This window comes from Aulonocara sp. 'chitande type north' Nkhata Bay, linkage group LG20, assembly GCF_057382095.1.
Source record: "Aulonocara sp. 'chitande type north' Nkhata Bay isolate Kocher_YH1m ecotype deep benthic linkage group LG20, A_spYH_male_GT1.1, whole genome shotgun sequence".
Lineage (NCBI taxonomy): Eukaryota > Metazoa > Chordata > Actinopteri > Cichliformes > Cichlidae > Aulonocara > Aulonocara sp. 'chitande type north' Nkhata Bay.
The window spans coordinates 29,070,058-29,212,688 of record NC_141363.1 but is presented as its reverse complement, the minus strand read 5'-3'; the positions used below and the strand labels follow the sequence as shown (position 1 = coordinate 29,212,688).

The 142,631-nt window shown below is 44.5% G+C and overlaps 7 protein-coding genes across 10 annotated transcripts; 3 read left to right on the top strand and 4 right to left on the bottom strand.

The window, feature by feature from the left end:
• The first annotated feature begins 18,268 nt into the window (after positions 1–18,268).
• Positions 18,269–23,565, top strand: LOC147305875 (PR domain zinc finger protein 15-like). Its single transcript, XM_086278942.1, has 4 exons — positions 18,269–19,082; positions 19,179–19,259; positions 20,067–20,257; positions 23,041–23,565. Exons 3-4 carry the CDS (start codon positions 20,177–20,179, stop codon positions 23,563–23,565), a joined length of 606 nt encoding a protein of 201 aa, XP_086135068.1. The 5' UTR covers positions 18,269–19,082; positions 19,179–19,259; positions 20,067–20,176.
• A 16,188-nt stretch (positions 23,566–39,753) lies between these two features.
• haus7 (HAUS augmin-like complex, subunit 7) lies at positions 39,754–46,274 on the top strand. The gene is made up of 9 exons (XM_086277129.1): positions 39,754–39,908; positions 40,597–40,712; positions 40,788–40,858; positions 40,933–40,994; positions 41,109–41,299; positions 42,912–43,023; positions 43,145–43,357; positions 45,747–45,858; positions 45,936–46,274. The coding sequence occupies exons 1-9, from the start codon at positions 39,852–39,854 to the stop codon at positions 45,995–45,997; spliced, it is 996 nt and encodes a 331-aa protein (XP_086133255.1). The 5' UTR covers positions 39,754–39,851; the 3' UTR covers positions 45,998–46,274.
• Positions 46,275–46,914: 640 nt separating this feature from the next.
• On the top strand, positions 46,915–51,323 carry LOC147305873 (ninjurin-1-like). Its single transcript, XM_086277572.1, has 2 exons — positions 46,915–48,695; positions 50,102–51,323. The coding sequence occupies exons 1-2, from the start codon at positions 48,489–48,491 to the stop codon at positions 50,333–50,335; spliced, it is 441 nt and encodes a 146-aa protein (XP_086133698.1). The 5' UTR covers positions 46,915–48,488; the 3' UTR covers positions 50,336–51,323.
• A 2,621-nt stretch (positions 51,324–53,944) lies between these two features.
• LOC147305872 (ribosomal biogenesis protein LAS1L-like) lies at positions 53,945–56,127 on the bottom strand. Its single transcript, XM_086278621.1, has one exon. The coding sequence runs from the start codon at positions 55,936–55,938 to the stop codon at positions 54,211–54,213; it is 1,728 nt and encodes a 575-aa protein (XP_086134747.1). The 5' UTR covers positions 55,939–56,127; the 3' UTR covers positions 53,945–54,210.
• A 2,080-nt stretch (positions 56,128–58,207) lies between these two features.
• On the bottom strand, positions 58,208–62,816 carry emd (emerin). Of its 2 annotated transcripts, none has more exons than XM_086277440.1 (7): positions 62,426–62,816; positions 62,057–62,167; positions 61,603–61,698; positions 61,209–61,243; positions 61,082–61,107; positions 59,277–59,330; positions 58,208–59,189 (listed from the first exon to the last, which is right to left on the bottom strand). In XM_086277440.1, the coding sequence occupies exons 2-7, from the start codon at positions 62,157–62,159 to the stop codon at positions 59,024–59,026; spliced, it is 480 nt and encodes a 159-aa protein (XP_086133566.1). In that variant the 5' UTR covers positions 62,160–62,167; positions 62,426–62,816; the 3' UTR covers positions 58,208–59,023. The 2 variants fall into 2 exon arrangements, with proteins under 2 accessions (XP_086133566.1, XP_086133567.1); XM_086277441.1 differs by having other exon boundaries at positions 62,057–62,135; positions 62,426–62,812.
• Positions 62,817–63,111: 295 nt separating this feature from the next.
• On the bottom strand, positions 63,112–73,851 carry nlrc3l (NLR family, CARD domain containing 3-like). The gene is made up of 12 exons (XM_086277439.1): positions 73,549–73,851; positions 72,311–72,487; positions 71,692–71,787; positions 71,228–71,393; positions 70,400–70,547; positions 69,912–70,004; positions 68,704–69,053; positions 67,828–68,040; positions 66,801–66,976; positions 66,436–66,712; positions 65,716–65,931; positions 63,112–63,709 (listed from the first exon to the last, which is right to left on the bottom strand). Exons 1-12 carry the CDS (start codon positions 73,572–73,574, stop codon positions 63,323–63,325), a joined length of 2,325 nt encoding a protein of 774 aa, XP_086133565.1. The 5' UTR covers positions 73,575–73,851; the 3' UTR covers positions 63,112–63,322.
• A 16,422-nt stretch (positions 73,852–90,273) lies between these two features.
• Positions 90,274–134,121, bottom strand: flna (filamin A, alpha (actin binding protein 280)). 3 transcript variants are annotated; one of them, XM_086278521.1, is made up of 49 exons: positions 133,837–134,120; positions 124,555–125,021; positions 114,135–114,386; positions 112,215–112,312; positions 110,656–110,803; positions 110,416–110,534; positions 110,264–110,341; positions 109,968–110,130; positions 109,687–109,887; positions 108,172–108,309; positions 107,429–107,555; positions 107,219–107,355; positions 106,936–107,132; positions 106,379–106,492; positions 106,153–106,296; positions 105,953–106,076; positions 105,609–105,769; positions 105,421–105,511; positions 104,355–104,524; positions 104,099–104,216; positions 103,776–103,888; positions 103,334–103,483; positions 102,895–103,213; positions 102,465–102,638; positions 102,210–102,372; positions 101,974–102,134; positions 101,678–101,845; positions 101,451–101,574; positions 100,892–101,048; positions 100,630–100,819; positions 99,474–99,497; positions 98,751–98,998; positions 97,622–97,696; positions 96,875–96,974; positions 96,640–96,780; positions 96,420–96,548; positions 96,146–96,319; positions 95,548–95,709; positions 95,214–95,417; positions 94,980–95,132; positions 94,775–94,897; positions 94,362–94,628; positions 94,137–94,274; positions 93,846–93,961; positions 92,858–92,990; positions 92,591–92,767; positions 92,280–92,498; positions 91,987–92,184; positions 90,274–91,600 (listed from the first exon to the last, which is right to left on the bottom strand). In XM_086278521.1, exons 2-49 carry the CDS (start codon positions 124,922–124,924, stop codon positions 91,416–91,418), a joined length of 7,635 nt encoding a protein of 2,544 aa, XP_086134647.1. In that variant the 5' UTR covers positions 124,925–125,021; positions 133,837–134,120; the 3' UTR covers positions 90,274–91,415. The 3 variants fall into 3 exon arrangements, with proteins under 3 accessions (XP_086134647.1, XP_086134648.1, XP_086134649.1); XM_086278522.1 differs by lacking the exon at positions 99,474–99,497; XM_086278523.1 differs by lacking the exons at positions 97,622–97,696; positions 99,474–99,497 and having other exon boundaries at positions 133,837–134,121.
• Between the last annotated feature and the right edge of the window lie 8,510 nt (positions 134,122–142,631).

The window sequence follows — 142,631 nt, the reverse complement described above, 5'->3', positions numbered from 1 at the left end:
CGAGCCATTGGCGGTGTACTGGACTTAGGCAAAGGCTTCCTCGTAATCCCTGATGGGAAGAAGGTGCCGCTTATTCCTCCCCCGGTCTGCACAGCATCTGCCGCGGCGTCCACCTCCACCGCAGAGACCCCTGCAGACCCGCCAGCAGAACAGCAAGCGGAGGAGGAGGAGAGGCTCTTAGCAGTGAGGAGTATCTGGTCAAAGAACTGTGAGGGGCTGACTCCACAGCAGCAAGAGAGTCTATGGCAGGTACTAAAAGAGTTTAGTGACATTTTTGCCCTGAAAGAAAGTGATGTTGGCTTGACACACTTGGTAGAGCACGTAATTGAGACCGGGGATGCCCAGCCTATTAAAGTGCGCCCCCGCCGCCTGCCCCTGGCTCATCAGGAGGCTGCGGACAGAGAGTTGTGTGAAATGATGAAGGCGGGCATCATAGAGCCATCTGATAGCCCGTGGGCATCATAGAGCCATCTGATAGCCCGTGGGCCTCCGCGGTGGTGATGGTGCCTAAGAAAAAAAAGTCCTAGGATGCGTTTCTGTGTGGACTACAGACCACTCAACAAAGTGACGAAGAAGGACTCTTACCCCCTTCCCAGGATTGATGAGTCTCTCGACTTAGTAGCCGGGTCCTCCTGGTTCTCCACCCTGAACCTGCGGAGTGGCTACTGGCAGGTGCCACTGTCCCCGGAATCCAGACCGAAGACAGCCTTCTGCACTAACAGGGGACTATGGCAGTTCAAAGTCCTGAGCTTTGGTCTTTGCAACGCTCCTGCGACCTTCGAGAGGCTTATGGACAGTGTGCTGGCTGGCGTCCCACGGCAACGGTGTCTGGTTTACCTGGATGACCTTCTAGTGCACGGGAGCTCCTTTGATGCTGCCCTGGATGCCCTGAGACAAGTGTTGGAGAGGGTGGCGGCTGCAGGCCTGAAGCTGCACCCCGACAAGTGCCACTTCATGAGGAGGGAGGTGGAGTTTCTGGGCCACAAGCTGGGTCGTGAGGGCATCAGCACTTTGGAGGAAAAAATTCACACCATTACCGAGTGGCCCACACCAGCAGACCAGAAACAGCTCAAAAGCTTCCTAGGACTGGCGTCTTATTACAGGAGGTTTGTGAAGGGCTTTTCCTCCATAGCCGCACCACTCTTCCACCTGCTGCAGAAGGACCGTGACTTCACCTGGACCCGGGACTGTCAGCAGGCGTTCGACACCCTCCGCAGATCGTTGACAGAGTCCCCAGTCCTTGCCCCCCCTGACCCCGCCCTGCCTTTTGTCCTGGACACTGACGCAAGTAATGTGGGGCTGGGAGCGGTGTTGTCGCAGGTTGGGCCGGAAGGGGAGAAGGTGGTGGCGTACTTCAGCCGGGTCCTGAACAGGAGTGAGCGGCGCTACTGTGTCACACGACGAGAGCTGTTGGCTGTGGTGGCGGGGGTGAGACACTTTAAGTACTACCTGTGCGGCACAGCATTTGTTATCAGAACTGATCATGCTGCCCTTCAGTGGCTGATGTCTTTCAGGGAGCCAGAGGGACAGGTGGCTCGCTGGCTGGAGGAGCTCCAAGCCTTCAATTTCACTGTGGAGCACAGAGCAGGGACGCACCATTCTAACGCAGACGCCCTCTCTCGCCGCCCATGTGCTGCAGCTGGCTGCCGTTACTGTGAGAAGCGAGAGGAAATAGAGCGGGAACTCACGACAATAGACGGAGCAGCCCAGCTCGCCTGCAGGGCTCTTCTGGTGGTGGATGCAGCGGAGTGGAGGGCACGGCAGGAACAAGACACGGACCTGCTGCCGGTCCTGCAGTGGCTGGAGAAGGGGGAGCAACCCCTTTGGGATGAGGTCACTGGGTTTTCCATCTGTACCAGGGGGCTATGGGCCAAGTTTGCAGCTCTCAGGCTGAAGGAGGGGGTGTTGGAGCGTGCCTGGAAGGATCCTGCCACGGGGGAGGAGAGGTGGCAGGTTGTGGTGCCAAGGTCGCTGAGGTCAGCTGTGCTGGAAGCCTGCCATGGGAGCACTGGCTCCGGCCACTTTGGGGTCTCCAAGACTCTCCGCCGCCTCCGCCAGGGCTATTACTGGGGTCAACAGCGGAGGGACGTGGAGGACTTTTGCCGCAGCTGTGATGCATGTTCCTCACACAAAGGGCCACAGGACCAGTCCCGGGCTCAGCTTCAGCAGCAACCAGCAGGAGCCCCAATGGAGCGAGTAGCTGTGGACGTCATGGGCCCATTTCCTCGCACAGACAGAGGAAACGGCTATGTTCTTGTGGCAATGGACTATTTTACCAAGTGGCTGGAAGCATACGCCATCCCAGATCAGGAGGCTGAGACTGTCGCTGATGTATTAGTGGAGGGGATGTTCAGCCGCTTTGGAACAGCAGAGACCCTCCACAGTGACCAGGGGCGTAACTTTGAGTCGAAGGTATTTGCTGCCATGTGTGTGTGGACGCCTTGGGATTAAGAAGACCCGCACCACCCCACTTCACCCCCAAAGCGATGGGCTGGTGGAAAGGTTTAACAGGACGCTGGCCCAGCAGCTAGCCATCCTTACCTCAGAACACCAACGGGACTGGGATTACCATCTTCCCCTTACCCTCATGGCCTACAGGTCGGCAGTACAGGACTCCACCCAGTGTACGCCTGCCCTGCTCATGTTAGGGAGAGAGCTGAGAACTCCTGCAGAGTTGGCTTTTGGGAAGCCCCCGGACGCGCCAGAGGCACCACCGGGCCGGGACTACGCAAGGAAGCTGCAGGACCGGCTGGATTCTGCACATTCCTACGCCCGAGAGCAGCTGGCGAAGGCAGGCCTGCGCCAAAAGAGGAATTACGACATCACCACTAAGGGGAGGCACTTCCATGCTGGGGAGCTGGTGTGGGTCTACAGCCCAAAGAGGAAGAAGGGACGGTGTCCTAAACTGGATAGCAGCTGGGTGGGGCCTTGCAGCGTCCTAGAGCGAGTAGGGGAGGTTGTTTACAGGGTGCAGTTGCCTCCTAGGGGGAGGATAGTAGCGCTGCACAGAGACCGGATGGCCCCCTACAGAGGGCAGTCCCTCCCCTCCTTTCCAGAGGGACGTGTACAGAGTGTCCGTGACCCTGCTCAGAGGGACCCCCGACCCGGGCTGCGTTCCCCTCCCTCGGACTCTCCACCCCAAAGCCCCGAAGCTCCGCGTCCACCTCAGGGGCTCAGGAGGTCAAGGAGGGAACGTAGGCTACCACCCCGCCTCAGAGACTGTGTCGTTCCCTCGGGGACGAGGAACTTATTGCTGGGGGGGCAGTGTAACGATGGTTAAGTGTTATTGTACAGTGACATGTTGGTGATCTCTGCATACTGTTGTTGTTCCTTTAAGATTCATGTTTGGTTGTGGTACAGGAAGGGGAGGGGGGACCTGGTTGTTTTGGGTGTGTGTGTGCCAGGCTGGAGAGAAGAGTTGTATGAGGGCGCTCTCCCCGGAGTTAGCAACCCGCTTGCTTATGTGCCGAATAAACGGACAAACTGAGACCCAACCGTCTGGTTCTTGTGAATGTTACAGTATGTTGGATGTGCCACGCGAATGAATTACATGGGTTTTGAATTACATGGGTGGGAGCTAGTGTGTTAGCGCAGTTAGCTCGTTAACGTGTTGGCCGTCTAGCCCCATGCACGGGGCTATCAGGGGTAGCTCGTTAACGGAGATTTGCCGTGTTGTGGCGTTAAGGTCATTTTAACGAGGTTAACCTGAAAGCACTGGTGGGAACACAACGAATATGACTGCACATTTATTCCGACATCCTAGTGCAAAGACAAAAACAACAAGCATGCATGCTACAAACTTTACCCGAGTCATTTAGACAGCCGTTAGCACATGAGTCTCCTTATGGGGACCTGATATGTTTAATATGCTGCTGAGAATATACAGTGGGGCAAAAAAGTATTTAGTCAGCCACCGATTGTGCAAGTTCCCCCACTTAAAATGATGACAGAGGTCAGTAATTTGCACCAGAGGTACACTTCAACTGTGAGAGACAGAATGTGAAAAAAATATCCATGAATCCACATGGTAGGATTTGTAAAGAATTTATTCGTAAATCAGGGTGGAAAATAAGTATTTGGTCAATAACAAAAATACAACTCAATACTTTGTAACATAACCTTTGTTGGCAATAACAGAGGTCAAATGTTTACTATAGGTCTTTACCAGGTTTGCACACACAGTAGCTGGTATTTTGGCCCATTCGTGAGATTTTGAGCCAAAACCTCCTTCCATCCGTGAGAACTTTGAAGATGAAACGAGGCTGGGTCTTCCAACATGACAATGATCCAAAACACACCGCCCGGGCAACAAAGGAGTGGCTCCGTAAGAAGCATTTGAAAGTCCTGGAGTGGCCTAGCCAGTCTCCAGACCTCAACCCCATAGAAAATCTGTGGCGGGAGTTGAAAGTCCGTGTTGCTCGGCAACAGCCCCAAAACATCACTGCTCTCGAGAAGATCTGCATGGAGGAATGGGCCAAAATACCAGCTACTGTGTGTGCAAACCTGGTAAAGACCTATAGTAAACGTTTGACCTCTGTTATTGCCAACAAAGGTTATGTTACAAATTATTGAGTTGTATTTTTGTTATTGACCAAATACTTATTTTCCACCCTGATTTACGAATAAATTCTTTACAAATCCTACCATGTGGATTCATGGATTTTTTTTTTCCACATTCTGTCTCTCACAGTTGAAGTGTACCTCTGGTGCAAATTACTGACCTCTGTCATCATTTTAAGTGGGGGAACTTGCACAATCGGTGGCTGACTAAATACTTTGTTGCCCCACTGTAGCCCAGAAGAAGCGTATAGTATAGCTTTTATTTTGGAAAGAGACATTTCTCTGTAATAAATTCTCTTTTCCAAAGATGAGTGATTCCTCAATCAGATACAGGGCTCACAAAATCGCTAGCCCGATTTTTTCCAGTCAGGCTACCAAAATCTATCTCTGCCCTGCCCGTCCGGCTATTGTAGGAAGGAAAAATATATGTCAATGCTTTTGCATTCTTTCGGAAATGTAGCTGGGTAATTATGTCATTGGCATCGGTGAGCCACTGTCAATATGTGACATTGAAATCCCGTTTGAATTTGCGCTTGTTTTTTTGCTTTCACTTTGCAATCGCGCGAACTGTGTATAGAGAGCGACAGTACTGATTGGTGAGTGATGATAATTTGTGCACCAATTCCTCTGACATTGTCTTATTAATCGTTAGCTTACTACGCAAACATGACAAGTGAAATCTCCTGCAGCAAGCTCAAACATGTGAGAGGTTGATCGCGCAGAGAATCGCTGAGCTTATGTGAGTGCGTGTGTAAAAGTAGCAGGATTTATATTTTAGTTCTGCTGAGCCAAATAAGACAGGTCAGGGTGAAGAAGTGACAGCCAAAGAAAAGCTTACCACAAAACGGAAAAGTTATGACAAATCAGACTATAAGGCAAAAAGAAAGTGCAGCTTTATGGTTTCATGGACAAAATAATTTCTGTGGCTGCGATATGATGAGCTAAACAACCAGGGCTGCACATAAGTGGTCCGCAGGTGCGCATTCGCTGTCAAAATAAAAAACACGCACAAGGGTTAGGGTTAAATTTAAAAACTGTACTTTTGAGTTAAAATATATATTTCTAATTTTAATAAATGACAAATTAAAAACGCATGAACATTTTTTTTGTATCGAAAAAATATCGAACCGTGACACCAAAGTATCGAACCGAACCGTGAATTTTGTGTATCGTTGCACCCCTAATATCTATATTGGGTGTTATAAAATGTTCTTCAATGATTTTGAGGTTTTTTTGTTTTTTTTTTTTATTGCTATTGGTTTGCGGCTGCTTTACGACAGTCGACTGTGGTAGTACATCCTAGCGGGAGGGGCTATGAGCTCACGTGGCTTGTAGCTGTGCCAGAGAGCAAGCTTGGGTGAGCTAGCGGGGAATATCTTCTTCTGCAGTAGCCTTAAAAAAGACTATTGTTCGTTCTCCTGCCAGATGCCTTACTGCTGTGCTGCCTCGCTGGTGCCATTAAAGGACAAGCGGCTGCCATCCATTCATCCATCCGGACTTCAATTATTTGGACTGAAGTACTCACACACACGCCCGCACTCAGTGCCATACAGTCTCTTTATTTTGCTGGCCAGCTAACATCATTGTTTTTTTTTCTTTTTGCATTCACAAAGACTATCCAAAGACATTTTGGTTATTGTCAAATAGACACTCTCTGATTACGGACTGAGGAGGTTGTGGTGTTACAACCCCAGGACTGAGAAAAAAGACTCTCTACATAATATATTCACTTGTCTCCTGGTTAGGAGAAGTGATTATTGATGGAAATATTTTTTCTTCTTCTTGTCTTTGTTTACATTGTATCCCAGAGAAGTTTTAAGTTGTTCAGGTTGAAACATTTGCACTTAGTCTGTTAAGTTTCCTTTGATGTATCAGTGTCAAGCTGATGTTTAAGAGGGTATGTTAAGGACAGATGTGCTCCAGTCCATCAATCCCTTAAAGTGCTGGACACCGATGGTAAATTGCCATCAGACCCTAAATAAATTGTCCTCTGCTGTTATCCATATTGCTTCACTCATTCTTTGGTGAGTAGACGTATTGGTTACAATGTCACAAAACACAACCCCACAATAACAAATATCTCATGTTCACCATACAGATGGACATCCGTTGACAGCCTTTGTCGCGTTGCTTTGACATCATTGCCCACAAATGCGGCCATCGAAGTATGCAATTTGGACACAGCCGTAGTGTACAGCAGGTGGGAGGAGTGGTGTTTGGGGAGTAACGGAATACATGTACCACTGTTACTCATTTGTATTTTAAATACGTAACTGTATTCCGTTACAGTTACCATTTAAAAAGGTGGTATTTAGAATACTTACTTTGCTGAAATAAAGGTCGTGTCCAAATTCATGGGCTGCATCCTCCTGAGACGCATTTGTAGACCAATTGCGTCACAGCGACGCGCTGAAGGCTGTCCAAATTCGTAGAATCCTCCGAATGCAGCCGACAAATGCGTCCTCCTTTTCCCCGAATTTGAAGGATGGGTCGGGTGTGTCCTTCGTGGCCTACCATATCCCAGAATTCATAGCGTGGCCCAGCCAAACTCCAATTTCCAATAATGGTGGCAGCTACTAAGTTTTAAAATTACTCTTACTAATCTTTCTGGGTCACAAAATAAACTTTTATGATATTTTCAGGTGAGAATGTAGCTGTGTTAACATCAAATATCTGCTCGGTTTATCAAGATATCGCATATTTGCAAAAGTGCTTCGACGTTTTCGGAGACATCTGCTACCCACCGGCTCGGGAGCTGGAGGGTCACTGAAGCCGCCGAGAACGGCACAACTCCCGGCACATCATTTTCAGATCACCGCGGTCTTTTGCTACTCAGGTTAAATGTAATATATAAGTCACTTAGACCAGCGGTCCCCAACCTTACCTGTGTGCCAAGTTTCATCCAGATTTACTGTAAAATTCCTCAAAAATTAAAGGACATTTATATGCAATTCAATACAGCCAATACACTACAATTATGGAAATTTCAGAAATTCATTAAAAATCATCCATAGTAGTTGAGGTCCAACTTTCAACACTTTCTTACTCTGGGCGCCCTACTGTATCTCTGGGCCAAGTTTCATCTCAATTCACTGTAATCTTTATCAAAAATTGAAAGAACAATTATATGCCAATGCTGGATGTGTGTCCTTTCAAAGTGACACTAAATAACAGAACTCAGGCACATCAGGGAATAATCCAAAAGGCGGATTTATTAAACAAAAACAACATACAAAATATCTCTAACCCATACTACATAACCTAAAAAGAAACAAAGGGACACTTAGAAGCACAAGAAAACAATACTGAAAGGGCAAGAGACACAGCCCAAACATAATCCACAACTAAAATGCCAAAAGAACAAGTCATCCCACATAGCAGACGGGTCTTGCCTGGATCTGGTGTCAAGCCGGCACTGCTGGCTGACTTCTGGCATGGTAAGATGGCACTGTTTATGTGATGGCATGCCACATTTGGCCCGATTGGGTGAATGTGACATGTTGTATAGCGTAGGGGTGGGTTTTTATAATCGAGTTATCGATTAAAATAGATTCTGGCTTGGATAACGTAAAATCGATTCATTAAAATCCTGAATCGATTTTTTTAATATAAATTTATTTTGCCCGAAATCTCTGGTGAAATCTCACAAAATTTCAACCACCACCAAACAGCTAAGACAGTAAATGAGAGCAGGAACACGGATTCTGCACAAAGACTTAAACACACAGCGCGACCCGCGGATCAGAATCAGTTAGATGTTGCCTTTCTCACGGTCGGGGCTGAAAGCCGACAGCTTGCTGATTCTGATCTGTCGGCGGGTCCGCACTTTGTGTTTACGCCCTTTATGTGCTGATTCTAAAGCTACTAGTTTGATGTCTCTCCAAACAATATTGACCGAACCAGCAGCAAAAGAAGATCCAAACTATGCTTCACATGAACATTGTCATGTATTCACTCTTACTTTTACTGTTTTGCTTCGACCACGATGCACAGCTCTCTCTCTCTCCCTCTCTCTCTCCCTCTCCTTCAAGAACAGTTTCCCGTCTAAAAATCTGTTTTCGTCATTATTCGCTTACTTGTTATGCACAAGACTACAGTTTACAGCGCTGTCGGCCGACGTTTTTTTTTCTTCGTTTTATATACTTCCGAAAAGAAAACCTAATTTCTGCGGTTCAATACTGAACAAATTTAAACTTTTTAAAATTATGCAAAATGCTTAGCCGTGTCTCTAATAAAACTGCTGTAACTTCAGATTACAATCATGTGTTGATTAATGGTTTTCTTTCGTTTTTGATGTACTGCAGAATATTTTTATAAAATCCCAGGCCAGGAAAATCACCTTCATGTTTTTCTGTGTTTTATCCTCAGCTACTTTGACACAAAGGCATCTGCTGTGATACTCACACCTTTGATAAAGTCTTGCGTGTGTCAGCTTCCTTTTTATAGATACAAAAATATGTAAATGTACTGATCTGAATTATAATATTTCTGTCAAAATTTCCCAGATTCAAATTGAATCGAATCGTGGATCAAATCGATTCGGGACTTTGTGAATCGGAATTGAATCGATTCTAGAAATCAGTGACGATACCCAGCCCTAGTATAGAGCACTTTGAGTAATATGGGTGAGTAAAAAAAGCACTGTATAAGAATCAGTCCATTCACTGTCTGAACAGAGTTTCGTCATGTTACTTTTGCACTATTATGTTCCAGCACATGTTGTTATTACATGGCTTACATGGCTAAGGTACACATTAGGCTGACATCTGGGGCCAGAGCTGAAACTGTTCTGGGCCAGCACAGGGCCAGCAGTGTGTCTGCAACTGGCCTTGTGCTGGCTCATGTGTGGGCCACCTCTGGTAAACCAGATCTGGGCCACCAGAGGGCCGTCATTCTTTGCGGTACACAGGCCATGTGTAAGCAAATTGTGTGTGACAGATCCAGGCCATACCAATTTTGCTATGTGGGAGGAATTATGTAAAAATAGAAACATCATAAAAATGAACATGAAGTAAAATGTGCTGAAAAGAACATCAGTATGGCCATCATTATTTGCTTGGAAAGTCTAAAGTTCCATGGCTTTGAACAGCCAGACAACGCAATGCCCAGCTTAGAGTGACTAAAAGTAACTTCTTTTAACATTCTGTCATTCTGCCTCTATATCAAAAATCCACTAAAAATAGTCATTTGAAAAAATATTCGCCACTTTTCATCAGTGTGGGTTCCTCTGTTTATAGCAATTTTTAGAAAAGAATCGAATACCTTTGTCACTATACAGTTGTACAGTGAGATACAGAGCATTTCCTACTCATTGCAAACATGCTGGGGGGGTGGCTCTATCCGCCTTAGTGCAGCTGCCGTACCATACTGTGATGCAGTAAGTTAGTAGGCTCTCAATGGGCGAGTGGTGGAAGGTCAGCAGAGGATGTCTGGGATGATTGCATTAAAGGCTGAGCTGTAGTCCACAAAGAGCATTCTGGCGTAGCTCTGCCGCTGTTCTAGGTGACTCAGCACCGAGTGAATCTTCTGTGAATCTGTTTGCGCGGTATGCAGAGAGCAGAGACGGGTGTTTGTCTTCTGAATTAATATAGAATAGAATAGAATAGAATAGAATTTATTGTCATTGCACATGTCACAGGTACAAGGCAACGAAATGCAGTTTGCATCCATCAAGAAGTATATATTGTAATAGATGTATTACAATATATATTAGCAATAATATAGGTATGCAAGTATATTACAGAAATGGGTCTATTATGGTATGTATAATGTACACAGTATGAAGTTATGAATATGCTATAACTATAAGTATGTACAGGCTGTAGTGAGTACAAGCTATGAACAGGATATAAATATGAAAAACTATACAGAATATGAAATAAAAAAAACTATACAGAAGTATGAGATGTACAGCTATACAGAAATGTGAACTATGCAGGTTATAAACAGTTGTAGAATTAAAAATTATCATATTGTACAGAATGATGTGAGCTGCATCCACAGAAGAGAGGCCTGAGAGATGAAGACTCTGATTCCTTTTCAACATTAAAATTCTATAGGAACCACAAGTACACCTAATATTCCAAAATTAAAATCTGGATTTCAAAGCGAGTCAGTGAAGACAAGCAAATATGCTGTCTCTTTATAGTCCCTGTCATGACTCTCTCAGCAGCACTTTTGATCCATCAATATTAAACAATTATTGATGCAGCAGATTGAGATGAAACCTGGCCCAGAGGTACAGTAGGTGTCCCAGAGAAGGAATGTGTTGAAAGTTGGACCTCAACTATTAAGGATGATTTTTAATGAATTTTTGAAATAGACAAAATTGTAGTGTATTGACTGTATTGAACTGAACATAAGTTCCCTGCAATTTCTGAAGAATATTGTGGTGATGTGTGGGTGTTCATGTGCCAATGGGGTTTTGCCAGTAGGGGGCGCTGTATTTGAGAGGGCTCATGAATGCCTCTATAAAAGAAGACTGACTTGTGAATGAGATATAAAATGTTTGGAGCAGACGCTCGCGAAACACAAGTGGATGCTGTGTAATTATTCAAAGCTATACGAAGACAACACATGGTACCAGGAGTAAAAGTGGGAGAGCGGAAGCGATAGTAGCTCAAAGTTCTGTTTGAGATGGAAAGTTTGAAGCCTCCGGAAGGACTGAAACTGGTGGGGAATGTGGACAGCAACTGGCGGTGTTTTAAGCAGCAGTTTGAGCTGTACATGGCTGCCATGGGACTGGACTCTAAACCCGATGCCAGGAAAATTGCATTGCTGCTCACCGTAGCTGGTCCTCAAGCCATTGAAGTCTTCAACACGTTTGAGTTTGAGGAAGTTGGTGACAGGAATAAGTATGACAGAGTGGTTGAAAAGTTTGATGCACACTGTTCACCACAGAAGAACACAGTATATGAAAGGTATGTTTTCCGATCTCGGATGCAGCAACCAGAAAAGACTTTTGATTGCTTTGTGACTGATTTGAAGCTAAAGGCACAGTCATGTGATTTTGGAGAGCTGAAAGATTCTATGGTTCGTGATCAAATTGTGTATGGGATCCATGATAAACGGACTAGAGAACGGCTGCTCAGAGATTCCAAGTTAACTCTGGATGAAGCAGAAAGACTGTGTCATGCAAGTGAGTTAGCCCTGCAGCATGCAAAGACATTTAATGAGACGAGCGTCGCTGCAGTACATGATAGTGCAAGAATAGCTGTGGTTAAAAAGAAAATGAGGATGTCAGTGCATGTCAGTGCGAACATCAGCACTAAGGGAGTTACTTCGTGATTCCATGGAATTTAAATGGTCAGCGAGGCATGAACAAGAATGGAATGATTTGAAAACCACACTGACACCGCGCCCGGTGCTTGCCTATTATGATCCAACTAAGAGTCTGAAAATCTCGACAGATGCCTCAAAGGATGGGCTTGGAGCTGTTTTACTTCAGGCTGAAGAAGGGAGTTGGAAACCAGTTGCTTATGCTTCTAGATCCATGACTAAGTCTGAAGCTAGATATGCTCAGATTGAGAAAGAATGTCTCGGACTGGCATATGGACTTGATATTTTTCACTGTTATGTTTATGGTCTTCCTACCTTTACAGTTGAGACAGATCATCGTCCTTTGGTGTCAATCATTAAGAAACATCTGAACGAGATGTCGCCGAGGATTCAACGTCTCATGATGAAACTGCAAAGGTACAGCTTTGACTTGATATACACACCAGGAAAGCATTTAGCTTTAGCGGATGCACTGTCGCGAGCATCAGAGGTGTGTCACGCAAGCTCCACTGAGAAAGAAGTAGACGATCATGTTAATATGATAGTGGAGTCTCTGCCAGTGTCTGACGCAAAGATAAAACAAGTATGTGAGGAGACAGCTGCAGACAGGGAGCTGCAAACGGTGATGGAAAATATCCAAGGAGACTGGCCCAAAGGGTCTTGTTCAAAGTATTATCATGTTAGATCGGAGCTCAATGTGGTAAATGGACTGCTGTTGAGAGGCAATAGGATTGTGATACCACATAGTCTGAGACAGCTGATACTTCAAAGAATACATGAGGGACATCTGGGAATAGAAAAGTGTAAAAGGAGAGCTAGAGACACTGTGTACTGGCCTGGCATTAATAAAGATATTGAGACCATGGTCGGAAAGTGTGAAACATGTAACAAGTTTCAGAGCAGACAGGCAAGAGAACCCATGATGATTCCTGAACTTCCTACAGCGCCTTGGAGGAAAGTCGGAACAGATTTATTTCATTTTAATGGGAAAGACTATCTGTTGGTGATAGATTATTACTCTAACTTTCCTGAGATTGCTCTGCTTACAAGTACAACTGCTAATAATGTGATCACACATGTGAAGTCTATCTTTTCCAGGCATGGAATACCTGAAACTGTCATTAGTGACAATGGTCCTTGCTATAAATGCAAAGAATGGCAGAATTTCGCAAGAGAATACGGCTTTAAACATGTCACATCAAGTCCTCAACATCCACAGGCAAATGGCAAGGCTGAAAAAGGAGTGCATATCATCAAGCAGCTTCTGAAGAAGGCTACAGACAGTCGATCAGATCCTTATTTAGCTCTGCTGAGCTACAGGACTGCTCCTCTTGACTGTGGTTTATCCCCTGCAGAATTGCTGATGAATCGTAAGCTACACACAACTTTGCCCTGCTATGCAGAAAGCAAGCAGAGTGAAGGAATTATAAAAAAACAAGAGCATCTGAAATGGAAACAAAAACTACAATACGACAAGGGAACAAGAGCACTTGGATTGCTTGCAAAGGATGATGTAGTGAGAATCCAAGATCAGAATGCATGGAGCAGGAAAGCCATTGTTCTTCAGGAAGCAGGTCCGAGATCATATGACGTAAGAACTGAAGAAGGTCATGTGTTCAGAAGGAACCGTCGTAACTTGCTGAAGACTAAAGAGACATTTCAGGAGGAACAATATGGTGAGGAAGATGAAAATGTTGATGTGTCACATGCAGAGACAGTGTCTGGTTTAAAACCACTGGATGGACATGAGCATGTGGAGAAAAGTGCAGTTGTTTCAGAACCTGTATTGAGGAAGTCAGAGCGTAAGGTCAAGAGACCAGTTAGGCTTAATCTGTAAAGCTATGACTGGATTTGTTTTTATCTTATATTCTGATGGTGTTGAGAGAAAAAAAAATTATTGTTGTAATACAAATATGTGTATATGTTGATTCGTGGGACCTATGTTGTCAGAGAAAAGGGGATGTGGTGATGTGTGGGTGTTCATGTGCCAATGGGGTTTTGCCAGTAGGGGGCGCTGTATTTGAGAGGGCTCATGAATGCCTCTATAAAAGAAGACTGACTTGTGAATGAGATATAAAATGTTTGGAGCAGACGCTCGCGAAACACAAGTGGATGCTGTGTAATTATTCAAAGCTATACGAAGACAACACAAATATTACAGTAAATCTGGCTGAAACTTGGCCCAGATGTACAGCAGGTTTCCCAGAGGAAGAATGTGTTGAAAGTTGGACCTCAACTACTATGGGTGATTTTTAATGAATTTCTGAAATTTCCATAATAGTAGTGCATTGGCTGTATTGAATTGCATATAAATGTCCTTTAATTTTTGAGTAATTTTACAGTAAATCTGGCTGAAACTTGGCACACAGGTACAGTAGGTGTCCCAGAGGAGGAATGTGTTGAAAGTTGGACCTCAACTATTAAGTTTATTTTGAGCTGCATACTGCCGCCAGCTGCATAGGAGACGCATTGCACCATTAAACCTAAATCGACAATTCATGTGCTATTACTTATGTCTGAGTAAAGGAGCAACCAATCACACAACTGGCTCCGCCCTGTCTCTCTTGATTGACAGACAAAGTCATTCTGCTGAAAAGTCGCATTGTGAAATAAATAGACCATCGGGAAAAACGGGATTTTGAAATAAAGACTGACTTTAAAAAAAGGACATTTTGGAATATAAACGGCTGGAAATAAATAAAATGCCTCAGGAATAATCTGTTATTGTGAAAAATAATGACCATGAAATAATATTTCACAATAATAAGTACATTTATATAGCAGAATGTAATATATTTCACAATAATGAGCATTTTTTTCAAAATGTGTTCCATTATTTCACAATATCATTCTCACATTACATATCTGTGTCTTATTTATTCACATAGTTATTTATGTCATCTTGACCTATTTATTTAATTTTGAACACTTTGGTGCCGGTCCGCTATGGAACTCCAAACGACTCGCGGACCGGTACCGGTCCGAGGCCCGGGGGTTGGGGACCGCTGACTTAGACAACCTAAAAATGTTATTGTTGGGCTTTTTTCTGTGTTGTATTTGTTCGTGAGTAAATTGGTTTGGCTGAGATTAAAGTTATGAAATTAGATTAGAGAAAATAAAACTTTATTAATCCCCCGGGTGGTTTTTACAAAGCTGAATAAACATCAAACAGAAGTGTGAGATGGTCGAGAATTTACGTGTCCTGTTATATTTTAGAAGCAGACAGCTAAGTTTATTAAACTCCACCGAGACAGTAGAAGGCTAGACCGTCCAGTTTCCCCAGCCGTTTACTTCTGGCCTATCCGATCTTCTGAGCACCCAGCCCACATATTGCAAAGACCGGGTCCTCAGAAGGATGCAGCCCATGAATTTGGACACGACCAAAGTGATTACACAGCAGTCTTCCTGTTTCATATGTCAGCTGTGCCCTCTCTATTTTTGGTTTCCACGCCCCAAACAAAACGCGCATTAAGAGGCCTGTGTCTCAATCTCGCGGCCCATGTCACCTCTACTACACCCCGCATAATAACGTGAAGAAATATTTTTAAAAATTATTCACAAAAATGATTTAACATGAAGGCAATAGGCAGAGTGTTACAGGCATCGCACTAAAGAATGTAGCCTCATGGGCAGTGTAGTTCGTGCTGCAGGGAGAATGGACTGCCATACCCGTTATGTGTCTGTGAGTGAGCGAGGGAGGGAGAAAAAAGGAAAAGTACGAGCTGTACCCGAGCAGAAACGGGAGCTGGAAGCATGCAAATATAATAATAACCGCTGCAGCCAAAAAGAGTGCCTGACGAGCCCAGTTGTAAGTAAGCTATTAAGACTCGACTGTACACTGTGTTCGTGTTTTGCTCCCAGTTCCGTTGGAGCAGCCTTTCAACGCCTCTCTCTCTCTCTTGCTAGCAAAGTTGACCCAGACAACAAAGTAAAGCTAGTTTTCAGCTACAAGCCCGACATGAACCCGCCGTATTAGCCAGAGGTCCCTTTACTACGGTTCGGAGCCGTGGACCTGTTTTATATACATGTGGAATAGTTTTCTATACGAGATCACTGCAAAAAGTGCAGCCTTACCTAATGTCCACCCTACTGTTACTCATTTATATTAAGATTTTAAAATGTAGTCAGTATTGGTATGGCGAGTAACCTTCAGTAAAAGTCATAATTCACACAGCAATAGTACATTCATGTAGTTGTAAAAGGCATGCTAGTATTATAGGTAATCCAAAGTATTCAGAATTCATTACTGTCATTGAGTAACGTAACGGAATACATTACAAAATACATTCTGGGGCATGTAATCTGTAGTGGAATACATTTTAAAAGTAACCTTCCCAACAATGTGTGTGGGTAACGTTCACACAGTAATGACGGCCTCAGGTGATCAGGAGAAACTCACCTGGATTTCCTTTTTCCACAGCAGACTGAGAGCTGCAGGTGGAACTGAAGGAGGTCTCAGACAGAGGTTGTAACTTCAGTACACATACTACTGTTAAAGGACTGAATACACTCCCCATACCAGCATAGGCAAAAATACACATGTTCTGTACTAAAGTGCTGTAGTAGAATTTGAAGTACTGATTCAACTTCTTTACTCAAGTAAAAGTACTGAAATGTACTCGGAGAAAGAAAGTAAAAGAAGCTGTTTGCAGGATGTTTCTACTTTAGTTCAGAGCTCACTGAACCTTGTGCTATATTAATAGCTCCAGTAGATTTTCGTAGTGTGATCAGTTGACCTGCTGCTCTCTGTGGATGGACACACCTGAATCTAACCAGATGTGAGCAGATGTTTCATGAGTTGTCCTGATTTCATCCTCCACACTGACAGTACACAGTTTATGCTGTCTTTATATTAGACACTATACAACCATCATCAGCTAAGTCATCTGAATCTCTGCTACACATGATGTGTAGCAGCAGTCACACACTGTTCTTTACTTTAAACCATCACAGCAAACTAACCTGTTTATCCTGCACTAACGTGCTGACTAGTCCGCTTTTTTTCCACCACACAACACCGGCGCTCCATCTGTTGTAAGTCCACAGGTTTGTCCCAGGGCAGTTTCATGTCGGTTACACTTTGACATACGTTTTAAAAAATGTCTTTCCCTGTCGTTGTCCCTTGCATCGACTTAATGTTCAATATTTCCTCTCCACGGATGAAGATGGTCAGCTGTGCAATGTCCATCATGTCTATACTTTCATCCACAGCAAGAGAGTATGCAATAAAGTTTTTGCTTCTTTCACACAACTGTGTTCTTAAATCAGTGGCCATCTCACAAACCCGATCAATCGTATTTCTGCTCAGGCTCACATTTGCCAAAATCTGCGTTTTGTCTGGACACAAGACGTTGCACAGCTTCATCATGCAGCTCTTCAGAGTGGTACCAGGCTGATTTTGCTCCTCTGCTACAATAAAACTTGTTTTCACAACAGCTTCACTTTGTGATTTTGCTGTGGTGAAAAAAGTCTGCTGAAATGTCAGATTCTTCTTTAGCTCTTCTACTTTCTGTAGTTTCTGCTCTGCATATAGGTTTTCAGCTTATCCTGACGTTTTGTCTCGTAGTGCCGTCTTAAATTAAATTCCTTAATTACAGCCACATTAGCTCCACTACTAAGACACACGGGTTTACCAGCAATGTCTGTAAACATATATTCAGTCACCCACTGGCGCTGAAAGGCTCTGCTTTCAGAATCAACTTTTCTCTCCACCATTGAGAGCGGCTAGCTGCGCAATAACAGAAGTTTGACTTGATTGACGCGGGAATGTTCTCAGTTAGCCTGGACACATGTGCAGTGTTTATACCGTTATGGAAAAAAACAACAACAAAAAAAAAAACATCAGCCCATAAAAACGAAAAATCACCATCTGTATGCCCGGTATGCCCGATGGCCATGCAGTTTGGTCCAAAAGTAAACTTGTCAAAAAGCCCGTGACATGCAGCTGCTGCCAGGACCTGATGATTTAAGAAGCATGTTGTATCCTTTCATGTAAACGCCTGCTATTTTTGGACTGAGACAAATACTAGCGTAATGTTAGCTACAACTAAGCAGTAGTTTCGCGTTCTATTGAGTTCATGTCCAGAGAAAGAGTGTAGCCACATTTACCCATAATGAAATTCTTTGGCTCGTGCTCCTCACCTTTACATGAACATGTAGAGAGTGTGCTGTTATATTAAGAAGGGAATAGCAGAAAATAGCAGTAATAATAATAATGATAAAAGAGAAAAAGAAAGAAAAAATTCTCTAAATATTTAAAAGTTAGGGCAAGTTGGTATTTACATGTTGTGCAAAACTTGTGCAATAAGCATTTAAGTGACAGTGTCTAGAGTCCTGTAGTTGTAGTGAGTGTGTAATGGTGCGTGCAGAACGTCAGCAGCTCAAAAGCCTGGTGGCTTGTGGGTAGAAACTGTCTCTGTGTCTGCTAGCGCGGGTCTGAATGCTCCTGAACCGCCTGCCGGACGGCAGGAGTGAGAAAAGTCTGTGGCTGGGATCGGAGAGGATGCGCATAGTCTTCCTCATGCAGCGCTGTCTGTAGAGATCCTGCATGGCTGTGCTGTCCTCACCACCCTCTGCAGAGCTTTGTGGTCCAGAGCATTACAGCTGCCATACCAGGTGGTGATGCAGCCAGTCAGAATAGTATGAAGCATGAACTATGAAGCAAAGTTACAAACAATTTTTAGGAAAATGTGTCTTCTTTCTTAAACAAAAGTTTAATAAGACAGGGAAGGACTTGGAGATTTAGCCACTGAGATTAATACGTTATTGAGCAAAATTGTGATGGAGTAAATCATTTGTTACACTACTCGGTACATTACTTTTGCTCCATAAATTGACCTGAAACACATTCACATAATTACCAGTTCTGCTGTTCTACACACCAACATATATCCCTATCAAAGTCAGAACACACATGTGATCTTTCATATGTATGAACACAAATCCAACAACACAAAGCAAAGATGCTTTGGAGTGCATTACACACAACATTGAATATGATAGAGTTTAATTTGGGGCTTCATACTAAGTGATGCTGTTGAGCTGACCTCCTCTCCTTCTCTGCTGCTGCAGTGGGTATGTGGACATGTCCCACATGCGATAAGAAATATCTGACAGAGTACATGCTGCAGAAGCACGTCCACCTGACCCACGAAAAGGTAGAGGCCCAGTCGTGTCACCTCTGCGGGACAAAGGTGTCCACTCGCGCTTCTATGAACCGACACCTGCGACGCAAACATCCCGAGGTGAGTGGGGTCAGACCTGAGAGGAAACAACCCATATTACAGCACCCTAAAGGCAGACTCGACCTGAAATGCTGTCCTTCTCTTATATGCCTACAGGTGGTGTCTGTGAGAATCGACGAGTTTGATGATCTTCAGGAAAATTTGTCAATGAATGATTCATCTATCAGCATTGTGCAGGTTAGAATAAAATTCTGGATTTCTGACACCACAGACCAAAAACGATTCATTGTATTTGGTCTAGACCAGGCCTCCATCCATTGTCTTCAGATGGTCCAAAATGCAGCTGCTCTGCTCGCCTGCTAACTGGTATCAAACGGAGAGCGTATAACCCTAGTTTTAGCTTCTTTACACTGGCTTCCTGTCTCCTACAGGATCCAATTTAAACTTTTACTTTTTGTTTTTAAGTCGCTTAATGCCCGAGCGCCTTCTTACCTGCCTGAGCTCCTCTCTGTTTATGCTCCAGGAAAAACCATGAGGACTAGCTCAAAATGAATGCTGTCCATCCCACAGACTTGTCTCCAATCTCGTGGTGATAGATCCTTCTCTGTGACAGGTCCCAGACTCTGGAATAGTCTCCCCCTAAATATTAGATCTGCACAAACACTTGAGCATTTTAAATCACTACTTTTATGCCCTGGCTTTTAACACATATGACCCAAGCATTCTGGTCTTATTTTAAATAGTTTTAGTTATTGTCCTATTATTGTTTTATATTGTTATTATTGTATTACATTCATGCTTTTTAATGCCATTTTTATATTGTTAAGCACTTTGTGCAGCATCGGCTGTTTGAAATGTGCTGTATAAATAGATTTGACCTTGACCTTTGACCTTATTGACAAGCAAGGTGGTTTTAGGGAGGTGTAGCTATGGAAACACTGACAAACAACAAGAAACCATACTGGATTAAGTATGTCTGTGGTGTCAGCTGCCTTAAAATCTGCATTTTTCTGTACACTAAAGATGTTTCACTTCCTTCTGCAGCCCTCTCTGACCATGGAAAAAGACGGGATGTGTCAGGAGCAGCCCAGTCGACCTTCCCGACACCCCAAGAAGAAGCAGAGAAGCTCAGCTGAGCCGGAGCTCTGAGTCCGATGAATACGTTGATTTTGCTGAACCAAGGCATTGTCGGTGATGAGACTGAGATGAGCTCTGCTGTACAGAGCATCCAGCAGGTACAGTGGGGCAAAAAAGTATTTAGTCAGCCACCGATTGTGCAAGTTCCCCCACTTAAAATGATGACAGAGGTCAGTAATTTGCACCAGAGGTACACTTCAACTGTGAGAGACAGAATGTGAAAAAAAAAAATCCATGAATCCACATGGTAGGATTTGTAAAGAATTTATTTGTAAATCAGGGTGGAAAATAAGTATTTGGTCAATAACAAAAATACAACTCAATACTTTGCAACATAACCTTTGTTGGCAATAACAGAGGTCAAACGTTTACTATAGGTCTTTACCAGGTTTGCACACACAGTAGCTGGTATTTTGGCCCATTCCTCCATGCAGATCTTCTCGAGAGCAGTGATGTTTTGGGGCTGTCGCCGAGCAACACGGACTTTCAACTCCCGCCACAGATTTTCTATGGGGTTGAGGTCTGGAGACTGGCTAGGCCACTCCAGGACTTTCAAATGCTTCTTACGGAGCCGCTCCTTTGTTGCCCGGGCGGTGTGTTTTGGATCATTGTCATGTTGGAAGACCCAGCCTCGTTTCATCTTCAAAGTTCTCACTGATGGAAGGAGGTTTTGGCTCAAAATCTCACGATACATGGCCCCATTCATTCTGTCCTTAACACGGATCAGTCGTCCTGTCCCCTTGGCAGAAAAACAGCCCCATAACATGATGTTTCCACCCCCATGCTTCACAGTAGGTATGGTGTTCTTGGGATGCAACTCAGTATTCTTCTTCCTCCAAACACGACGAGTTGAGTTTATACCAAAAAGTTCTACTTTGGTTTCATCTGACCACATGACATTCTCCCAATCCTCTGCTGTATCATCCATGTGCTCTCTGACAAACTTCAGACGGGCCTGGACATGCACTGGCTTCAGCAGCGGAACACGTCTGGCACTGCGGGATTTGATTCCCTGCCGTTGTAGTGTGTTACTGATGGTGACCTTTGTTACTTTGGTCCCAGCTCTCTGCAGGTCATTCACCAGGTCCCCCCGTGTGGTTCTGGGATCTTTGCTCACCGTTCTCATGATCATTTTGACCCCACGGGATGAGATCTTGCGTGGAGCCCCAGATCGAGGGAGATTATCAGTGGTCTTGTATGTCTTCCATTTTCTGATGATTGCTCCCACAGTTGATCTTTTCACACCAAGCTGCTTGCCTATTGTAGATTCACTCTTCCCAGTCTGGTGCAGGTCTACAATACTTTTCCTGGTGTCCTTCGAAAGCTCTTTGGTCTTGGCCATGGCGGAGTTTGGAGTCTGACTGTTTGAGGCTGTGGACAGGTGTCTTTTATACAGATGATGAGTTCAAACAGGTGCCATTCATACAGGTAACAAGTGGGGGACAGAAAAGCTTCTTACAGAAGACGTTACAGGTCTGTGAGAGCCAGAGATTTTCCTTGTTTGAGGTGACCAAATACTTATTTTCCACCCTGATTTACGAATAAATTCTTTACAAATCCTACCATGTGGATTCATGGATATTTTTTTTCACATTCTGTCTCTCACAGTTGAAGTGTACCTCTGGTGCAAATTACTGACCTCTGTCATCATTTTAAGTGGGGGAACTTGCACAATCGGTGGCTGACTAAATACTCTTTTGCCCCACTGTACATGTGCACATTTCCCCCAGAAGATTCTGCTTTGTTGCTACAATAACGTGTCCAACTTCTTTCCCCCCGAACACCACGATAAGTGGATAAAGGCAGGCGGCCTGATTAAAAAGGAAAACACAGACTGAAGTTTTTCTCCCTGAAGAGCCCTTAAGTCACCCACAGCGGCTGGCTCGACATTGCCGATGAAAGGCTGAATAAATCTGGATTTGCACTTGTTTTGTTGATTATTTGATATGAAGTCATCATTTAATAACTGTGGCAGTTGTCTAATAAAGTTTTTTTGAATGGGCTATAATGTTACATAACCTAATAAATTGCTGACTTTGGTAATTGTTGACCTAGTAGTTATGACTTCATTGGGAATTGTAGGATAAAATGTGGATCTGTTGAGTAAAGCAGGTGTAAAATACACACAGTCAAACCACAAAATGATTACATTTATAATATCAAATTGTTTTCCTACTGTTAAGACAGTGTTATGAAATTACACAAATGCAGTGCAACGCTTGAAGCCACAATTGACAGCTAAGGCTTTGTGATTACAGATGTGCTCAAACACATTAGACCTTTAACAATTTTAATAATATAACTATACAAAGTGGCATGATGCTTAAATAGTTTGATTTAAAAATGTGAAATAAGACATATTTTCTAATTGTATTTATTTTTCAGATGTGTTTACTACATTATTTCTGTCTGGGCCACTTGAGTTTTAAGACTGTTTTTCCAGCTGCAGTAATTTATATTTGGCCTCTGTTCTGGAACTTTTCTAACATGTGCAGTATGGAAAGCCAAGAGGGCGGGAGAGCGGCAGCATCATTAACAACACTTTCCTTCCTGTTAAAAGGGAGTTTTTCCTTCCTGCTGTCACAGAGTGCTTGATCACTGGCTGGTGTCTAATTGTTGGGGTTTTCTCTGCATTATTGTAAAGTCTTTACAATATAAATCACCTTGAAGTGACCGTTGTCATTTGGTGCTATGTGAATGCAATAAAATTCAGTTCAGTTCAGTCAGCTGGTCTGCCAGGATCGCTGGCTGAGCTTGACTCACGGCCTCAGCCAGCTACTGTTCCTTACAAACTTAGATTATAACAACAGTGTTGTGCTTTGGCACCAGATGAGCTGCTTTCATCATCGAGTTGCAATTGATTTCATTGTTGCCGTTTCAGGTGGTGGTTCTGACCGACCCCAGTGCTCCATCAGCCTCCTCCCCCAATAGCTCAGTGGGACTGGCCAACATCACAGTCACGCCCATCACCAGCCACGCCCCTGCCCAGTTTACCAGCCTGCAGCCTGTCGCCGTGGGCCACCTGACAGCCAGCGACCGGCCCCTCACACTGGACAACTCCATCCTCACGGTCACCTTTGACACAGTCAGTGGCTCCGCTATGCTGCACAACCGGTCTGCAGAACTCATCCCAGAGACTGTAGGTTCTGCTGGAAGCAGGACACCCCAGTCCGTCGCCCATTTCATCAACTTCGCCACTCTGGTCAACCCCATGGGCCACCAGCTAGAGGCCCCGACTCTGGCATGGAGGCCTGTACCTGCAGCTGAGGGCAGCCAGGTCACTCCAGTGGTGGAGGGTGCACATGGGGAGAGTCAGGAGGCCCAGATCCAGGCCGGCCCAGCCAGCCACCCCTCAGCAGCAAAGCAGTTCTGCGCAACAGATACTCAGCTACTGAGCAGACACTAGGGGTGCAGGTCACCTCACACAGATACTGTTACATAGTAGAGTAGATTTTTAACAAACTGTACAAAGTTGTGATCACTGTCACCCAGATGCCTCTCCAGCCCAATGGAAGCAAATGGTATTGTAATATTTTTTAATAGTAAAACGGAAAACAAATTGACAGTTAGTGAATCTGTTTTTGAGAAAATAAAGAAAAAAAATGTGCATTTAGCCACAATCACTGACGTCTGAAACCAAAGCAACGGTTGAATATTCTAACGCCTTACCAGCCTTGGGGGGGAAAAATGCATGTTTTCAAGATAAGCCTGCTGCTTGAACAATGAGATGTGGAAATGCACCAACATGAAAAGCAGATGAACTTTGTGACAAATAAAGTGAAAATACGTTGACCACATTATAATAACACGTGGTATTTGGTGTATTCCCTAAAACAGCTGAGTGGTGAACATGATTTTTGAATGCTGTAAACTGTAATTATTGTCAAACTGTCTGAAATAAATATTGGCAGCCATTTTTAAAAATGATATTTTTAAAGAAAATTCATCAGGTCGTCGTCCTTTTTGTATGTTGTCAGTTGTGACTGCAGCTGCAGACAGCCTGATGGCTGGGCCTTTGCCCATGTGGCCTGGCCAAGTGCAGCCTAAAAAAAGCTATATGGGCACACCCTCCTGCAGGCCCATTTATTGTGGGCAGTCTAAGGCACACCTGTGCAAAAGTCATGCTGTCTAATCAGCACCTTAATATGCCACACTTGTGAGGTGGGATGCAAAGGAGAAGTGCTCACTGACAGAGATTTAGACTGATTTGAGAGTAATGGGTGTTTTGTGCATGTAGAAAATGTTTCATATCTTTGAGTTCAGCTCATGAAAAATGGGAGCAAAAACCAAAGTGTTGCATTTATATTTTTGTTCAGTGTTTCTACACTTACACAACACATTTTGACACTCTGTTGAATGCTTTTATTTTCAAACTTGGCAATCCAGGAAGCCAAATGAAAAAGTTTAGATTTTATTTGAAGAACAGAGTCAGCGTCTAACGAATCAGAAGGTTTTTAGCCCATGAAGCAGTTCAGCAAACATGTAAAGCACCAAAAATGCACTTTAGGTAAATAACTAATTAATGATGAAAGACTCGCTCTAGTTTCCTTAATTTAATTTAATTTAATGTAATATAATTCAGCCAGAGAGGAAGCAGAAATCATGAGCCTGAATACTTTATGCAAAACACTCGTGGAGGGGTGTGAACAGAAACCAAACAGCCAACGGTATCAACTACGTGAAAATGGCGCCATCTTGTGGCCCCTTTTGTCACTATAATACCTTCAAAACTGTAAAAAAAAAAAAATGCTTCACCTGTAAAAGTTTCAAAGTGACGTTTTTTCACCAGCAGAACTTGAGCAGCTTCAATCGATGACGTCACCGAAGAGTCAGAACGCAAAACTACAAAGTTAACGTGTGACGTCATTATATTTGAATAGTTGGTAGAGAAATATCAGTTAACAGTTGGCAGCGTTCCTCGCAGCATTCAGTGGCGATTAGTCTACATTTACTCCGCGTTTTTAAAGAGCTAAAAGATTTCACAGCATTTTAAGGACTGTGTCATAACTCTGGATAAGTTTGAATCCGTAAAGTTTGAGAGCTGTACTGCTTTAGTTTCCTCCAGATTGTGTATCATCCCAGAAGAATGGACAGAGGAGACGGACTAAACATCCCGATTCAAAGTAAGTGCGTGATAGGTTGGAAGACTTCTGTTATTCCCCATAGGCAGTATCAAAAAGCTATATAGCTGTTATTCATAGGGTTCACAACAAAGCAAAGGTGTACAGTTAATAATTAATTCATATTAGGTGCCATAAGCATAAAAACGATGTAAATACGATAAGAAAATTGTTATTATTTTTTTCATGTTGCATTAATGGTTGTCATTTTATTAGTCCATTACTAATCGCCTTTCTGGGATCAAGACCATCACAGACTACAGGACCACCAAACCCTCCCCCGCATCCTCTGATGTCTCCTTCCTCAACGAGCTCAACAACTTTTATGCTCGTTTTGAGCGAGGGAACCCCACAACCACAACCAAAGCAGACATGACGCCAGACCACCAACCTATGACTCTCTCCCCCACCGATGTAGGAGCGGTGCTGAGCAGGATCAATGTCCACAAGGCTGCAGGCCCTGATGGCATCCCCGGGCGTGTTCTCAGAGCGTGTTCTGGGGAGCTTGCAGGAGTGCTCACAGACATATTCAATCTGTCCTTGGCCCACGCTGTGGTACCGGCCTGCTTCAAATCCACCTCCATCGTCCCGATACCCAAAAACTCCAACCCATCTTGCCTCAATGATTACCGCCCAGTAGCACTCACCCCCATCATCACTAAGTGCTTAGAGCGACTGGTCCTAGCACACTTCAAATCCTGTCTCCCCCCCACCCTGGACCCCCACCAATTCGCATACCGCCGGAACAGGAGCACAGAGGATGCAGTCTCCATCGCAATGCACTCTGTCCTCTCACACCTGGACAACAACAACACCTACGCCAGAATGCTGTTTATAGACTTCAGTTCAGCATTCAATACAATCCACCCCTCACAACTCATCAGGAAACTGACAGACCTGGGCATCAGTTCCCTCATCTGCAAATGGTTACTGGACTTCCTGACCAACCGCCCCCAACATGTCCGGCTGGATAACCGCTGCTCATCTACCATCACAATGAACACCGGTGTACCACAAGGCTGTGTGATGAGCCCTTTCCTCTACTCCCTCTTCACCCACGACTGCAGACCTGCTGATGGTTCCAACACCATCATTAAGTTTGCAGATGACACCACGGTGATTGGCCTCATCAGTGACAACAATGAGGCCGCCTACAGGGAGGAGGTGGATCGTCTGGCTGAGTGGTGCGACAGAAACAACCTGCTGCTTAACACCGAGAAGACCAAGGAGCTCATCGTGGACTACAGGAGGAATGCTGACCCACATCCACCCATCCACATTAAGGGGACGGCTGTGGAGCGTGTGAGCAGCTTCAAGTTCCTGGGAGTCCACATCTCCGAGGATCTCACCTGGACGACCAACTGCTCCAAGCTGGTCAAGAAGGCTCACCAGCGCCTCTTCTTCTTGAGGACTCTGAGGAAGAACCACCTGTCCTCAGACATCCTGGTGAACTTCTATCGCTGCACCATCGAGAGCATCCTGACCAACTGTATAACAGTCTGGTATGGGAACTGCTCTGCCTCGGACCGGAAGGCGTTGCAGAGGGTCGTGAAAACTGCCCAGCGCATCGCCGGAGCACCACTTCCTGCCATAAAAGACATCTACAGGAAGCGGTGTCTGAAAAGGGCTGGGAAAATCATCAAAGACCCCAGTCACCCATCACATGGACTCTTCACCCTCCTGCCCTCTGGGAGGCGCCACAGGAGCCTCCGGACTAAGACCACCAGGTACCGGAACAGCTTCTTCCCCACAGCTGTCAGACTCCTGAACTCTGCCTCCTGACATCTGACCCACGTTAAACTCATGGACTGAACATACACACACCCACAATGGACAACTGTACCCTCAAACACAATAATAACATGGACTGAACCACCACTCACAACCACTAGCACTTTATATAGCCTCTGTAGGAATTATATCTCACTTATCTTAACTGCACTACTGTATAGCTCTGTGTAAATAATCATTCTGTACATTCGATAATCTTTAATCCTACAACTGTTTACAACTTGCATAGTTCCCATTTCTGTATAGCTGTATATCCCAGATTCTGTAAAGTTATTTATTTCATATTCTGTATAGTTTTTCATATTTATATCCTGTTCATATCCTGTACATAGCTTGTACTCACTACAGCCTGTACATACTTATAGTTATAGAAATTTCACAACATACTTCATACCGTGTACATTATAACATACCATAATAGACCCATTTCTGTAATATACTCACATATCTATATTATTGCTAATATATATTGTAATATATCTATATCACTAAAGCACTTCTGGATGGATGCAAACTGCATTTCGTTGCCCTGTACCTGTGCATGTGCAATGACAATAAAGTTGAATTCTATTCTATTCTATTCTAATTGTTAGTGACTCCATCCTCCACCGCGCGCTCTCATCCGGTCCTTGAGTCGTTTGGTACCGGGCCGCGAGAGTTGAGGCTGTGAAATTTATGGTTTTCAGGGTTTTTATCGGTTTTCCTGGGTCTTTTCCCCTGGTGTAGTTGTTTTATTTTGAAATAACTATTTACGCGTTACCATAGCGACCAGAGAGCATTAAGGCGCAGAGAGGATCGGACGTTACTCTCAATGTTGTTGGTGCATTTCAGGAGGACGCTGCTAATAAAGTTATATATTATTATATATTATATTTACAAAATACCACAGTTTTTGTCTTGGTCGTATCATTTTTATTTTGTTGTATTTATCCGCCACACCTTAAAGGTGACAAACTGGTTTTAGGATGGGGACCGCTGCTGTACAGTACAGAATGCGTTTAGTTTGTCGAATTTACACACATCTTCAATCGCTAGCAGTGTGACTCTGTGCTGTACTGTATGTTGTAAGTTTTCTCCCCATCAAACACAACAATGCCGACGAAACATTTTGCACCGTCAGAGGCTCCTGCGGCTGCCTTTGGTTTCATTCTATAATAGGGGAGACCGGGGATAGTTGTAACATTTTTCACATTTCTGTCTGTAAATTGGAGCTCTTTTAAGGTAGTGGATTCAAAATGTAATGCAAAGTATTTACATGTCTCGGCTATTAAATAGTGCAGCTATTTTCTCTGCAGCACAATTACCCATTGCATGGTATGGTCTCAAACACAAAGAGTGAAATGTTACAATTAACCCCATAGTCTGGGTTAGTTGTAACATATCCCGGGGTGAAATGTAACACAATGAAATAAGGGTACTAACAAAACATTAACATGTAATCTCTGTTTATTCAACACATGAATGCACTTAGAGCCATTTATGTAGCTGTGTGTGTGTGTGTGTGTGTGTGTGTGTGTGTGTGTGTGTGTGTGTGTGTGTGTGTGTGTGTGTGTGACAGAATGCAGAAATCTAGCTTTTGAACATCTTCCAACCCCCCAAAAAAGACAAATTATAGAATTTTCTGCAACTGTATATTTCATTAATTTTGGTTGGTCTTCCTTGAGTTTGGCCTCATTGGCTCAGTGGGCATTATAACCTACAACTCTTGCACCAATTTTGAACATAACAATGAAGCTGAAAAAATGTAGTTGTTCACCAGCATCGAAATTCCATTACTTTTTTTCATGGCTTACCTTGGTGTGGTTTGCAAAGTGCTTCAGAAAGATGAGGAAATCTGTTTCTTGCACCCATCCTGATTTATTTCCACTACCAGTACTTCCTACTGGTCCATCTCTGACACAGTGGTCTGCATAATGTGTGTGTGGGAACACAAACAGTGGAGGAATTGTGTTGCCAATGGCATTAACCGCATATACAAATGTGACCAGTGAACCTCTCTCTGCTGATGTCGTTGCCCCAACTTGTTTAATATAAGTTAAAGTAATAGTGTGGTAAGTTGTAACATCTGCGTTATTGTTACAAATAACCCAGACTCCTATAGCCATGAACTAGCTAACATTACAGCCAACGGCTAAAACATTAGCACTAAAGACCTACACAGAATATATCCCCATAGACATACAAATAACACAATTTAAGTTTGATGAGTTTAACTTAAAAGCAGATAATGCTATTAGAAATTGAAATAAAGTAGAAAAACTTACTTTTTGGCATACAAATTACTTTTTTTCGTGTTAAATTGTCTGTGTTTGACAAAATGTGCTGATTTTTCACATGTGATAGCAGAACTGAATTGGGCATGCACAGGATGAATCACATCATTTGAAACTTAGCCCTGATTGGAGAAATTGGAAGTGTTACAACTGACCCACGTTACAACTATCCCCGGTCTCCCCTACTGGACTTATGTTTCTACAAAGGTTTGAAAATGTTCGTGCCTGTCTGAGAAAAGTGTATAAAGTGTGTAGTGAGAGGTTTTCCAGCCTTAAAACATCTATAATAATTGTAAAAAATAAAGCTGGCTACTTCTGATTTCACCTGTCGCGGGTTATTTTTAGAACATAACTCCCGCGATAAACGAGGGACCGCTGTAAACTACTGCATGAGAGACAACGAAATATCACTTTCGTGATTCTTTCCCCCGTGTTTTCAGGGGTGTGACAAGAGTGTGGTCTCTCTTTGCAGTTTTTCTCGTGGATTATCTGACAGTTTGTTACTACACATGAAAGTTTCTGAAGTTTTAAGGCCTCAGTCACACAAAGCCCAGAGGCTGCTCTGAGCCCTGAAAACATCTGTGTGGTACTGTGTATTTCCTGGTGCACTGGGAATACACATGTCTCTTTATAAAAATGATTTAGACTTTGCACTTAATTATAACAAAATCCTAATAATTGAATTTAATAGTGCATTACAACTGTGAGTGAGGGCTGAGGAAAACTGACATGAGGACATTTACACGTTGCTGCTCATCGACTGAAGCCTTTTTTACTTGAAGGAACAATCACACTGTAATAAGTTTAGTGGGCGTATATTTGTATGTTCCCTAAGTAGTTATTTTGCATAAATTGGAATTTGTGGACAGTTTTCTCATCATATGAATGATAACAATAATATATTTCCCTGTTTGTTGTTGTAGGGGTACCCGTCGATGAACTGATTTTGGAACTGCAACAGCGTCCGGATTTTGAAGCGATTCGGCCGATGGTCCGCTGGCTTGAGTACGGTGTGTTGAGCGGCCTCTTAACTGAGCAAAACCTCCGTGTTCTGGGCCAAGTTATTCATCAAGTGCAACGAAATGATGAGGAGGAGGACAGAGTTCAGGACAATGATCAAGAGGCTGATAACGAAGAGGAGGAACAGGCTGATGTTCCAGTAGCGGGGATAGAAATAAATCCACCTCAAGTAGAAGGACCCTGGGTCCATAACAGAGAAGAAATCCCAGCAGGAGAAATTGAAATACACCCGGCCCAGCAAGCAGAAGATCCCATTGCTGAAGAAATGGAGAACTGGTTCTGGGATGATGAGGAGGATGAGAGCGACAACGAAAGTGACCCTGAGAGTGGTCCTGACAGTGACAGCGACCACAGTGACACTGATAGCAACAACAATGATGGGAATGACGATGATGATGGCGGAGACAATGTTCAGGATGCCCCTGTGCCACTGCCCCCCAGCCCAGTACCGGGAGGTTCAAGGAGGAGACCAAGGGAGGAGGATGATGAAGAAGAAGAAGATGGGGCACCTAGAAAACAACTAAAACTCTGAATTTTGCTCCTGGACATCTAGCAAACCCTTCAGAGGATTCAAAGATGTACATTTCAGTGGCAGCTAAATCTGTGAGTCGTCTGCATAACAATGAAATGAGATGCCATATTTTTTTTTTAAAAAACTGAACCCATAGGGAGCATATAAATTGAAAAGAGAACTGGGCCAAGAATGGACCCCTAGGGGACCCCACAAGCGAGTGAGGTTTTTGAGGATTATACAGGGAGTGCAGAATTATTAGGCAAGTTGTATTTTTGAGGAATAATGTTATTATTGAACAACAACCATGTTCTCAATGAACCCAAAAAACTCATTAATATCAAAGCTGAATGTTTTTGGAAGTAGTTTTTAGTTTTAGCTATTTTAGGGGGATATCTGTGTGTGCAGGTGACTATTACTGTGCATAATTATTAGGCAACTTAACAAAAAACAAATATATACCCATTTCAATTATTTATTTTTACCAGTGAAACCAATATAACATCTCCACATTCACAAATATACATTTCTGACATTCAAAAACAAAACAAAAACAAATCAGCGACCAATATAGCCACCTTTCTTTGCAAGGACACTCAAAAGCCTGCCATCCATGGATTCTGTCAGTGTTTTGATCTGTTCACCATCAACATTGCGTGCAGCAGCAACCACAGCCTCCCAGACACTGTTCAGAGAGGTGTACTGTTTTCCCTCCTTGTAAATCTCACATTTGATGATGGACCACAGGTTCTCAATGGGGTTCAGATCAGGTGAACAAGGTGGCCATGTCATTAGTTTTTCTTCTTTTATACCCTTTCTTGCCAGCCACGCTGTGGAGTACTTGGACGCATGTGATGGAGCATTGTCCTGCATGAAAATCATGTTTTTCTTGAAGGATGCAGACTTCTTCCTGTACCACTGCTTGAAGAAGGTGTCTTCCAGAAACTGGCAGTAGGACTGGGAGTTGAGCTTGACTCCATCCTCAACCCGAAAAGGCCCCACAAGCTCATCTTTGATGATACCAGCCCAAACCAGTACTCCACCTCCACCTTGCTGGCGTCTGAGTCGGACTGGAGCTCTCTGCCCTTTACCAATCCAGCCACGGGCCCATCCATCTGGCCCATCAAGACTCACTCTCATTTCATCAGTCCATAAAACCTTAGAAAAATCAGTCTTGAGATATTTCTTGGCCCAGTCTTGACGTTTCAGCTTGTGTGTCTTGTTCAGTGGTGGTCGTCTTTCAGCCTTTCTTACCTTGGCCATGTCTCTGAGTATTGCACACCTTGTGCTTTTGGGCACTCCAGTGATGTTGCAGCTCTGAAATATGGCCAAACTGGTGGCAAGTGGCATCTTGGCAGCTGCACGCTTGACTTTTCTCAGTTCATGGGCAGTTATTTTGCGCCTTGGTTTTTCCACACGCTTCTTGCGACCCTGTTGACTATTTTGAATGAAACGCTTGATTGTTCGATGATCACGTTTCAGAAGCTTTGCAGTTTTGAGACTGCTGCATCCCTCTGCAAGATATCTCACTATTTTTGACTTTTCTGAGCCTGTCAAGTCCTTCTTTTGACCCATTTTGCCAAAGGAAAGGACGTTGCCTAATAATTATGCACACCTGATGTAGGGTGTTGATGTCATTAGACCACACCCCTTCTCATTACAGAGATGCACATCACCTAAAATGCTAAATTGGTAGTAGGCTTTCGAGCCTAATAATTCTGCACTCCCTGTATATCGCCCAGTCTAACAGAAAAGCTTTGGTTGGACAGATAAGATTTAAACCACTCCAATGCAGTCGCTTTGACTCCGACAGTGTTCAAGCCGAGAGATAAGAATCCTATGATCTACGGTATCAAAGGCAGCACTGAGGTCTAATAGTATTAAAATGGCAGAATCTCCCAAGTCAGCAAAAGTGAAAAGGTCACTAAAACCTTTTAAAAAAGCAGTTTCAGTGCTGTGGTGGGCTTTAAAACATGACTGAAATACTTCACTAATGCCATTTTTATCTAGAAAGGTCTGGAGCTGTAGAATAGGTTCCACCACAGCATGTTTAAAGTCAGCAGGGACACACCCAGACTGAAGACTGCTATGGACAATAGACAGCAAACTCATACCCACAGTGTCATAACATCTTTTAGTAAATGACATGGAGCAATATCCAGAGTACAAGTACAGTGAAAATTTTGAAGCAATTCACCCGATGGTCCACTGGCTTCAAATTGGTCTGCTGCGCGGCCTCTTGACTTAAGAAATTCTCCGTGTTCTCCACCTCAAGTAGAACGACCCTGGGTCAATAACAGAGCAGAGATCCCAGCAGGAGAAATGGAAATAAACCCGGCCCAGCAAGCAGAAGATCCCATAGCTGAAGAAATGAGGTGGTTCTGGGATGATGAGGAGGCTGCGGGGAAGAGCGCTCTATGACCGTCCTCGCGAGTAAAAGACAACTGCAGTGTTGCGCCAGAGGGAGTGTTAATAGGCCTCTCTGCATTGAATCGTACTTGTTATGAATCTCTGTCTCTCTTCCACAGCATGTCTTTATCCTGTCTTCCTTCTCTCACCCCAACCAGTCGCAGCAGATGGCCGCCCCTCCCTGAGCCTGGTTCTGCTGGAGGTTTCTTCCTGTTAAAAGGGAGTTTTTCCTTCCCACTGTCGCCAAAGTGCTTGCTCATAGGGGGTCATATGACTGTTGGGTTTTTCTCTGTATCTATTATTGTACGATCTACTGTACAATATAAAGCACCTTGAGGTGACTGTTTTTGTGATTTGGAGCTATATAAATAAAGATTTTTTTTAGTTGCCACTTTCTGTGTGTGCTTACCAACGGTGTATTATTCCTGACCTTGTATTGCTTACAATACAAAGGTCACTGTGAGAGCAAAAAGGTAATGTTTCCATTTGTCCCAAATCACAACAAATGTGTCATATTGAAATCTGTTAGAGAATGTAATTTTTTCCATTTTAAACAACCATAGACAACCTCATACCAGTCATTTAGTGACAGAATTTTTACACTTAGCCATTTCTTAGTGATAGTCTTTCGGGCAGCCACACTCAAAATGCCATATAATAGCTTGATCACTTTATCCACAATACTGAGTATAAACATCCAAACAAGAGTTCATCCCAGTTAAAGGGAAGCTGCATACTAAGAATAGTCTAACTCAGAATGAATCGAAACCCAAAAAGTGTTTATCAATGGACAGGACCAAAACAAGTGGAGGTGCTTTACTCCTTGGGCCCCACAGTTTCTCCAGCTGCTGGAGGAGTTGGAATAATGTTTACTTTGTGCAGGTTTAATAAAAAATTGGCAAAGACTCTTCCAGCCAAAACATCTCCATATATTAGAGCTAGAGATTCTTTCCCATTTTTGTTTGATGTAAATTGTATTCAAATTCCTAACCTCCTGTAAACCCTTGTACAGTCTAGAAATTACTTTGAGACCAGGATCCACATGGTATGCCTCAACAAATCTATTCAGAACAGGAAGAAAGAAAAGATTTGTTCTCTTGGGTATAAAGTTATGTAAATGATGCGGGATTTGGAGAAACCTGAAAAAAAAAATCAGTCTTGCTTAACTGACTGGAAGTCCCTAAGATTTCCCTTATCATAAAACATACAGTATGCCGTTAAGCCTTGTCCTGCCCAGTTTTTCTATCTCACATCTAACTTATTGGGTAAAAAATCAAGATCATAAGCGCATCATCTTAAGATCCTGGCCTCTTCATTCCAATCATTCTTGTTAAGAAACTGTAACCAGAGTTTTAAAACCAGCTTAATCCATTGGTTTCCTTGCAGAAGTCCACTCTGCAGGTGGGGGAGAGACATATGAGAGGTGGAGAATAAAATCAACCTGGGTGTCTATAGTCTTGTGTAGTCTGGGAGATGATTGAATGTTGGAGTGGGTACAGTTTCCTCTGCGGTGGGGTCAGGTGGGCTGCCCTGGGTCCTGTGGGGCTTGGCGGTGCTGCTGCCGTAGGCCCCAGTCTGGATGGGCCTGGGCCCCGTTGCCTTGGTGGGTGTTGGGGGTGCCTACTAAGGTCAGTGGTCTATTCCCCCCCCCCCCCCCCCCCATCCCCCAGCCCACACAAGTAGGGCCTTGGAGTGCAGGGGTGTCACCAGTGTGCAGGGGAGGCTTATCTCCCCTCACCATACTCCCTGCCAGTGGCTGATGCCCTCAGGGGTCGGTGCGTTGGTTCTTGGTGTCCGGGGCCTTTAAGGCTGCAGACCCTGAATTGGGATACAGCCTGTATGTCTTTGGACTGTGGGTGAGAACCCATGCAAACTCCACACAGAAAGACCCTGGTGGTGGTATTGAACTCAGGACCTTCTTGCTGTGAGGCAACAGTGCTAACCACCATTTATTACTGCCAGTAATGTACAAATACTTATTTATACTTTATTTTGTATTTTCTAATGTAATTTTAGATTAGATTAGATTAGATTAGATTAGATAGAACTTTATTAATCCCTCGGGTGGGTTCCTCTGGGAAATTCGATTTCCAAAAAAGCACAGCACCGACAGAAGTTACAGAGTTACAGAATATTATATATATATATATATATATATATATATATAATACACACACACACACACACACACACACACACACACATATATATATATATATAAATACAGAGACAATATAAATAAAATATACGAAGGGGATAAATAGAATAAATAGGAATAAAAATAAAAATACAAGTGAATTGCACATTTCAAGTATTGAGTCTATTGCACCGTTGACTATTTACAAAAGTATTGCACAAAAGGTATTGCACAGTGAGGTGAAGAGGCACTACAGCTTAGTTGTTCCCCCCTCCTTTGTCCTCCTGTTTCCCCTCCCTCTCCCCTCCAGGGAGGAGTTAAACAGTCTGATGGCGTGTGGGACAAAGGAGTTTTTAAGTCTGTTAGTTCTTGTCTTTGGGAGAAGCAACCTGTCACTGAACAGACTCTTCTGGTTGTTTATGGCCGTGTGCAGAGGATGTCTGGCATTGTCCATAATGTCCATCAGTTTCTTTAATGTCCTTTTCTCTGCCACTGTCACCAGAGTGTCCAGCTTCATGCCGACCACAGAGCTAGCCCTCCTGATCAGTTTCTCCAGCCTGGATGAGTCCTTCTTTGCTGTGCTGCTCCCCCAGCACACCACAGCATAGAAAAGTACTCCAGCAACCACTGACTGGTAAAACATCCTCAGGAGCTTCCTGCAGATGTTAAAAGACCTCAGCCTCCTGAGGAAGTACAGTCGGCTTTGGGCTTTTTTATACAGGTGCTCTGTGTTGCATGACCAGTCCAGTTTATTGTCCACCCACAGCCCGAGGTACTTGTACTTGTTGACCACCTCCACCTCCTCCCCCTCTATCTGAACCGGCAGTGGACCTGCTCTAGACCTCCCGAAGTCCACAACCAGTTCCTTAGTCTTTGAGGTGTTGAGTTGCAGGTGGTTTGTGTGACTCCATGCGACAAAGTTCCTCACCAGACTTCTGTACTCCTCTTCCTGATCATCCCAGATACACCCCATGATGGCTGTGTCGTCTGCAAACTTCTGAATGTGGCATAATTCAGAGTTGTAGCAGAAGTCAGAGGTGTACAGGGTGAAGAGAAGAGGGGACAGCACAGTTCCCTGTGGTGCTCCTGTGCTGCTGACCACTGTGTCAGACGTGATGTCCTTCAGCCTGACGTACTGTGGTCTGTCGGTGAGGTAGTCGGAGATCCAAGCCACCAGGCAGGGGTCCACCTCCATCCTGTTCAGTTTTTCTTGAAGCATACAGGGCCGGATGGTATTAAAGGCACTGGAAAAGTCAAGAAACAGGATCCTGACCGTGCCTTTTCCCCCATCCAGGTGTGAGTGGGCTCTGTGTAGGAGGTACAGGATGGCATCCTCCACTCCGACACCCGCCTTGTATGCAAACTGTAGTGGGTCCTGGGCATGTTGTACCTGTGGTCGGAGGAGGTTGAGGAAGAGCCGCTCTAGAGTCTTCATAAGATGTGACGTCAGTGCCACCGGTCGGAAGTCATTCAGCTCATTGGGCCGGTTCTTTTTGGGGACCGGGACGATGCAGGATGTCTTCCATAGGGCGGGCACTCTCCCCAGTCGCAGACTGAGGTTGAAGACTCGTTGTAGCGGCTCCCCAAGTTCAGCAGCACACGCCTTTAGCATCCTAGGACACACCTTGTCTGGGCCTGCTGCCTTTCTGGGGCGAAGCTTCCTCAGTTGTCTCCTGACCTGATCCACTGTGACACTGGGAGATGTTTGGGAGGAGGGGAGGGGGGGAGATGTCTTGCTGCTGAGAGAGGGATTGGAGGAGGGGGGTGTCATGGTGTCAGGAAGGGGGGGAAGCGAGGGAGGTAGGAGAGTGGGGATTGGACTCTGTAGTGAAGGTGAGGGTGGGGGGGTTGTGGGCTGGTCAAACCTGTTGAAGAAGTTGTTAAGTTCGTTTGCCTTCTCCACAGTCCCCCCCACTGTGCTTTTCTTGGTGTTGTGGCCTGTGATGGTTTTCACACCATTCCAGACCTCCCTCATGTTGTTCCTCTCCAACTTCTGCTCCACCTTCCTCCTGTAGGTGTCCTTTGCTTCCCTCAGGCAGCGTTTCACCTCCCGCTGTGCTGCCTTCATCTCCTCCTTCACTTTGCTCCTGAAAGCCTTCTTCTTCATGTTGAGGACAGCTTTGACTTCCTGTGTTACCCACGGTTTGTTATTAGGATAACACCGTACCGTCTTAGCAGGGGCGACCGTGTCCACACAAAAGTTGAGGTAGTCTGTAAGACAGTGTGTTGACAAATTTATCAAAAGATTTCCATTATGCTTAGTTTTCTACACTGAAGTATTAAATTGGTGAATTTAATTTAATTTAATTTAATTTAATTTAATTTAATTTAATTTAATTTAATTTAATTTAATTTAATTTAATAGATTCAGAGTTTGCTGACATTCCTCATCATACAGAGGTCCGTTGGCTGAGTTGGGGAAAAGTTCTCAATAGAGTTTTTGAGCTCATCGAGGAAATCTGTCAGTTCATGGACATGTATGATGCGGTGAAGGCATTTCAAGTGAAGCTGTCACAAATGTACCAGTGCAACCTGCCTCACTTTCCCTGTTGCCAAGTAATGTTGAACCAAGTCAGCGGACTTTGCTGAACTGCACCTGTGCAGATTCAGATGGAGCTGCAGTGTAATGATACACTCAAGGCAAAGTACGACACTGAATGGCCCGCACAGTTTATTAGTTCCTGAAGCAATGCCTCAGCTCCATCTACATGCGGCTCCAACCTTGTATATGCTTTCATTTATTTTTTCTGGGGGGTTTTGGCAGCATGTTCATATTTCTAACTTGCATAATTTTGACAGGATATATTTTTATGAAGAGCAAAATATTTAAAGTTAAAGTTTGTTTTTTTTTAAAGTTTATTTAATCTGGAATAATATTCCTGTCTGTTTTTATTCATATTTTGTGGAGTTTATATACTGCTGGGCGGGTGCTCTGATGTTATTGATGTTGAACTTGTTTTATCTTATTTTATTTATAAGGTTAGTTATTAGAGTTTCCAACCGTCCCGTAAAAAACGGAATGGTCTCGTATTCAGAGAAAATATTGCGCGTTTTTCGTATTAAGGTGAAAAGGAACACAGTTTGTCCCGGACTTCAGCTACAATGAAAAAGACACAAAGCTGGAGTTATTCTGTCTTTGCTGCACAACTGCCTCTTCTTCTCTCATTCTCTCCCCTCCCTCTCCTGTTTCTACTTCAATCATGAAACTGATCAGTGATCAGCTGATTTTGCCAGTATTTTCCCACATTTTCTAGATTCTGTACCAGTACTGTGTGTAAAATGCCAACAAAAAGTCAATTAAGTTTTATTCTTTCTCACCTGTCTTTCTGTCTCCTTTCACTTTTTAAAGGTTGCCATCTTAGAAAAAATATTTTGCCCTGCCATGCTGTTTATTGATGTGGCAAATGAATGGTTTATGAAAATATATCTAAATCTGTCATCAGTAATCAGTAATGATCATGTCTCTCCTCTAGTCTTCTCTGTCTTAATTTCAGGTTTTCACCATGTGTTCTAGATAGTTTAGGAGGTTAACTCGACCAAGCAGTCTACTTTCGGGTACTGTTTAGAATACCAGAATAGTTTAGTTTATTAGACTGATACATATATACCAACAAGACAGTGTACATCACTGTGACAACAGCGTTTGTTTTCATTCAAAGGATTTATGGTTTTTCCTATAATACCATGGTGGGCCATTCATTTGGACATTTCAGGCTATTGTTGCTTTCATGATATGACTTGACTAAAAGAAATGTTATTAAGGAACCGGACCACGGCAGGTTTTAGAAAACCCATCCAGAATAATTTTGTAGGCCCATACAGGGACCCCAAAGGTCAAAGCTTCTGTTGCCCTGCTCACGCAGTCCTACCAACAACTACCCACTGTGAAAACAGGCAGGTAATAACGTTTTGGCACATTATTTATGATAAGAACCCACCGTGAGGGGAAATGCAGTTGTGGAGAAGATGAAACCACAGAACATGTTTGATGACGCTGTCAGAAATATGAAGTTGGGAAAAAGTGACTGATGCAAAGCCCCAGTAAAGTGAAAGTTAAAGTGGATCTTATTGATATACTGTAAAAGAACTGAAGAAATGAACGATATCAGGCTATATTGCATTTTCTCAGACAGACTAATTTATCTGATAGCCTTTGATTTTTGTTTTCTTTCTCCGAGGGCAGCTGGATTAACAGCGTATTGATTTATAGGATAAAATATCAAAGAAAAAATGTCTAGTTTGACTTTGGTAAGAGACATAAATCCCTTGAGGACTGTCAGGAACAGCACCCCGTGTAAACATCAGCCGACATTCCTGAGTGGCTTTCCTCTGGTCCTCACGTCACGCCGAAGGATGGCGGTAATGCACACGGTCGCTGTTTGACAACCGCCAATAAAACCCACGAAGAAGAACCCGAGGTCGGTTTGGATAATGGCGGGTGTTCTGATAGAGAAACAACTTGCTCGTCATGTATATTCTTCATTGGAGGTAAACATTAAATACAATATTAACTAAATAAAGTCATAGTTGTGCTCACATAGCATTAAACGCTGCTCTGTGATTTGTTTGAACGTGAGCGGCTCATTAATGCACTGAAATGATTAGTGATGTTTTCTAAGGCGGCGGTCCCCAACCCCCGGGTCTCGGACCGGTATCGGTCCGTGAGTCGTTTGGTACCGGGCCGCGAGAGTTGAGGCTCAGGTGTGAAATGTATAGTTTTTATCGGTTTTCAGCATTATTTTGTCATCGTTTTTATCGTTTACTCGGTTTTCCTTGGTCTTTTCATGTGTGTTATGAATACATTTTCATTTTTTCGGTACCGGTACTAGTTTTATTTTGTTGTATTTATCCGCGACACTTTAAAGGCCGGTCCATGAAAATATTGTCGGGCATAAATAAACCGGTCTGTGGCGCGAAAAAGGTTGGGAACCGCTGTTCTAAGGGACTGTGTAGCTGATTTGGCTTCGGTACAATGTTGGACTTGTTCTACATGAATATTTTTACAGTGGTTTTCCTGCTGCGTCCTTTCTTCTTGGTCTTTTGACTGCTGCCTCATGCGGTCGAATAGAAACAGTACTGCTGGAGCCACAGATCCGCTGTGCCTTTGGTCATGACTCTTTTCCTTTGCCTTGATGTGACTCTGTTGTCGTGTGTGTGCGTGTGTGTGCGTGTTGAGGCTGCGTCCTGCCCCTTGGTTGAAGGTCTGTACCTGCAGGAAGCAGACAGTATGCTGCAGCTGCTGTGCGCCCCCTCACAGCACCGCACGGACATACTAGCGTGGATCTGCAGCAGGTAGGAGAAGCTCTGCTCCTGTACCACAAATAATCTGTTCAACATTATGAACTCGGCCGTGTGTTCACTTCACAGTATCAGCCCAAGCTTCACCAGTTCAAAGCCGATGTCAGTGAGATCCAAGGAGCCTGATGTTCTGACTAAAGGTAACGTAGCTGTGCACAGTCCACCAGATGTTTTTGCTGCTTGACACTAACTGTGGTGGTTTATGTCCAAGCAGATATGGCTGTTCTTGGGCAGGAACTTTTGCTATGCCGAGCATCTGATGTGGACCTGATTAGGGTGAGAGTTTGTATTCAATTAGTGATGTTATTGATTCACACATACAGACATGCAGTATCACAATAAACACAAACAGTAATCACACATCCATGGTTCTGTGTTTAATCTCTGAAGGGTGATGCAAGTCCGCGGCGGCAACTTCAGTTTCTGGAGCAGCTTTTAGCTTTCGTCCCAGGCTGCGTGAAGTCTGCTGGGCACACAGCTGATGGAGAGCTGCTGCTGAAGGAGTTCTTTGGTGCTGAGAATCTGCCGCACCTCACACAGACGCTAAGTCCTGCATTTGACCCTTGGCCTACACACATCAAGTATGTTTGCTGTCTGATGATCTCTTCTTACACACATTGCTGAAAGACTCATTCATGGATGCTTGGTGAATCCTAATCGAATTCATTGTGTGCTGTTGTACAACCACAAATCAGAAGAAGTTGGGATGTGTGTTAAAGTAAAATCAAACTGAAACAGTGCTTCGTTAAATGATCTTTGACCTGTATTATATTGAAAACAGTACAACAGCACATTATTTAATGTGTTCTTCATGAATTTTATTGTTGTTTTCAAAATAAACACATATTCCAGTTTTGGTTCTTCCGACACATTTTAAAAGCAGTTGGAACAGTAAAGCATGTACTGCTTTGTAATGTTGTCACTTAAAAGACGTTTAGAGACTGAGGACACCGAGCGATGAAGTGATTCAGGTGTCATTTTGTCCCATTTCTTCCTGCAAACAAGTCTTAAGCTGGGCAACAGTACGGGGTCTTTGTTGTCACCACACATTCTGGACTGGAGACCTGTCAGCACTTTGTAACTTTGTTCTTTGGTCCGGAGCACACAGCATCCATTTCTCCCAAAAAACAGTGATTGATGGTGAACGGACTGGTTCTTTTCTACTCTTCTGAGCAATCAAAGTGCTGCAAACAACTTGTGTATTCACACAAGCACATTTTCTGAGTGCTTTCTAACTAACATTCACACGCTGATGGATGCATCGGAGAGCAATTTGGGGTTAGTATCTTGCCCAAGGATATTTGGCACGCAGACTAGGGGAAGCCAGGAATTGAACCATCAACCTTCCGATCAGTAGATGACCTGCTCTACCGCCTGAGCTACTGCCACCCAATTGATATGAAATTATTGATGTGATCACAGTGTACGTTTCCACTGTGACGTGGTTCATCCCAGATGCCTGTGAGCCCAGAGAAGTCCACGGCACTTCTGTTAACACACGGCTTCCCTTTGGCTCAGTACAGTTTTAACTGCCATTTGTGGATGTAACTACATACTGTGGTACTTGACAAAGGTTTTCCAAAGCGGTCCTGAGCCCATGCGGTGATATCGCTTATGGATGAATGACGGTTCTTGATGCAGTGCCGCCTGAGGGATCGGAGCGGTTGTTCAGCTTGCGCTTGCGCCCTTGTCCTTTATGCACTGAAATTCCTCCAGATTCCTTGAATCCTTTAATTCTATTATGCACTGTTGAAGGTGAAATATCCAAATCTCTTCCTATCTTTCTTTGAGGAACATTGTCTTTAAACATTTTGTCTCGTATTTGTTGCAAACTGCTTCTCCTCGGCCCATCTTTGCCCCTAGAGACTCCAAGAAAGGACTAGACCTTTCTCAGATGCTGCTTAGACATCACCTGTTTCCAATCAGATCAATATTTAACCAATTTACGTGATTACGAGTCCTAAATTGCTCCTGTCCCAACCTTTTTTGGAATGTGTTGCAGGTCTGAATGACAGAAAAGGACAAAACATGAAATATTTTGTGTTCATATTCTCTGCAATGAAACACGAGTCAAAGGAAATTTAGAAATCACTACTTTCCTTTTTTTTAAATTTGTTTTCCAAACTGTCCCAACTCTTTCTGATTTGGTTTGTAGGTGAGAAGCCTCTCTGACTTCTTTTCTGTACCTCATAGGGCTCTGTGGAAGAACACAAAGTCATCTTATAAGCCAAACAGAGAAGAAAATGGAGATATTGTTGCCCTTCTACAGGCGACGCAATCAGCACTGGAGCAGCTGCAGTCAAAGGTCTGACAAGGGAAAAAAAGGGAAACTGTTTTATTAAAGCACCAACAGAAAGCTCAAACATCTTGTTTGACATGTGCGACTGTCATGGTGGTAAAGCATGCCGTTTGCTTCGTCCCCTCAGTGTGTATTCCTGAACAGCGAGGCCCAGAGTCCTCCCGCCTTCTCTCCAAGCTCACTGCGTGTAGCAGCGTCTGACCTCCAGCAACTGATGGCCACCTTCAGCCATGTTTATGAGACAGACCTGAGAGTTTACTGCAGCAGAGACCCCCCCAGCTTCAGCTCAGAGACAGAAGTCTTCCAGAGGGTCCAACAGCTGCTGCTGGCCTGCAACACGGTACTCACAAATAAGCCCACTCTGTTAAAGTCACACCTGTGTCATTTGGACACCCACAGTTCCAGAGACTTCCACATTAAATCATTCTAGGGCTGCCCTTAAATCATTGACTAAATATTAGCAAATGAGGAAAGTCTCAGTTGACCAAGTTTGGAGTTTGGTGGAGGGGAAGCAAAGCAAATCATTTACCTTCTTATTTACAGACGTGGCCAAATGTTTTGAGAAACCCACAAATATTAGTTTTCACAAAGTTTGCTGCTTCAGTTTTTACGATAGCAATTTGCACACACTCAAACTTCTTTACCATGAACTTGACCGAGCAACCCAAACAATCATATGACCCCCTATGACAGGAGTAGGGAACGTTAGTCCTCGAGGGCCGGCGTCCTGCAGGCTTTAGATCTCACCCTGGGTCACCACACCTGAATCACATGATTAGTTCATCAGGCCTCTGGAGGACTTTAGGACATGTTGAGGAGGTCATTTAGCCATTTCAATCAGCTGTGTTGGATCAAGGACACATCTAGAACATGCAGGACACCGGCCCTCGAGGCCTGGAGTTGCCCACCCCGGCCCTATGAGCAAGGACTTTGGCAACAGTGGGAAGGGAAATGGAGTTGTGTCTTAATTCTGGGAGTGTGACTGCACCTCATACACTCCCCTTTTAGTTTTGTTACTGTTTGAATTCCTGCATTTCACAGCGTCTGTTCTCGTTTTTCATGCCCACACTCTGCTCTTTTGTTTCGTCTCAGTAGTACCTGGGATCTACCTGCTGTCAGTCAGAGGGCTGCCGTGAAGCTTTTCCCAAACTCCGGTCACAGACTCAGATATTAGCTTCCAGCTGTTCTCTTTCTATAGACACTGATGATCTAAGTGAAGACACGGTTAAAAATAATACATTTACAGCCAGAAACAAAAACCTGTTTCTGTAGCTAAATTATTTTCCTCCTCCTTAAACTGAATGATGTTTTGATCGTTCTGTTTTTATAACCCAGCAGTTGGTGCCACGTTGATGGGAAGGTGTGCAGACACAGGCGGCTGTACAGCCTGGTCTGACCTGAAACCTCTTCAGGTCCTACACAGCAAAATCTCCAGTGTTAAATTAACACTGGAGAGTGTCTATATGGGTCCACACTTCTGAGTGTTAAATACAACACTGTTGAGTGTTAAATTAACACTTTTGACAGTGTTATATGTTTAAAAGTGTAACCGGAAGGTCGCCGGTTCGATCCCTGGGCTCTCTGTCCTGGTCGTTGTGTCCTTGGGCAAGACACTTTACCCTACCGCCTACTGGTGTTGGCCAGAGGGGCGATATGGCAGCCTCGCTTCTGTCAGTCTGCCCCAGGGCAGCTGTGGCTACAACCGTAGCTTGCGTCCACCAGTGTGTGAATGAATAGGGGCATTGTAAAGCGCTTTGGGTGCCTTGTAAAGCGCTATATAAATCCAATCCATTATTATTATTAAAAGTAACCTAGTCAGTTTTGAAGATTAACAATGGCTAACACTTTTGACAGTGTTATATGCTGATTTTCTAACACTGGAAAATAACTCGGTGTTAGAAATATTCCAGTGTTAGCCATTGTTAATCTTCAAAACTGACTAGGTTACTTTTAAACATATAACACTGTCCATCCATCCATCCATCCATCCATCCATCCATCCGCTTATCCTTTTCAGGGTCGCGGGGGGCGCTGGAGCCTATCCCAGCTGTCATAGGGCGAGAGGCGGGGTACACCCTGGACAGGTCGCCAGTCTGTCGCAGGGCTAACACATAGGGACAGACAACCATTCACACTCACATTCACTCGCACATTCACACCTAGTGGCAATTTGGATTAATCAATTAACCTATCCCCACAAGCTGCATGTCTTTGGACGGTGGGAGGAAGCCGGAGTACCCGGAGAGAACCCACGCAAACACGGGGAGAACATGCAAAATCCACACAGAAAGACCCCGGCCTGATGGTGGAATTGAACTCAGGACCTTCTTGCTGTGCGGCAACAGTGCTAACCACCGTGCCACCGTGCTGCCCTATAACACTGTCAAAAGTGTTAATTTAACACTCAACAGTGTTGTATTTAACACTCAGAGGTGTGGACCCATATAGACACTCTCCAGTGTTAATTTAACACTGGAGATTTTGCTGTGTAGCTTTGCATACTAATGGCTTATTCAGGGTTGTTGTAGTGGCAGCAGATACCTTGGACGTGTTTCACAGAGGTGTTGAATCTATCCCACCAAACGTCTCTGAAACAGTTAGTCTGAACCTTCATTTAGTCCGGACTGTTTGCAGGCCTGATAGCAGGTCAGTGTAACTAATAAACTGACACTGCTCGTAGGACAGGAACATAGTGACGTGTTCTGTCCTCTGGTGTGTGCGTCTGTCAGGAGCTGGAAATGCTGAAGGAAGTGTCAGAAGCTTCTGAGTCGGTGAGCGAGGAGGTGAAGCAGCTTCAAACGCAGCCTCACTACTGGAGCCGAGGAGAGAAGCACACGTTACGTAAGTCAGTTTAACACTCATATTTAGAGTTTCTTACATATTGTTTATTATTTGTTTCCTCTTTTTTTCTCCACTAGCTGATCAACTGGAGAAGGTTATCGGGCGAATTGGAGGCTTTCTGTCTCAGCTTAGTTCATAACGTCATTCAGAGGGATGCACTCATCAGATTCACTGAGGAGGCTCTGGTGGTGTTAAGACGGAGACAACACAGCTTGGACGTGTTTCACAGAGGTGTAAGGGACAGACGTGTAAGGGACAGACGTGTGTGTGGTCACTGCAGTCAGACACCCTGTTTAATCTGAGCATGACTGACATGTTGTTGTGTGAAACAGAAAGTGTCACTGTTGGTGAGTCGAGAGTTTTTACATCGTTTTTTTGGAGAAATCAGTGATGACATTAAACATGTTGCTATGCTTCTTTGTTTCATGATGATTACTGAAACTGACCATTTTACACTCAGTGGTCACATCACATCTCACTGCAGCCGTGCTGGGAAGTACTCCAGACCAGAGTGGGAAGAGAGTATGTTCCCTACAGTTGGCGTGAAGGAAGCGCCATGCGTCGCAAAGACCAAAATCACTCATGTACTGTCTGATTATTAGGATTCAACTTCGTCATTACACATGTATAAATACAGGGTAACAAAGTACAGTATAAATACAGTATAACTTGTGGACAGTCGAGTTCCTGCTGTGTTGAGCTTGTTCACGTCTTCATTAGTCCAAAGCTGAAGTCGCCCCAGAGAACAAGGGCACAGTCTAGGTGCTCAGAGAGTAACAAACATGGAAGAATGAGGGGTCATCAGTATCTGGGTCATATATACTGCTATTCAATTAGAAATCTACTCTCCTAATCTGTAACTGAGTACTGTGAAATTCACATTTATTGTTCTATATTTTGTTAAACACTCGACTACATGTTAAAAAAACAGAAATGAAAACATTGTTTATCACGCCACAATTATTAACAGTAGTTCAAAGTAGAGCTGGGCGATATAAGATTTTTTCATATCACGATATTTTTTTTCATTTCAGGCGATAACGATATCTATCACGATATAAGCCAAATAACTATATTTGTAAGATTTAAATGTGCTGTTGCTCACAAGTAAAATGGGAAATAATCAGCAGCTTGTTTTTATTTAAATGTTTATTTCCCATAATAAGTTCAACAGGGTAGATGTACTTAAGGAACATGAGACTTTTTCAGATAAATAAAGGCAAATATTGCAAACTACACAAAGGGCAGCCGCTAAAGCGTTTAAGTTTCAAAATAGAACAAACGAAACAGACTAAATTGTCAATTCCACTTAGAAACAAAATATTAATTCTAAAAATAAATCTTAGTTTGTTTTACAGAAGAACAGACAAAATTGACTAACTTTTGTCAATATCAAATAAACTGAGAACTAAAAGGAAATTCTCAATCTCTCCTTGTTGTATAGCTTAGCTTTTCAAACAGTTTTAACAGTTACTTTAGTCTGACAAAAGCCGAATGACGAATTAGCGCTTCCAGTCAGAGACTGAGGCTACGTCCACACGTACACGGGTATTTTTGAAAACGGAGATTTTCCGTTTTCGTTTTAAAAAATAATCCCGTCCACACATAAAGGCAGAAATGAAGGAAAACGCTGCTATGAACATGCCAAAGCAGCAGGTGGCGCTAGATTCCTAACCGTGCAGAAATGTTGGCCAATCAGAAGTCTAGAAGCCTCGGTGGGAAAAAGTAAACAAAGCTGGGGCACAGAAGCAGAACCGAGTCGTATGTGTGGAGGGACACGTGACGTGACGCTGCGGCTGTGATTGGTTCGGCTCTGGGCTACTTAATTTGGATTGGCTGTTCTTTTTTTTCTTTTTTTTTTCTTTTTCTTTTTTAAGAGGACAAGAGCAGCGAGGTCTATCGCGATAGTTTAACTTTTCTATCGAGAAAAAGTTATATCACGATACATATCGTTATCGTTCTATCGCCCAGCTCTAGTTCAAAGGTTTATTACATAAACGTAAGCTCAACTTATCCTTGTTTTATATCTCATGTATATATATGGCTTCAAGCTCATGTACAGTGGTGTGATTCAAATATTCAGCCTTCAGACCAACAGCCACTCTATTTCACACAGTTCTACTCAGCCTGCTTCATGTGACAGGGAGCAGCTATCTCATCCACCCTGTTTACAAGGGGAGCCTTTCCAAAGACACTGGCTGAAACAAAAGCAGAGGGGAGCTAAACCAGTCTGTCCAGCTCGTACACCCAGTATGAGATTGGAACACAGTCTAATAAATAAAAATCTAAAATCAGGAGCAGAGAAATGTTATTATGGTTAAAGAGACCTAAAAACAGCTGAACTCTTCACTTTTGGTGAAATGTTGAAACTTTTCTAATCACAGAAATAGACAGTTTTTAGGTTTTAAACTTTAAACTGGTCTGAATCCATCATAATGGGAACAAAAGGATAAAAAAATCCCTTGTGAACCCAACAGAGCACCTCAGTAAAGGACGTATAATTCTTCTCATTGCTGCAGGCAGGCCGGCACACTGATTCGTGTTGATTTGTGTACAGTGATATTAAAAGACAAGACATTTGAGAAAGATGAGATACTTCAGTTAAAGGGCTCAAAGTTCTTGTATTATGAATGACACGAGTGTTGGAAAGTGACAGAGAGGCATGCAGTGGGAGTTGCTTAACAATCCTACAGGAGGAGCAGCCAGACTTGATCCTGTCTCCAGCCTCGAGTCTTTCTGCAGCCAGTACAGCACAGACTCCAGCAGCAGGAAGAAGAATGGCAGAGCACACGCTTAATGCAGAGGACATGGCTCTAAATAAACTGGGCGACATAGAGGTAAGCATCAAGCCTGTCTTGTCCTCTCTGCCCTCGGGGGCCACGGTGCTCGTAGCTGAAATGCCTAAAGTTTGTCCAGTTTGAGTCGGCACATCATGAAGCTGTTACTGAAGGTAACGGCAGAATTGTGTGGGGAAAAACAAATTTTTTATCCTGTCTTGGGGCAAACTGACCAAACTTCTGAAGCAAAAGTAAAGCTGTGGCTCTCTCCCCACCGGTCATTTAGACATGGGGCTTTTTCATAGAACCAGGTGTAGCTTCTTTCTAGCAGGACTTTAGTCTCACCCACATGATGTTCTACATTTCTGTTTCTGAGGAGCCAAAAGAAAGGTGGATCAAAAAGGCTAAAACAGCTCATTTTTGACCTTCGATGAACACAAAGGCCCAGCATGAGATAAATAAGGATCATGTTGAACTGTGATTCAATAATAAAATTAAGGTATTTGATGTGATCTTAAGAAGTCTCTTTTAATCCTACCAATAAATTTAACAAAGGCTGGGGCTGTGTGTCGTCTTAATGTCTTTGGCTTTTGTTATTCCTGATTTATTTATGTGGTGAAGCTAGCGATGGGCATTCTGAACCTGCTTTAAAGTAGCTGAAAGTAACTATGTGTTCTCTTAATGCTCAGATCCACGTCAGGCATGTGCAGGCTATGCTATAACAAAGATAACCTGTACAGTGATGAAAACTGAGAACGTCCAGGTGAACACAACCAACCTTTTGGGATTTACTTGGATGTTTGAGCATGCAGCACTAATCCCTGACATCACATCAACCTCGAAGAACAATCAGAATGACAAAGTCACAAAAAACAAAAAGATTAATGATTCAGTTCAGTGTCACTTCATCATTATGCTATTAAAGTCCATGATAACAGGGAGAGAAAATAGGAACGACCCCTCTCCAGTGTCTGTTCCACTGATCAGCTGTACAGAGAGCTGAACGATAGCTTTGGGGCTGAGACAGGGCTGCACCCCGGTGTGACGTCTCACACCCTTGTGCTACACAGCTGGACTTAAGTAAATGTCTCAGCTGGCTGAAACTTTCTCACAGTATTTCTGAGATACATGGCGGCGGTCACCTGGATTTATCAGCTCAGACACAGGACCAGTTCAATTGTTCTCCGCACATACATGTTTTCATGTGATAAGTTGGCAGGTATGTAGAAAACCACACCTCTTTGCATGTTAGCCCATGTTAGCTCAGGTGAGTCAACATATGTTATTCTGCCACTCCTACCTTTGTCCTTAATGCCACACCCCAGGGACAGGTAACTAAACGTGTGTGGAAAAAAGCGTGGACACGTGTGCAGAGACGTCACACTGTTAAAGAGAGAAACATTGTGAAAAGTTATTTGACTTTGCATTTGTGTTCCTGCTCTCGTACCTAACCTGTCCTCTCACAGGCCCAGCCTAGAAAAGCACTCCGACCGATTGACATGAATCACTACGCCACTAAGAAGCGTGCGGCTCAGAGCATGTTGGACGTGGCCTTGCTCATGGCCAACTCGTCTCAGCTGAAGACCATCCTTTATGTGGGTCCGCAGTATCGTTTCTATGTCCCCCTCATCATGCTGCTGACCCTGTCCTCCGCGTTACAGGTCATAGTGGGGCTGCTGCTCGTCTTCATTGGCAAGTGACATCATTGACTTTGTCTGAATGAAAATGGCTTAAAGAACAGCTGTGCTTCTCTCTGTGTTATTCCAGTTTGAGTGAAAAATACTTTCAAAGTATTTTTAGAATAGAAAAGAATAGAATAAACCTTTATTATCCCACGGATGAGAAATGTGGGTGTTACAGTTCTTATAGCAGGGGCAATATAAAATATAAAAGGAAGACACAAACTGTTCCTATATACATAAGCAACTGAAGTTCGTATATACAGGTAACAATGCACAGAGCTATATATTAAATGTGCAGTAAACAAACAAGCTGGTGAGTAAGATGATCAAAGAATGTTGAGCTGCATTATAGAGTCTGACAGCCCCTCTCCAGGCTCAGACTGAGGTTAAAGATGGATGTGGTAACCTCACAGAGTTGATCTGCACAGTCCCTCAATAGTCTGGAGCTGATTCCATCCGGACCCGTGGCCTTCCTGGTTTTCCTCTTCCTCAGCTGACTTTGCACCTGGTCAGCTGTGACGGAGAGGCTGCAGTGTGGGACAAAGTAAATGATGATTGCTGCTAAAGAACTGATTGAAGTTTCTTCGTGACTTTTTAAAGAGCAGGATAAGTTTGGGGGGTCTCTCTTCTGCGTAGTGAAAAAATGACAAGAGGATGTGAATCTCAGATTGATTGTGATTTTAATGAAAGGAAGAAGTGACGCTGAAAACTAGTTCATGCATTTATTAGTTCCAGGCTGAACTACTGTAATTCATTATTATCAGGATGTCCTAAAAACTCGCTGAAAAGCCTTCAGTTAATCCAAAATGCTGCAGCAAGAGTCCTGACAGGGACTAGAAAGAGAGAACAGATTTCTCCTGTTTTGGCTTCCCTTCATTGGCTCCCTGTTAAATCCAGAATTCAAACTCCTGCTCCTCACATACAAGGTCTTAAATAATCAGGCCCCATCTTATCTTAATGATCTTGTAGTACCATATCACCCTATTAGAGCACTTCACTCTCGCACTGCAGGCCTACTTGTTGTTCCTAGAGTAGTTAAAAGTAGAATGGGAGGCAGAGCCTTCAGTTTTCAGGCCCCTCTTCTGTGGAACCAGCTTCCAGTTTGGATTCAGGAGACAGACACTATCTCTACTTTTAAGATTAGGCTTCAAACTTTCCTTTTTGCTAAAGCATATAGTTAGGGCTGGACCAGGTGACCCTGAATCCTCCCTTAGTTATGCTGCAATAGACGTAGGCTGCCGGGGATTCCCATGATGCATTGAGTTTTTTCTTTCCAGTCACCTTTCTCACTCACTATGTGTTAATAGACCTCTCTGCACTGAATCATGCTTGTTATTAACCTCTGTCTCTCTTCCACAGCATGTCTTTATCCTGTCTTCCTTCTCTCACCCCAACCAGTCGCAGCAGATGGCCCCGCCCTTCCCTGAGCCTGGTTCTGACAGAGGTTTCTTCCTGTTAAAAGGGAGTTTTTCCTTCCCACTGTCGCCAAAGTGCTTGCTCATAGGGGGTCATGTGATTGTTGGTTTTTTTCTGTATCTATTATTGTAGGGTCTACTGTACAATATAAAGCACCTTGAGGCGACTGCTTTTGTGATTTGGCGCTGTATAAATAAAATTGAATTGAATTGAAGGTAAATTACAGCGCAGGAACACGAGAAAACACGGTGATGCAGGACGCTCGCAATACTTTGGTCACTTCAGTGCACGCAGTCCCACAAAACTGGATGTCACGACGCATAAATGTGACATATTTTACTCCATATTCATTCCTGCTGTCTTACTGTTTATATTTTACTGCTGCACATTCAGCGTGCAGCACCTATCATGGAATTTTGCATGTACAAGGACAGTAAAAGGCTATTCTACTCTATTCTATTCTATTGTCATTTGCAAACACTGATGCAGCCGTGTATTTATGTGGAACATTTGTAATATTACTAGACATTTGAACCTAGGCCAATATCAACGAGTTACAGCAGCTTTGAATTCATTTCAGACTGGATGTAGCCAGTTACAATTCAAGTCTCACATAAGAAGTATTTTGTTAACTTTCAAATCAGATAAAAGCTTCGTTGAAGAGTGCACGGCATCACTAACACCTGAGGGTGTTCTATAGCAAAATCAACTATGATGTGCAAACGTTTGGAGGCCTCGAGGGCCAAAAGGTCAGATTGCTGACTCACTGACTCAGAACAGGACGTTTACATGGAACTTGCTTTTGACAAATATTGCAGTACCTCCACCTTTTTTGGGTTGAGCTGTCCTATATACATTATAGCCATCAATACTTATAAGCCTACTTGTAATACATTTGTTTAACCAGTCCAATGTGCCCATTCACGGAGCATATCCATCATGGAACATAAGCGACCAAGATGGATATGATGTGGTTTAACATTCCCAGAGATAAGAAGTAGCAGAAGAACGACACGCTTCAGCTTAAAGATTTCCTAGAATTATTTTTTAGAATCTAATTCTATTCTAAAATCATGTTTAAAGGAAAGTACAATTGTTGTGAAGAGCCATAACACAAATCATTTGGGGCAGTTCCACAAAAGAGAAGAACAAGGGCACAGGTAAAGACTTCATTCACCTCAGTGCACCGTCACTTTTATACACCACAACATATATTTGCACACATGCTTGTCCTTATTTATATTCATACCTACATCTCTGTATTCATCAAGTCAGCTTAATATTTATCTAACAATGTCTCTGCTTCTACACTAATTGTTTATGAGTTTGTTGTATATTTGCTGCTCTACGACGAATAAGGTTTCTCTGATTCCAGTTAATGTCCATTAAATCTGCGTGATCAATGGCATGCAATAGAATTTAATGGCAAAAAAGCATTATTTTTTTTAACACGTTGGGGGTTGACATGTTGTTTTAGTGAACGACCTTGGGTTAAACTAACTCTGATCAGCTGTATGGAAACAAAATCAACAGACTCTTCATATCAGAAGCTCAACCTGCACTGTGCTCACAGCACAGTCAGCGCTAAATCTGATTTGAACTGACCAAACTATACAGTACCTGTATGAATACTATGAAGGCCGGAAGTGAGAGGCTGTGGAGTGGGACGGTCTGTGAGACTGAGATTACCCAGAATGCACCAGTGAATGACACAGGAAATCATTCCTGGCTGTGGATACCTCCCTGCACAGCTCCTCCATCTAATGCACGACACACACTTTTGTTCTACAGTGAAAATAACAATTTGTTACAGTTTAGCCTAAAATGCCAATGATATATATTTCTCCTCTGCAATATTTTGGACATTTATAATGGAGCTATTTATATATATTACAGCTACACCTTATATTTTGTAACTGTGTAATGTATTGTGTTATTTAATTTTGTTCAGTGTTACTGCTCTTATTGACTCGGAGCGACTGTAACCACAGAATTTCCGCAGGGATTAATAAACTCTTTATTTCACTTTCCAGCATGCAGAGAATGTGTTAAACGTTTTTCTCTGCCACCTACTAATAATATACACAAAGAACATAAAGGCTTCCACCTGGCCCAAATGACCACAACTACGACATATTTTCAGTGTCAGTTCATCAGATGATCAGTTTTCAGGATTCGGATGTATTGTTTGGTCTATTAAATGTCACACACTTGCAAAGAGCATGGTTTATTTGAAGACAGAGTAATCAAACACCTCGTTTTGTTAAATCAGAACATTTTGTCTTCTGAAAGTTTTATTTCTGCTTCTGCCAACATGTTTAGTTAACGAGCTCGACTGGACAGAAACAATCACAACTGCTGAACCTGCACTGTGCTCATGGTTAAAGCTCCCACAACATTTTGTCTTCTGAACATTGTATTTTTTGCTTCAAAACTGCTTCTAGCACAACAAGAGTCAGCGGAGGCTGGAATGAGACTTAAAAAAGCTTCAGTCCACATTTCAGTTTGTTGAGCTCGCTGTTGCTCCAGAGGAGGCCCTCAGCTGGCCGGGCTGGAGCCGAGGCCCCGGGGATGCTGCTACGTGTCGCGCTGCTCTCCAGCTCCACTGGCTGGTCAAACACAGTCATTATCGAATAATTGTCCACCATGAGGCACGACGGGTCGTCCGACTGTCCAGGAACTTTACCAAGGGCGTAGTTCTTCCATGTGACATTATCAGTGCACACCTGCCACGGAGAACCTCTGAGGGCAAGTGCTCTTTCAGCCTGCACGTCTGCCCATTTGCGCTCCTCACTTCTCTCCGAGTCCATTGGTGAGGAATGCAAGGGACGGGCGTCCTGCCGGGAGTGTTGCATCTGGTCCAGCAGCATCCTCACAGTATATATGGGCTGCTGCTGCTTCTGCTGCAGAGGTGTGCTGGCCTCTGAGCGCTCTGTCTGTGTGTAGATGGAGCAGAGCTGGAACAGCTTCTCTCTGGTTTCCTGAGGGGGGGGATGCTCCATGTCATCCAGGACTAGCTGGATCAGGTGAGGTGTGCTGATGCAGGGGGCACCCAGACATGCAGAGAGAAGCTGCTGCCACCTCAGCTGGATGCGGTTGATGAAAATCCTGTCCTTCGTTCTGGCTTTCTTCTGCAACTTTGTCTCAAAATGATATTCAAATTTGTTGTTGTTGCAGAGGAGGACTTCTGAAATCCATGCAGAAATATAGAAACACCTGTGACTGTTGGGCTCTTTGCTGAGCAGCTTCAGTTCCACAAAGAGCTTCTCCAGGAAGAGGTGAATGAAAGACGGAGAGTTAAGCATCTTTAGCAGGGGCAGCCAAAAGCGCAGGAAGGTTTGTGGGACTCTGGGCTCAGTGGGACTGGCACTGTCAGAGGTTGCACAGCCTAATGTTTCCAGCTGCTCCATGGTAGGAACAAGAAAACCGTCTTCCAGCAGCACATCAATCAACAGCTCACTGGACTCCAGTGCAAACTGCTTGATCTCACCCAGCAACCAACTCATGTCTGCTAAGGGGGCCTGCCACAAGCTCTTCTTGTCTTCAGGAGACCCAGCATCAAAAGCTTGGTACTGGTCCTTCTCATAAGAGATCAGCAGCTCCCGAGCGTTTCTGTAGGCATCCACTTCTTTCTGCCTGGCAACGAGCTCATCTTCCTGGCGCTTGACGTCCGCTTCCTCATCCTCGCCATCCGACTGCAAGTCCCAGCGCTCATCGGGGGCTCCTCCCAGCTGTCTGGACCAAAACTCCTGCTGGAGCCACTCCAGGACCACCTTACACCCCTTTCGGCACCATTTCAAAGAAGGAAGCGTCCGATGCGTGATTTCGTGCCTCAGATTCACCACCCACTCGGGGATGTTCAAGTTTCCAGCCAGTCGCCTCAGCGGCCGGGCTGTTCTTCCCTGCTGGCGCTCCGTGATAAGATTAACAAATCTTACCAGGGCCGTCCCGTACATCAGGGTCAACTCATCTCCGGTAAGCTGTCCGGACCGGTCCCGCACCTGGCAGCGCACGAGGTCCGCTGTGCAGTCCACGGCCACAGGAAAACTATTAGCGCACCTGGCCTTCCAAGCCGATATCCTCTCTAACGCAAACCTCTGCAGAGAGGAGTCCATCGAGTAAAGGTAGTCCCGAACCTGATCCCACTCCGCTTTGTTAAGCCAGGCTACCACATGGCGTTTTTTCTCAGAGCCCTTTTTCTTCATTGTGCGCGATCCGGACCTCACGCTCAATCTCTCACTCACCGGGAAAAAGCCGCTCGCCTCACGCAGAGACCACTCGCAGATTTATATGACACAGGACCGCGTTCAGAGCTTCGAATTTTACCGTCGCTTCTCGCACAGTATCCAGGAAATGACGCTAACGTTTTCTTCGGCTTCGTTTGCGGCTGACGTTCACCCTGCGGGCACGCTGACGCCTCCTGCTGGATTGGAGGATGGAGCGATGGTTCTACAGAGCGCTTATTTACATGATGCTGGTCATAAACGAGCTTTCTTTGGCTATGGTGATGATCACAGTTTATTTACATACTCTATAAATTCACGCTGTTTAGTTTTAGACACTGCACTTTTTTCTTGCATCGCATTCATTTGGACATTTCAGGCTATTGTTGCTTTCATGATATGACTTGACTAAAAGAAATGTTATTAAGGAACCGGACCACGGCAGGTTTTAGAAAACCCATCCAGAATAATTTTGTAGGCCCATACAGGGACCCCAAAGGTCAAAGCTTCTGTTGCCCTGTTCACGCAGTCCTACCAACAACTACCCACTGTGAAAACAGGCAGGTAATAACGTTTTGGCACATTATTTATGATAAGAACCCACCGTGAGGGGAAATGCAGTTGTGGAGAAGATGAAACCACAGAACATGTTTGATGACGCTGTCAGAAATATGAAGTTGGGAAAAAGTGACTGATGCAAAGTCCCAGTAAAGTGAAAGTTAAAGTGGATCTTATTGATATACTGTAAAAGAACTGAAGAAATGAACGATATCAGGCTATATTGCATTTTCTCAGACAGACTAATTTATCTGATAGCCTTTGATTTTTGTTTTCTTTCTCCGAGGGCAGCTGGATTAACAGCGTATTGATTTATAGGATAAAATATCAAAGAAAAGATGTCTAGTTTGACTTTGGTAAGAGACATAAATCCCTTGAGGACTGTCAGGAACAGCACCCCGTGTAAACATCAGCCGACATTCCTGAGTGGCTTTCCCCTGGTCCTCACGTCACGCCGAAGGATGGCGGTAATGCACACGGTCGCTGTTTGACAACCGCCAATAAAACCCACGAAGAAGAACCCGAGGTCGGTTTGGATAATGGCGGGTGTTCTGATATAGAAAACAACTTGCTCGTTATGTGTATTCTTCATTGGAGGTAAACATTAAATACAATATTAACTAAATAAAGTCATAGTTGTGCTCACATAGCATTAAACGCTGCTCTGTGATTTGTTTGAACGTGAGCGGCTCATTAATGCACTGAAATGATGCAATGTATTTATTATTCATGTATCTGTAGAAGTTTACTGGCTCAATGGCGCCATCTTTCAGAGGCAGTAGACAAAAGGCTGAGGTGGCTTGTAGAGCAGAACGCTGTGGTGGGGAACTCCAGGCCTCGAGGACCGGTGTCCTGCAGGTTTTAGATGTGTCCTTGATCCAACACAGCTGATTTAAAGGCTAAATGACCTCCTCAACTTGTCCTGAAGTTCTCCGGAGGCCTGGGAATGAAACAATCATTGGATTCAGGTGTGGTGACCAAGGGTGAGATCTAAAACCTGCAGGACACCGGCCCTCGAGGACTGGAGTAGGAGACCCCTGGACTAATACCATGAGTGTTGGTGAGCTTTTTACTCCCCAGTGGTCTGTACCATACAGCAGACCATAGTTTTATGGGTACAATTCAGTAAAAATAGTCCACCAGGCCCCAGCAGTGTGCACACAGTGAGAAGGCTGGGACACCTATCACAGCAGCCGTACCCTAATTCAATTAATCAGGTGGAGGAAAGATTAAAAGAAATGACCCTACTCTCTCTTTTTAAATAAAGATCAAAACTATTAACACAGGCCAAAATGGTTTGCAAACATGCTTTTTATGCTATACAGCTGGACGTTAAAACGTGTTTGCATGTTTGCAGACCTCTAAGCAGCACTTAGAGGTCCTGCAGTTTTTTGGCATTTCTTAATTTGGCTTCATTTTTCAGATCCAGAAGGGCCCAAGCAGGGTGTGCTGGTACACAGTACTTTAAACCACATCGTGGTCAGTGTGTTAGCGCAGCATCCCATCTGCTGAGACATTCCAGTAACAGTCCAGCTCATTGACCATAACACAGAATCCACGTTACTGTCATTCTTAGCCTGCTGCTGTTTCTAGCCAGAAGAACATGGAAACATTAGATCACTAAGGTCTTTCAACATGGCAACAAAAATGATGTCAGATATGCGGACATACGGTTTCTCGTAAAATGTCTTCATTACATTTTTTTTTTTATTTTTACAAAAAATACCTTTAATAATTTGCCTCGTTACATTTCTTGTCAGTGACATTTTATTAAGAGTGTAATTCTTTCTGCTTTACAGTGACTTAAGAAACTGTATTATTGTTATTACACACTGTTACACTGACGCACACTGTTTAGGAGTGATACTTTACAGAACAGCAGGAAGACAGCATTTCATTCTTGAGTCATTATAGGACAAAGTAACATTTTAAATCCTATGGAGCAGGTTTGGATAAGCTGGACAGAGGCAGGTGTAAACTTGTTACACAGCGCTGTAATCAACTCGTGTACTTTCACTGTGGACACAACGAGTCAGTGTGAGTCCGGTGTTTTGAATCTTCTTCGGTTTTCTTTCTCTGATGCTACATGATTAAGTACATCTCAAAACTCGGGTAAATAGAAAATAATAAAAAAGGACACTGCTTAAAACTGTAATAAAACAATTACATTTGACCCTGAATTAGATAAGAAAAAGGACAAATGGATGGCTTTAATGTTAGAGGAGCTAAAACAGATGTTTCAGACAGAAGATGAACTGGGGAGCTGCACCAAAGGCCAGTAACAGATAAATAAGTATTATTTTCAACAGTATTACAGGTGTACAAAATCAATACTGGCTGGTCACTAGAAGCTTTGGCTTTAAAGTTGGACAGCAGAATCTGAAGCTACTGTAGCAGAGTCCAAGTAAAAAGTGGTGAAGCTCAAAAATAGAGTCTCGATGTGACATCGATGGAACAATCCTTCCATCCAAAGGAAGATGATTCCCGAATGAACAACTTCCACTGTTCATCACACGATGTAGGCGTAGGCGTAGTAGCACACAGCTGATAACACAGCTAAAGGCAGCAGCACCAGAATCATCTTCCACAGGCTTCCTGTGGACTTGTCTCCAGTGGGCTCCCCTGATCGTACAGAGGTGTGATTGGTGGAGCTGTAGGTGACCTGCACGGCAGCCCTGAGACACAAAGGAGAAGAGGTGGGTTAGATCCGGCTATAAACTCACGAGCTCAAACATGTGACTGCTTCATACTGCAGGATTCACTCTGTGTCAGCGTCTGGTCCCTCCACTCCATGTTGCTCAGTGCTTCGCTTCACCCTGTGTGCAGGAAACACACAGTTCAATACTTAATGTTCAAGCCAGCACTGGGTTTGTTTCACTGCACTACATTTATGATACATTTTAGGTAAAGTTACCCCAGGGTTTACCATCAACGTGTCATCACCATTATGACTGAGCTGACAAGAACAGTGGATTTTATTAACACACATAACAGATTTGCACTGGTAGTTAGCTGCATGCACTTTTTGGTTTAAGGATGGCTGGGTATTAAAATGTTATCAAGTCCAATTAAATAAAATATCCTCAAACAAAGGTCAAGAACGTGATAAAGTCCCTCACGTGGAACAAATGGCAGTAAGTACCGTGGCAGCTGCATCAGCATCAGCAAGTTAAAATAATGAAATGCTGCAGTTTGAGTTTCACATGTAAACCATCTCTCTGCTTCCCTCGTCACCTCCTGGAGTTCTCCCATTTTCACATGTAAATGATTTGATTGGCTGAATAGCATGTGTGTAGTGAGTTACAAAGCACACGATTGGTTGGTGTACACACAACAAGAGATAAAGGAAAACGTTGCACAGATTAATATAACGTTAGTGTAAATACTAGAAAATCCAACCTATCATCTTACAGTGTAAATCACAACACTGTACTAAGAAATGTGACTCTGCAGAGTTCTGACTGACATCTGGGTAAACAACAACAATCTGCCCTTTCAGTTTTACTTCCATGGTAGTGTGGACCATAACACAGATGAGGTGTGATAACACCAGTGCAGTTTGGGAGAATTTCATAGAGGAAATAAAAGCACAGTGTTGTATGTGGGCGGTGCAATATAATCAGCTTTAAGACTATCCAACCGGAGCGGTGTGCTGTCAGTTAAGTAAACAACATTTAACTTCTTTTTGCAGTTAACACTGAATGGAACGATGTTTGCTAACTGGGTATTAGTTGTTTGTAAACCAGTCTGGTGGTTGTTGGCAGGTTTCAACTGGTGTTTCTAAATGGTTAGTAGAGAGAGTGGTGCATCGAGAACCACCAGTATCTCGCCAGTCAAGGTGAATGTTGTTTACCCATGAATGCCACAAACCCACACTATCATTTTTATGAGATTCATGTTCTGTTTAATCTGCTTCACTATAGTTTCATGTCCACATTTGTGCATGCACACACATGCACCATGTTTGAAATGCACGTGTCAGCGGAGCGGCTTCATCGATCCATCATTGTCTCAGAGGACGAGAGGATCTTAAATTAGAGCCTCATCCAGATGCTCTAACCCAGGGATGTCCAACTCCAGGCCTGGAGGGCCGGTGTCCTGCAGGTTTTAGATCTCACCCTGGGTCAGCACACCTGATTAGTTTATTACCAGGCCTCTGGAGAACCTCGAGACATGTTGAGGAGGTCATTTAGCCATTTCAATCAGCAGTGATGGATCAAGGACACATCTGAAACCTGCAGGACCCTGACCCTCGAGGCCTGGTGCTGGACACCGTGGCTCTAACCTCTCCTCAGCCGTGCGTTTGCTGCTGAAATAGTGTCACTAGTGTTGTTTGTGGGGACAATGAAGACAGGCCTCCATGAGATCATTAAAGAGTCACATTATAATCAAGGTAAACGTACTTTGCAGGTGATGATCTAAATAAACCCTCAACACCTCAGCCTCGCAGGTCTCGACAGAACAGGTTGCTGCTCTTTTTCTGCTAACAGGTTAATCAGGATGTCGTGTTGCATGAGTGTCTTTAATGTGCCTTGTGATGTTCTGTGTGGGTTATAGCAGTACTCACATGTTGGCAGAGCGCTTACGTGTAGCCTGTCGAAATGAAAGCAGGAGTAATTGTAAGATTATTGTCTTTTTCCAGAGTAGAGGAGTTGGCACAAAAACAAAGGGGTAGGCAGACAATCAGGACTCACTGCACTCTGGTATGTGATGTAGGTAACTTCCTCCTCTGTAAAAAAACAACACGAAACACAAATCATCAACTATTACCTCAAAGTTACACCTCCAAATCTGATCAGAGGACAGAAACAGGAGGAGCAGAGTGAGCCTGAGAGCGAGCTGCTGGGGCTGACCTCTTCATACAGACCAGTTATCATCACTGCTGCTGTTTCCATAACACTAACGGATTTAAACTTCAAATTCACAACTATGAAGGGAAGAGTTACAGTTCACCACCAAACACCACAGTCTCCTGACTTTACCCAATCACCGTTTGTGTGTTTAAGATTGGAGCTAAATGAGCCCGATCCTTAGTATTCTTCACTCTGACTGAAACACTGACGGCTTCTACCTCAGGCTGCTTCCTACCTTCCTCTCTGTAGTAGGTCTTATCAGAGGACGTCTTCACTGAAGCCTGCTTCATCGCCTTTTCAAGCTTCCTCTCATACAGATGCCGAGTGGAGTCTGTGTTCACACAAAAACACTTCTTCAGTATGTGAACAAAGGACAGACACTTATTTAAATAAATGCTGGAATGAATTAAAAGCAGTTTTTGGGTTCACATGACCTTTTGTAATGAATGATTTTAATGTCACGTGGATCCATTTTTATGATGCAGTGTAAGCAGTTTCCACATACTGTCCACATATACCAAGCCAGACCTGACGTAGCGGTAGCCTCGCGTTATAAACTTCCAGTGTGAAGGAAGTTTCCCGCAACATTTTCCTCATGTTTCAGATGCAGAACAGCGCTCACGTGGATAATCTGCGTGTGTGGAAAACACTTCACGGCGCAAAACTGCGATCCCTGTGTGTGTACTTACCCACGATGGGTCCGTGTTTGATGCCATACTGAGAGAGCAAGCTGCCGAGCTCCTCGTCGCTTTTCTCACTCAGAGACATCTGCAGACAGACAGATTCAGACATGCGCCACCCTGCGCTCCAGCAGGGAAACCAACAGGCTACATTTCAAAACCAAACTTTATTAGTCAACGTTTAAGACAGTCGTACATGTTGTAAAGCGTTTACTTCTTTGGGCCCCGTTAAAATGAGTTTCCCCGCAGAAACATAGTTCCGAGAACTGACCTGGCGGCTTTTTGCGTCCCTCTCGAGAGAGTAAATCACGCTGCCACAAACAAATGAAAGCGGCGCATGAACAAAGCTGACGGTAAAGTGGGCTGAATGTCACTCACCTTTGGAATAAGACGACGGCTGTGCTGCGTGAACTGAGACGAAGGAAAGTCGGGCACAGCAGTAAAGCTCACATGTGGGCGTAACTTCTCCAGAATTTGGAGACGTTAGGTTGGCACACCCGCAGAGCACCGCTGATCCTGCTAACCTGACCTAGCCTTGTTCTGTAGCACGGTTACCAGTGCTTTGCTTTTAAACGAGTAATCAGCGCTCAGAGCGGGTCCAACAGGACCTTTGTTATCGGCAATCTGTGTAACATAATAGATATCCCCCTCCCGCCGATCCATCCTTCCAGCCCGGGTCCTCTACCAGAGGCCTTGAGGGTCCTGCGCAACACCTTGGCTGTTCCTAGGACTGCGCTCTTCAGAGACTGGGAGGACTCCGATTATCACTGGGACCACCGGGAGCTTCATCCTCCACATCTTCTTGAGCCATTCTAAGCAATTTCATGTCATAAACTTTTGTCTTCTCTCTCATAGCTTGTGTGTTTTTTGTTGTTGTGAACTGGTGCTCTATTAATAAAACTGAAACAATCTTTCATTCTTTTCGTGGAAGTTTGTTCAGTGCATGACACGCATTTAGTTTCTATTTCACTCGTCTGTAAATTAATATCGGCTCCCTTACATTAAGCTGGAGGGAAATAAAGACAACAGATGCTGAAAAATGGCGACTAAATGAAGTAAAGACATTGTGTGAATACATTTTTATTAGTGCTCTGTGTAAGACTTTATAAATATAAAGCAGTACTGCAAGTCTCCTCTGCTGGAATGCATAAAAACGTGATTTTGTCTGGTACAACGGTAAAAGGATCATCATCTTTGATGTTGTACTCCAAACAACAAAAACTTTAATGTTCATTACATTTATGTCAAGTTTTCATGAAACCACGCAGAGTTGAATCACTCATCGCTCTGTGTCATCTCTCTAAGGCACTCCCTCACGTTATCCACCCTTTCAGGTGGAGCCTTCTGTATGGTCTGCTCCAGCAGCCGCCGTGCTTGATCCAGCCCTCCTACCTTAGGGGCGTTCTGGCGGAAGAGGTAGCCGCAGAGCTGATTGTCATGGCAGTCTGGAGAAAGCAGGCCACACAGAAAGCGCAGGAACATGTCAAAGTGACCCAGTGGGTGGTTAAAGGTTCGCACCAACGCACACTGGATCAGGCCTGCGATGGACTTGGTTTGTTCTTTGGATGCAAAGATCTTGGGCATGTGCAAGATCCCAGAGTCCAGGACGTTCTTCTCCTCTGTGCGAAACATTGTGAAGACATACAAAGCAGCCATGAACTCCTGCAAGAAGGAAGATAGAGCTTCTTAAAGCGTGATCTCTACAACATACAAGTTTTTCACATTTTTGTGTATGTCACAAGAAACAGTTGATTACAGTGGCTCCTCGTTTATCGCGGGAGTTACGTTCTAAGAGTAACCCGCGATAGGAGAAATCCACGAAGTAGCCAGTTTTATTTTTTTACAATTATTATAGATGTTTGAAGGCTGTAAAACCCCTCACTACACACTTTACACACTCAGACAGACACGAACATTTTCACACTTTTCTCTCTTGTTTAAACGCTTACAGTTCAAACCTTGGTAGGAAAATAAGTCCAGTATTATAGAATGAAACCAAACACACCCGCGGCTGCCTTTCAGGGCGCAAAACGTTTCGTCGACAGTGTTTGTTGGAGCAAACCTACAAACATACAGTGCAGCACTTCAGAGTCACACTGCTAGCGATCAAAGATTTATATAAATTTGACAAGCTGACCACATTCTGTACTGTACAGGAGACACGGCACGAGATTGATTAACAGTGGCCTGCAGCCAATCAGGACGCAGAACACAATGCGCTGTAAAAAATAAAAAATGCAAAATTGCACAAAAAAAATCAGTGAAACAGCGGGGCTGTGAAAGCTGAACCAAACACTGTTTCTGTGGTGGGTGGGTTGATCCCTGGCTGCTCCAGGCTGCATCCCAAATGCCTCGGGAAAGATGCTAACCCCCAAGTTCAGATCTAATGCTCTGCTAACCACTCCCTGCAAATATGATATAAATTAAACAGAAACAAACAGAAAATAAAAAATCTACACAAGGATGCTAGGGTAGCTGAAACAGAGGGAGAGATGGGAAAGTCTGCAGCTTCAACAGATCCCTACATGTGAAGTGTATGTTTGATATACTAGAAGGCGTGTTAGTGTGTAAGATGCAATGCAGCTTGAGTTGTGCTAGCTTCACTACCTTTATGGAGTCAAAGGCTACGTTCACACTGCAGGTCTTAATGCTCAATTTTTTTTGATCAAATCTGATTTTTTTTTCTGTCTGGTTGTTCACATTACAAATAAAATGTGACAGCAAACATGCTCTACTGTGAACAGTTCACGGCCCTCAAAGCAGCCCGCATGTGCAAAAGAAGACGTCACACACAATATGTCTGTGAAGGTTCTCAGTCATCCAGGTCATCGTAGTCTAAGGAGCTTGGAAAGAAAAGCGTCTGGACTTCTTTGAGTTGCTTGAAGACGTTTCACCTCTCATCCGACAAGCTTCTTCAGTTCTAAGGGTCAATGGTGGGGAGTCCCAGAGAGTCCCACACCAGCGAGGGAGGATAAGAAAGACAGACGCAACAGGCCTGTCTTTAAATCTGGGACTCCCCACCATTGACCCTTAGAACTGAAGAAGCTTCTCGGATGAGAGGTGAAACGTCTTCAAGCAACTCAAAGAAGTCCAGACGCTTTTCTTTCCAAGTTCCTTAGACGTCACACACAACGTGCTCCGTTTATGGAAGTAAAAATGGCGGCTACAGAGCAAGTAGGTGTTGTTGCAGCAGTCTATCAATTTCTGCACAGTCGTAACTGACATAATTTTGACGAATTAATTAGAGAAAGAAGGACACTGAGAAAACAGAGAGGGCCTGTGCTTTAACAATGGCCGCCATGCTTTCTCGTTTGTCTTCTCCGGCGCTGATAATTGGCGTCTGTCTTGTGTCAGTGACGTAAAAGACGGATTTAATGCAACATGACCATTCAAACAACAGTCGCTTTCTAAAACATCAGATATGTATTGGATTCAGTACCACATACAAAAGTGACCCAGATCGGATTTGTGCCGTTCACACTGTCATACCATGATGGGATATGGGTCGCATAGGGTCAGAAAAGTCAGATTTGATGCGCTTTCGCCTGCAGTGTGAACGTAACCTTAGACAGTAAAGTTTATGGGAAGGTTGATGTCCGAGCAACAGGAACCTGTGAAGAGAGCTTATGTCAGGTCTGTTTGAAAAGAATAAGCACGAACATGTTTACCTGGAAGGTGAAGTGGATAAAGGAGTACACTGTCCTCCCATTGGCAGCTGGGGCGGGGAGCGCAGTGCACATGCCGCAAAACACGGCCACCTCGTTCAAATTCAGGCTGTACTCCTTCAGATCGTCTTCATAGAACACGCTGGTATCCTTCTCCAGCATTTTCAAGGCCATCCTTCCCAACTGTACCACCAGGTTTTTATCATCAGTGGACCATTTCTGAGTGCAAAGAACACAAGAAGATAAAAACAAAGCTCTGACACCGAACATAAGCTTTGCAGTTCCAGGGCAAATGCCTGTTCATCGGTCTTAATGGAAATAAACTGGGATTTGACTGTGTTTGATTTATTGCTCCTTTAAAGCTGGGCCACATCTGGACTTTTCTGTTTCAACAGCTCTTCTTTTCACAGCAGCTGCGATGTCATCCACTCTGCTGCTTTGGGACTGCAGCGTACACCCGACAGTCATACATTAACACTCAGTTACCGACAGTATAGACAGTATATGACCCATCAAAGTCATACTAAGGCTGTAACTTGGCCAGTTTAAAAACAAAGACAGTATATAAAAGATGGATGCATCCTCTGTGACATCACTTCAGAAACTCGTGTAATACACACTGTGGACAAAGCCGCTCTTTCTCTCCTAAAGCTAGCAAACTAGAGCAGCAGTAGTTTGCAGCAGGACTGGAAGCTGTTTGGAAATGAAACACAGACACGTTACCAGCTCATTTTCCCTCCTGTCATAGTAAAACTGCAGCCTGCGATTCATCTGGACCATCAAAATGTTGACGTAGAACGGCGTCAGTCTGGGAGGATCCTTCCCGTAGCCCCGGTAACGGTAGCAACGCTCGAACACCGTGGCCACCATCCAGCACACAAACGGGTGGCGAGCGGCCATGACAAGTGTGGGGAGGCGCTTAAAATGAGACAAGATCTTTGCTCCCAGATCCGTATCGCTCTGCCAGCGATTCTTCAGGTAGGACTCTTTCATGTCATCGCTGCGGACAAAGGGGGCAAACGGATTAACTCACAGCACTGAAACTAAATCACGTGCACACAGACGTCAGAAAGAATCAGCCGCCATACTTGAAGCCCTGGATTTCTGTGACCGCATCGATGAACTTGGAAGGTATCTGTGAGACAGCCCCCCGTCTGCCCAGGATCCAGAGGCGGGCGCCGCGGAGCACAGTGCCTCTGATGATGTTTACTACCAGGACGTCAGGATGTGCCGGAGTGTCGTTGTCATGTATGACTGGAGCATTCTGGAGACAGAAAAAGGAAACAGACAGAAATGCGTCTGATTGAGTCAGCCACTTATCTTAGCAGCCAGGTTTATTCCTGCTGGCTAAACCTGCTCAGTTACAAACAAGATCGTCACAAGTACTTTACTCTATCTTCATTTAACCTCCTAGGACCTGACCTCCACATGTGTGGACATCACATTTCCTTTAGAAATGTGTGGTTTCTTGCACATTGAATTTTGGTTTGTCCAGACCACAACACTGAATGTTGGGCCTGATATCCACTTACAGGGACGTTATGCTGCCACTGTTCTATCCAAATGTAAAACGAATGTCCTCGTGTGTGGATCTGATTTTTCTCAGAAACAAAAATCAGGTAAGAAAGAAAAAAAAAAAAATCACAAAATTCTTAGTTTTTACATTCATCAGGTCCCAGTGACAGAGCTCAGGTCAGTAGGTTAATATAGCTGTGTCATGTCAGGATATCATTGCAAAAACAACGCCATGTGCTCCTAGCACACACAATGCCACTGCTCAAGCATCGTCCTCTGTGGGGAACATGATGCTGTTTTAGAAGCAGAACAGCTCTGCTGTGAATGATGCCGGTGACGTTGTGGGAACGAGATGAAGATGTGTTACACTGACACTACATATCAAAGATGGTTTGATGAGTGTGCAGCTTGTTGTGTGGTTGGAAGGAGGTGCTGCTGCTGTTCTGTTTAGTTAGTCTGAGAACAGGAAGTTAGTCTCACAGAATAAAAAGGGTTTTCACTCAAATCTTTAAATATCCAAGTGTGTTTGTTTCCTTTATGTGACTTGAGCCAATGATGTTAATAAGTCAGACATCAAAGTATGTGAATGGATGGGTTTACCTCCCAGTCCAAAGAACTCTGGTAACGATCAAATGAGTCCATTATGATGAGAAATTTACATTCGTCCTCCTCCAGGAAAGGCTTTACGTCTTTGCAGTCAGAATAAAAATATTCAATGATTTCCATGATGGACATCGTCTGAGAAGGAGGGAGGTGTTTGTTTCGCAGGACCCACAAAGATCTGAATGAAAGTTTGATGACAAACTGGATATCCTGGATAGAAAGAACAACAGAAAAGCTTTTGGTAATGAGCGAAACACAGGAACAGTAGCACAGCTCGTCTCTGCTGCAGCTGGAAAACCAAATACTGGCGAATCAAACCAACTACGCTGTGTGCTACTGCAGTGCTCAGGCTTCACACAGTATATAAGATGATAAAAAGGGAAATGTAGACAAAATATTGTGTAATTCCAAATATCAAACACATCTAGAACTCACACTGGCTTTCATTTATGGAACGAGCTAATTACAGCCCCTAACCCAGCATTCAGGAGGATGAATGGATGGATGACATATACAAAAAGTTCATTCCCCTTACAGCTGTTATCAGAGTGAAACAGACCGAGTGAAGCTGCTGGGATTTCTGTGTTCTTTCAAAGTAACTGCTAACGCTCTTCATGTATCAAGTGCACGAGACTGGAAAATAGTTCAAACAGTGAGCTCCTGCTGGAGTGACGGTATAACCACGTGTTTATCCACAGCAGGGTCCAACCCGAACGCTTTTTCTTGTCAGGACTGGCCTGAGGCGCTCATTGGGTCAGGATACGCAGAATGTAAAGCATAAAGGCTCAGAGAACTCAGACCTCCCCACTCAGGACCAGCCCAGAACACACCCTGCTGTGGCTTTACTGAAGCTGTGATTTGTAAACATCTCACCTTATTGGCCCGTTGTTCGGCCCAATCCAGGCAGAATTTTCCCACACACACACTCATGCCAACTCCTGGAAGCCCTGTGGTCACCAGCGTCCTCACCGGAGTGCCGTCATCTTTCTTTAGTCGGATCAAATTGTTCAGTCCAACAAAGGTGTCAGGGCTGGGGACCGGGACAGGGGACGCAGGTGGTCGTAAATCATGGGTGGGATAAATTCCTCCACAACCAGAGGTGGAAATCTCCGGCTCCACAAAGACCTTGTCTAGAAAGTTCTGCTTCCCAGCTTGAATGACTCCCTCCCGGATGACTTGATGGTCTCTGACTAAAGCCTGCTGCAAGCGGAAACGCATCAACGCTGTGTCGGAAAAGATATGGAGCAAAGTGAGAAAATGACATGTAGGAAAGAAAGAAACATTCAGTCCTTCAGGTACGTGTTGTCTAAATTCTGAGAGCTAAAATGAGATCATTCATCATCATTCAACAACACATCGCCTACAGGGGAAGTAAGAGGTTAAATCCAGGACGTCACACAATCTATTTACAAGTCAAGAAGCTTGCAGACAGAGCAGGGGTGTCCCACCCCAGGCCTCGAGGGCCGGCGTCCTGCAGGTTTTAGATCTGACCCTGGGTCAGCACACCTGAATCACATGATTAGTTCATTCCCAGGCCTCTGGAGAACTTCAAGACATGTTGAGGAGGTCATTTAGCCTTTAAATCAGCTGTGTTGGATCAAGGACACATCTAAAACCTGCAGGACACCGGCCCTCGAGGCCTGGGGTTGGACACCCCTGAGACAGAGGTCAGAGAATAGATGTTCGAGTGTCGGCAGACAGCAGGAGCATCAGAGTTGCACATCGAGCTACAGCAACTTTCTTATTTGTGATGATTGGAGCAGCAGATGCTTTGTAATGGCATGAAAATATAAAATGTCGTTTCATTTTACACATGAGTAACCCTGCTAGTATATGAATTGTTGAGCCATGGCCAAAAACAATTATATTGTCACTCTGACTTAAACAGTCTCATCTCTGACACAGCGACCACAGCGATTCTGAAGTAATCCCATTGAGGCTTCCCAGAGCTGTTCCCGCAGATATTGGATGTCATTTGCCGTGAGGCATAAAAGCACTTTGACCCTTCTTGAAACAGAGACATGAACATACTCTGCTGATGGTGCTGAAACCTCCTGAAAGCCCACGCACTGTCCGCTCACCTCTCTTACACATGTTTGACAGCTCCTCTGCTTCTGGCTTCTTGTTGATATGTTCCAGATTTGTTATTGTGCGAGTCAGAGCTCGATCTTGTCCTGCAGAGCACAGTTTGCATCCAAAATAAAAGCAATAAGAATGTGTGACACAAGTGTCCATCACAGCAACGACTGTTTCAGCTGTGAAATAAACTTTTACACCAAAATCCCCCCACAGCTGTAAAAGACTGGTTGGCAGCTGTTGCTCCTAAGCGTGGCCCAGCCAGTGATTAGGCTCCGGGAAACACCTTTCCACACGCAGGTTTGGATTTTTCCCCATAAACTCCTTCATTTAGAAACTGCTGCTTTAGTTTACTTGTGTTGTCTGTTTGACATTTCAACTTGTTTGATGAGTTGAAACATTTAAGTGTGACAAACACACCAAATAATAGGAACTCAGGAAGAAGGCAAAGACTTTTCACATCACTGTAGGTGGCACAGCTGTGCTTCCTTACCGAGGACCTCCAACAGCCGGTCTACAAAGTCCAGTATGTCTCCATCGTACATCTGGTTCAGCTTCAGGTCAGCCTCCCACTGATAAAACCACGACTTGAATTTCATCATTTCTTCCCAGGACAGCTTGGTCAGGGTGCTCTGAATATTCTACAAATAAAGAGCACCTTATGAAAACACAACTTAAGACGATGTCTTGTCTTGCTGAATGCTCACGTACTCAAACCCATGGACATGATTTATCAATAAAACTTGTAACAAAACGGCAAAGTTGCTCTGAAATTTGTCCCTCGACTGCCAAATGGACTATCGGGATTTGTTCCACCCTGAATGTTTCATGTGTGCGCCCACTGCAGGAGCCTGCTCTGCAGGACTTCACTCTCAGGCGTGTTTTGGGCAGAAAGATGAAGTAACAGCAGAACAAGTGGAAAAGTCTCAAATGGACTGATTGGGTGTTTCAGGGTTTTCTGGCCCCGCAGACCTCTGACTAATCCAGAGAAGCTTCATCTGTAGCTTTCTCTGACTCTGTGTCAGCCCCAGTGTGTATGGGACAGCTGTCACACACACCTGCAGCTGTGACCAATCACAGCCAAGATGTAAAACGTCTTTATAACCTGAGGAAACATGACGGCTGCTGTTTGTCATTGTGGCACTGATCTTCATCACACTGAAAATGCAGACAGACGTCTGAAGGAAAAGCCTCCTGACAGCAACAAGTTCCAAACACTTTGGACAGAAAATGGTGATTACACTGTGTTATTCAATGAAAACGTCTTTAGCGTGGACACCAAGCGATAGCTTCAGTAAAGACAGACAGGCTTTGTACCAACCCTAAAGACATGAGGCAGATCCTGTTCTGGGTGCAGCCTGCCGGGCTGGCTGTTCTCGTCAGGCATTGGATCATCTGGTTCAATGGGCTCAGGCGGTTCTGGAGAATTAGTTATTAAATACTCATCTTCTTCCTCATCATCTTCATAAAAGTCCAGATCAACAGAGCTGGGAGACAACCAGAAGCACAGGGTAGAGTCAGAGACTGCTGCAAACACGGTTACACAGCACGCATCCTGCCTGACCCAACACTGGTGAACAAAGTGTGGTGGATTTCTATAAATATCACTCTTTGGCTCTTCTAATAATAACGTTTGTCAACAACATTTGTTTTTTTTAAGTTTAATGTGTTTGAAAAACAGAAGACAAACCAGCCCGGGTCCATCGTCATGTTAAACTGAAACAGTGTGTGTGTGTGTGTGCGTGCATACGTGCGTGTGTGTGTGCGTGTGTGTGCGCGCGCCACCTGGTATCAATGACCACAGCTCCGGGCGCTCTGGTCTGCTGCGTGGTCATGGTGTACAGGGTTTCTGGAGAGTCGGAGCGATCCTTGATCTGTATCCTGGTCAGTATGAAGAACAACAAGCTGTAACAGGCTGCAGCAGCTCATATCATCCACACCTGCCATCCTCTGTAACTCTAACAGGATATTCAAATGTACCAGATGAGCTGCTGTAAAATGACTGCCCTGCTTTCAAAAGCAGAAAAAGAATTATTGTCACTTCTGTGTTGCTGAGCATTGAAGAACAAATCCAGAATGGCTTGTGGCAGCGCCCCCTGCATAGAAACAGCGCAGGTCCAATCCACGACATTTTTTAAAAACTCTGTACTTCGTTAGCCTGTATTTAAACATGACAGTGAAGTTGAAGCCTAATCCTAACAGCAGGATCAGCTGTGTTTAGCTGCACTGTCTTGTGCATCGTGCTGACTGTGCAAACTTTCAGACAGTGGACAGGCTTCATTTTTAATACGGGCAATTAACTGGAACTAAGGGTGGCAGGCTAACTGTCCCAAAAACACACAGCAAAGAGCAGAAGTCTACAGACTGAAACTTCAAATCAGATAAAACACTCAGGACCAAGTACCCTGTCCCTGTGGGAGCTCTCGGTTCAGGTAGTTTTGCTACCACGTCTGCAGCTTCCTGCTTCTCCTCCACGTTGTCCTCCATGTCGTCACTCTCGCTCTTCATTGAACCGTAGCTGGACGGTGGCCTTTTCCACTTCTCCTTCTCCTCGTCCTCCTCATCCTCTCTCTGGAAAATGCTGGGTGAAGGAAAAGAAAGTTTTAGTGTGCACCTGACTGTTTCTTAAACATCATTCTTCTCACATATATTCACTCATATTAAGTTTTGGTTGTCTGGCTGTGACAGAGAGGTGTAAAGGTAAACATTTTTTTCTGAATTGCCACGTTGCTTTCTGAAAGACGCGCCTGCACTTACTCGTTATTGTTTCGTTACTACATTATTGGCTCCCTCGTCAGCCACTTTATGTTTTCCTCCTCTGTGTTTCAGATTTCTGTGACCGAAGCTAAACTCGCTCCATCACATCCCAACTGGCTCCAACTTAAACAAATTAATTCCTGATGGTGCTAAAGGCTGTAATACTAAAGCCAACAGGATGGTAAAGAACAGCAGACAGTATGAGAGCAGAGGGATGTTCAGAGTAGCTTTAACAGCTTTTTCAAATTCTAAATGTATGTGTAGCTTATGGCATTGAAACATGAAACATGATGTGCACTACTTTGTTAGTTCGGTGCTGCACAGCATACAGTTGTGTTCCTTTGCAAAGGACGGCCCAGTGCATCCAGGTACAACAAAGGGAGCAGTGAACATGTTTCTGGAGCACTCACAGCTCTCCTGGATCCATGACTGGATCCATGACACAGTGACACATGCAGGAAAAAGAAGTCTGACTGGAAATTCATAGACTAGTTTTCAGCAAAGATGGCGGTTGGCCCACAACTGCCTCCCTGAAGTTAACAGCAGAAACGTGAAACATCAGCCAGTCACAGTGACGTGACGTTTACTTTCCTCGCTCGCTGTAAACGCGGATTTCACTCGCTTTCTTGAACTCTTGCCCCCTGTGTCCACACAGCTGGGCTCTTTCTTTTCACTTGTCTCTGCTGTGACAGGGAAAAGGTCACGCAGGAAGAGGCGTGACGGGGGGGCTCGCTGCATACCTGATAGTAATAAATGCGTGTTAACACTTGAGTCAGAGCTGAGTGGTCTGTAGCGCACAAGGAGAGTAAACTACGAGGTCCCGTCGGAAACACTGCTTCTCTCCTGAAGTCGCACACAAGCTGGGAAGATAATGACAACACCCACCTTTCGACCTCCGTGTCCGGGTCCATGTTTGTGGTTGGAGCAGACTGGCACGGCACGGAGCTTAGGCGGCTAAATGTTGCAGCACACAGTTACTTTAACACGAAAACAAGCCGACCGGCCTGCCGCGCTGATTAAGCTAAACTATACCACTTCCAACTTTCGTTTTCGACTCGTTTCCTTCCGCGAGCAAAGTGCAACGCAAACCCTAAGACTTCCGGGACAGCTTTTCGAAATAAAACCATGATCGTCGTTAGATACGAGTATATTTTAGAAAGCTACGTGTGTATGAAAACAGACACCACGGGCAGTGCTCGGGGCTGCAACACCACTGCTGTAGACCGCAGAGCTGCGCATGATCTTAATCACGGTCATAGAGCAGCTCAGATGTTAGTTTGAGACATATTCGGGCTTCATAAGTTAGTCCATCCATTTTTATTGTATTAATTATTAGTAGGATTTTTGAATAAGGTTAAAATAATCCCAAATAGTAGAAAAATCAGATTAAAACAAAAAAAATATTTCAATAACATAAGCATAACATTTATTTGTAACATTTAAAGCTATTGTTAGTGTTCGACATGACAAACGTGGACCTGAATGAGCTCCTCATCTAAGAGAGATGCAGTGTTATGTTGTGAGAAAAGCACAGGGCAGCTTAAATCACCATCTTTTCAGTGTTCCAGGGTCTCCTCTAAAGAATTGTCTTTACAAGTTCAAGTGTACCACTTCCTACTTTATTAGGCAGATCTGTAAAATCCAGTGTTGTCTGTACATTAGTAATTCATATCAGTTCTTAGCAGGTCAATTCAAACATTATTTTCTGTTTATTTTCTATTGTTCTAATGTCCTCATAAACACAGGACGGGCAAACTGTTAATGCATGAAAACACTGCAACACAAAAGTCCAAAGATGACTTTTTGCGGGGACTTTTCCAAGCCCTAGCAGGAAAACAAACTAAACAAAGGTGCAGCACAATGTCAAGGAATTGGCACATCTGAAGCCGTTAGACTTGTTTGGGAGAAATGTTTGTGCAACCACATTTTTAGCTGGTTTGTGGTACCACAGAGGATCCAGTTTTACCACCACAGTGTAAGACTGTGAAGTGAGCTTACAGCAGTCAACTACAGTGCAGGCCCTCTTTTCTTTAGGTCTGGTTTTCAGTGAGCCAGACTTACTTGTTATCTTTGAAAGTTTTCCAGGCTTTCTTTCACAGCTTTGCCTTTGGAAATTGACTTTTTTTTTCTAACTGATTGCAGTCTAGTCTTTATAACATTTCGTTTGTGCAGAGGCGGAGGCAGACATTTGAAACACCAAAAGGTAGTATGCATGTGGGATTGGGGGGGGTAGAAATGACTGAAAGATTCATTGGCTCTGTTTTGAGTTTTGTTCAAAAAAGAATGACTTCATATAGGGAAAAATATATAACACATATGCAGGACACCTTAAACTAGTTTTTTAATAAGCAGCAAGGCAGAACAAAATCAGGGCTGCATCAAGACACAGGGACTAAACCCCAATTCAACCAGACCCAGAACTGATCCGGAATTAAAACAGGACTACAACAGTTCAAAATCAGGACTACTGAGGATTTAACCAAGACAGAACCAGAATCAGAACTAGATGATAGTAGCACTAAAAATCATCATAGACCTGCACTACACTTATTTTTTAATTCTACCAAAGTCCACTATTTAGATTGAGAAAAATGTATATAATTATTTAGCCTTGTTGTGCAAACAAGCTTGCAGAACTTAATAAATATAGAATTTGAAAAAGAACAAACCCAAAAAGAAACACTAGGTACAAGATACATGAGGACCTATGATACGGTGATACTTTTGGTAAACAACCATGTGACTAACATGTGGGTCTCACCTGCTCTTGTTCCATCTCTGTTCTGTCCTCATTCTCCTCTCTCTCCCTCTTTGTGCTGACAATCATCAAATATACAGTTGAAGCCAGATATTTACAAACTCTTCAGATAAAAACACAAACACTTTTTTAATTGTAACATCAAATCAGACTAAATGTTTTTTTTTTATATTGATAAATATAAAAACATATTTGTTAACTTTCAGAGTAAAGAGAGAAACTATCTGTATTTCTTAATTGCAAATGGCACCAAATTGTATTCAAACTTGAGCCACACTTATGGAGCTCCACAGTTCTTTTCCTGGTGTTTTGTTTGACATCTCTTGATGTTCCCATGTCACAGAAACAGGCTCTGTGTTTTGCCTTATATGCATCCACAGGTGTGCCACCAATTTACTCACATGGACTCTACTAACCTATCAGAAGCTTCTTCAGCTCAGAATGGAATCATCTGGAGTTTTCTTATTAATTAACAATAAACTTAGTGTATATGTACTCCTAAATTTGATGAAAGTAATAAAAAATAGACAGCTCTGTCTCTCTTTATTCTGACATTTAACTAATTCAAAAGATATTTCAATATTTATCCAAAACAAAACAAGTTTACTCTAAATTGATGGATAGTCCGGAATAACATCTGTGGGCGCAAATTGGATGACATCTCGGGGAGGCACACTGCCGTGAGTTCTCAGAAATCGGCTCCTTGAGCACAAGAAATGACAAATCACAGAACGCAAGTAGGGCGAAGCTCGCAGCTCTCCAACGGGAGATTGAGAGACCAGTGTTGGACTGTAGAACTGCTTTGAAATTCATATGAGTTGTTCGCACTAAAGTAAAAACCACCATCACTTATGCGGATACCCCTTTGGCGCCAGCTGCAAGGCTGGAGCTGAACAACACCCTGATAACGACTGTGTTTAGTCTGTTCCTTCCCATTCCATGCAAGGCCACCTGGGTTGGCTGGAAGACTGTTTACTTAGCCTAGCAGGGCGAAGGACACTGTCTCAGCTGAACTCTGGACACGCACACGTATACACTGATATGCACACTCTCATCCCCCCTCCCTTTCCAAACGCCTTCGATGCTTATTCCCTTCCGATGCTGACGGGGATCAAGGAGACCAGCGCACGCAGGCCCGGATGTACTGTCAAATTCAGCTGTCTCTCATCCTTTACCCACCCCTGTTGCTTGTCATGTGTTTCTTTGGTGTATTAAGAGTTTTTTTTCATGTGCTATGTGCAGAGGTGTTTTTTTCTGTTCTCATACTGATCTCCCTGTCGGAGCTCAGTCTGGGGGGAGTTATTTTTTTCTCTTTATCTTTCCTCATGTGGTGCATTTTCCATTGTTATACTTCTCTGACCTGTCTTCCCCATGTGATGTTTTGTGTAATGTATGTATGGTCGGAGGGTAAGATGGCGCCGCCATTGAGTGCAATAGGTCGGCAGCCTTATGAAATTTCCCCTTGTGGGACTAATAAAGGTATAAAGGTATATCATATCATATCATGTTGTACAGTAAAAAAATGTTCTTGTGTTTTCCATAAAGTGTATGTAAATATCTGGTTTCAGCTGTGAATATACTGCTGTGTATTGAAATTCCTCTTGTTTTGCATAGAAATATACTGAACAACATATAAAGCATAATATATAAAATAACATCTACCTGAGTTTTTTCTTTGAAAGAAGCCCCTTATGTCCATTCTTGTATATCAGTACGTTACTGAAACCTATTTATTTAGCTGTGGAGGGTAACAACTGAGAATATGAAATAAACACACATGTAAACTAAGACTCACTAAAGCAGACCTTCCCAAAGTGTGGGGCCCGCTCCCTAGGGGGGGTGCAGAGCCATTGCGGAGGGGGGATGAAAAGGGGGGGGGGGACAATGCTTGGACACTGCTAGCACGGCGCCCACACAAACGCAAAGCAGGAGATGAAGCATCGCTGAATATGTTTCCAAACCAACTTCATTCTAAGCCAAAGACTAGAAAATATGGTGAAGCATATCTGCCCTTTGGTTTCACCTGCACAATTGCCAAGGTAGGTCTCCCTGCAGAATTGGTTTTCCCTGCATTGGGAGCACTCACCTGGCTCTACAAATCACAGACAAACAGTGTTAGTTCACAAACACTTGTTGTAATGACTAACTACTCCTGACATTTTGGAGATGTTAGCTCTTTATACAGTAAAGTTACAGTAGAATACAAATACCATCGGGCTGATCCTGCCACAATTTGTTGCCCCTGTCTATCACGGACAAACAGGATCCCACAGCTGTTTATGTTTTTAAACCCATTTTGCACAGAGAGACATTTTTTGAAAAATGTATTGATAGCAATGTTGAATATTATTACACAGGAAAAAACCCAACTACACGTAAAATAATTACACCGTGATGCTTCTGCCTTTGTAAATAGAGAGACAGTAACTGCGTGTGTATATGTAAGCGTGTAAAACCTGCAGATAGAGACAAAAATGTTAATCTGACTATCTGCCTTTCTGCAATTCATCTCATGTAAACAATAAAGTGGCGCACAGCGTGACATGAAAAAAGGCGCATACCTTTGACGTTGCGTGACGAACTCTGTATTCCTCTCCACACTTAAACGGCAGAAAAGGAGTTTTGAAAATCTCAGTTTTCGGTGATTTGAAACGCTGTTTACGTGTGGACACAACAGCTGCGTTTTCAAAAATACCCGTGTAGGTGTGGATGTAGAGTAAAAGAGTTAGTAGTTTATTTTATTACTGCCTGTAATATATTGCAGATTACTTGTATTTGCTTAATTGTTTGCTAAATGTTTGAGGTGTGAAATAAACCGCGATGGAGCAAAATATGGGTGTGTGTGGCTGGAAAATGTGTTTGTGCGTGCGTGTGTGTGTGTGTGGGGGGGGGGGGGGGGGGACATTTTTCTTGTAAAACAAAGGGGGGCCCAGCAAAAAAAGTTTGGGAACCACTGCTCTAAAGAAACAGCATTGTTGTTCGGCTTTTCATTTCGCCATTTGTTTATTCACTTGAAGAGCAAGTAACGTAATATGGGTCAAGTGACCCACTTGATATCAATCTTTCGTGATACATCGTCATATTTACATTATTTGTACAGTACAAATGATTTGCTTTGATACCTGGTCAAACTTCAGTTCTCCTCTGTCTGCCTAGCTCCGTTTCTCCAACAGCGCACTCGCAGGCAGCAGCTCCCCCCGCCCCCTCGCTCAATCGCTTAGTGCCTGAGCTCGGATCATACCAATATTAGGGGGGATTTATGCACAGTCGTAAACTTCCACAGGGTGCACTATGTGCTTCGAATACTGTGTGTAGTCTTTTGTTTTATACAGTTGTAAGCCAGGCATCTAACTATGAAAAAATTACACTCCAAGAGACCCCGGGTTTCTGAAAAAACAACCCGGGCTTAAGCCCAATAACCCCCCCCCCCCCCGCCACTGCTCAAGTGTCTGTCTAATGTAAAACTTAGCAAAAAAAACAATTGTAGATTTTCAGGCATGTTTGTTACAGGCGCCTGCTCAAGAATAAAAGATGGTCATACCATAATATTGCCTTTCAAGCTAACTGTCGGAAGTGTACAGCTGTATTTGCCTTACATGCTTTCCCCCCATTTGTTTGTACGTTTCAGTAAATTTCGGCACTTCCCAGTTTCAACAGCACAAAGCTGTCACGTGGTGCTGGTATGCTGGTAGAGCCACCTGCGATGTTTACAATCCGGTTGTTCAGTCTGACGTCACTAGCCGTGTCTGGACCTAAACTCCGCTGCAGGTCCATATATCAAATGATCACTGTGGCATTACTGAGAGTTATTTCTAACACTGGAAAATAACTCAAAATGTTAGAAATATTCCAGTGTTAGAAAATCAGCACTGCTCAGTGTTAGCCATTGTTAATCTTCAAAACTGACTAGGTTACTTTTAAACATATAACACTGTCAAAAGTGTTAATTTAACACTCAACAGTGTTGTATTTTACACTCAGAGGTGTGGACCCATATAGACACTCTCTAGTGTTAATTTAACACTGGAGATTTTGCTGTGCACTCTCCCCCGCACTCGTTTTTTGTTTTTTTGTTTTTTTGCCTGTCCTGTTTGGTTCTTTTGCCATCAGAATTATTGTCTAAAGGTGAGGAAAGATGCCCAACGGATTTACTTTACCAAATTGACCATCCCAGCCTTGCCGTAATGGTCTATTTGATTCACCATTTATTGTTTATTTTATGAATTTTTTTTATTTTCACTTGCTAGATACGGGACAGACTTGAATGAGGAAAAGAAAAGGGAGAAAGGAAGAGGGGGGGAAAACAGCAGAGAAGAGGGACGGGGATAAAGAGCAAAAAAACAAAAACCAACTAAATAAGCAGACAAAAAAAATACATATATCAATCACCTGGATCACCTGTTGAGAAAGAAAAAAGAAAACAAGCAGAAGAAAACGAGAGCAATACAATAAACAACATCACGATGATATATGGGAATATGACAGTAAATGCTAAATATTAAACATTATTGTGCAGCACGTAATATCGACAGCGCACAGTGTGCTTTGAGGTAGGAGCCAAAAAGGGTGTAATTTGTGTGTGTGAGCACCCATGTGTACACCTGTGAGCATGGATGCGTTCGTTTTTAAAAGGTTCCTTCATGTAATGATCTGCTAGAGGTGGGGAGCCACAGCCCCGTCCACCAGGGCATGAAGCAGGTATGGAGGAGATCAAAACTCCAGACATCCAGAGGCCCCCAGAACACAAGAGACCAAGGAAGACCAACAGAGGGGCAGCCGCGCCACTGTCCCAGAAAGAGCTGAGGAGAGTCCCAGATGAGGGGTCACTCAGCAGCCGCGGAGCAGAAGCCAGGGGGGGTTGCAGTGACGTGCCTGTGAGCTCCGCCGGCAGCCAGCTGTGCCAGAGTGACCGAGCCCCAGACCGAGAGGCCGAGGGCACCCCACCTCCGAAGTGGCCCGAGCAAGCCCCAGGCTCCAGGCCCCGATAAGCAGCCACCAAGGAGTGAGCCGGTGTGTACCTGGGCGCCCATCCCCGGACACAAAGAACCACCAATGCACCGATGTCTGAGGGCGTCTGCCACTGGCAGGGGAAGTGGTGGGGGGAGATAGGCCTCCATACCTTAGAGCAGGGGTGCTCAATACGTCGATCGCGATCGACCAGTCGATCGCAAAGGTAGTATTGGTAGATCGCATGGCATTAAAAAAAAATAGATGCCAGCCTATCATCCATCCCGTCACTTGATTGATACAGGGAAGCCAGTCAGATGACAGCAGATTTTTTCTGACGCTTAGGTCGCTGCGCATGCGCAAACAGCGGCGCGAAGTGTAGTAAAACTGACAAGCTAGTCAGCGAGTTAACTCCAATTTTTAGCTCTCGGTTTTTTCTCTTAAACCTGGCCGTCAGCAGCTACTGTCCGGACTATGCATCCCTGGCTGATTCAATTCAGTGCAAGTCATCAGAGTAAACTCAGGTAATGACAAAAAATTTACATAGTTAATTGTGTTGTGAAATATTGGATATTGCGGTTATGCATGTATATACATTGTAGATATAAAGAATCCTCAATATATTTATAAATAAGTATATGTTTTGGATTTTTGTAGTGGGTAGATCATTTTGACTTGGTCATTTTATAAGTAGCTCACATGCGGAAAAAGTGTGAGCACCCCTGCCTTAGAGGGCCTGAGATGTCCCAGGAGAGGTGGCGTCTGATACCCAACCTGACATATAGACACAGACATACAGGCACACACAGATACAAACATCCATTCCCACCCTCATGCTCTCATATGCAATTACTCAACACTCAACCGACAGACATAGAGAGACTATAGCTGTGTCCCGAAACGTCGGCTGCATCCTCCGGAGGCCGCATTTGAAGGCCGATTACGTCACAGCCAGGCGACGAAGGCTGTCCCAATTCGTCAACTCCTTCAAATGCGGCCAACAAATGCGTCCTTCATTTCCCCGAATTTGAAGGATGGGTCGGGTGTGTCCTTCGTGGCCCACCATATCCCAGAATTCATAGCCCAGCCAAATTTCAGCTGACAACAATGGCAGCCGCTACTAAGTTTTAAAATTACTCTTATTAATCTTTCTGGGCCACAAAATAAACTTTTAACATATTTTAAGGCAAGAAAGTAGCTGTGTAAATTACAAATATCTGCTTGGTTTATCAAGACATCGCATATTTGCAGAAGTGTGCCAACGTTTTCGGAGACGTCTGTTACCCACCAGCTCGATAGCAAGCCAGGGGGTTCAATGGTCACTCCAGCCGGCGAGAGCAGTGGACTCCCGGCTTCATCGTTTTCAGACCCCCGCTCTTTCGCTACTCAGGTTAAACATGATATACCGTAAGTCACTCAGATAAGTTAAAAATGTAATTGTTTGCCTTTTTTGGGTGTTTTATTTGTTCTGGAATAAATCGGTTTGGCTGAGATCAAAGTTATTAGATTATTAGAGTAAATAAAACTTTATTAATCCATCGAGTGGGTTCCTCCGGCATCTTCACACAGCTGAATAAACGTTAAACAGAAGTGTGAGACGATCGAGAATTTACGCCAGTGTCCTGTTATATTTTAGATAGCAAGGAGCAGACGGCAAGTTTATTAGACTCCACCGAGACAGCGGTGACGCAAATCTGAAGGCTAGATCATCCCATTTCACAGCCTCACACTTCCAGCCTTCTCGGTCTTTGAAGGACCCGGCCCACGTAGACCGCGAAGGCCGGGTCCTCCGAAGGATGCAGCCGACGTTTTGGGACACAGCTACTGTACACACAATCACACTCCCCAAGCGTACTCTAAGAACCAGGTCTAGGTACCCTTGCCCCTGGAGGGGGAAACTGCACCCAGACCCAGGTGGTGTTACCCTTTTTCCCTGCGGTGGTGGGGGAGAAGCAGACCACCCCGACTCCGCAGCAGCATGCAGGCCCCACACTCCAGACCCTAGTCGGACGGCCAACTCCTCCTCCTAGCCCCCCGCTCCAGCAGGTCGCAGAGAACGGGGGTGAGAGAAGACTCCAAAACCTCCCTCCACCCGCTCATATGTAGTGTTGATGCATGTGTGTTCTAAGGTGCATTTAAAACCCAGGAGGGCATGGAGCTACCTGCCAGAGAGCAGCAGGTAAGCGCATACCCCCTCCTGATAGCCCTCAGTGTCTACGTGTATTTAAAATTGAGAGGTGGGCAACAACACCAGGGGTGAGGTGTACACCCTGATGGTCTTTTGGAGTTCGTGTAGCGTGCCCACCCCCAAGATCCTATATGTATGTGTTATGAGAGTGTGAGTAATGTGAATGTCTAAGTTGTGACATTGACAGCACCCTGGTGACACACCTTTACCCCAAGGCCCTGCATGTGTGGGTGATTGTGGTGGAGTGGGAAGAGGGAGGCAGCTGGAGATGGGGAGGGAAGGAAGGGAGGGGCAAGTGACCCCTCCCTGGGGCCAGCTCCCCCGCTGACCCCAGTAGGCACCCCCATACTCCGCAACCCGCCAGGGAAAGGGGGCCCCGGTCCGGATGGACAGAGCCTGTGACAGCCCACCTGACACCACCACAGAGAAAACTGTACCCACCCCGTCATCCACTCATCTTCCAGACTACACAAGGCAATAGACGCCCAGGCTGAGATCTTCCTCCACCTCTCCTGTATCTCCCCCTCCTGCAGAGAGAGTTCCTGAAGAGAGGAGAGCTCCTGCAAGGTGTAACAACCTCCCCCACCAGTTGAAAAGCCCCCCAGGTGGATCGATACACTGGCGGCACCCTGCGCCAGGGCCGGGCCCCCATACAGATACCCGCATACAACCCCGGCAACACACCAACCAGGACCCAAGCCCCCGAGGCCCGGCCAGGGCCCCAGCCCAGAGACGGAGCGCCTCCAGAACCTCACGCCCGTCCCGGACCCACCCAGGGGCAGCCAGGCTACCAGGTCAGTAACCCATGTCCGTCAGCACAGACCCTCCCCTAGCCCCGCTGCACGCAGCCACGAGGAAACCGTCACCTAAGAGCCAACAGAGCCCCTAATAGGCCATGACCGCTACCCCGGGTTGAGGCCCCCAAGGAAAATGCTCCTGGGGAACCCCCCGACGCCCTAAGCCTGTCCCTACCCCCACACCAATCACAACAGCGAAGGTGGGACCAAACTATGACCCCCCACCTCCACTAGGTGATGGAGCTAATCAAAGGAGCCCAGAGCAATTGATCTGATGTGGTGGCAGAGGCTGTATCAAGACTAATGTAATCTAATAGATAATTTCTATATTGGTTAGAATTAAGATTGTTTTTATTTTTCCAGTTCATGAGGACTGTTTTCTTGGCTATGCATAGGGCAGTGAAAACCATATGGGCTATATTCTTATCTGTAGTGACATTATCACTTACATTTCAGACACTTCGATAAGTCCTCACATATCTCGCGCCAAAACCTCTGAACTGGTGGACAGAACCAAAGAGCGTGGATATAATTGTCCGGTGAATTGGTTTGACAGTGTGAGCAGTTGTTGGTAGACGTAAAGCCCATCTTGAACATCCGATGACCTGTATAGTGCACTCTATGTAATATTTTGTATTGAATTAATTGAAGACTGGGATTTCTAATTAGATGAAAGGTTTTTAAGCAAATCTGAGACCAGAAGTTTAGGTCTAAGTTAACTGATAAATCCGCTTCCCATTTTGCAATAGGAAGTGATATTGATTCATCTGTTTTAGAAAGCATTCTGTATATTTTGGATAGTAATTTGGGGGTTTTAAGAGTAAGAAATTGAACCACACTTGGTGGTGTTTGTAGTTCAACTTGACCCGGTTTAAATTTCTTTTTTACTATGGATTTAATTTTTGTTGATATTCTAAAAATCTTTTCTTGTTGATCCCATATTGTGTAACTAATCTGTCAAATGAAATAAATTCTGTTCCTTCTAGTATATGTTCTAAATATTTGATTCCTTTACCACTCCAATCTGAAAAGTTTATCATATTATTGTTTTGTAATATGTCAGGGTTGTTCCAGATAGGTGTACGTTTGCATGGGATTAATGAAGACTCCGTCAATTTTAGAAACTCCCACCATGCTGTCAGAGAAGAGCTGATGCTGATGCTTTTAAAGCATTCATGTCGTTGGATGTTTGAGCTGATAAATGGTAGATCTGAAATCTCTAGATTGCAAAGTGCTTGTTCTACATCTAGCCAAGGTTCATCTAAGAGGGTATGTTTTAGCCATCCTGAGATAAACTGAAGCCTGTTGGCTAAGAAGTAGTGCTGAAAGTTAGGTAGTTCTAATCCTCCTTTATCCTTGGTCTTTTGTAGTGTTTTTAAGCTTATATGTGGGGGTTTATTTTTCCAAAGGAATTTGGACATACATGAATCTAGAGATCTGAACCAATCTTGTGGCGGTTGATTGGGATCATTGAGAATAAATAATTTAATTTTGGTAAGACTATCATTTTTATAGCGGCAACCCTTCCCATGAGTGATATGGGTAGACATTTCCATCTAGCCAGATCGCCTTCTACCTTCTTTAAAAGTGGGATATGGTTTAATTTAGTTAGATCTGCAAGCTTGGGAGAAACATTAATACCTAAATATTTCCCGATTGCAGTGGTGTTCTTCTGATAGTTTAACTTTATAAAGTTAAACTATCAGAAGAATGCAAATAAACAGCTACAATGTCAGTCCTCAAAGTATTTTGTTAGAGGTAAAAACAGGGCGTGGCTTTATTTTGGCATAAGACCACTTTGAACTACAAAATGGGAACCATAGTAAGTATCCAGTCTGTCCAATATTATTCAAGCTGGTATTTGGCTTTTTCAAAATTATGTTACTATTATACATAACCGACTTATTCTGAGAGCCAGAAGAGACTACCGTTTTAGAATAGTTAGCAATAAGCAGTGTTGGTCACTTGAAAAAAGTCATCAGTAACTAATTACTGATTACTTCCCCCAAAAAGTAATCCCATTACTTTACTGATTACTTATATCCAAAAGTAATTAATTACTTAGTTACTTAGTTACTTTTTAAAAACACGATTTACAACCTGAATAGGTGATAAAGTGATAGATCTTTCAGCCCAATTCTACTTTTTCTACATAATCCATCATACAAAATGTAATCAAATGGAAACATCTCTTTTTAAAACTTGTTTTATTAGTTTTAATCTTTTAACTTCATGCATCAAGCAAAAATTTAACTATATGCAACATTCTCTTACTGGAAGAAATTTGTTTAATATTTAAACCTATTTTCTGCACATTCCAGCACATAAAATAAAATATTTTTTGTGTTTACACTCACTCTTTCAAATAGATGCAAGTAAAACACAGCAGAAAATAAATTAAGTCAAAGACTAGCGGTCCTGTCGCTCTATTTTCACCTGTAAAGCAGGAGCAGGTTTACCCTGGTGCAGGTGTGCCGCAGCGGTCAGTGGAAGAATCCGCGAGTTTCTCTGTGAATTTCCCATTACGTTGTAGCGCACTTGGTGCTTGCTTGGACAGTAACGCGTTAACGCGGACACCTTCAGTAAAATCCTGCTGAAACACTGCCACCTTGTGGTGAAGGTTTTGCATGGGATTTTGGGGGGTTAAGGGATAGGGATGCAGTGGCGATCCACATTATTTCCTTAGGGAAAAGTATTCTGATTCTGACTCTGATTGTTTCAGGATGACCTGCCATTATCCAATGACACATCTGCTCACCTGTATCTTTTGCTCGCTTCTCCTCCTCTTCTTTTCTCTTTTTTCTAAACTGAGCACCTGATGGCTTTGAACTTTTCTTGTCCATCTTACATTGGTTTTAATTTTGCACTACAGTATGAACACAAATCCCCCAACTCGAGGATCGCAACAACATAACCTAATAGACCTACACCTTAGTTCACAGATTCACTTTGTCTAAGGTTTGTTTCTGGGATTTCACACAACCCAGGATTCAAATCATGAATACATAATGGGCTTGGATTTACAACATTATAAATAATATGTGCTCTATTTGGAAGCAGCCCCCCCCCCTCCCCTTTCGACGGGTTGTGTGAGACTTTAAATCATCAAACTGTAAATTATAAATTTTAAATTGTTATTGATCCCTTTACCCCAGTCCTAAAGTGTATATTTATTTTCTTACTCTTCTTATATTTACTGTTTGTTTACTTGCACTGCTGTAACTGGAACCTTGTCGTCTCTGTATATACTGGACTGTATGTAGTGGAGATGACAATAAAGTTTACTTTGACTTCAGCAGCGAGCATGCACACTGAGGGCTCTCGCGCTCACTTTTCGGGTATAGAATTTCAAAAAATTATAAGTCTGTATCATAATGTCTGGTGTTTTCGTGTTTGTTGTTTTGTTTTTATTTTGTTTTATTTTGCGAGTTGGTTATTAGTAGGGGTGGGTTTTTATGATCAATTTATCGATTAAAATCGATTCTGGCTGGGATAACGTGAAATTGATTCATTAAAATCCTGAATCGATTTTTTTAATATAAATTTATTTTGCCCGAAATGACAGAATCTCAGGTGAAATCTCACAAAATTTTAACAACCACCAAACAGCTATGACAGTAAATGTGAGCAGGAACATGGATTCTGCACAAAGACACAAACACAAAGCGCGGACCCGCGGATCAGAATCAGTGAGATGTGACTTTCTCACCTGAGGGCACCGACGCGGTCGGGGCTGAAAGCCGACAGCTCGCTGATTCTGATGTTTCGGCCGGTCCGCGCTTTGTGTTCACGCCCTTTTTGCGCTGATTCTGAAGCTGTTAGTTTTATCTCTCTCCAAACAATAAAAATAAAACTGACTGAACCAGCAGCAAAAGAAGATCCAAACTACGCTTCACATAAACATCGTCATGAATTCCCTCTGACTTTTACTGTTTTGCTTCCACCACACTTCATGCACAGCTCTCTCTCTCTTTCTCTGTACTGTTTTCTGCATTATTCACTTGCTTGTTACGCACACCTCTACCGTTGTTTACAGCGCTGTCTGCCGCTGTTTTTTTCCCCGTTTACATACTTCTGAAAAGAAAACCTAATTTCTGAGGTTCATTACTGAACAAATTTAAACTTTTTAAAATTATGCAAAATGCAAAACGCTTAGCCATGTCTCTAATAAAACCGCTGTAATGTCAGAGGTAATGTTCATATGTTCATTAATGGTTTTCTTTCGTTTTTGATGCACTGCAGAATAATTTTGGCCAGGAAAACCTTCATGTTTTTCTGTTTTATCTTCAGCTACTTTGACAAAAAGGCCTCTGCTGTGACGCTCACACCTTTGATAAAGTCTTGCGTGTGCCAGCTTCCTTTTTAAATGTAACCGAGGACAAGGGATGAGTAAACGGGGCAAAGAAATAATTGATCATTTATTTATTACATAAGTTAAACATACAAATTCCCAGTCGTTTCCAGACAGGACTTACAACACATCCTGCCGATATCCCAGCTGCACATGAGACTTACCACACAAACTGTGCGAAATAACACTACAACCCGTCACACCCCGCTTAGTGACACTGCAATCGTGGCACACACTGCAAACAATTCGGGTCTCAGCGCAGCTGGGAATCAGTGCTATGTATGGCCTGTGATCTGAGAGATAAAGGGAAGTGGCACAAACAATTAAAATAAAAAAAACAAAAGAGAGGTTAGTCCGCCCTTACAAAACTTACTCTCAATCAATAACCGCCTCTACGGCTGGACGGACTAACCAAAACAAAATTACAAATCAATCAAAAGAACAAAAAAAAAGGACAGCAGAGACAGCACAGCTGAAAAACAAACAACATTATCAATTAAAATATTACCCAATAAAATAGCAATTTTATAAAACCATTCAAAATCATGAAACTAAAACAAACACTCAATATACCTACAATATTGATCAGTTTCCCTGCGCGCAGTCGATCTAGGGCTTGATCAATTCTTCTATTAAAATTCGTGGTCACACTAAAAAAGTCCAATGACACATTAAAAAATAGGCACATGCAATAGCAAAAGATCCAAACAAAAAAATGGCAAAAGTCTCTTACCGACAGTATACCCACTCGCACCTGAGTGAATTAATTGCCTCTGGTTTTTTCCACAGAAGAGCGCTGACTTCACCCCACACACCCACTACCTTTTCACAGCTCTTCAGCCAATCACCTGGCAGAGAGCAACAAACTGCCAGGTGACACTTGTTACAACCCTCCCCTTCAAAGGGCATCGGCGACCCGACGATGAGCTGAAAAGAGAGCACACTTAAAATTTTGCTCATTTTATAATGGATTGTGGCAATTTAAATGGGTTTGAGTGCTGTCCAGCAGTCTTCCTCATTGACCTACGAGACCCTTGCGTCAAGCTGGCAACATCTTCCTCCCCAGGTTCTAGGTCCCCAGAACAATCCAAATGGGGCACCCCCACATGTGTGGGACTCAACGTCCCTTCCTCCAACACTGCAGAATCGCCTCCATCTCCCTGTTCTGTAAACATCTGTTCCACTTCATCAACCATACTGTTATTTGTGGCCAACATTCCGGTTAGATCATCCTGTTTTGACATTTGTAGGCCACTATCTTGGTCTCCATCCAATTCCCTGATTGGAATGTTTCTCAACTCAGTTCGATGTACTTGTCGAAGTGGACCAGTGTGCCCAGCAGGAGCGACTGAATATACTACGCCATGACCAGGAGGAGGTCGCACTACTTGAAAGGGCGTGGGATCCCAAAAATCTTGAATCTTATTGCGACCTCTTACAGAGTGGTTTCTCATATACACCAAATCGCCCTGCTCCAAATCAGGACTAGCACATTTAGAGGAATTCAAATCTCTCTGAACCCTTCTCCTTTCTAACCGTTGCTGCATATAGATACAAAAATATGTAAATTTACTGATCAGAATTATATTTCTGACTGTCAAAATGTCCCATATTCAAATCGAATTTAATCGAATCGTGGATCGAATCGATTCGGGACCTTGTGAATCAGAATCGATTCTAGAAATCAGTGACGATACCCGGCCCTAGTTAGTAGATGCTGCTCCAGCCAGCCAGAGAATCCCCCGCACTCTCCTCCCTGTGCCACAAGCAGCAGGCGCACCTTGCAAACGGAGGGCGTCCTTACTGCCAGCAAATGGGCGATAGAAAACCGATCGGTGCCTATGCCATTCCCAATATGCGCTGGCTGATGTCGAGGGAGCATGAGAACCAGCAATTTTATATTTTTTTTTGCCGATGCCCGTAATGCCGCCCCCCACCACGATGTCCCGGGCAACCACCCATATCAAAAACCGCTACTGTAGGGATGGGTTTAAAAGTATCAGTTTCCTAATTCAAATAAATTTTAGTTTGAATAATCTCATTTCGATCCATTAAACCCTAAATGTATGTTGCCAGAAACGCCAGAATCTCACAAAACTAGTTCAACAGCCGCCAAACAGCTAACCGGTTGTTAAGTGATGCCGTATGAACCCTGCTTCCGGGTCCAAACTACTCTGCGTTAATCAAGGCTGATGTGTTAACATGTAGTGATGGCCGAGTGAAGCCTTCTGAAGCACCGAAGAGTTTCAGGCCTCTTTAGTGACATCTGGTGGCCAAAAGTATGAATCGCAGCTTACAACTCAAACTTCTTCATTATGATTGCCCGCTCCTTAGAGCTGAACTGACAGCGTCTGATGTTTACTTCAATAATAAATTATTTGTCCTTGTTTAAATGTGCCATGGTGTGTTCTCCTTTTGCTTGTGACTTCCTAATATAACACACACACACACACACACACACACACACACCAGAAAATTAAAATCTCCTTGTTTTATCGTCAGTTACTTTGACACAATGGACAAGCGGAAGAGAGTTGATGGATGTACAGAAATGAGACAACCATTAGAATGACAGAAAAATACTTAGACAACTTTATTGTGTATCAAAATACTGTCTTACAATCATTTTTAAAGCCTTTTTATTTTGGACAAGATTCTTTTTTTTGTTCAGAAACAGATTAGACAGAGCGGAGATGGAAGGACAAAGGGAGGGGAGGAGGGAGGGGTGGGTGTTGCTGAAGGGGAAACTGGTGAGATCTAAAACACTGAGCAAAAAAAAAAAACAAACAAAAAAAAAAAAAAAAACAAAAAAAAAAAAAAACAAGCATCTGTCCACTCCCTCTGACGCGATGAACCACACCATCATCGTCGTTGTCAGCCCTTCTGTTAAGCACAACTTTGGAACCTTCCCTTTTTAACATACAAGGCAGTGAGCCACTGCACACTCACGTTTCATGCCAGGGAATCGGGCTCTTTATCAGAGTTCTTACAACCTAATGGACATGGATGGCCATTACTGGTGGCACGCTTTCCACAAAAAAAAAACAAACAAACCGAGGAAGTGGCATTTCCAGGCAGCAGTGTCGGGATGACGAGCAAGCTACTGTGAAATGCGTCTTCCCTACTAAGAACAGCAGTGGCTAAACCTGGATCACACTAGCAGCAGGTAAAACAGCTGGGTTAGTAACAGAGCATCATGAACACTCTGGTGTAATGAACAGACATGTGTGTGTTCTCATAGAAGCTCATATCAGAGTGAATCCATTATTTACTGTGTGTATGTCAGAGTAACTCCTCCAGTGTAAACAGTAACTTCCATCCAAAGCAGGGGGCCAGACTCTACTGGCGCTACACTAGCTTCTCATAAATCCACTGAAAATCGCCTAAGGCACGACTGACTGCTAGCTTACAGTAATAATGAAAAAGGTGCGTCGTTCTCGTCCCCAAGTTTACTGAATGTGTTTAGCAGAAGAATGAAAACAGAAAATGGAGCAACTGACTGTAGACAAAGGAATATTCAATGCACTGAACTTTGAATGGAATTTTAAAATATCTAATCCTGGAATCTGGCTGAGGGCAACACTGATGAAGTCATTGGTAACATGGGAGGGACGTGGAGCTGTACACAATGATGGCTTAAACTGGAGAACGTCGTTTTAAACAGTGGTACAATTCTAATCTGCAGAGCTGGATTTTTGCTTTTTTATTTTTTTAAACTGTGATGTGGTAGGGGCTGCCGGGGATGTGCTCGTCGCCCCACTTCACCACCAGGATGTACTCTCCCTTTTCCTTGAGCTGGTAGCTCACGTTGTACATGCGGTTGCCCAGATGTTTCACAAGGATCTCCTCACATGGGACCTTAGGACCGTCCACGCCAACCAAGAGCATGTTACGACCTGCAAAAGATGTTATCAGGTGAGTGATTGCATCAGATCAGAATCAGCCCCAGAGCGTGTCGTGCAGAAGCAGCCACACTGCTGAAAGGTGTGGACAATTCCTCCAATGTTGCGTTGCTAAAACAAGCACAGCCATTCCTCAGAGACGAGTCCTGACAACAGCTTCACCAAACTACCATCGCTGAGTGCTGGCAGTACGGGCCTTCCTTCAGAGGTCCATTTGCATGAACAGATTAAATGTCAAGTGAAAGCAGCTCATATGAAAGCTCTGCCACACCGCAGGATTTTCTATTGTCATACTTACGACTTTACCACAAAATACAACATCTGATCCTGAATAGCGCTTTGACCAGTGTTCTGTTCATGCATATCCTAGCTTTACACACCTGCTTTGCTGCAGTCAACGCTGAAGTTGTTCTTCTGACCAATGAAGCCCTTTGTCAGGCCTGGGCCCTTAGCCACAACCTTGCTGGCATCGGATTGGATAGGAGCGCCCTGCTGAGAACAGCTGATGGAACGGGTCACAGGGTCTACAGTAACAGAGGAGGTTTCATGCATACTGTGGCTGGACACAAGCTTGGAACCTAGAAGACAGAGAGGAAGAGGAGTGCGAGTTAAAGCTGAAGGCATTACAGTATTTTACATTTAATAAAATAATGATGAAAATATTCCTCCTCACCAGTGATCTTGGCCTTGAAGGGGCTTCCCACAATGTGGTAAGGACCGCCATACTTGATGGAGATGAGATAGTTGCCGGGTGCCATCGGGGTGTACGTGACCCTGTAACCCTCGGGACACTCCACACAGTCCATCTTCACCTTGGAAGGCCCGTCGATGGTGACCGCTAAAGCCCCGGGCCCTGCGTTGCTCGTGTTCACCACAAATTCACATGATGTTCCTGGAGGTAAATGACACATGACAGGCAGGATATAGGGGACATCAAACAGGCAAAGGAATTTCATTGATTTGCACTCAGGGTGAAACTGCTACCTGTGGTGCCTCCCTCCAGTCCTGGTCCGTATGCAGACACCATCCCAGGGTCTCCGGCCTGGCCGGTCTCTCCGACTCGAATCTTGAACGGACTACCAGGGATGTGACTTCCATTGAACTTCACATCAATCAGATAGAGACCATTCTCTCTGGGGATGAACCTGACTGCATATTTATCTATCAAACAGAAGGCAGATCAGTGTGTAACACATCACATCAGCTTAGCAAGTGCTTTGATTGGGTTAGGGTTGGTTTTCCTGAGGTTACCTTGGTCAATCTCAGTGACGCAGCACTCCTCCAGCGCTCCTGACGGGCTGTGGACCTTGGCATCAATCGCACCCTTTGCTCCGTTAAGGCTGACAGCAAATGACGCTGGTTGGTTCACCTTCAGACCCGATTCCTGCTCAACAACACACTCACAGAATTAAACACTGCATCGAAGGACAAAATGAACCCCCATGCCTCTGCCGCCCACAGCAAGTCAGCAAAAGGTCACCACATCATAACCACCACTCTTACATAGCTTACCTGAAGTCGCTAACAAGGCTAAAGAGGAGGGCTGTGCAGTGAAAAGGTGTGCATGCATCATATTTTTGCTTGTGCACGTCCGTGTGCACATGAAGATTCCTGCAAGTGCTTCTAGTAGGTGGTCTGACCATTCATTTTGTAATATATTAGAGAACGCGCGATATGCTTTCAGTGAGCAGCAGGTACTTTGGAGTCGTGCTACCCAAAGTCTACGTCCACACAGTGTCTTGGTATCACGCATGTATGCAGTGATGACAAAGGCCCGTGTGATGATGTGACACTGACACATGGCTCTATGGATGAATGAACAGGAAGAACAGCCCATGTTAAACCTCTTTAACCCTTTAGCGCCCACAAGACTTTCAGAGACGAGAGGCTGTTGGGAGCCTTTAGAATGAGGCACGAGAAACACACACAGTCCTTTCGTATCCCAGAAGCCCTTGCACTGCCCAGCAATGCAGCAGCAGCTGATGGTGATCCCATGTCTGTACCTTTGCTACCAGTGCATGCAAAACAAACCACTACAGCTGACTTGCCGTCAGAGGTATCCACGCTCAAAACATAAAAACAAAAACCCTCACCGAGCTGCTACAGTAAAAAGAAATAAAAGGCTGGTCTCTTTACATATGATCTAGCACAAAAGTCACCAACACTCTGCTGCTGCAATGCGGTGTACTGTGGCCTGGTGGTGTGTGCATACGGATGTGTGCGTGTCTCAGAGCCTCACCTGAAGACTGGCAACAGTGAGTCGGCGGGCATCGTCTGACGGCGAAGCCACGGGGACGATGAAGGGGCTGTCGGGGATGTGCTCGTCGTTGAAGCGGATCGACACCTCGTAGTCACCTACACGGGGAACCACCAGTCAGTGAGAGTGTCACTTAAGCACAAAACAGTGACAGGACGACATGCACACGCACGCACTCATATGAGGACCAGGGTCAGAGTACGACTGAAGCATAAAACCACACTAAACTAGAAATGTGATTCAGTGTGCAGCACAGGCTCTGTCTCTTCTCACCAGGCTCCTGCACGATGTAGGAAACCCCACTGGAGCCGTCCTTGCGGTCCTCAAAGGCGATTTCGGCCTTGCTTGGCCCCTCCACAGCAATACTGAGCCCTCCGGCCCCAGCCTCCCGCGTCCAGATGCTGAACTCCGCTACACACACATGCCAAAACAGAGTTAGCTATACAGTGTAAAATTACACACTGGATTCTGCACTCACAACCCAGACACCACACCAACCTGGTACTCCAGCCTCCGCTCTCTCCAGGCCTGGCCCTCCAGCACGCACTTTGTGAGCGCCACCCTCACCCAGGGGGCCGACAGTGAACTGGAACGGGCTCCCAGGCACATGCACGCCGTTGTATTTCACACACACTGTATGCACACCGGTCTCAGTGGGCACAAAACGAATGCAGTAGGTGTTATTCTCTCCCTCCATGATGTCAGCCTTGTGAACCTGACCAGAGGGGCTGGTCACCTGAGCGGTCATGTCCGCTATGCTGATCTCTGAGGACGCACAGATGTAGACATACAAACATGAGGATCACCTAGCGTCAGCTGCATAAGAGAACCTAACCGTGAGAAGGCTGTAACCTCCCCCTTTACACCCAAGCACAGATGGAGAATTAAATACGAGTTCCTGCTCGTCTCACCTGGGATCTTCAGGCTCAGGTCACACTGGCTGCCAACGTTTGCAACAGATGCTGCCCTCTTCTTCCTGGTGATGCTCTCCTTCATTCTGCCCTCCCCTGTTACCTTCACCGTGAAAGCACTTCCTGTGTATACACATGAACAAATTCACTTTTACAAAACCAAAACATGTGCCTCCTCTGTAATCCGACTGTTTCATGTAAGCACCTGGCACATGTTGGTCAGCAAACTTGATGTTGATGATGTAATTTCCTGGTTCAGTGGGGCAGTAGGTGACCTTGCAGGTGCCATCCTCCTGGTCCTCAGTGTTAATGTCCACTTTGCTGGGGCCTTCAATGGAGAGGCTCAGGCCACCGTAGCCTAATGCATCAAAGATGAGCATGACAAATATGAATGTGTAAAAATAAAATGACAGCATCTATGCTTTCACTGAGCATATACCTGCATCACGAGTGTCGATGATGAACTCTGCAGGCTCAAAGGTCCTGGCCTCGCTCAGCCCCTGTCCACTCACACGCACACGGCTCGCGTCACCAATCTCTGACTGCTTGATCATTACAGAAATTGGGCTGCTGGGAATATGACGACCGTTCTTCTTGATGTTAACAAGGTGCTCGCCAATCTCCTTGGGAACAAAGGATATTCCTAAGACAGACAGAGGAGGGTTAACAACGCGCCAACCAGCATGCAGCCAGTTTCATCCCCCCAGTTATACTTAGGGAACCATAAAATATTCTGATGACTCATTGTTTAGCAAACTTAGACGCACACTCACCAACGTGACCGTTACGCAGCATCTTCAGCAGGCAGGGCTCCTCTCGCCCTGAGGGTGTTGTAAGAGAGGCTGTCAGCTGGCTGAGGTCGAGCTCTCCAATGTCCAGTGGAATATCTGCAGCCGAGCCCACCTTCAGATGGGACATCCTCATCGAATCGTCACCTAGAGATGGAGTAGTGATTGTTAGGGCACACGCTAATGGCATAAATGCACTTTTTCTATCATTTTTTTGTGTGTGTGTGTGTGTGTGTGTGTGTGTGTGTGTGTGTGTGTGTGTGTGTGTGTGTGCGCAGTTTGTGGCTCAGCTGCAGGGGAGGGGGTGGAGCAGTGGGTTCAGGGGAGGCCGACCCACACCTGACTGGAGGAGAGGGTGGTGTGTGCTACAGGAGCAGTGGGAAAGCCAATAAAAACGTGTTAACAGCAACGCTGCTGTTGTCGGCTCACACACACGTATCCTTGCTAAATTAACTGGATTTTTATCGTTTCAGTTTCCAGGCATGTAGTCTTGGAACATCTCTGGATCCAACAGGAAGGGAGGAACTACGTTACTGTAGTGTGTGGGCTGCATGGATGTCTACTCTGATGTAGAAAGAGTTACCAGTAATCCTAGCAGAGAAGGGGCTGCCTGGGATGTGCTTGTCATTGTATTTAACAAGGATGCTGTAGTCTCCCGGCAGCACTGGCAGGTAAGACACGGTGCAGGTTCCGTCCTGGTTGTCCACACAGCTGATGTCAGCCTTGGACGGACCCTCGATGGCCAGAGACAAACCCCCTACAAAGATGATCAGCGGGCGTCACATGTGTTCAAATCTGAGGCGGCAGGTAAGTCATAGCCAATATAATTGCACTCCACAGGTGTAACTGTTACCCACCTTCTCCAGCATCTTTGGTGTTAACAGTAAAGACGGCTGGCTTGTTGACAGTCCCGTGGATAAGGCCAGGCCCATAGGCACTGACATTACCACTGTTCATGTAATCCACGTAGAACTGCAAGGGACTTCCTGTTGGCAGACAGAGCGGTTAGTGTCGCACGTCCAAACCATCTTCTCAGTGCACTTTAGAGCCCACACAGTCCTAAATGTGTGCAGATACCAGGGATGTGGATGCCGTCGTATTTGATATCCATCTCGTGCAGGCCGGCCTCTGTGGGAGCGTACTTGACAGTAACCGTGCCATCTTTGTTGTCTGTGATGTCAGGCTTAGCCACTTTGCCCGATGGCATTCGGACCTCACCTGAAGCAGAGGACAACACAATGACACACACAATGACACACACACACACACACACCACTATGATCAAAGTACGCGTTTATAAAGGAGACGTTACCTGTGATCTCTCCTTTCTGGATGGTGAATGGAATCACCAGGTCAAACGGTCTCAGACTTGCCACATCCAGCCCGTTCATTCCCATTGGTCGGTCTGTTGCCTGAGAGACAGAGTGCACCAGTCAGATCACAGGTTGTTAAGAGATTGTGGCAACCGTTCTGGTTATAGTGACAACATGTCACACAAAGTGAACACAGTGCGGGATGGAAGAGGAAAACGCCAACAATGAACAGAGGATGAGACGATGAGATGGAATGATAATGGCGACTGCGGTCAGGATGATGGTACGGACAAGCTGCAAGAGCAGGATGGGGACAAAACATCGGGAAGCCATTTTGAAAAACGTGGAGTAGCTGGGACGGCCAAATTTAGGATTTTCAAAATGGCCTTTTTCCCTCTGAAGCCAGGTCGACATGGAGCACTGTCCACAAGGGCTGCATAATGCTTGAGTAAATATATAATTTGGTCCCATCCTACGAAGGAAACCACTGTTTAGCTCATACAGTAGGCTTTGGACCCTGAACTTTAACATTATGCAGCTCTGCTGAACAGTCCATGTGTCCCTGGCATCCTGTTTGGAGAGAGAAACGAGAGAAAGCACCCTCTCAGTGATGAAACACCTGCAATGAGACACAGCAGACAATGATGAAAGGAGACCATGTGCACCATAGACGACAAAGGGACAACAGGGAGAAGCAAAACTGAAGCCGAGAAGGCCGAGAGACTGGAGGCTGAGGATTTAGATACCCAGGGCTGTTGACTGTAGTACTGGGGCATTTGGCTCTGTTGCATGAGCTGGTCTGATGGAGCTCCTTCCAGTGCCTGGAGGGTGTAGGTAGGGATGGTGGAGGGAATTGAGAGAGTGAAAAAGATAAGGCATTGGAGCGGATTAAAACGGCAGTCAAAGTGATTTAGAGAAACGGCTGCAGGCGTCAGGACCAAAGCCTCTGTAGGGGAAGTAGTTGAAAGCATCTGTGGTCCAGGGCTCTGACAAACCTGTAACTGCTGGTAAACAACCAGCTCAGTAGTTACTGTACCGACGAGCAACACAAACACTCTGCATCAACTTGTAATTCTTACCACGTCTACATCAGCTGCTGCTCATTTGAATTTAAAATCTGTCCTCATAAAGGCCCCGCCCCTCTACACCATCTTACTGAGAGTACTCAGTCAGTATGAAGGGGCTGAGCAATGACAAATGAAGCCAATACAGGTGTGACAAAAGCTGCACCTCATTGTCCTATAAAAGCTCCCACGTCCACCTTTGTAGCCGGAAAAACAGAACGTGCTTACACTCTGCCTATACTGACCAAAGCTGCTTTTTGGACCCACTTCCACAGCAACACAACATGTGTGACTTTAAAACATTAAATCAGGGCTTTGGAATCTCGGACTGTGTATGAGTTTTCTTCAGTCGGTGGTTTCTGTCACTCTTACTAGCAGCAGGGCTCGACTAACGCACAACCTTTGGACAAACTGCCTGAAATGTGTCGACAGAAACATTTCAGGGATTCTGAGTGATTCTGCACTCCAGATGGGTTAATTGCAATAAAATTTCATCGTGATGACGGATTAATCCACACTAACACGTTAACTTGGACAGCCCTTATTAGTGCTCACTTAAATTGCTTGCCTAGAATTTGAGGACAGTTTCTTGGGCCCACTTCCTGTCAGTTATCTCGCCCATAATCGTCTCATGTCGGTGACTTTGTATTCTCGCGTCACCAGCTTCAAGCTGCAGCCTGCTTTCACTGTGGATGCAGCTTAAGACTGAACTCTGCTTCTCCAAGTTGAGGGTCATTCTTGATAACTATCTGACACTGAGAAGTTTTCATGAGATTCTAGCAGAGCAGGCTTACACGTGCAGATCACTCACCGTGACTTGGAACGGACTGTTAGGGATGTGCTCCCCTCCAAAGCGGACGCAGATCACATACTCTCCAGGCTGTGGCGCCGTGTAGAAGATGTCGAATGTGCCGTCCTCATTTTCAACCACGTCCACGTCAAGCTCCGCCCCCTCTGGCGTGCAGACGCTGCACGTCACCTTGCCTTTTCCGGCAGCCTTGGCGTCCACCGTGATAACCGTCTGTTCGCCAATCTGGATAGTTGGGCCAACACCGGCACCTTCAGATTTAAAAAAAAAAAAAAAAAAAAAAAAAAAAAATGCATTAAGTCGTTTCTTACACAGACAAACGCACTGCCAGACGCAACATTCAGCATGCACATTCCACAACCAGAAGACCAGGTTAAAGCTGAATCTAGTCATGTTATTACCATCGCTCATATATTGTTACCAATAACAGTTACAGTTTCCATGTATGAACAGAAAGCTAGATTAGCCAGAGTGCCATTCCACCATGCCTTTCTACCTACTCTGTTAGTCCATTAGTTTGTCCAATATAAAATGGAGACACAGTTATGAGAGAGGAAGCGTAAAATGAGATGAAGGCGGGGGAGGAAAAAAAAAAAAAGTCTGGGAAAGTGAAATATAGAAGAGAAACAAGCAAAAGGATGGGATGTCCTGTTGAAAGCTGGTGCCACTATCCTCCATGCTGAGAAAAAGACAACAGAAGGTCCTCTATATGATAAAAAGGCTTACCTAAACCGTGACCGCCGATTGAGACTGAAAGTAGGAACGGTGAGAAGCGAGGGAGCCAGAGAAAAGTGACAAATAAAAGACAGTCAGGTGGGGTGGAGGTGACGGGTGGCAATAACTGTGCTCCAAACAGTTGGATGAAACAAACGGTGGGGGAGTGTGAAGCGGGGCGGTGTGTGTGTGTGTGTGTGTGTGTGTGTGTGTGTGTGTGTGTGTGTGTGTGTGTGGGGCCGGGCTGAGTAGGAGTGTGCAGGGTGCAACTGAGGAGCACAGCGTGAGAAATGCCACATACCAATGCACAAAAAAAAACAAAACAAAAAAAAAAAAAACTGATGAGATACGAGCTGCAGGTACACTGAGAGGCACTCTAGATCACATGACCTCCAACAAACCACTCACATAATCATCTGTGGAGCCAAATGTCCGTGAGCCCTCAGGTGTGGGTGGGTAGGAAGACTTTCAATCGTTGCCATTGTAGTTAACCAAAGAGTGTCTCATTCATGTATGTTTGACTAATTCATAAAAACCAAAAACAGGATTTCTATCATCTGAGCTCAAACTCACTGATGTCATGCATCAGGTGACTTAAAGAACCAAAGCAGGTAGTCCTACCTGGCTGTTAGAAAACATTCAAGCTTCGCTTTCAGAACCAGAAGCTCTGCATGTGATTACAGCTGACTGATTAAACTGGAACTTCCTCAACGCTCGACTTTAAATACCAGATCCTGACTCTTCAGTTCAAAGACACGCCGAGCGCTCAATCCTTGTGTTCTGTAGACGCATTTGTAAGTATTTACCCATTTGTAAATCTGCACCGCTCAAAGAACTGTGCAACATTTTCTGCAATATATAAAATCCTGTACGAGCAACTATTCCTGCACGAGAGAGGAGAGAAACGTTTTGTGGCTCTGAGTAAAAACCCTTTGACCTCTCCCGCCTGCAGGAACTCTGGATTTTAATAGCAACAGGTGGAAATGTGGGGCATATACTGTTGATAACAATCAGATATGTTGGAAATCATTGTGTGTCAGTATTCTACACAATATGTTTCACTAATTATTCCTGCTGAGATGAGACACTGATCAGCAGTACAGCCGACTGAGTTGGTAGAATAACAAAACTCAACGTCTATGACTGCAGCAGCCCGTCCTGGACATACCTGTGACGGTGCACTTGCTGGCATCTCCGGTGGGCAGAGCCCTGATTCGGTAGGGTGAATAAGGGATCTCGTCTCCTCCGTACTTAATGAGAATGGTGTATCTGCCAGTCATGTCTGGCACATAAGACACCAGGTAGGTCCCATCATGGTTGTCACGGATATTTGCCTTCTTGGGCTTCCCCTCTGGGTCCTTCAGGAGAAAACAAAGCGTTAGCTAAACATCGCAGCTCTGATTCCATGCTTGTGTGGTCCAAGCACTCACAGTGATCTGCACTGCCAGCAGTCCCTCGCCTGCATCTTTGGCATCGATGGTGAACTCCACCGGCAGAGAGGCGGGCACTCCAGTGGTGTTGAGGCCGGGTCCGCTTGCACGCACCTTGCTGGCATCATGGGTGGGCAGCACCTTCACCTTGTACGGGCTGACAAAGAGAGAGAAGGACTGGCTGTGGGATACAGTCTCATCGACAGAGCCGAGTAAACCACGGGCAGGTTAGAGGTTTCACTAGCAGCCTGATGAAACGAACTGTGTCGTTAGCCGAATTCAGCCATGCAGACAGATGACCGTCTGTGGTAAAGCATGCAGATCACCCGGACAGCACAGTTATTATTCCAGCCAGACTTCAGCTACTTCATTCTAATAATGCAGGAACTACAAAGATTTATTACTGGCTTTTGAATGTGGTTCTATTCAGAAAAACAAAACTAACATCGTTTTGTGTTTTCTGTGTTGGTCACAGGCAGACATTGATCATCACTGTTAGATATTAGGAAATGGATTAAAATTTGTGCATATTTAGGCTGATACACTGCCTGAGAGTTACCTGCGTGGGATCTCCTCATCAGCATACAACACATTGATGGAATAGGGTCCCTCTCGAGTAGGAACATAGTTGACTGTGTGAGTCTGGTCACCGTTATCCACAACCTCCACAGGCTCCACCACACCTGAACACACACAGAAGGAAGCCAAATACCAAGTTTAACATCCTCTAAGAGCTCTCTGGTACACAGTTAATCATAGATGGAGAAATGTTAGAAGCCAGATCACCTTTGGGCCCTTGTACTCGGACCTGCAGTGGGGCAACTCCAGCTTTGGAGGCATCCACTGTGAACGCCTGAGGAATGTTGGCTCTGACATTGTTGCCGAGGCCGGGACCCTGGCACTTCACCTTGGTACTGTCCACTGTGTCGCTGACGGGCACAGAGAACGGACTTCCTGCTCAGAACAAGCACGAGGGAAACGATATTTAAGGCCTCTGCTTAACAACAGGGGATGAGTACATTTCAAAAGGATGTTCTTCTCACAGTTGAATTTCTTACTACTACTAAAACAGTATTCGGTACCTGTGATGGGCTGTCCTCCGTAGGTGATGTTGAGGTTGTACGTGCCAGGCTCGTATGGGATGTACTCCACACTGCAGCTGCCATCCTTGTTGTCAGTGCAGGACATTTTGGCCTCCGACGGACCTTCCATAGCTAGACCCAGGCCACCAGTACCTGCTCCTCTGCACGGGGAAGAAAGACTTTCACGATAGGAGTAGGAAACAGATTTGTGACACACCACCATGAACTCGTCTCACCTGGTTTCCACGGTGAACTTGTTGGGCTTGTTGGTGGTGCCACCTTTCAGACCAGGGCCATGCACACGAACACGAGCCGGGTCGCATCCTTCAGTCACAGCAACACGGAACGGGCTCTTTGGTACCGGAGAGCCATCATAGCAAACTTCCACAGTGTGTGGGCCTGAAACACACACACACACACACACACTCAACTCAAAGTGGAGAAGAAGAAAAACGCTCAGTTACTGTACCCACTGCTGCACTTTAACTCACCCTCCTCATAGGGAGTGTACTCCACATTGTAGGTTCCATCCCGAAGGTCCGTGATCAGGGCATCTGTGCGGCTCCCTGAGGGGTTGCTGATGTGGGTTTTGATGTGGTCACCTCCAGTCTGTGAGAGAGCGCGAGCATCCACAGTGAAGTCTGTAGTGGCCTCACGGAAGACTCCTGAAAGGACAGAACATACAGTACACATAAGCTCATGTCCTTTAAAATGAGACCAGTCTATCATTTACATTTCACACAGCTCCCTTTATTCTTCACATAACGTTATTCACACAAGCTGGGGCCCAATTTCATCTGAATTCTGCAATAATCTACAGATCAGATCAGCTCCCATCAATAAGACTATGGTGATAATGGGAGGAAGAAACCAGCACCAGCCCCACAAAAAAGGAACACACACACACACACGTTATTTCACCTTTGCCTTCCACTCCTGGTCCGAACACCAGAACACCGCTGGCATCAACGGCAGGCTCCACGTTGAGCCGAGCAGGGAAGTTGGGCACATCCTGGCCACCATAGCGGATGGTGAGCGTGTACGAGCCGGGGTACAGAGGGATGTAGGTAATCGTGTAGGTTCCATCTCCGTTGTCTTGGATGTGAACCTCTGCCTCAGTGCCGCTGTCCGATATGATCTCAATAGTCAGCTCAGCAGGGCCGGCATTGGTACAGTCCACAATGAACTCCCCTGTCTCGCCAACCTTGGCACGCTCCAAACCTGGGCCTGAGCAACGTACCTGAGAGGAAAGGTGACACGGAACAAAGATCAATGATTCCAATCTGCAAGCATGTCAAGCTGAATTAATTCAATTCACTTCACACAGGTTTAAGAAGATCCAGCAGCGCTTGTGGCCAACCTTGGAGGGGTCTGTTGCAGGGTAAGCTGTGGGGGTGAAGGGGGAGCCAGGGATGGGCACTCCATCATAAGTCAGTTCAACCTGGTATGGTCCTGATTCCCGGGGAATGAATTTCACCTGACTAGTCTCTGGGCTCAGCCCAGGCTCCACCTGGAACAAAACACATTAACGTGACTTTACCAGAGGCATGAGGAGAGAGAAATACGTGGCACTGAAAGAGTGCTGGAACACTGGGAGAGTTCTCCAACATCCAAGGAGAACTTCCAGGGAGACCAAATAAGTGGCTGGAGGTGTAAGACAGCGGTGGAGTGGACTTTGATTTTACCAATAAGGATAAATAAAATGTTTATTAAAAACCAAAAACAGGATGAAACTGGTTTAAGACTCAAAGAGAAAAACATTGACTCCTATATTGTCCTGTTAAGGAGATTTGGTGTCATACTTTGCTGGACACTGGTTTCCCTCCTGGTCCAGTCACTTTGGCAGCAACCTTGCCCTGACCCCCAGCACCCTTTGACTTGACAGTCACTTCCTTATCTTTGCCGACAGTCATCTCTGCAAGAACAGACCAAAGAAAACACACTGACACTTCTGATCTGCCTGAAAAGCTTAGATTTTTTTTTTTTTTATAAACACATCAACATACTGACAACCATGCAAGGGAGAAAGCCATGGTGAAAACAGTCATGTTAGACAGTAGGCTTTATATAGGTTGAGGTTTGCTGTCAGGTGTGGCTGGACAAGAACAGTGGCACAGGTACATACTGTCTCCCAGGCCGGTCACGTTGACCTTGCTGAGGTCCAGTGTGGGCGCCACGCCGACGCTGAAAGGGCTCTTGGGAATGTGATCTCCACCATAGGTTACAGCAACTCCCAGTGGACCCTGTCACAGCAAAGAGGAGTGATCCACACAATCCCATTTAATATGATGCATAACAGCCAGAAGAATGCTTTACTGCTCTGATAAGAAGCCACATGATACAACGTAGCACAACTGCATGTGGGAGCATTCTTCTCTCACCTGTTGCACGGGTGTGTATTTAACAGTGTGTGTGTTGTCGTGGTTGTTGATGATTTCAAAGTCTTTCACAGCCTCTCCTTTGGTCGGGCCGCTGAAGCTGCAGTCCAGGTTTGCCTTTCCTGCTCCTTTAGTGCTGACGGTGAAATGAGTGGGCTTGTTCAGCTCTACGCCTGAAAGACAGCATTCAACTGGGTTAGGGAGTCTAATTAGAATAAAAGTAATCACCCAGCATGTCATACAAGCTTTTGTATCAACACGTTTCAATAAGCAGGAAACTTTTACAACTTGGAGGAAATGCTCTGGGTGCTTCAGGGTCCACGGGTAACAGCTCACAGCAGACAAAAGACTAAGATTAAGATGTGTAAATGTAGATCTGCAGATATATAAAAGCCTTAAAGTAACAGATTTAAAATGCTACCCAGCTTAGCACAGCGTTTCTTCTGCAGTGTAAAATAACACCAAACTACCTTGAGCTAAATTAAAATGATGCATTTAACTGAAGCAGTTGATGACTGATTTGAATTATATTAGTTCAAATAAAGTCTATTTATATGCAGTGTACAGTGACGATTATAGGTGTGCAGTACCAGTCTGACTCTTAAGAGATTAATAAGTGTGATCCAGCTTCATACATTTATTCTGGGATGCCACAGCTTTACAGGAGTCTGTCACAAAACAATCATTTCAGCCCCCCGCCCCCCCAGATGACAACATCTTAAGCTAATGAGCAGGAACAGTGACTTGTACAAATAAATCCTATTATGTGACTCATCTTTGCCATCTTACCTCTGTCAGACTGTCACATGACAGCTCAGAGGGACCCGTTTCCATTAGCAAAGCAGCTCTAACCCTGTTTATTCTTGTTTTTAAATCCTTGTGATTTTAATCTGGATCTTGTCAGTTTTGTCAAACAAGTTCTTGCTACAGATGTTAAAGCATTGAGAGCTATGAAGAGTTGTTCCATGCAGTTTGACACTGACCGTCAAACCTTTGAGCGTTCAATCTACAGCCAATCGAATGTGGCCACGCCTGTTTTTGTTAGCGCCCTCTGGCTTGGTGTTCTTACCACTGCGGCTGAGTCCCGGTCCCTCCGCCTTGACTTTGCTGGCATCATGAGAAGGATCCACTTTGACCCTGAAGGGCGTCATTGGAATAGCCTGAACGCAAACAGGAAGACAAACATTACAATAAACCCCGAGTCGTGGAAACAGTCTGCCTTCCAACCGATATAAATACTCAAGGATTCAGAGTCACCTGGTCAGCAAACAGCACCATGATGGTGTAGCTGCCTGCTCCAGGGGGAGTATATTTGACGGTGAAGGTATCGTTGTCGTTCCTGATGATGTCAAAGTCGATGTCAGCCTCTGCAGGTCCCACCACTCCCGGGGCACACTTGATGCCTATGCTAATGTCACCTGATGGCCGAGGGCAAAGGTTAGCACGTTAGCATGTTATAGGTAAAGCTCTACAGCCTCAAACAGCAGCTGGGTGAAATACATTTCCTATAATATCTGTTCATAAACATGTTGTTGTTTGGAATATTGCTTTGACCGGATCTTTTGTTTGCGCGCTTTACTCTCAGTTTTCTGGAGCTTTACCTTGACCAGCCTCTGAGCAGTCAACAGTGAAGTATGTTGGCTCGAAGGCCTTGAGGCCCGTCTTTGCCACTCCAGGCCCAGAAACCTTCACCTTGTTTGGATGACAGCCTGCTCCGATATTCATCTGTGGGCACAAACACCAAAGCTCAGGAGACTCAGTGAGAAGAAAAGGCGAAGCCTGCATAGCAGAGCATACTCACCCTGAACGGACTCTCAGGGATGTTAACGTCTCCCCAGGACACCATCACAGTGTGCTTCACAGGCTTTCGTGGGGTGTAGGTGCAGCTGTACGTGCCGTTGCCATTATCCTTCACCTGGACGTCCACAGAATTGCCTTCACCATCCTGTGCAGAGGACAAGGGATTAGTTCACTCAGATTTAATACACATTTACCATATTTTTGGTCATAAACAAACCCAGACATACCTGAGCTACAATTTTCAGAGGAGCTTTTCCTCCTTGCTTGGCATCGACCGTGAATTCGGTGGGTTTTCCAACAGCAAGTCCACTGCTCTGAAGGCCTGGGCCGTACGCCTTAACCTAGACAAAAAACAAACAAAAAAACCCCACATGTACTACAGCCAGAATAGCATTTACACACTACAGTGCTGTGAAGACATATCTGCCTCCTTCCTGATTTACCATCTTTTTCCATATTTATCACACTGACATGTTTCAGATCAGTTTTTAATATTAGACAAAGAATGTCTCCTATTAAAAACGCAGTTTTCCAAACACACTACAGGAAAAAGTAATTCATCTAAAACCTGAAACCTTGTGTCACCTCTGACACCAAGAACTGCATCAAGTGTTGGGTGCAGGAAGCCTCCCTTTGCCTTCACACAATCGTTTTTAACCCATCCACTCCCACCATGATCTCAGGCCTTGAGGCAACAGTCATGAAAATTAATCTTAACTGAAGAAAGATTGTTAGATGGACTCGTCCGTAATCTCCATGTGCATCTCTCTGGGTGGGCGCATACCTTGTCTGGGTAAAAGTCTTTCCCTGGTGGGTTGACGATCTCAGCCATAAAGGGAGAGTGCTGGATGTCCTCATTGTTGCAGAGCACATGGACGGCATACTCGCCAGGCTCTGTGGGCCAGTAGCGCACGTCACACGATCCATCACCCTTGTCATCACACTCGATCTTGGCCTGAGACGGACCTTCCACAGAGAAACCTGAAGAACAACAGTTTCAGAGTAGAAACTGAAGATGATCTGCACATGCTTTCAGGACCGACCCCATGCCCGCGTATGGCACTTACCCAGTGTACCGACATTGTCTCCAACAGCCTCCACCACAAAGTCAGCAGATTTACCAACAACGCCTCCTTCCAGTCCAGGACCCCAGGCCCTCACCTTCTGCTGGCTAGCCTCGGTGCCAATCTTGACCTCCACGGGACTAAACAGAGCATCGAATGGTCAGTCACAATGACAAGTTGGAGTCAGTGTTTTGTTTGCACGCCCATGTGTACCTGCGTGGAATGTGCTGTCCTCCCCAGGTGATGGTGATGGAATATGTTCCAGGTGTGGTGGGGTAATACTCAAATCCATACACACCGTCTCCAAGGTCTTTCCGTTTACACGGCTCCTCCAGACCCTCTGTGAACAAGATGCCTTTGCATTATTTCTTTAATCCAGTCTTACTTTATCATTTTAGGAAGGAGGAAGCATCCCCAGTCTGTTTGTAGTGAAACCACAAACAATAGATTCATTGGCTGCTCAGAACCACATTTAAGAAAACAAAACCATAGCTCAGAGTAGAAATCCTCTGAGGCGATCGTCATTTTAGGTTGCATTAAAAAAAAAAAAAAAAGGTACATTTTTAAAATGCTTTATGCACAAAATTGTTCCCGTTGGACACAAGAAGCAGATTCTGCAGCCTGATCAGGCTGGTGTTTGTGCAGCTGGCTCACTGTGCTCTGATAACAGTGCATTTGTCAAAGACTGATGTGAACAGTGAAGACAGTCTGAATGTCAAAGAGGAGGGCTGCAGACGTCAGGAGCTACTCTTTCAGTGACAACAGCTGGCTGCGCTCGTTTGTCTTCACTGTTCTGTTGGTTTGTTGTCAGTTAGCTAAAGATTATCTGGGGCTTTGTAAATCCAACAACCTCATTTACTGATGTGTTTGTTTGTTGGGTTTTCTCTCTTCAGATTGCAAACATTAATCCCACCTCAAGCACAAAAACCAATATGAACTTTTGGATTAGAACTCACTGGGGCCCTTGATGGTGACTTTCAGCTCCCCAGTGCCGGCTCCTTTTGTGTAAACCTTGAAGTCTGCAGTCTCCTTCACCCGGAGGCCCTTTGGCTGCAGACCACGACCCTTGGCTCTGCAGAGGCTGGGGTTACACGCTGTGGACAAACAGAGCGAGTGAGACGGGCACGGCTCCGAGTAACATTATGACCACATTTCAGTGGGGACAAGACCAATGAAGTGTGAGGTGAATGACATTAAACACAAACCATCCATCACACTCCAGATCTGTTGGAAAGCAAATGTTATTTTCTCCTTCCTACTACCCTGCATGCCCCCAGTTATCCACCCATCCTTTCCTGCAGAGGGAATTCTTAGACCACAGGGAAGGAAGTGAGCCATTATCCTCACACAGGAAGTGGGATATCCCTTCATATCACTTTATTAAAACTGTAAAAAGCAGTGCTGAGTCACAGCGAGACCAAGTGCAGAAAGCAAAGGAAGCCTTCCAGGAAGATAAAGTGTCTCAAGATATGGTCCATGTTATTGTATTCAGATGTGTTGCACTTGCAAAAGCTACTGGACACAGAGACACCACATTAATGGCAGAAGATTGTTCTGTGTTTTGTTTTAAACCAAAGTTACTTTGTTTTTAATGTCTTTCAGCCTAATCTAAGGGGACCTTCTGGTTAGCAGCAGAGCTGTTTAATGACTTTTGGTTTTTCCCGATTGTGAAACTGAGGAAATTCTTTACAAGCTCTTGTTGTTTCCCACAGGCTCACTTTAAAGGACGACCATGATCTAAACGTTATCAGTTAGTAGGGGATGAGCCTATACTTGGCAAGTGGCAACCCTTCACTACTTTGTTAATGTGCAGCTCTTTCCATTTAACACCAAAGCAAATGCATTTGTTCTGTGAGCCCATTATACAAGCTGAATTTGTTTTCTGTCTGACAGACTCTGGCTGCATGGACGTCTTACTGGATCTCAAAAAGACAGTGAGTTACTATTAGGTAGCAGCCACACCCACCGTTCTGCTAAAAGCTATTTAAATCATGTAAATATAATTCTTAGTAACCCAGGTCACTGTTAACTTAAGACCACAGATTGGCTGTAATGAGGAACTGATTTCCTGATCAAACACACTACAGCTTAATTTTCTGGGAATATGTTTCTTCATGAATGTGCTGAAAACACCAAATAAGGAGATTCACACCACTGTGGACGCTCGAGTCACGTGAAGCTTACAGGCAGCCGACACACACAGCAAGTTTACAGGGGGAAAACACACACACACACGACAGAGTAGGTACCAAAGAGATCCCAGGAAGGAAGAGGCTGTTCCAGAGAGAGGACAGATGCCAGCAGGCTTCTATCAAAGAGAAGAGGACATAACATCCAGCAGAGGAACACAGCAGAGGTTAGACACAGGAGAAGCAGAAACACATTTTAAAACGGCTGCTGTGGTAGAAGTGTTCAGTTAGCAGTGACATCCTCCCAGATTTACACTCAGTGAAGCTTTAACATATGCTCACCCTCTCCCACATCAACTGTGAAAGGACTCTTGCTGATCTGACCACCAGCAAAGGTCACGTAAATGGTGTGCTGGCCCTCCTGGGTGGGTTTGTAGGTGCAGCGATAGCTGCTGTTACCCTTGTCCTCAATGGTGCACGTCACCGTGTTCTTATTCCCTGCAGGGTCCATGATCACCACTTCCACCTCTCCAACACCAGCACCTTAGAAAAACAGGAGGAAACGCACAGTTAAACACTCCATGTGGCCTGATGTTACAGCTAGCTGCACAAACCTACATTACCTGCTGTGTACACATCAAAGTAAGTGGACTTGTTAGCAATATTTCCTGAGGGCTCGAGGCCCGGTCCCTGTGCTGTGGCCTTGCTGGAGTCTCCCTGAGCCATGCCGACCTCCACCTCGAAGGGGCTCTTAGAGATGTGTTGCCCTGCAAACAGCACAGTCACCTACAAAGGAAGGAGAGCAGGAAAATGGCATGTTAGCTGTAATCACTGCTTTGTGGAGCAAAACCCATTTTCTACCTGAAAGATTACTTTAGGGATTATTTCTCACATCTTTAACATTGAATTCTTCACTCACCTTGTGCATGCCTGTCACTTTGGGGACATAGACAACAGAGTAGGTACGGTTCTTGTCATTGTTGGCCGTCACTTTAGCCTGAACACAGACACAATCGTTTTTAAATGAACAAAACTGAAAGTAGAAGTTACACACAAGGATGGATCACAGACCTCCTCTCTGTGGCCTGCAGGGTCCTCCACGTAAACCAGCACCTCTCCCATTCCTGCGCTGATGGTTTCCACGGTGAACGTAGCCTTTTTCATCACTACATTACCAACGGGCTCGACGCCTTCACACAACAGACAACATGTTAAAAATGTCTCACTGCAGTATGAGGCTCACAGTTTCTCTGTGGATACAAGCAAAGGTGCATCAGCTGCATGTGGTGATGCGCGTGCATGCTGGCATACCTGGGCCATAGGCACGCGCCTTCTTGGGGTTGAGTTTGGGTCGCAGAGGTGCTCCAGGCTTGAGCTTGGCTTTGGGGAACTGTGACAGGTAGGTCATGACTGAGTGCTCGTCCACATTGGGGTCCACGATCTCTTCAGGGGTTATCACCTAGGAGACGAGGAGGAACATTTTTCTAAATGTAACAGCGGGCAGCCCTCCCCACGACTTGTTTGCATGTTTGTAGTAGGAGAACCAAGGTGACAGCTGTGCAGACGGAGGCAGGGCTTGATCAGTTACCGTGGAGATTACCCACAGGCAAACCCAGTGATGTTTTGATTGTGTGATTAAAACCACACACACGAGCTGTACGCATTTAGAAAGTACCTGAGACAGTCGCACGCAAACCAGGAACCAGACAAACCACAGTCTGGAGGGGAAGGACGCCGACAGTTTCTTAGCAGAAGCACGGCTGAAGGCGGAAACGCCAGCGACCACAGAGCCAACTGTCAGCACGCTACAGCGTGCCAATCATGCCAACAGTACTGACACACACACACACACACACACACACAGCAACGCCACACAGGCGGCACAGGAAACTGAGTTCACTTTCAAAGCTCCCTGGTAAATGCTGAAAAGGGGCTCAAATGTCAGGTTTCCCCACATGACTGCACCAGAACAGATTTACCATTTCTAGTTTGCCAAAGACCCTCTGTAGCCTTACATAAGACTGAGGGGGTCTTTGGGGGGGGAACCAAGAATCGGACAGGTATGAAAATGGCCGCTCACTGACCAATTTATATAAAAAATAAAAATAAAAAAAATAAAAAAGGAAGCCATCACCTGGGACCGTCACTCAGATAAGAGAATACTTGCACCACTGTGTAAGGATTCAAAAACGAGCTGCTGTACAAAGATAGATGTTGTGATGGTGACCAAAAGGAAAAAGCTTCACTGCAGATAACAATCACCCTCAGGAAATGCACCACTTCCTTGTGTTTGGTGTCGGAGGGAGTGAAGTCATTAGCAGGTGTGGATAAGAGTTCAGTCATAGTTTCCAGAGCGTAGCATGATCACCTACACCAGCCTAATGGCAGACTGACTGCAAACGATGAACAGTCTGAAAGAACACGATGAGTTTACTGGTGAACAACCTCTACACTCTTATTTTAAAAGTTCACCTGCTGTTAACCAGAGGCCCAAAGACCCATCAGTCAGCAGCTTCTGTAAAGCCTCTCAGCCTGTGGATGAGAGTCTCCAACAAGTTTCAATGACCAGTCCTCAGTGAAAGGCTCCATCATTTTACCTCCATTTAGATTAACTGCAGATGATGCAGTCATCCTCAAAGCCACCTTAACTCAAAGCAGGTTTTTGCTTTATATGCAAAATCTGTTCAAAAGTGAACGGTTGCTTATTTGTAAAACACTTGTGACTGGTCACAGTGACCAGCAGGAAGCAGTGCATTTCCCTCCAAAAGGCAGATAACTCTGGTTAAACGTTAGCTATGGGGAAAACATGATTGTGCTTGAACTGTGTTCCAATATCCAGCTTTTTTAATGTTACTCCATTATCAGGTCACCTGTGGAATGCCGAGCCAGTCATCAGCTTGCTGCATGGCTTCACGTGCGTTGTCCACTGGTTTTGTCTGATCCCACTGGTCCCAGTCAGGACACAGACCTGCAGGAATAAGAGGTCAGATGGATTCACTATATGAAGCAGAAGGGTTCATTTATAGTACTGGCTGTACTGATTATGACGAGTATAAGATCTCAATGAGAAAAAAAAAGTGTTTAATGATATTGAACTTGCTAGAAATGCTAATGCAGAGTGGACATTTTTCCTGATGACATGTATAAGCTCAGCTAGCTCTGCATTTCACCACCGAGAGTGGATCTGTCGTGTCTTTGCTAATTTTCTGTCATTGCTCCATATTTTTTTTATTAACACTTGCATAATTTAAAATCATGTGTCCTGGCTTCAGAGGGCTCCAACACTCAGATGTCTTGACAATGAGAGCAGAAATCCCCAATATGGTCATCTGAAGCATACAGCTCTGCCCCACCCAGCCACTGTTTAAGGTTGCACTGAGGAGCTGTGCCAGGGCTGTATAAGATAAATAAGAAGTTTGAGTAAAAGCAGAGTAGATCCCCTTTACACAGTGAAACAGCATTTCTGATTAATTAGACATGGAGTGCTTCCTGTTACAGCCAGTCTGTCTAATTAAGGACAACATGTTGACTCCAAACTTGTAGCCTTGATGATATCCAGAAGATAAAGGCAGAATGTCTAATCTCTGCAGCAGTACATAGGTGTGGGCAACTCTGGCTCCCAGACATGTCTGCCCTTGAATGATGAGCCTGTCCTGGAAATGCGGCCATGTCAGCAGTTATTTACTTGCTGGTAAGTCTGATGGCTGTCATTTCAGGACGCTGCAGTAAATCTGTTTGCTTCTGTGGAGGCCTCGTCTCCAGCTTGAGGTTGCTGGTGAGCCATAGCAACGCCAAACACTCCAAGCATGTAAACAGAAACCTCCTTTGTCCCCCGACAGAGCTCTGTACCCCCCTCTAGCTGCTCATCATCACTCTTCCCATCTGTTTTATTGACACGTGAGAATATCATGCTTTCCCCTCACCCAACCTCCAGCTGTCAGTCACTGCTGTGTGTTTAATGTTAGACGTATGAGGCGAGGTTGGCGTGCAGTTTGAGGAGTGGTAGTGTTGCGTCAGTGCACTGCTTAGTTCCACAATCTTTAAGTCCTCTCTAGCTGCTGGACTGAAATGTGTCACTACGTGCCACAGAGACCTGCACACAGGTCGAGGACCGTTTCACACGTCAGCTTTAAATGAATGCTGAACTGTGTTGGCCTGATTATTGATTTTAGCATCTCTACAGACACACACCTCAGCATTTCTGCTGCTTTGTGACGGAGATGTTTTCTGTTTCACTGCAGTGTCACTTACTGTGATTGGCTCTTGTTTATTATTGTTTGCGTAGTTATTTACTACCTTTGTGTCTCTCACTTGGTGAGCCGGATTACCAAATGAGAGCAACATGGTTTACACAATCCCTCGGGAAGTGAAAGACACAAGTCCCCTCTGGGGTCAGGTCAGGAAGGACTGGTGTCAAACTCAAACATGCAGACTTGCTACTGTGAGCCTGTGGGACAAGCTGAAAGTAGCTTCTCACCACACTGGTGTGATCGCTGAACACTCCAAATTTAATGATTCTTTATCGGTTAACATAAAATAAATAAGCGACTAATTTTTAAAATGGCCTGTATTTGTATAGTGCTTTAAAGCATGTGTCCAAGAACATGTTTAAAAATACTGAATCTTCACTGGAGCAGCAGAACATCGAGACAGGAGCCTCGTCTTTCTGAAATAAATGCATCTCGTTCTTGGTACTGGGCTCGTCTCAGGATCAGCCCCTAGCAGTAGGGTAAACACACCCACACACCCAAGACCCCAGAACACCTCAACACATCCACTGTTTAGCTCACCTGGAGCACAGCTGTCAACCAGGGCTCCCAGGGCCCGGCCGGTCTGCCAGTCTCTGTTGAAGTTGGTGATGGGGAGCTCAGGCAGCTTGTTCTGGATCCATCCCAGCAGCCTCTGCTTGGGGGTCTTCTGCTTGCCATCATCTGCCTCTTCCTCTTCATCCCACATGGGCATGGAGATGGAGTAGTGCAGGATCAAGGTCCAAATCAGACCCAGGATCAGCTTCAGGTTTCCATCAACAATGGCTTTAGAGTCTGGGGACCAGATATGAGTCACGTTAAACAGTCGCACAAAGTTCCTTTATTTTAGAAACCAGCTTAGACCACCATAAAACAAAGCACGACTAGAAGGTCTCAGCCAAGGACATGAAGTAATCTGTACTTCAAATACTCAGATTCCTCCTGCTATCTAATGTTTGGCTGGATACATGCCCCTCCCCCTTTAAACATATTTCAGATGGTCTAATTTCCAGTGGTTGTCATAAGTCGAAGATGTGTCCATTCTTGGAGCACTGCATTTCAAAAAGACATTAACTCAGAGCCCAAAGCTTTTTTTTTTTTTTTTTTTTTTTTAAAGTAGGAGGATAACAGTGCAAATTAAAAGCCGGGTTTCTGACACTGGTGGACAGAGTGCACGTCCTCAAATGGCAGTACAGCAACACCGTTTATGGTTTGGGCCACCGCTGCAAAGCTTTAATATGAAAACCTTGGAGGATACGTCGAGTGTAAATGCATTTGTTTCAAGGACGGCAGATTTGACCACCATGTACCAGTCATGGACTTTGTTAACTACCTACCTCATTATTGCTTTACATCAAAGGAGATTCAGTACATTAAACTCCAGGATGTACACAGAGTCCCGCTGACTCTGTAAAAATAGTCATTTTCTAATGGACTCTAGGCTGCTCCACTATTTACCCAGCGGTTGGGGATGGACTCATCTGATTTTGTGCCGGATGCCCTTCCTGATGCAACCCTCCCAATTAGCTGGGCTTGAAAGCAGCACTGGGAGTACACCAGCTTGGAATCCCCACAGACTGGATTTATGAAGACGCCAACCAATTCCTTTCATGGTGTTTTATTAACTCAGTGTGGATGACTCATGAGCACAGTGAGTTTAAGTGTAATAAATGTGTATATAAATAAAATTGACCTTTTATTTGAACTAATTTTAATTTCACACGTCTTTGATGCATTTTTGCAGTGTAATAAAACTTGACCATTTTTGAAACTCCATTTGTGTTAATGAAACTGTCACGCTTCAGCGTCACTAAGACATGAAATTCATCTGAATTAGAGCCTGAACTGTCTGAATTCAGACGATAGTGTGAGAACTTCCAGAACAGAGAGTGCCATGATGAATGCAGAGCTGAATCACATTAAAACTGAGACACTGACACACTAGTTCCAGTTGTGACGACCACACCAACAGCACACCGACTTCTGTATTTGCATTTTTCTATTTTCAAGTCTAAACCACATACTGCTGCAAGCTGAGTAAAAGGTGATGCAACCATAAGCTAGCCTGGGCATGAGCACACATACCGGCCCACATAAATGCTACTGCATGCACATAGCTTGCACAAGAAGCAAGACCAATGAGTCCTAAGATCAGGCCTTGAGGAACGGGTGTGGCGCAGTGTTTGTGCGTTTCCAAGCTGATGTTGATCAGATTATTAGTTAGAGAGGAAATAATGGGGCCAAGTTCAGATTCTTGGAAGAACCTGAGATCCAGTTCTGAAATACGAACAAAGCCCCACTTTTACGTGCAGTGTTTTTGTTTTGCAGCGTTTGGGAGAGCTTTAGTCTTCATTGCAATCTTAACTCCCCACCCCTGAATTTACAGCTACACTGGAATAACTGTTGGTGACAGCAAACCAGCCTCAACCACAGTGACACCACCCGAGCCCTTTGCTGGAGCTACTGCAGCATTAATGGTCTTCTCTGGGAGTCAGCGAGAGCGTGAGGATGCATGATGCAGATAAAGATGAGGAACAGAACAGCAACAGGAAATCTTTTCCCCATAACAACCTTCAACAAGTCGAGCTGTTTGTGCACATGCAGAACTGGGACAATCTGTCTTAGCTGGCTGCTCGTCTGAATCCATGCGCCAACAGAAAAGCATGCTCTCGAGCAGCCAACGCTTCTCTACGTGACATGTCAGCTGCCTTCTGTTTGGCGTGGGTGGGTGAGAGACACTCCATAGGGGTGATCAAACAGAACTGGATCAGATGCTTGGATGGCCAGCTACTGTGGGAACTTTGAGAAAGAAGCAAAGGAGGCAGCAGCGGAGGGGCGCAGAGATATGTTGCCTAGGGACAGATAAACCCAGGACTTATAAACTGTTATTAGTACTGATAGCAGAGTCTGAATAAGACCACAGGTTGGTACGTGTAGCAAGAATGCAGAGCAGCTAAGTAGAGGCGTGTCAGCCTGCCAGCCATCCCAGCAGAGACACAACACTAGTTTTAGTACTTGTACAATTAAGAGAACACAATCTGCTGCTTTTAGTTCAACACGACAGTCCCCTATAAAGGAATATTGTTAGGACTTCATTCAGCTCCGAGTCTGTGTCTTTGATTCATGTCTTGCACACACAAAAGCCACTAAACATTCAAGGAATCTGCCAGCATTCCCAGCAGAGCACAGCTCACCAAGCCTGACAGAGCCCATATATGGACACATGCTGCCACAGACTCCCCCCTCTGCTGACTCATACACCCCCTGCAACAAGCTTGTGTGTACCACGGAGGCTACCGTATGGAGTGTCTGTGGTCTTTTTACTCCTAAAACTCCCATGATTCATTGGTATGGCTCATCGTTACTGCAGCAGCCCCTCCACAGCCCTCCTGTGGCATTACATGACATCATCACAACCCGTGACCTGTACCCTGACCTGGTCTCAGCAACGAGACCACGGGGAGCGAGAGCGCTCTGCACGGTTCAGACTGTACAGCAACATCTGGAGCCGATTAGTCCTGAGAGCTTGTAAACTGAAGAACAAGCAGCAGTCCCGAGGCCTCTCCCGTCCATGTTATCCTTACACAATAATGATGAAGTGTAACCGTAGCATGACTGTCACCATCTCTGTATGTTCATAATATCTCCAGCTCACATGTGGAAAGGAATTTTAATGAAATTCTTAACATGTCACATGACCGTACGTGTATGTGTAACATGCATATGAGGAAAAAAAAAAAAAAAAACATTAGTGAAGTCCCACTGAGAAACAATGGGACCATCATTTCCAAAATGAGCGTTATGTTGATTCACAAAGACTTGAAACTCATCAGTTTGATGTCAGAGTTCGTGGTTAATCTGGAGTCGTGCAGCAGAGGAAACAGAGCAGCTGCTGAGAACCTAACTGCAGTCACAGGGAGACTGAAGAAAAGACATTCATAATAAAGCTTAAAAATAAAGTCATTTGCTTTGTTCATGCTGGCCCACATATACCAATACACTAAATGTAATCTATTGTTATACAGAGTTTAGGCTAAAAGCTCCAAATGCTGAAATCTGTGGCCTGCAGCTGTTCTTCCCCTCCCACTTCTTCCTCTGACTGCACCAAGCCACACTGGAGCTACTACACTTCCTCCTCTTCCTTTCTACTCCTTCCACTCATCCTCCCTCCCCTCAGCACTCCCTAAGCTGGGGGAGAAAAAAAAAAAAAAAAAAAAAAAAAAAAAAGTTCCTCCTGGTTTTTTAGCCTTAAAAGGGCAGAAGCACACTGGATTTGGCAGGGCCCCCCCACCACCCCCAATTCCCTGGGCTCTGGTTACAGACAGGGAGGGGAGGAGGCAGGACGGACAGGGAAAGGGAAGGAAAGAGGCAGAAGGGGCGGAGGTCTGAAAGAAAGAAAAAAGGTGCGGGGAGTGAAAGTGCTGCATGGGACATTTTTATAAGGCTGCACTGACAGCAGCACACACTGAGGATGGGATGTGTTCATCTGAGTGAAGCAAGCAGAGAAAATGGCCTTGGACAAAAGGATGATCAGGAGGTGAGGGAGGACATGGGTACCATGTCAAATGATGGAACACAATACAAGTGTTTCCTGGAAACCGCTGAGAAGTACTATTAAAGTACTGATTATTCCCTCGATGACATCGTAATAAGAACAGTAACATAAGACATTATCTATGAAAAACAATGTGTCTGCTGTTTATGTGCAGTTTAAATGTGTGCTGGAAAAAGTGCTTGTTGAGTTTGAACATGAGGCATGGGGAGTTGTGGCAGTTTTCCAAATATGATGTAATGGAATAGCCAGAATACCTCTGGACTGAATGGGAACACACTCTGCTAATTCCAGGATCCACATGACCAACCCCCTCTGCCTGTGCAGACAGGAAGTTGTGCTAATGATAATGAGCTGGCAGGAAGTGATCTATTTTGACCCAACTGAGTGGCTAAGAGCTTATCGCAGCCCGACCTGCATTCCTCTCTGCCCTCATCACCAAAGGCTCTCCTTTCCTTCATCGTCATGTTTCTGAAAGATTACATTTAAGATCATAACATCCGAACACAGCAGGCTAAACTGGTGAGTGAGCGTTCCCAGTGGAACTGTGCAGCACTCATGTTATGACCAAAACAGGAGTTTTCCGGGTTTTGGGAGTAGCTTAACTTCAAAAAGGAACCCACCGCTCGCTGAATTCTGCTTATTAACATGGTCCAAGTTTCAAATAGTTTTCCACCAAGCTGATAACTGATGCAGCCACAAGCATCAGTGTAGCTTCATATGTTGGCTAATGAGCAATAAGACTGAATGTGCCAGTTTGCTCCATCTAGCAGCTCAGGTGTCACTGCAGCCAGGAGAATCTGACTTTAACCAAGGAAACGTATCCATCTCCATCACATGGCTCTTTAAACACCTTCTCTTTGGTTAATGTCAGAGATCAACAACACTGGCTTAAATTGGCACCCATTTCCTCAGGTTATTTGTAGAGCCATGGTGCCACACTGTGTGGACATCCAAGTTGCAAAAGTAGAAACATGGCAGAGGGAAGTTAATGTTTGACAGTATGAAACTTAATTGTGCAAAATCACATATCTGTTGTATACAGCAATTACAAACATCTTTACGTGCTTTGATGTTTCCCAATCATCTAAGGAACACGTGCAAGCAGCACCTTACAGTTGTAACAAACTTCCTTAAATGCTTCATCGTCCTGGGATCACTTCTATAAAACTTTTCATTATCATGGGACAGCATAACAGGAGGGAGCAGCTGGCTATTACTACACAGGCGTCTGTCTCAACCTGCTTACCTCCACTACCAGCAGACACAAGGAAGCTGCAATTTATGAAGATGATTCCACACCAAGCCTGGAAGAGCTTGGCACAACATTCACTCATGCACCGTTTCTGCATTTTCTGCACAGGCTCAGTCAAGTTCATACAAAGCAGGGTTTCAAATCTGGGTTTGGCTGACGGGCTGGAACAGAGATGCTGCCGACATGATTATGATGGAGAATGAACCTCTGCACAAACAGAGGAATATTTGATGAGGACAACAAGTCTTAATCTGCTGAACAGCTAATGTTTGTTAAAGCTCCATTTCACTTAGACACAAATAGGATGAAGCTTGTACAAACATGGGTGTGATGAGGGCAGGGGAACAATCACTTACACCGTCTTTGCACAAGGATGCAACAGGAATTTCCTCACAACTAAAGATTTATACAGAAGATGCTTGTAAGATGTTCTATAGTCACAGCAAACTAAACGACTGCATGAGATGTGCTGTTGGATCACTGCTAACACCACTGCCTGCTGCTGGCAGCCTCTGTGACTGAACCCATGTTAGGTCTTTGGATTCATCAGTAGTCATGAGTCTGCTGCTGCTGCTGCCAGATCATGTGGGGCTTTGTCAGAGAGATTACCTGTTAGGCTGGAGCCTGGTTACAGTGAAGTCTGGACTCTGTCACTGTGGCTGTATACCATGCTGGCCGAGCCGTGCAGGAACACGAGCGATGCGAACCACACATGCAAAGGCACCATGTTTACAGCTGAAGGAGCAAACAAGGTTTGGCAGGAAGAGTCTCCTTTAACCATTTCTCCTGTGGATTTACTGTCAGCAGGCCCATTTGACAAGTTCTGTTTAAGTGAAAGCAACTCTTCTGGTTTGTCCTACAGACAAAACTCAAATGGTTCAGCAAAGATCAGAAGACGAGCTTTACAGGCATGTTTAGTGTCACAGTCACAACTAGGGCTGGGCCATATTATACCGTTCACGGTAATACCGGTATAATGTTAGGCAACGATAGGAAAATGAAATCTCGCGATAGAATGGGAGTAAAACGCGCATGCGCAGTGCCTTTGTTTTCATACGCACATGGCCGATTGTTGAGTGAAACAGATGAACCAGAATTGGTTTGTAAAAATGGTGCAACTTCCGTGATGTGGAACTGGTTTGGTGTTTGTCCGTCAGATACACAACAAAGCACATTTTTTTGCAGAACATGCAAGCAGCCGTTGTTATTGTCGTATTTGTCGGACTAAGATGCTCTTAAATCTGGGAGTAATCTGGGTCCTAAACTCCGTAAACTTCAGGTCAAACAACACTGCAGCGTCACTTAGAGTTAACTGTCTAAATTCTTTCATCTTTAATAAAACGATCAGCATTGCTGCTTTACCAGGTGTAACTATAAAGTTTAACTTCCAGGCATCCATGAAAACAAAATGTATTACATTTAACGGAGTTAGAAGCTAGCAGGAAGCTAGCGGAAGTTAGCTCGCTAGTTTCGCTAGTTACCTAAGCATGATATTGCATGTTCTGACTGAGAGATTTCTGAAAAAAATCAAACGTACAGCTCTGCTATCACTTCCAACATAAATGAAGACAGGAAACTAAACAGCAGTGACGTTTGTAGGGTTACTGAAGTTGGGCTAGCTAGTATATAATGATGTGCTACGTGATCGCTAGCGACACAGCTATGTTAGCATAACATAAACAGTGAAGCTGGAGGACGAACACTAACACTTTTCCACTTATAAACGTTAACGTGAAGGTTCCTCATGGTTAGAGACAAATGCAATCGCATGGCAGGATGCTGTAAACGGACCAAACTTCAGTCAGGAGAACAACTGAGATAATCCATCCACAATACGAGGTTAGTCATTAATATACTGCAACAACATGGGAATAGAGCAGCTGCCAGAGAATTCAACATTAATGAATCAATGGCACAGAAGTGGAGGAAGCAAGAAGAATGAGTTTAATAAAGTTTGATTTATCTGACTGCTTTGTTTCGCTTAATGTGCCTTATAATCCCGTGCACCTTACGGTCCGAAAAATGCATACTGCACACTGCAGTTTAATGTTGCAAAGCACCTCTTTTTAACTTCAGTGGATATTATACATGGTTATGCTCAGGATATGTCAGCACATTTCTACTGGAAATGCCTTTTGGTTAAACTTTCAGCAAGGAATTTGCATTTGCACTGTTACATTTTTATAAAGCTTTAATGTACATAAAAACCAGCTTCTTGTTTAAGTGAAAATAAATGGAAGGTTGTCTTTTTGCGCTAGTAATGTTGTGGAGTTGTATTTTGTCTCGCATCAATTATATCGTCGGTTATATCATTATCGCAAATTTTCAAATATATATCGTGATAAATATTTTTGGCCATATCGCCCTGCTCTAGTCACAACCTACTGATGTCTGAACACACAAAGCAGAACTGACCATCTTTGCTTCACATTTCGTTTTTCAGAATATTTACATTGTTCCTGAAAAGTGATGATTTTTTAAACTTTACAGCCAAAGATGTGTAATAAGTCCATTTGACCAATATTATTATTATTATTGGTTAATAAATCTGGGAATCTTAGTCTGTTGCTGTAAGGTGGATTAAAAGACACACAGCATCTCTATGGGAGATTCTGCTAGACTGATTTTGTTAACCTTTCAGTAAAGTTAGCCTAAAGGGAAAAAAGAAAAACCATCAGACTAAAGCTGACACGCTGCTGGTCCCAGTGTTGCATTTCCTGTGCAAAGAAGAACATGACATATCTGTAAGAGGAGCGTTTGCCAAACAGCCTGGCTCAGCCGGTGAAGGAGAGCCCTTTGTAACAGAGCTCAGTACCGGTCGGCGGTCGGCCCTCTCCAGATACATCTCCTGCAGCCCATCCACGGAGCCTCTGCCTTTAAACCAGCAACATTAGTTTCAGCCTCTCTAATGTCGCCCTTCCCAAAAAGCAAAGTTCATTTATTTTACTGTCAGACTGAGGCAGCATGCTGAAAGGTGACAACCAATCTTTAGAGAGGTTCAAAAAGCTGACTGTAGAAACAGTGACACTTTCTGCTGCTGGTGCATCTCTCCTTCATTTTGTGTCAGAGTCAAAAATCTGGCATTAAAAAAAAAAATAAAAAAAATGATTTGACAGAACAGAAATCCACTGATTGTTACAGCACGGTGTTTGTCAAATCGTGCTCTACCTGCTGCTGACATGCAGCCAGAGTCAGACATTTACATAAAAAAAGAAAAAATTCTTGAAATCCTGCTGATGCTGAAAATATCAGCTGTCAGAAAATACCAAAGTACCGAATATGATAGTTCTGTTTTCACAAAATGATTATCCCGTCTCTTATTTGTAGCCTGCACTCCATTAAATCCCTGTAATACTTCCCAGTTAGAGGCTTTGAGAGGGCGTGTACGAGAATGGGAGTTTGTGCTGACGTTCGCTCTTCATATTGAGAGCAGAGTGAAGCCCGAGTGAGAAAGACAGAATCTCACACATGAAAATCTCAAGCAAGCACAGTAGCCCAAAATAAGACTGTGGATAAGGACAGCCAATCAGAACAAAGTGGGCTTAAAGGGGGAGGAGTCGTTATTCCAGACAGAGCTACACCAAGGCCGTGAGGAGATAACGGTTAATCACTCGGAGCTATTCTAGTTTTTATTCTTGGACTGAACAAGTTATAGGTCACGTACTGAACGTCTGTCGAGTTCAGTGAGGACACGTTTGCCTTTTCCTCCAGTGCAACGCTGTAAAATAAGAAACACTGGACACCTGCGTCTCTGGGGTTGGATGGACTGCTCCACAACACACACAGCTGTTATTTGGAAACTGTTGCATTTTCAGTAAATGAGAAAAAGACAAGTGAAAAGAGAAATGAAAGAGGTGTGGCCATCAAGATGCAAGATGAAAGGAAACCTGATAAGTTATCAGTGAGAAAATATGCTGAAAACCCAAACTGGGCAAAGAACAACAAGAATAAAGCCCAGAGAAGCAGAGAGCATGTGCATCACACTGAAGAGATGTCAGTTTGGCAATTTGTGGTGAGCCTTGCTGCCTGGGTGTGTCCACTTTCTGCAATGAAAGGAGGAAGTAAAAGAAAAGCAGGCTCCTCTCTCATCTTCAGATGAAATGAGTCAAAGAGCAGCTAAGGATGAGTGAGTCAGCAGGAGGAACAAACAGAGGCTCACTCGTGCTTCGCCCTAAATACCAGCAAAGCACTGCTTTCAGTAAAACACAAACTGCTGCATGTATTGAGAAAATGAGGGTGATGTGTGTGAAGAGTGTATCAGATGTGTACTTTAAAATTGTCAACCGCAATTTCTGCAGCAGCACCTCCCAAATTTAGAGCCACCCATCGTCTCCCCTGCAGAGCAGCTGGAGGCAGGAGCGTGTTCATGGAAACCAAGTGAGCCAGACACCAGAGATGACAAAGACCCACTCATGTCTGAGTCCCAGAGCTATCACGCATTTCCACCCACAGACTCTGTAGATAACACTGTTACAGACTGTCTTTACTCCAGGTGATGAGGCAGCATTGCATTTGCTCTTACAGACCCTGCATAATGAACTATAGTGAGGACTCAGCTGTGTGACATCTGCACTGTTCTGGGAGAAATATGAGAAAGCAGAACATCAGTAGCGCTGTGAGCAGGCATGCAGCTGCATGTAGGCAGAGCCAATTCAAACTTTATGTCTGCTGCAGTCCAGCACCAGCCCAAGCTCTCCCCACCACATCAACACACACAGTAGGTCTGGGGCAGGCCCACAGAGCGTGGCTCTCACAGGCCCGGCCGGCTCAGGCGGTTGAAAACACCCCACCCACCGACCCCACAGCACAGTCAGACCCCCTCCTCCCAAAACAATCGGCCTCAAACCTGAACAGACCGAGACAAAAGCCCTGCGCCCCCGGTCACCCGAGGGAGACGCCTGCTGCCTCACTGAAAACCCTTTCAGAAATGCTGGTGCGCGTTTAAACACTTCTGTTACAGAAAATATTCTAGTGGGCTCCATAACTGGTTTTCCTGCGCCCCACGGTCGTGGGCTGCTCTTAAAATGATCACCATTTACTACAGTGCAATCAAATGTGACCACTTCTTTAGGAACAGCAAACATTTCCAGAAGCCTGTTGGAGTAAAGCTGGATCAATCACGCGTCCTGGCACTCACACACACTTATCGGACCCACCTATGGACACCAGCTTGATGTTTTCCTTGTCCAGGAACTCCAGAGCCACCGACACGTTCTCCAGCTGCATCTGGCGAAAGGTGGGCCTCTGGTTGTACTTTCGGAACATTTTCTTCTGAGACAGGACCTCCAGGAGCCCGATGAGCCGCAGCCCGTCGCTGAGATCCGTCTGCAGGTTGCCGATCCTCTTGTTGACGCATTTCAGGTGTTCGTTACACCAGCGGGTGAAAGTGTTCTGCTGTATCTTCTTCCACGGCGCATCCTCGGCCAGGTCTTTCTCTGTAGCGGGCATTTCTGCGTCCTTGTCCGCGGAGAGAGCGTTTGGAGCGGGCGCGGCGCTCTGGTGGAGCCGGGGGTGGGAACCACTCATTTTTATGGTCTCGGCTGTCTCCTGGTTCGCTGGCTTCTCTTTTTTTCCTTCGCCCTGGGTGGAGTCTTCTCAATCTTCCCTTTCTCACTTTCTAGCTCTGTTTGTGGAGAAAAGAAAAAGAGAGCAGAGAACAGTTACTAACAGCCTAGAGACACAAGTTTCGCAAAGAAAGTAGGCGGCTGAGGACGGAAAGGGACGAGTCAGCTTCATTATCCGTGTTACAATCAGGAAAAAAAGGGGAAACAAATACGAAGAATGGTATTTAGCCCCGTTAGACTGTGTCCCAAACTTATGCCTGGCTCAGCTAAGGAAACCCAAATGTCCTGTGTTGGGGCGGTTGAGGTGTAAGAAACCTGAAACTTGTTCACATTCTAACTTTACGCCATGTTTAACAGCAAACGAGCATCTCGCTAATTTTACTACCGAGTTTAACTCATTGCAGTCAGAACAGCTGCTCTGTGTTTGAACATTTAGCCATTTTTAACGAAGACAGTCAGCGGTGTCCAGAGAAAGAGCTCCGGGCTGACAGAAACCTCAAGCTGCAGCTTCAAGTCAGAAGTACGAGTAGTCTGAGAGTCATTGTTCGGTTTGTCCTCCGCTGAAGCACCTTTGTAAACAGGCTCCTGTCTGAAGCTAACAGTCATGGGTACATTAAACTTCCCCAAACTAATGGACAGCGCTGGCTACACCAGGACAAACACCAATGATCATAACCATCAGGCCACAACGTGCCGGCAGTATTGTGTGGAGGAAACAACGACTGTAATGTCACTGAAAAATCAGAAAGCAGTGAAATTACCTCCGTAGTCTTTGTAATGTCTTCATGTGTGTTTGTCAAAGACTGTCCTTATCCTGGACCTCCTAGCGTCCCATTGTGGGACTATGTGACAGTTTGCACACCGTTAGTTCCTCCTGTGGGTTTCACCTGCTCCCTTCTTTGACCTGCCCTCATTAGAGCCTGAGTGATTTCACCTGCTCAGCCTCAGCTGTTGTTTCCTTCTGTGTTTTAGCTCCTTTTTACTTGTTATTAAAGTTTTTATTTGAATACCTGCAACTTTGTTTCTGTCCGTGTGTGCTTTGAACTGTATCACTGTGTCACATATGATAACCTTATGTTTGTCTCACACCTGGTTGTGCTCCTGTCTGAGTTTCCAAAATGGTTTCAGACAGCAAACAAGTTTAGCTGAATCTAACTAGCATTATTGCTATAGCTCCCCCCAAATAAATCCAATAATCAATGCTGTTATTATGATTCAAATTTACAAAGTACAGCTGCTCTGTAAGCTGCAGTGGAGTGTTTCTGACCGTACGTCTTCTAAGTTTTCTCTGCAGTTTTTTGCTGTTTTTAAAAATGAAGCTTAATGGTGCCATAAAGTTAAAACTCTTAATATTGTCATCTTAATTCAGTTTTTACAAATACCCACAAGTATTTCCTTCGAGGACATAACACCTCCCCCCCCCCCGGACCTTTATCCCTAATGCTATGCTGTGGCTACAGAAGCAGAGGGGCTGTTTTCAGAGCTCGACAAACAGATTTTCCAGCAGACGTACTGCACGGTCCCTGTGAGGATATGAGCTCATCTTGTGCTCGGGGTCCCAGGCGAAGTAAATATTTAAGCTATCTGGAAGGATAAGCAGATCAGAGACTCACTGTTGTTTGTTTGTGTGCGTTGGAATGCATTCAGTGTTGTTCAACTTTCCTTTTTTGTGCAAGCATGGACAGTGTGCTTATTTGTGCATTTGAGCGCACAGTGTGAACCTCTGCCTTCGTCTGTGTGTGACATCACTGTGCTGTGTGTGCAGCCCCGTCAGTAAAGACAGGACTGTGGACCAGTGTGCTGTACTGGCCCAGCAGCGTGATCACAGATCAGCTATGTGCTCTACACTAACACATGTTAGGCTAATGATGAAGTCTGATAAGAGCCTGGATCGACTGTTTTCATCACTTTGTCTTCTGCATTGGAGACACGTGCTGATTGCTCTTTTTAGGATTACCAAAAAAATATGATGGCCAATATTATAACGAAGCATCAAGCAAGCTTTGAGGTGAACAGTTGGCAGCTGTCAGCCTGGCATGGTGAGGTACTATACTGGTCACCAAGGAAGCTTACAGTTTCTCACCAGCTCCATGCACGCTGCTCTGTGACTGCTTTGACCTTCAGAGGTAAGGAAGTAAGCTGATGGCCAAAACTGTTCTTCCTCTAATGGGCACAGTCTCGAAAAGCTCGTCCCTCCACACAGTTTGCTTGATTTCATAATAGAAATAAACACCATCACAGCCTGGTGATGGAGGTCTCTATAGTGCTAGTTTCTTTCATAAAAACTGTACAGTGGGTAGATCTGATCCATTTACATTTTGTTAAGTGTTAAATCAGACGTGGGTAATCCACTGGTGTGCTGGCACGGGCAGATACCTGTGAATGGGACGTGTTGACTATGTGCTCTGGTGTCTTTTAAGCATTTTTAAGGGATCATCTAACAAAAAAAAAATCTTTGCTGATGATTCGCGATGTTGCTGCTCCACTTTTTTTCACCTCACCAGCAGATATGCGTGCCTGCGCATTGCAGTGATGCAGTTCATGTATGCAACTGTCTAACCAACCGTACTAACCATAGCTGATAACTTAGCAGTCCACTTAGCAGTCTGATGCAAATATGCTTCTAAAATGACTCGTTCTTATATAGCGCTTTTGTACTCTTCTGAGCACTCAAAGCGCTTTACACAACTTGTGTATTCACCCATTCGCACAAGCACATTTTTCTAGGTGCTTTCTAAGTAACATTCACACACACTCATGCAATTTGGGGTCAGTATCTTGCCTAAGGATATTTGGCATGCAGACTAGGGGAAGCCAGGAATCGAACCACCAACCTTCCAATCAGTAGATCGGAAGGTACCACCTGAGCTACAGCCAAGCTATAACATGAAAGCTCTGTGCTTTATGCCATCAGATGGGTGCTTCTTGTGGTTTTTGAATGAAATTATCTGACAAATAATAAGTCTGTACCACTGTTGTGGTGCAGTGCAATGTGTCAGAGGTTTTTGTTAGTCCACTCCTTCACATACAACCTATGGTTGAAGCTTGCTAAACAGGCTTGTTACTATTAGTTGGGAACTGGGCACTTCACCCTTTAAAGGTGAGTTTAAATATGGCCACTTTTGGCTCCTCAAAGCAAAAGGCATCATGGTGGTGGCCAAAAGTCTAAAGTACAGCATTCATATTCACATAAATAAGATACGGACATATTAGCAACTTATTTCCAAAGTGTGACCAGCAGGACTGAACAGGACGTTTGATGAACTACCAGATTTGTAGCTCAGTGGTTTCTGTTGCTTTGTAGTGTCCAACATCTGATTATGTATTCTAAGCAGGATGTCAGTATTATCTGTGTACCCTGACCTTTAAATTCCTTTTTTTCCTGTGAGTAACACACCAGCAGTAGCTCTACAGATGGGCTTGGATGTGACTCTGCAGCTTTTTGACTAAATAAGGAGTTCAGTGCCAGGAGCCAAAGTGCGGCCAGCAGCCATCAAGAATGCTTGGCCTTTGTGTGTGTGTGTGTGTGTGTGTGTGTGTGTGTGTGTGTGTGTGTGTGTGTCTGGTCAAAGGAGAATCTGAAGAATGCTCTTCACCCCCATAACAACCACGGAGCCTCCAGACTTAATAACACCCCAATAAAAGCGTCCCGTTAATGCTACACACACCGAGTGGCACCAGCATGCTTCTATCATCCTGTGGTCACTTAAAGAATCGAACGATACAATTAGATCGTTTTGGTTTAATTGTGTAATTCACATCATTTTACAGTGTGCAATGTGCGACAACAGTGGCAGAGCAGAAAACAGGCCAAATAAACACAATGTACCAGAAAGAAGAAGTGAATAGATGCTTGGAGTGGAAAGGCTTGGAGGGGGGTAATCTGTGGTTTGTTCATGCCAGAGAGCTCAATGAAGTTCTGCCTGGAAGTAAGTGAAAGCCGAGAAAGCTGGCAGAATATCCAGCACATATAGAGGCCTATTGTTCCAGAGGAATTTAGAAAATAAACAGGAGACAACACGCAGGGCGGGACGGCAAGAGCTCACCAAGGCAAGACTGAGCTCTCTCGCTTGTCCTTTGTCTCCCCCTAGCATTTGATTATGGTACTACACTTCTCTGTCCTGGAAGTGTTCCAATTATTTGCTTTTTGGACGTATCCACTTTTTATACTGATTGTTGTGACATCATCACTGAGTTCAAATGTACAGCAGCCTCCTCTGCTGAGTGCTGTTGAGGACTTTGCCACCACCACACAAATTTAATTAGAAAATCACTTAAAATCACTTCATTAAAGTGCCCAAAAGCTGCATCAGTGTTAATCTAACTAATGCTTCAAGACAGACTGAAAAATGTGTCATTCAAGCTTCTTACCCACACATCAGGACCTCAGTTTAGACTCTAAGCTCAAAGACAATAAGGTAAGAACATGAATGAGTGCTGTAAAAACACAACCTGACCACGTCAGTGTTGAGAAAGGATTTCAGTGAGCCAAATCCAACAGAAGGTTGCAGAACTAAATGTGGCACTGTTATTCTCTGCTTGTGCAGGAGGCCTCCAGCCAAAGACCTCATTCCCTGAATCGGCCGAGACGAAACCCAGAGGCTGTAGTGCTAAGACAGAGGTACGAGTGAAGACCTGAGAGATGAAAACCACTGATTTATGGAACAAATAGAAGAAGGGAAGAGCTTTGGATGTCTTGTAGTATTTTTCATCAAATAGTCAAATGTGAAATCTATCGACCTGTCTATGGGGCATGGTATATATGTGTGTGTGTGTGTGTGTGTGTGTGTGTGTGCATGCGTGTTTGTGTGTGTGTGTGCGTGTGTGTTTGTGTGCGTGTGTGTGTCTTCATACAAATATCGAATATAAGCTCTAGTCCACAGAAAGGTGTCGACTCAGTCTCCACTTGAGTGAATCTTATATAGCTGTATAGCACCAGCCTGTCCCAGCTTCAGCTTCTCATCACTTACCCCACCCAATCAGCCACAAGCATGAGCAGAGCAAAACTCAGCACAGGAAATGTAACACTGCACGCGATAACACTGCCAGCCACATTACATGCAAGACAGTGTGGAGACAGCCAGTCAGAAGCAGAGATTACACCTAAATTATGGTTTTCCCCTCCAGTTTCTGTAGACAGTGTGGTAACGGTGGCACTTGTTAGCTGAAAGTAGGACAAGACATGTCAAATAAGGACACGTTTGATTGAGATGTTTACATCAGATGAACCACACCAGCATCCTCTTTTGTCTTCACAGTATATACATCTTTATATTTATGAGAGAGAGGCAGAAATCCAGTCAGTCTGAGTAGTACCACATTTGCCTGGTGTTTGTCTGCATGCAGGTGAATCCATTTGTAAATCATAAGAGGAAGTTATAAGCCTCGAAAGCATCAACAGTTTAGCTTTCATTGTCCTTTTTTAGTTGGCGTTGCAAATACTAATAGCTGCACAGAACAGGAAGTCTTTGGCCTGACATCTGTGGTGTGCTGGCTACACCTGACCCAAACAGCGGCTACTGACCCCGCCGCTAAGCCATGCTAGGGGAGGCATGCTAGGGGAGGCATGCTAGGACAGCCATGCTAGAACAGCCATGCTAGGACAGCCATAGGTCCTCAAACTGTGGAAAAGCTAACTCGCTTAGCTTAATACCTCTCATTTTAGTGGATTTAATTGGATCTTTGCCTTTAAACAACTTTTTTAACAAAAACAAATGTATCTATAGATACCTATAGAAAAACTTTCTGAAAGTTGATTAAATATAAAGACAGTGGGTGGTATGCAGAAGTCTTAAGCTGCCACTCACTGGATATATTTTGCTAGGAAATTAACTGAGACATCTGAAAGTGAACATATATAGAAACACAGTATATGAGACAAAACCTGAGAATCCTAACGAGCTTGGAAGGCAATATTTGGTGTGATCAGCTTTATTCAACACAGTCTGAACTCTCTTATTCAAGCCTTCTGTGATTTCCTTAAGTAGTATTTAGGAGTAGTTTCTTGGGGGACGTTTCAAAGTCTTCTTTACAAACCGAATGCTGTTCAAGGTGACCCCACGTTTCTTCAATAATGCTGAAGTCTGGAGCCCAGTCCACCACTGTGTATTTCTCTGTTCAGCTTTGCTTTTACTTTGTTGACAGTGTGTTTGGGATCGCATGCTGAAAAATTAAGCTGTTGCTAATCGGATGCTTTCCAGATGGAATTGCATGATGGATCAACATCTGATGGTAAGGAGCCAGACATTCTTCTCTTTAAAAAAGACCCTAAGTCTGGACCACCAGTCCCAAACCATGACAGAGCCTCCACCATGTGTGACAGACATCTGTAGACACTCACTGTAGTATTTCAAAATCATGGTCATCATCTCATCAAAGCTGTTTCCAATGATTTTTAGTCACGTTCTTGTGTAATTTAGCATAATTCAACCTTTAGAATCATTTCCTTTATTCAAGAACGGCTTCTTAGTAACTACCCAAACGGTCCAGTGTCAGCTCTTTGCTGGATCTTTTCCTTTCTTAACGATATGACTATGACATACTTTTCATCTGCTGTATGTCGTTTTTCAGACCTGATACTTTTTTACCCTCCACTCATTTTTTTGTTTTGTTTAAGGCCACATAGCTCATCAGTTAGTTCAGAAACACCATTTGATTCCTGACCGAACTCTGTTTCCTGGATCTGCTACAGTGCCTAAAGATGGTTTAACAGATGAACAGCATTACAAATGAAAATGTTACTATGTGTTGTCACACACTGGTTCATTCTTAGCTGCCTTTTTTTATGCCTGATTGAATCATAGGTCACAGTGAAATGGCTTAGAAAAGGTCAGGCACAAGGACTGGGCTGAAAATGAAAGACAAAGCAGCCAATGCCCACACACTAACATCTGAGACGTACTCCCTTAAGGACCACTTTAAAAAGATCACAAAAAACAAAATCGAATAAAATGTGGGGGTGGCTCGAGACTTTTACTGTAGGCCTTATCTAACCATAATATTTTTGCATGAAAAACACCAAGTCTGCATACATTTTTCTGTTTTAGGGAATTTAAGTTTTAATATGTCATCGAGTTTGCATTCACATGGCAAAAGCTAAACTTTTAAATTTGCTGTAGAGAGGGGGGGGGGGGGGGGGGTTGATTTCATTTAAATCACACATGTTGTATGTGACAATTAGTAACCAGTAAAAACCAAGTAAAGGTGATGTGTCTGATACAGGTCAGCTGAGGAGCTCAGAGTTTGTGTAGAGCACAGGAAGCCCACAGTCCTCCACAGCGCTTTAGATGAAAGCTCAGTAGGAATGTTATGACCTCACCGTAAAATCACCTGCCAGAAAAGCTTTAAAAAAAAACTGGTTACATTTAAGAACAAAAGAGGCGCATTCAGGTCCTGCAGTCTCATCACCAAACAACCATCATGACAGCACTTTTCTGTTTTTGGAAGCTTACTGGTGAAGTGGACATGACTGTCTGGACTGGACTTAGATTATCTCCTACACTCTGCCATGAACTGAAAAGAACGTTTGTGTTTATATAACTGTATATAATATGTCTATAGGCAACAGTTAGTTCTTTAGAGGCTTCTTGCAAATGCTAAGTGAAAGGACACTGCCACACTGTAAACTGGACTTGGATCGGAGCGTTCGGTTTGCTTCATCACAACTTATAAATAGTAAAGTACTGATACATAGATGTAAGCCTCCCAGTCTTCCAGTGGCATGTGTTAATGCTGTTGCAGTTTAATCTGCAAATGATGTCAAGAACAGCAGAGCTGAAACTAAAGAGAAATGCTGCCTTGCTTGTATGGTTATTAAATGTGGATAAATGAAGTGTAACGAAGGTCATGCTGTCCTTGAACATGGGAGCTGCGTGAAAGCTTTCCTCCCATCTGGCCACACTTTGAGAAGCCGCTGACCATAAGAACCAAAACATGTTGCAATGATGTGCATCAGGTGTAGGCACTCAATGAAACTGAAGCTTTATTATGATTATTACCGACTGACTGACAAATACTTGGCAGGCATCTTTTTGATAATTGCCAGACTCATTATTTTTATGTTTTCATCGATCAGTTTTCCTATGCCAGCTATCACAGGATGAAAGGTGTGGTCCACTAGGAGGGGTCTAACCTTCACACTGCATAACTTATCGTTTCTTTTCCTTATTTTGAGAATTAGATGATCATCCAGCTGTGTTTCTGAAATGTGTTACGTGAAAATTCAGCCATTCTTCTGAACAATATCCAGATTAGATCAAATGAGTCGAGACTGGAAGGAATAATTATTTCAAGAGAGAGTAAACTCTGGGACAGGTGCACTTTTAGAGCTGACTTTGCCGTTTCGAGTCTTCAGTCGGGCTGCTGTCAGTGGATCGCTGATACTTCGGGAGGTCAACACTTGGGTCATTTTCAAACGTCCTCAACGTAAAGTGGACCGGGCGGCGCGCGTGCTCTTGCGGTTTCCCGCTCCCGGCGGCGGAGGGCGCACGCGGCCACCACTTGCCCCCCCGGTAAAACAGCACCAGTGGCCGCGGATGACCTTATTTGGTGTGGAACCCCTAATTGTAACACCGGGGAGTCCGCTGCTGCGGTGCACGCGCGCAAAAACCAGCAAATAAAGTTTACACGCAGGAACAGCGTGGGGCTAATCGTGGACCACCAGGGCAGCCAAGCCCCAAGCGCACCCAGTGAACCTCCTTCAAAGTTTAACAGGAAAACCCATTCACCGCACCCGCGGCAGAAGCACTCACGGCTGAGCCTCTCCAGCCCGCTGCAAACATACCCACGGAGCTGACACAGAAAACTTCAGCACACATGCCACGCAGGAAGCCTCACAGTGTGAGAGGAGCCTCCTCACATCGGGACCGAACTCACCTGTGTGCTGGAGCCTGTGATCTTCAGTCGTCTGTGTGTGCGTCCTCCGCCTCTCTGTCCGCTCCGTCTGCGCGCAGATGTTGCTGTGGTCACAGAGGGTGTGTTTATGTGTGTGTGTGTGTCCGTACCGAAGTCCCGGAGCTCCCTCCCCACGCTCAGTCCCGGTGGGGGGAAATGGGTGTATTGGTACTGGTGGCGCAAAAGAAAAGAAAGAGATAGTCCCTCTGCTCTTTTTCTCTTTTCTACCTCCACCTCTCGATCCCCCTCTCTCTCTCTGTCTGCACCGTGAGAGCCTTAATTGGTAAACGGGTAAAGCATCAGAGGTGCTGGGGGTGTTACTCTCTCTCTCTCTCTCTCTCTGTCTCTCGCTGTCTGCCTTTTTTACTTGGTGACGTCACGACCGCGCCTGGATTTTATAGGTATGATGTCACCGGTCTGTGCTCTGCTCTCATCTCATCCACTTTTATTGTATGCTGGTGTGTGTGTGTGAGTGCGTGTCTGTGTGTGTGAGTGCGTGTGTGTGTGTCTGTGTGTGTGTACGTGTGTTTGAGTATGTCTGTGTGTGTGTCTGTGTGTGTGAGTGCGTGTGTGCGTGTGTGTGTGTACGTGTGTGCGTGTGTGTGAGTATGTCTGTGTGTGTGTCTGTGTGTGTGAGTGCGTGTGTGTGTGTGTGAGTGCGTGTCTGTGTGTGTGAGTGCGTGTGTGTGTGTCTGTGTGTGTGTCTGTGTGTGTGAGTGCGTGTGTGCGTGTGTGTGTACGTGTGTGTGAGTATGTCTGTGTGTGTGTCTGTGTGTGTGAGTGCGTGTGTGTCTGTGTGTGTGAGTGCGTGTGTGTGAGTATGTCTGTGTGTGTGTCTGTGTGTGTGAGTGCGTGTGTGTGTGAGTATGTCTGTGTGTGTGTCTGTGTGTGTGAGTGCGTGTGTGTGTGAGTATGTCTGTGTGTGTGAGTGCGTGTGTGTGTCTGTGTGAGTGTGTGTGTGAGTGTGTGTAAAGCTCCACATCCGTCTTGCCTGGTATTTCTGTGTGGTCATATGTCTTTCAGGCCCTGCTCTCTTTCCTTTTATCTGTTATTGTTAAGCGAGACTGAGGGAGCTGAGTTTCTCTGTCAGGTCCTGCTCTGACTCAACATGGGGAGGTTGTATGTGTATGTGTGAACACACACACACACACACACTGTGTTTCAGTGCTCTCCAGCTGAGCATTGGCTCAGGAAACAAGAATGTTCGGCCTCTGCTGTGCCCTCTACTCACAGTTCATCAGTCTGGAGGGAGGATGGACGGAAGGGGAGGAGGAGATAGAGAGGTTTAGGGAGGTGAAAGTGAGAGTGGAGTCAAGAACGGAGAGAGTGTATTATGTAGGGAACATTAGGAATATCTTTTAATAGTTTTCCTAAGCGTATTAGAACATGTTCTCCATCCATACATCAAGTTCACTTTCTTCCACTTATGTAAGTTCAGAGCCTGTCACAGCTGTCACAGTGGAAAAGGATATCTTCATGTATTAGGAGAAGTGTGATCTGCATAATGGTGGTATTTTCTCTATATTGTCTTCCTAGAAATGGAGTGTAAGAGAGGACAGGACCTAGATGAGAGGGAGCCGAAGGAGGGAGGTTACAGAGCTTTACAGAAAAGCTCAGTCTGTGCTTTAAGGTCACAAAGTCCCATCTGTGTGTGTGTGTGTGTGTGTGTGTGTGTGTGTGTGTGTGTGTGTGTGTGTGTGTGTGTGTGTGTGTGTGTGTGTGTGTGTGTGTGTTTACTGCTACAGATGAGCCTGCGGTGAGGTAACTGCATACACATGATGTCACTGATCGACTGGACCAGCTCACAACTGCAGACATATGGCTCTGATTAATACATACTGGTTCACACACGCACACATACATGCTTGCAGACATGCGCATATAAGTGAGTGGAAGACAGATGAAGCAAAAAACAAAGGTTTCGTTTTAGGGAGAAAAATCTGTGTCTGTATATAAAACATGAGTGTAGCCACTGTGACATCATTGACTGAGGTTTCATTCAAAGCCTTGAGATGAATGTTTTCACTGTCAAGATCTTTGTGTTCTGAAACGCTAAATGGTGTATGAGGCACACTAAAGACATGCTTTATATTGTAAGGTAAAAACTCTACAATAAGACAGAGAAAACAAAGAAAACCCAACAACCCCATATGAGCAAGCACTTTGGCGACAGTGGGAAGGAAAAACTCCCTTTTAACAGGAAGAAACCTCCGGCAGAACCAGGCTCAGGGAGGGGCGGGGCCATCTGCCAAGACTGGAAGGACGACAAGCTGTGGAAGAGAGCCAGAGATGAATAATAACTAGTATGCCTGCCATTCTACTTTTAAATACTCTAGTATTGTCTAGTACAGTACAAGTGCAAACTGTTCTAATAGGGTGATATGGTACTACAAGGTCATTAAGATAAGATGGGGCCTGATTATTTAAGACCTTGTATGTGAGGAGCAGGATTTTGAATTCTGGATTTAACACTTTGGTATTCAGTAAAACGATGAGAGGGTTTGACCTTTGACCTGGGGGTTGGTGCCAAATCTGCATGTGACAGAGTGCTAGCTACTGCTAAGGCTATTGTCATTTTTATGCATTTTTAATGAAATAAGCATATTTAAAAAATATGCACATGTTCAAGAACATCTGAATCCTATTTTTAGTTGTTTAATTGTTGTAATTCATTTACTAAATCAGCCTTTCTTGGTTTGTTGCCTCAGGGCAACATTGTGGAGTTAGGTCATTGTCTTTAGGCAATAATGGTTAAGAGAAATTTTATGGGAGGAAAGAATTTGATTGGACAGTTAAGGTCAAAAGGTCAGCCCCTTGGTGAGGACAGTGAACTGGATGAGAGTGACAGCAAGCAGCAGAGGTCCCCAGAATCAGGTCTGAGGAACAGTTCAGAGATGAGGGGTCAAGTCAGGGAAAACATGATGTGAACCCCAGCTGAGTTTGTAAGTTTGCCCACCATCAAAGAAATGATCAGTCTATAACTTCAGGGGTAGGTTTACTTAAACAGTGAGAGAAAAATGAATTTAGAACTTATTAGAACATTATAAATTCAACATGTGCATCGGATTCAGTTATTTTATTTTTGATGGATGGCAACCAGAAAGCTAAAATTGAAGCTCCTGGCTCTGAAATCCAGAATTAATGAGTGGCATCACGGTATCTTTTATAAATACTTCATGGTTGATTTCGATATGATGGACCATTACTGTGTTGTGAAATGAATTCATCGTCATCTTTGTTATCTGTTTGCAGCTACAGAAATAAATGACTCATAACTGGAAATACAGATCTCAAGAAAGACAGCGCTGATCCGATCTTCTTCACACGGTGATAGAGGTCTGATTAAATCAGTGAAGAGTGAAAGCTGATATGAAAGTGTGTGATAAAATTGTGGAAAACTCACAACGTCACTGAGGAATGAACGAGCTCTAATGCCACACGAAGGGCTTCTCTCTTAAAGAGTGTGACAACTGGGCACCAGACTGTAAAAGAAAAGATAAAGTTTTTCCTGTCGGGCTGTGTCTGACACACTGTGGGCTCAGCAGCTGTACCTAAACACTGTGACTTGTCCTCCTTTAAAAGGAGCAGGGCTGGCCTGACTGCTCCTTTTAAAGCAGGACAAGTCACAGTGTTTAAGTACAGCTGCAACTACACAGACCAAAAATGTCACAGGCAAAGAGACAGACATTCCCAGTGGGAAGGGACCGCTGATGAGAAAAGACGTACGTAAAGATAATGTGTTTGAGAGAAAACAGCGAAAAATCAGGAATGAACAAGGACAAAGCTTCAAAGCTGAACTCTTCAATTATTAAAGTGATGTCAGTAATGGTTACTTTGCAGTTACTTTTCATCTCTTGTTCTTGTACACACGCATATGCACACACACACGCATACACACACACGCATACACACATACACACACACATGCACACATGCACGCACACACACACACACGCATGCACACATACACACGCACACACATGCATGCACACACACTCGTAGAGCTGGACAAACTGTGCACATGTAGTCCTGCACACAGACCCTCGGCCTGAGCTCTTGGACCCATAAAAAGTGCATTAAAAGCCACTTGCAGGTTATTAAACAAATGTGCCTCTTTACTTGCATTCCTTGTTCTCTCATCTAGCTCCCCCACTTTCCATCTGAGTCGAACTTAAAGGATGTTACACGTGCACATAAAAGCGGCTCCCATATTAAAGCCTATATTTAGGTACAGAGTGGATTTTAAGACCAGCTGAGGCAGAACAATGCATAGTACAATGGTAGTACATTTGAATCACTGTCTATTTGCTAACAGTTTTTAACATTTGCACACAGCTGGATTAGCAGCTGCAAAACGAGGATAAATTGTGATGGTGATAAATTGTGATGGTCAAAGCCTCAAACACATTGTGCTTTGGTTCTTCTCTGTGCCAGCTGCAGTCTCACAGTGTCTTGTCTAAGGGCCACACTGTATTCTTTAAAAATGAATTGAATTGAATAAAAAATTATTGTCCACAGTGAGGCTGCACATGCTTTATTAACTGAGCACAGCTTTTCAAGAGTCAGCTGGTAGAGGTGAAGGCCTGTTCTGGGAGAAAACATATTGTCAGGCAATCTGTAGAAGACTTGGGTTCACAAGTTCAATTTAATTTTATTTACATAGAGCCACATCATAAAAACAGTCGCCTTTGCAAGGTAAAGACGCTGCAATAATACAGAGAAATCAGAGGTAACTCTAAGAGCCATATAGTCTCCTATCAGCAAGTGCTTCAGCGACAGCGGGAAGGAAAAACTGCAGAACCAGGCTGAGGGAGGGAGGGGGGGAGGGCAGGGAGACAAAGACGCGCTGTGGAAGAGAGCCAGACAGGATTAAATGCATCACGTATTGTATAAACATGTTAATGAAGTGCAACAGCTGACTTTGTTAATGTGTTTTATCCTGAAAGAGGAAGATGACGAGTATGAAGAAGAGTCCTGCATGTTGTGAAGCAGGACATGTTGTGACATAAGAGGATGTTAGGGATGGGTTGAAATGGAGGCCAGTTATTAGGCGTGGTGGCCCTCAGAGGGAGAAGCAAAAAGAAGAAGAAGATCATTAAAACATGGAACCTTTATAGATGCATTTGTGCTGAAAGCAGGTTCAGTCTTTGTATTGGCAGCCAAGCAGAATGATTAGCTTTGTGATGCTTCACATGAATGATTTCTAAAGCCCTGCCTACATATAAAGCTGACAGATGGTAGCTTTAATACCAATAAATCATAATAGGAGCTTCACTTGCTTGCCTAGCCTTTTGATACTGTAGCTGCTAGTCTCTTCCTCTATCCCCACACAGCCTGAAGACCAGTGCAGGTCCCTCAAACCAGAATGAAGTTGGTCCAGTTTATTAAGTGCAACGGTTTCATAATAAAAGCCTTTTCCTTTTTTCTTTGCCATGAATATTCAGGTTAAAATATTCCAGGTACAAAGAGGCTGTTACTGAAATATGTGAAGCTACCTGTAGCCTGATTGTTGAGGATAGCCTGAGGAGTGAATGGGTATGAAATTCCTATGAAAGAGTCAATTAAGCCAGCTGTGCCAGCTGCTGTAGATGAGCCTGGATAGACAGAATGTATCATTTCTAACTGTTTGTTATGGTTATAGAGCGGTGTAGCTACACAGCAACACTGGAGATGTATAATCAGTTTAACATTAGTGGACTTCACCACACGCTCCTCATCTGATCATCAACAGACTCAAAACAATGCAAACTGCTGAGAACGGAACAGTTAAAGATCCAAGCAAACATCAACATGAACCCGCGCTCACTGTCATTACAGCACCAAGCAGCAGGTAAACCCTCCTGCACCTGCACTCTTTTAACACATGTAATATGTGGTGTCAGGGACTGTAAACAACACCGTGTGGATCCAAAGTCATGAGACACAGACTGACCGAGCAGCACACTCTGATGTCTGCCACGGCGTCACTTACACAGACTTAGGACATCACAACTTCAGGAATAATGAAGAGTTTCCACATTATACAGACTAAGAGGTAATTAGGTTAAGTGGGGTTGTTTGCTCCTGTTTCAGCTTGGAGATAAGTCTGTGTGTAACGTCCCCATGCCTCGGACACACTGCTACTTGTTTTATTTACTGTGTCGTTTCTTTACGGAGCAGCTCCCCATGCCCGTCACTACGGCAGAGCTCCAGACCTCTCCTCCAGGTCCCAGCCTCCTACTGAAAAAAGGGAAGTGTGATTAGATGACCGCTGTCAGCTGCGACAGCCAGCCTACCCCCCAGGACCACACCCTAAACCCTCTGCTCCGCCCCTCCCCTGCAGCTGGGCCACAAACCACACCCACCACACAGTGATACACTTCTATGTCTAATGTGTGTGAGTGTGCATGCCAGCTATATGTGAGACCCAAAGACACACAAAACAGTAATGTAACTTCAGACACACACACACACACACACACACACAATGTTAGTTCTGTTATGTCTAATAATCAGTCAGAGCCAACGGTGCCTCGTGCTGGCTCACACTGACACATAGACAAAGCCATATTGAAGCACTGTAGTGAGTATTATTATCAAGTATTAGTTTCTTATTTCTGTGGTCATTCAGTTCAAAACAGCAGGCAGACTGAGGCTCTGCTGAAGATGATTAAGATCCAGTTTTCCTTCTGTTCCAGTGTCAGGTGATCCCGTGTTTGTCACAACAAGGGCAGCAGTTACTTTTCCACACTGGCCACACAGGTTTGGACCATCATTTAAAAATCCCTCCGTCATCATTGTCTAATATTAAAATGTGAGACATATCTGAGACATATGTGTATTGACTATCCAACAATCAGGAAATAGATTTCATGGCACTGAATAGTTGTTATTTTTACTATTATCATTGTAGAGTGAAACACAATATGGAAACAGAACAGCTGAGCATCAGGGGTCATAACTCTGATTCTTGTTTGGGCTGAGAGATGAACTGTTGAAATGTGGCTGTCCAGAGGCAGTGGTGCACCCCATAATGATGATGTATATGAAGCAGGGATCACTTCCTGTTTCACAAAGGATGAATTCATGCTGAAGTGATCTGATAATGTAACATTCATGTGGTTTGTACATCTGTGAGTTTTTATAATATCTTTGAAAGAAGTGGTGGTGGTGCAGTGGTGCAGAACGACACCGTGGACCACAGGCTACAGTCTGACAAAAACACAACGCTGGACTTTCAAAGAACAACATCTCTTATGAAATATTCCTGAAGGCGTGTTCAGGATGTCTTGAAACATACATTTGGTCACAACAAATATTGGCTCAGTTTTTGCCTCCTATGTTGATTTTTTTAAAATGTTTGCAAAGGTTTCGGCGCACATGCACGTTTCCCATTTTCCTAGTAAAACACAAGGAAGGGAAGGGTGGCACGAGGCTTTTCCACAGCACTCTGTCAAACGAGGAGCACAGAGTGTGTCAAACAAAGCTCAACATGTTGAGTTAGTCACATTCCTCACAGTAGCTCCTTTAGCTTTTAGAGCAGCTTTTCATACTCTGTATATTCAATGATGTCATCATCTGGAGCCTTTCAACAGCTTCACATATGCTACAACTTGTCGGTCACTGTTCCCTCATCTGTGCTGGGGTTAGGTGCCTGTGGATCCAGGTGTTCTTCTTCTGCTTCTTACATAATTAATCCACTTTATGTTTCACAAAGTTCAAATGGGACATTTAATTTGATTTGTTATGTTTATACTTCCATACTGAGGCTGGTTATTTTGAGTCTTCACACTGTGAGGCTGGACTGTGTTATGAGAACGTGGGTGGGTTGCTGTGAAAAGGTTACCTGTACACTTCACCCTCACTGGTGGCTGCAGTGGACGAACTTAAACAGTATTCAGCCTGTGGGCAACAGGAAGCTTTACAAAAGTCAGAGTACTGGCTGCTTAAAATCTGAAAAGTCCCATATTTTCTGTTTGGACACACAAATGAAAAATGTCACACTACACAGGACGACTCGGGACAATTTCTGAGAGACAAATAGTTATATTTCAGAAAAATACTTTACAAATATTTTTATATGAAATTTGTCACAAATATTAAGAACGTGCTATTTTCATTCATCGTTCACGCTGGATTGAAGAAACATCACAAAAACAAAAACTATCAACGAGCTGTTGCTGAGGCTGCGTGCCACAGAAAAGACAAACAGCCATCCCTGCGCTGTAGAAAGACAGTGCCACTGGTCCTGTTTAAAGTCTGCAGTTATATGTGTGATGTGACCTCATCAGAATAAATGCAGTCGCTTCAGGTTGGTTCTCAAAGTTAATCACTCTGACCTTAAGAGTCTTAGTGTGTTTCTGAGTGGTGAACTCAGCCGTGTACACTACAACAGTTTAACACGGGTCTAGTTTGGCCATGACGACAGCTGGAACACGGACATTTGAACTGCTTTCCACCCTCGAGCTCTCGCTCGGCCTCCTTTCACTCCCTTTCTAGCCATATTAAGAAAATCCCTCAGATTGGAGGAGAGAGCAGCGCTGAGAGAGAACGTGAGAGAACTCTGGACTTATTCCCAGATCTTCAGTTCCTGTTGGGAAATGACTGGATGGGGCTCAGGGAGGATGAGTGTGTGTGTGTGTGTGTGTGTGTGTGTGTGTGTGTGTGTGTGTGTGTGTGTGTGTGTGTGTGTGTGTGTGTGTGATGTAATCAGGACACGCACAATTTGCACAAGTGAGTTACAGTAAAAGTACCAAAGCTGTCTGTGGAGTCTCTGTCCTCAGAGACGTGTGTGTGTG

What these genes read in the sequence shown, in the direction of transcription:
- LOC147305875 (XM_086278942.1), top strand. Translation starts at nt 20,177, where the DNA reads ATGAATACGTTGATTTTGCTGAACCAAGGCATTGTCGGTGATGAGACT. An exon ending in CTGTACAGAGCATCCAGCAG is followed by an intron (nt 20,258 to 23,040) that starts GTACAGTGGGGC and finishes TTGCCGTTTCAG; the next exon opens with GTGGTGGTTCTGACCGACCC.
- haus7 (XM_086277129.1), top strand. Translation starts at nt 39,852, where the DNA reads ATGGCGGGTGTTCTGATAGAGAAACAACTTGCTCGTCATGTATATTCT. An exon ending in ATGTATATTCTTCATTGGAG is followed by an intron (nt 39,909 to 40,596) that starts GTAAACATTAAA and finishes GTGCGTGTTGAG; the next exon opens with GCTGCGTCCTGCCCCTTGGT. An exon ending in AGGAGAGAAGCACACGTTAC is followed by an intron (nt 45,859 to 45,935) that starts GTAAGTCAGTTT and finishes TTTCTCCACTAG; the next exon opens with CTGATCAACTGGAGAAGGTT.
- LOC147305873 (XM_086277572.1), top strand. Translation starts at nt 48,489, where the DNA reads ATGACACGAGTGTTGGAAAGTGACAGAGAGGCATGCAGTGGGAGTTGC. An exon ending in ATAAACTGGGCGACATAGAG is followed by an intron (nt 48,696 to 50,101) that starts GTAAGCATCAAG and finishes GTCCTCTCACAG; the next exon opens with GCCCAGCCTAGAAAAGCACT.
- LOC147305872 (XM_086278621.1), bottom strand. Translation starts at nt 55,938, where the DNA reads ATGAAGAAAAAGGGCTCTGAGAAAAAACGCCATGTGGTAGCCTGGCTT.
- emd (XM_086277440.1), bottom strand. Translation starts at nt 62,159, where the DNA reads ATGTCTGAATCTGTCTGTCTGCAGATGTCTCTGAGTGAGAAAAGCGAC. An exon ending in ACATCACATACCAGAGTGCA is followed by an intron (nt 61,108 to 61,208) that starts GTGAGTCCTGAT and finishes TCATTTCGACAG; the next exon opens with GCTACACGTAAGCGCTCTGC. An exon ending in CGTAAGCGCTCTGCCAACAT is followed by an intron (nt 59,331 to 61,081) that starts GTGAGTACTGCT and finishes TCCTGCACACAG; the next exon opens with GGTGAAGCGAAGCACTGAGC.
- nlrc3l (XM_086277439.1), bottom strand. Translation starts at nt 73,574, where the DNA reads ATGGACCCGGACACGGAGGTCGAAAG. An exon ending in CCGGACACGGAGGTCGAAAG is followed by an intron (nt 72,488 to 73,548) that starts GTGGGTGTTGTC and finishes TCCTTCACCCAG; the next exon opens with CATTTTCCAGAGAGAGGATG. An exon ending in CCGGCTGTTGGAGGTCCTCG is followed by an intron (nt 70,005 to 70,399) that starts GTAAGGAAGCAC and finishes TGTGCTCTGCAG; the next exon opens with GACAAGATCGAGCTCTGACT.
- flna (XM_086278521.1), bottom strand. Translation starts at nt 124,924, where the DNA reads ATGAGTGGTTCCCACCCCCGGCTCCACCAGAGCGCCGCGCCCGCTCCA. An exon ending in GGACAGCACATTCCACGCAG is followed by an intron (nt 107,356 to 107,428) that starts GTACACATGGGC and finishes TGCTCTGTTTAG; the next exon opens with TCCCGTGGAGGTCAAGATTG. An exon ending in GATGAGGAGATCCCACGCAG is followed by an intron (nt 101,049 to 101,450) that starts GTAACTCTCAGG and finishes TCTCTTTGTCAG; the next exon opens with CCCGTACAAGGTGAAGGTGC.